We start from the raw sequence: 124,387 nt of genomic DNA, 5'->3' as shown, positions 1-124,387 counted from the left end.
TTTTTTGTAAGGTTTGATGGTTAAATCAGTATTGTTTCCCGCAACAGCTGAAAGACAGTTTTTTCTAAAAACATGGGGGAACTTGTTTTCTTTAACAACAGTTTTTAGACCAAAAGCGTTTTTCCAAAAAACAGATTTTAAATTTTACCAAACACTTTTTTAACTGTTTTTCAGCGAAAATTTGTTGTTACTGTCTCCAACAGCAATACCAAACACACTGTATGATCAATGCAGGCATGACTAGCTCCCATAGTGTGATGGGCAGTGTGTATAAGGCCCGGGAACGAATTTATCGCACACATATTAAGAATTTGTGTTTGACGAGTTTTCAAATTTTTTTTGAAAAGAGTTGATTAATAATAATGAACTCAGTGCATGCCCAAAAATCTACTCCAATAAAATGTTAACAACTTATCAAGTATGGCTTTTTACACATACTAGAAAAAAATTGTTTTTTTAATATATCTGATAAATTACCAGAATATATTCTAATAAATTTTGGGTAAGCGGAATCTGATAGATAGATGAGATAAATTCTTGTCAGTTGAATTATCTTATATTCGGTAAATAGAAAGATGGCGGATAACGATATAATTTTTTGATAATATAAACTTTTGTAAGAAAAAATAGAAAAACGATGAATAACGATATAATTTTATGATATTGTGAATATTATTTGACTAGTTTTAAGAAAAGGAAGATTAAAATGGCTTCTAGTATAATTTAAGTTGAGTTAATGGAAATGAGGAGGTGCCGCCCAGAAAAAAGATCTGAAAATGTAGATAACCGAATACTAAACAAGTCGCAAGTCCAAACCTAATAAAAAGTTGTTATTCTTTCTGGTTCTAATGAGTGGTGGGTAGGACTTTAGGTTTATGGTGCGGTGGGGTGTGGTCCATATCATTTCGTTGGACCCATGAATAGAACTTTTCAAATATTCGTATATAGGAGTATAGTTAGGGACTTTTGAATGGTTAGTTGGAATGGAAACGAGAAGGATACGAGAATGAGTGTTAATGAGAATGTGAATAATATGATATTCGAAGATTTAAGTAGCGAATAATTTATCTATTTATTGTAATGAAGTTTGTGTTCCAAATTTTTAAATTGTTAATTCAAACACTAATTATAAAAAGTATGGGATTATAAATTTCAGATCGAGAATTCGACTCTCTTGATATGTGTGTTAGTTCGCTCCTAAAGAGAAAAGTTTTGGTATGCCTGAGAATTTGAAAAAGGAGGATTCCCTTTTGGGAAAGTGTTGCTAGTGTCAAACTCTTTTTAGCTACAAAAATTGGGACTCCAGTGCTCTCGACTGTTTCGAAAAGACAACTTGTTAACAATTTTACCAAACTTACCTTGCACGTTTTAACTTACAAGACACTTCTACGTGAACTATGTCAATTCCATCTTTAACCAGCGGTATAATCGAGTCCAGCCGAATACTACTAGCCTCGGTTCGAACTTGATTAAAATAGTTCGGACTCGAGTTCGAGCATAGTTCGGACTCGAGTTCGAGCTCGAACTCGATCGACCCTTTAATTTCAAGCTCGAAACTCGGTTCGTAAAAGGTGCGGTAGGCTCGAGTTCGGCTCGAAAACTCGAATTAATTAACTAAATATTAACAAAAATTCAAAATATGATCGGTTCGACTCGAGTTCGGCTCGATAAAAATAAATAATATATAAAAAATATTAAATATTTATATAAAAATATATTTATAATAAAAAAATTAAAAATAATAGATGCCCGATAAGGCTCGCGAACCTTACGAGCCGAATAATTTGAAACTCGAGCTCATAATTTTCCTTTATTAGTTTTTAAACAATGTATCCTGCCTCTATCACTCATAATATCTTAGTATATATAATTAATATATTAAGGGATTAAAATTTATTTATCAATATAAAAAAGCAACCTGCTGAATTAAAAAAGTGGGAGGAAGGATCCGTACTGCTTGATTATATAAATAATTATCAAATTAAATTAATTAAGATGCATGCACGTGGATGAAGCTGATTTGATGGGTGGTCTATGTACGTAGACAGGCGCATTATTAAAATCAACAATACCAAAACTGCTCACGGTTTATGTATAGTTAATGTAAATAATCCCAATTAATTAGTAGGTTAGATTTGATAAATTGTATTTGTCCTTATTGTGAAATCTAGTGAATATATATTAGAATAATTAGAGTCCATCCAAGATGATATGATTGATAATGATAGGGTTATGCATGGAAAGCGAGTGAGTTATGGTCGGTAATTATTAATCCTACTATATGTGGCCTATACAAATTGGTCCTCACATTTAGCCCTCTCTCTCTCTCTCGTCATATACACGTAATTTTATCATGTCAATCTCGCTGGCTTGGGCCGGCAGCCCACCATTGCAACGCCTTGATAAATTATTAGGTTTCAATGCGGTCACATTTTATTTACTTATATACAAAAATATTATGGAATATTTAGTTTAGATTCTTTCTTCTTCTTCCGCAACCGCTACCTTTAGGTGTACAGTATACTACAAGAAAATCAAGTTTTGACAACAAATTTTTCGTTGACATGTTAAGGAAATCCATTGGTAAGACAGTGTGCTAACAGAATTATCACCAAAACAATTCGTTAGAGCAAACGTTCGTTGGGAAGTAGCTGCCTAACTGGATATGTTTTCCGTTATAAACTTAACAACAGAATATCAAACGACTAATAACAAAATTCTTGTTTTTTAAATAATCATGAAACAATGAACTAGGTAACGGGATATTTCGTTAGTATTATTAGCAACCATATGCCAACGAAATTTCCATCATTTAATTTAGTAACAAATCGCCAACAAATTATTGCTTGCAATTGGTATTACTCTAGCAACACTCTACCCTTAAACTGGCGATGTTCAGATGAAGACTATTTTCAACAAATGCTGGAGGAAATAGTTAGAGTCTAGGTTGTCAATATAAAGGAAGTGAGAGTCTACTTTCAATATGGGTCCTTCACTTTTCTTGGCAGCAATTTGATGGACACTCTCTCTCCAACAGAAATCAAGAGAGTGATAAGTCTGTTGAAGGACAAGGACACTGCTACAAGAGCATGGAGATCAGTTCTAGCTGAATGGTTGATTGCAAGAGAGGAAAGAAGAGCAAGGAGTATAGCAGAATATGAGGAGAAAAAGAGGAAGTATGATGAAGAGATTGAAATATATATCAAAAGATCTGAAGAACTCAAAGAAAAAGGGATGAGCAGAATCCCTAAAGATGGAAGATTTTTAAATGTAAAAGCTGGCACATTTTCAAGATTCAGAATTGAAATGTCAGATGGTTATCCAAAGCAAGACAAACTCAATTTGATAGAAGTTCTAACAGGGACTCCAATCATAGAGGAATTTGAAATTCTTGTATATTTAAAGAATTAGAAGTTCCAATCTTTGTCTGATGCTTGTAAATACTCAAACTCAAAATCATCTAATGTACAATTGCTGTAATTGTGTTAATTTTTATATTAGTCTTATTTTCCATTATAGCTTGGGGTTAGTCTTGTTAACAAGCATGAATTTGTGTTAAACAATCTTCTCACAAATTGAGGGAGATTGTTGTGCAAGACATGTGTGTACTTTAACAAGACTAAGTCAAATTGACAACCCTAAGTAAGTTGTATTGTAATCTTAGTTTGCATTTTGTATTTGTAACATTTAAATTCAGAAAAAATGATCAAGAACAGACTGGGGTCTTTTTCTTTAAACAGTATCAAGCCTAAGAATTCTATCTGGAAGAAGATCAAGAAGATCATGCCTCAGAAGAATGATGAAGAAGCTTGGAGTTAAATAAATTTGTTTTGAGAAAAATGTTTTAAGTCAAGATCTCTACAAGTCACAGATTTAATGTTATAGAGAAATCATTCGAGAACTCCAGAATGACTTATAGAGAACTCAGTAAAGCTACTAGAGAACTCAGAGATATCGACAAGCCAAATTGAAGACATGAAGATTGGAGATATCGACAAGTCATTTCTTTACTAGAGAACTCAGAGTTATCAAAAAGTCAAAATTATTTAGAGAACTCTGAGTTATCGATAAGTCAAAATTCACTAGAAAACTCAGAGATATCGACAAGTAAATTTGACTAGAGAACTCTGAGTTATCAACAAGTCAATAAGTCACTAGAGAACTCAGAGATATCGATAAGTTAAAGTGAAGACATGAAATGGAGAGATCTCGACAAGCCAAATTCTCTTATAGAGAACTTAGAGATCTCTACAAGTCAAATCAACTATGGAGTATTAGAGATCTCGATAAGTCAATATACTTATCGAGATGTCAAGATCTCTATATGCCTAACTGGAGATTTCGAGGTAAAATCTCAAAGTACAAACTACAGACCAGTTCAATATCCAAGATTAACAATCAACAAACAATCCAACCAGTTGGATTGACAAGTCTACAAAAAGCAGCTTAGAGAGTGTGCAAGATCAAGGGTGAAGATTAACTGACAAAGGAGGATCAAAATTAACACAGTATGCAAAGATATGCTAAGCGAGAAATGGAAGATATACTTTTCCTAAAATGGAATGATTAGTGACAGTTTACTAAAATGAATAGCATCTCTTATTATACACTGTGTAAACTAGTAGTTAACTATCATATAAAGTTAACACTGGTCCTTTGTTAGTTGTAACAATTTAGAAAATAAAATCTTATATTTCTCTCAAGAAAGAAGCTAAGCTCTTCAGCAACAAAGAGCCTAGAAATTATGTAGAAAAATATTCTTAATTTTAATACAAAATTAAGTGAGTTTTGAAAGATCTGTGTTATTCATAGTTGCATGTTTAATTTCTGTTTTAACACATCCTACTATAAGATTTGATTTACTTTGTTCAAAACCAAAATAGTTCAAGAAAAACATAAAAACACTAAAACACATTCACCCCCCTGTGTGTAATTCATTACCTAACAAGTGGTATTAGAGCAAAATCTGAAAGTAAACATATTCAAGATCTTGGAAGAATGAATACACAGAAAATCAGTAGCATCAAAATCCCTACATTTGATAAAACCAACTACACTCTATGGAAGAAGAAAATGTTGTTGTTTATCAAGATGGCCAATCCACTCTACATTCAGATTCTCAAAAATGGACCATTCATCCCTATGGTTAGAGTTGAGGAATCTACAAATGGAGACATGGTCATCCCAGCTCATTATGCTCCAAAAGATCCTTCTGAGTACACTGAGCCTGAGAAAGAAAAAGTTTCCCTGGATAGTGGTTTGCAACTGATATTGATAGAGTCACTTGACAATGTAATGTACAACAACATTGTCAATTGTGACACTGCCAAACAAATCTGGGAAAAGATTGAAATACTCTGTGAAGGAACTGAGGAAGTTAGATCAAATCAAAGAAGGATACTGATCTCACAGTATGAGGGTTTCATGGCTAAGCCAGAAGAAAGTATCACTGATGTGTTTGAAAGGTTTAACAAGCTGATAAATGACTTGCAACTGCATGATAAATATTATGAAGCTGAAGAGGTGAACTTGAAATTTTTGCTCACACTCCCTGATCATTTGGAACAGAAAATTTCAGCAATCAGAGAAGAGGGAGATCTAAGCAGGATAACTCTGGAAGTTCTTTATGGAATCTTAAAAACATATGAATTAGAAATGATTCAAAGGAAATCATTAAGAGCTGGTCAAAGGCATATTATGGATGGTTCTAGTGCTCTAATTGTCAATGATGGTCAGACCTCTAATGATGAGTCAAGATCCCAAACTTCAGTTATCTCAACAAGTGAGCAAAGAAACAATGACTCTCAGGAACAAGTCATACTGGAACTGGAAGAAGATGAGTTTTATACCCTGGATGAACTTGATGAACTAGATCAGTCAATGGCCTATTTAGCAAGAAAATTCTATAATATTAGAGTAAAGAAGCCAAGATTCTTCAAGGGTAAAGGACAGTCTTTCAACAAAGACAACAGCTGGAAAGCAAAAGGAAAGTACACATCTGATAGCAAAAATGGTTACAAAATTGAATCTGTTGACAGATCAAAGATAAGGTGCTATAATTATGATAAACTAGGCCATTTTGCTACATAATGTAGGAAACCCAAGAAAGCAAAGAAAGACAAAGCTTATCTTGAACTGGAAGCAAAGTATGAAGCTCTTCTGAAGAAACAGCAAAGCAAAGCTTATATTGCAGAGGGAAAAAGTTGGGATGATTCCGATAATGATGAAGATGAGAAAGTTGGAAACTATGCACTAATGGCCTTGGAGCAAGGAGAATCATCCTCATCTAAATCACAGGTACCAACTCTTACCACCATTGATTTAAATGTGAGTCAATATAAGGAAACTGTAGAAAAGATGAGCACACAAATATTTCACATTCATACAAGTATGGTTGTTGCTAATGAAGAAGTTAGCAGACTGACAAAGTTAAATGAGAAGCTTGAAAATGAGAAACAAGAAGCTGAACTGTTGTTGGTAGAGCTTGATACTGTAAGTCAAGAAAATGCATATCTGAAGAACAAGCTCAAGTGTGAAAGTGAAATTGAGGCAATGTTAAGGGAGAAGCTGGAAAAGAATGAGGTGAAGTTGAAGTCCTTCAAAAATGCATCTGAGTTAGTTGGACAATATCATGAGAAAAACAAGCCATGTGCAAATATTGTTATTGGTCTTGATTATGATGCCTTGAACAACAAAAAGAAAGATATAAGTGACAAAGGAAAAACAACAGTAAATGAAAATGTTCCAGCAATGCTGAAAAAGGTTGTTTCACCTATGTTCAAGGCATGTGAAGTTAATTTCAGTGAAGAAAAGTTGATTACCAAGCAAGAAATTGCTGATGAAGATTATGAGAAGAAAAATGCAGAAGCAACTCAATCTTCCAAAGCTGAAGAGAAGCTCATGGACAACCAAGGTTCCAAAATACCTGTCAAAGGAACCAAAATTGAAGATGCAAGAAAGAAGAAGAAAAATTGATATGGGAAAATTGGGATAAATAAAAGCAACAATTTTGCTTATATTGCAGATGCTCCAAGAAAGAAATGTGAGAAATTTGGCTCTGTGAATCACCTAACTCACCTTTATAAGAAGGTTGTTAGCAAGCCATTTAAAGGAGCCTGTAAATACAATGAAGCAAATGAAAATGATCCCTACTCATTCTGTGACAAGTTTGATTGCATTCTTTACAACTTGAAAGTGATGAAAAGTTGCCACAAACTGAGATTAGACCTTAAAGAAACAAAAATTGGGTCTAGAGCAGATAGGGAAAATGCACAACAATCATTGAATTCCATTTTATCTGAAACAACTCACTCTACTTCTGCTAAATCAGTTAAAAAGAAGAAAGTGCCCAACACTGTTTGGGTCGCTAAACACACTTAAAACTCATTCTGTGCAGGGCAAAATAAAGAAAGTCATATGGATCATAGACAGTGGATGCTCCAGATATATGACAGGTGATAAGGCCCTGCTATCACAATTTAAGGAGAATGTTAGCCCTTTGGTGACCTTTGGAGACAACAACAAAGGATTCACAATGGGATATGGCAAGATTGTTTCTGGAAATGTTGTCATTGATGATATAGCACTGGTAGCTGGTCTTGAAGTGAATCTTCTCAGTGTTATCCAGTTTGCAGACAAAGGCTTTGAAGTTTATTCAACAAAGAAGAATGCACTTTTATCAGCAAGAAAACTGGTGAAGTTGCTCTGAAAGGAGCAATGAAAGGAAGCTTATTTATTGCAGACTTGGACTCAACAAATAAGGATGAAATTTGTTGCTTCTACACCAAGGCATCAGAAGAATAAAGCAATCTATGGCATAAGAAGTTGTCTCACTTGAATTTCAAGGCAATCAACACTTTGGTCAAAAAGGAGTTGGTAAGAGACATACCTAATCTAAAGTTTGCTCAAGTTGAAGTCTATGAAGCTTGTCAGAAAGGAAAAATGAAAAGATCAAGTCACAAGTCAAAAACTGTGAATTCTATAAGTGCACCATTACAACTCATTCACATGGACTTATTTAGGCCAGTAAATGTCTTATCAATTTCAAGAAACAAATATGCACTTGTGATGGTGGATGATTTCTCAAGATACACTTGGGTAGAATTCATGCACTCTAAAGATGAGACTCCACACATCATAATTGAGCACATCAAGAAGATAGAAAAATAGGTTGAAGATCATAATTGTGTAAAAAGATTGAGAAGTGATAATGGAATAGAATTCAGAAATGCAACATTGAGTGAATTCTACAAAAGCAAAGACATTGTTCAAGAATTCTCAGCTGCTAGAACACCTCAACAAAATGGAGTAGTTGAAAGAAAGAACAGAACATTAGTTGAAGCTGCTAGAACAATGCTGCAAGATGCCAAGTTGCCAACAAGTTTCTGGGAGGAAGCTGTTAACACTGCATGATATACTCAAAACAGATATCTTATTAACAAGGCTCATGGCAAATCACCTTACTCAATCATGTCTAAGAAAAATCCTACTATAAAGCATCTTCATGTGTTTGGAAGTAAGTTTTACATTTTAAAAGACAACTCTGAATATGTGGGAAAATTTGACTCAAAGGTTTTTGAAGTAATTTTTCTGGGATATTCATTGGAGAGGACTTCCTACAAGGTCTATGTGATTGATCAAAAGAAGATTATGGAAATAACAGATGTGACTTTTGATGATGACAAGTGTCCAGTCTAGGAATGCCTTGATGAAAATGAAGCTAAAGTCCTTGCATTTGAAAACCTCAATATTGATAGTGATTATGATGATGAAGATGAAGTCAATGCACAACAGATGTTGAATGAAGAGACTACTGAACAGGAAAATCATGGGAATGGGATCTCATCTCAAACACCTGGATTTGATAGCACAAACTCAGAAGGAGAAAGAGAAGAAAGATCTACAAGTCATACCAATAATGAAGAAAATGATGAAGGCACAAGTCAACATACTCACACAAGGAAGTGGGATAGAAGTCACACTAGAGAAGCAATTATTGGTGATCCTACTGCTGGTGTGATAACTAGAAGTGCAACTGCTAATGAGTGCCTACATGCATGCTTTATGTCTCAAGTAGAGTCTAAGAAAACTGAAGAAGCTCTAATGGATCCTGATTGGATATCTGCCATGCAAGAAGAGCTGAATCAGTTTGAAAGGAACAAAGTTTGGGAGTTGGTTCCTGCACCAAAGAATAGAAACATAATTGGAATAAAATGGGTGTTCAGGAACAAGATGGATGAAAATGGTATATGTTATTCCCAGTGGACTAACAATGAGATTTACAGAAGGGGGGTTGAATGTAAATCTCAAAACTTTTTCAAGTTTTGAGCAGTTTCTAAGGCTAAGTGTTTGAGTGATCAAATGTGTGTGAATTGCTTGAAGCTGATGCAGACAGATATATATTCAAACACAAATGTAATGAGCACAAAGAACTTAAAAACTTTTCTGGTGGATTTGTTGTTCCACCAGAGATGTGTTATTTCAGAAAATCTGTGATTCAAAGAATTAAATCACAGCTGCTTCCTAGTACAAACTAGATGATTTTCTCTTTTGATATTTCTAAACAGCTCAGGAAAATTCATATCTAATTACTAGCTGCTACTTGGTTTATATATCACCAAGTTTACAAGTGAAGACAAACTGTAAAATACAATTGAAAAGATTCTTCACATGTTTCTTCTTCATTTCTCTATCCAATGCAATCTAGGATAATCTGTAAATCTTTGAATACTTCCTTGTTTGTATCAGAATGGAAATGCTGCATTTTCTTGATTCCTCCTGGAGGCTTCCACATTCCAGTATGTCTCTGTCAACCCATATGCCTCTGTCAGCTTGTGAATTGTCACTATCAACTGTTAATGAACTAAGCATCCGTTGAAGCTTTCATCCGTTGATGCCTTATCCGTTGAGGCTTTATCCGTTGAAGCTTTATCCGTTGATGCATTATCAGTTGAAGTCTTTATCCGTTGAAGCACTTATCCGTTGATGGATATTATCCGTTGAAGCATTAGAGACATCCGTTGAAGCTTTGTTTCTTATCCGTTGAAGGTCTTCAATATCCGTTGACACTTCTTCACTTATACAAAATTATAAGGCATAAAATATTTACAATTAGCCCTCCTATTTGTACATCCATTAGTAGTCAACATGACTGATTATTTCCTAACAACATCTAAGAATTACAGCTTGAAACCAGAGAGTGAAATGTGCTACAATACTAAACTTATTGCTAAGTAAAGCTACTCTTTCAACGGATAGCCAAGATGGTCTTATCCGTTGAGGCTACAAACACTAGATTTCTACTTAAGTATTTTGCTTAACTTATCATCAAGCTAATACACATATTCCTAACAATCTCCCCCTATTTATGTCTACTAGAACTGTAGGCATAAATTTGGGTTTAGCTTGATGATAACAAAACACTTAACAAATTTATAAACTGTAATAAAGCAGAAATTCAAAAGTGCTACAAAAATGTATATGCTGAGATGGAATTGAAGAATTACATTGTTTCCAAGGGTGCTCCTTTAGCCTGAGCAAATTACTTTCTTTTCCTTTGATCCCTGGTTTTCTTTCCTAGCCTCCTGTCATTCTCCTCTATTTGAAGTTGAAGTTGTCTGTAGAATTCAGCTTCATCTTCTTCATTGATATCTAACTTAGATTGCATATCCTTGAGAGTTTCATTACTGGCAATCTTTAGCTGATCTTCAATTCTGAAAAATCTTCTGACTCCTTTGTTGTCTCTGAACTCCATCAACCAATGAGGTGATTTGTGAATTGTAATTCCTCTTTCTTGAATGAGTAAAGTTCTAGGCAAAGCATTGGGCTCCCTCCAAGTTTTCCTTATGTTGGCAATCTTTCTTGAGAATCTCAGTCTTGGCAGTCCTGGTAAAGCCAGAATCCCTTTGTATGGCTGAGCAGACTCTGATCAAGGTAGAGTAGCCTTCATTCAGAATTCTGTGAAGAGGCCATCTTCTTTCCCCAGCTCCTTTGTATTTGAACACTAGTCTTTCTGGTAGCTGTCTGTAGGCAGCTATTCCCCTTACATCCTCCAGCTCATCCAGATAGAGTTCAATGTCTGAAAATTCTTTTATGTTACAGATGTGAACATAATCATCTTTAGAGGTTTGAGGTTTAGGCTTAGGCTTCTGTGTGAAATTGATTGAGGCTTTAGAGGGTGTTGATTTGATTCTTCTTTTCTGCTTCTTTGATGGTGGAGAAGAGGTTAGGAAGGTGGGCAATTTGATGGTGTCCCAATCAATTGGTTCCTCCTTGGGAATGATTGTTTCACCATGAATGTTCATGAAGGGGTCAGGTACAATGGGTTCAGGAATAGAGGGTAGTGGTTTGGATATTGATTGGGTTTCTTCAGTCTTATCTACCTTCTTTCTCTTTGCATTGACCTTCTTTCTTTTCCCTTTCTGCCATTCTTCCTTACTTCTTTCCTCCATCTCAGTACCAACCATGTCCCCCATAGCTTCATCTTCACCTTTGTCTTCAATTTCTTTCTGTTCTTCAGCCTGACTTGACTTTAGCTGTTTTTCAAGCTTTGCTTGTGCTCTTTTGTCAGCCTTTAGCTGTTTAGCTTCTTCCTTCAACCTTTTGGTTTCTTCCCTCTTGGCTATTGAGAATTTGGGATGTCCTTGCATCACACATATGCTCTTTCCCTCTCTGAAGATAATAGACATGTTTCTCCTTACAGCCTCATCCATGGTCTCTTTGAGATATGCAATACTTCTACCTAAAAGCTTGTCCTCATCAGCTTTTGGATGAGGAAAATCCACCTCTTTTAGAGGATTCTTTGTAGAGTCCTTATTGGATCTGTTGTTGGGCTTGAGAACCATAGGTTGCAGATCTTTGGAAGAAGTTTCTCCATCCTTATGCCTCCCTACTGGCTTGAGTTCCATAATAATTGATTCCACTTTTATGCTATGCTTCACAGATTGTGATTGAGAAGTTGTAGAACCAAATATTAGTTACATCTTTTCATCAATCTTCTTCCTTTGCTCTTTGACTTGCAATTCAGCTGCTGCTATCTGGATTAGATCAATTCCATCTAGCTTTCCTTTGACTTGAATAGTTGGAGAAGTTGTGATGACAGGAACTAGCACTTGAGAAATCTGAACTGTTGTAGATGGCTCTCCTTCCCCTTCCCCTTTATTTCCCCCCTTTTTGTTATCATCAAGGGTAGGGGTCAAGCCTTGTGCTTGTGCCAGCTGCATGAGTAGATTTGTTTGAGTTTGTTGATTCTGAAGAATGGTGACCATAGAGTCTTCAATGATTTGAACCCTATCTTTCAATCTGGCCAGCCTCTTGTCAGCATCAGATGCTTTCCTCAGTCTCCCCAACAAATCTTGCATAGTACCATAGGGTATAACTGAATCCAATTTCTCAGCATTGTAGGATTTCAGATCAGCAATGTCCTGCTTGAGCTCATCCACACTTAGATTTTGCTGGTAATGCTGCAACTGCAAGAGATGCAGAGATTCCAGATGAGCTTGAAGAATTGCCTTGGTACCAGCATCTTGAGTCTCCTGAAGGGCCTTCTGAATTGTCATGACTTGTCTGACCAAAGTGACACCAAACTCTCTTGGTGTTGATGGTTTTGCCCATGCCCATTCAGGAAGATCAGGAACAGAACTTGGGCCTGCTACTCCCCCTAAGTTCATGCTCTCATTCAAAGAATTAGAGTCATCATCATTAGAATTTACTCCAAATTCTTCAGATGGCTCACCAGCTTGAGAAGGCAGCCTGTTGACAGCAGCTTTGTCTCTAAGAAGAGATTCTGAAGTGTGTACAATGTGTAGTGTCTGTTCTGCCTCCACATTGCCCTGTGCAGCCAATAATTGATAGGCTGGAACAGGGTGAGTAAAAGTGTCAGCATCCAAGGAAATGTTATCAATGACAGCTTTGTAATATTGCTGAAATTATCTTCCCTATTCTGCATCATCCACTTTCATTAACTCACTAGCAATGGCTGGATCCACCCTTATAGCTTCTGTACCTGCCTTTCTCTCAATTTCTCTCTGTTCTTGCATCAGGGGCTCCCCCTGGCTCACACACACCCTCACACCCTCACCCTCACCTTCTAAGGTGGCACTCCTCTCACTCACTTTTGCCATGCTGGAAGAAATAGCATGCATATGGTGACTCTCAACCTCTCCTTTTGCCTGGGAGCAACCCAGCCTCTCACTCAAAAGATCACTCCCTTCCCTCAAACCTAAAAGTGATTGTACAGTTGCCATGTCCTCTACAGTTGGAATTGTTTCTGTTAAGTGTGTAGAGACCATCAACGGATAGGGAATATCCGTTGAAGTGGAAACTGATGGCATCAACGGATAACTGATGTTAAGCTTATCCGTTGAAGAACAACCACTTGTCAACGGATGAGAGATATCCGTTGAAGAAGGAAAAGATGTAGATATAGAAAGTGACATAATTGTTGAATCTGTGTGGATTGATTTTAAGTGTGGTGACACAGATTCTGCAACTATATCTGAAATAATTGGCTGATGATCCAACAAATCATCTAAAAGATGATGATCACTAGGTTTTGAGTGGGGCTCCTCCCTGAGTTTTAATGAGGGAGAATCAGGAATTGATGTGAATATCATATCCACATCCAGAGAGGGTGTTGGAGAGTTTGATGAATGGTGTGTTTCTATATTGAGAGAATGGGGCTGTGATTCCACATTTGCTGGAATCACATCAAGCTGAATTTGAGAAGGCACAAATACAGGTGGATGTATCTGTACTGTGTGTGTCCCTTGTGTGGAAACTAGGGTCTTGGCCTTCTTCTTCCTTGAAAAGGCTTTAAATGGTGAATGTGTGGCTTCAGTGTCCCTCCCTCTTTTATTCTGTGTCCCTGGTTGGGTACTATTTTCAATAGTTACAACCTTTTGGGAGGATGCAACTAGGGATGTGTTGAACTCCTTTTGAACCACCACAGTCTTTTGAGAGACTGTGGCTTGGCTGGTTTGGGTACCACTCACCTCTCCCACCTTATCCTGGGGGGCTTTTTGATGTTCACCCCTCCCCTCACCACTCACACCCTGTTCACTCCCTTCAGGGTTTATGGTAGTTGTTACAACTGTTGTCTTTTGAGAAACAACAGAGGTAGGTTTCTTTGACTTGACTTTGGAAACTTTAGATTTGGTGGCTTTGGTAGGAGCCTGTTTGGACAAAGACACAGGTTCCATAGCCACACTAGAAGGCAAAGAAACATTGGGGTTGGAAATAGTAGGAGTTATAGAAGTATTTACCTCACTTACCTGTGGTGCATTCATGATTGGCAAGTATACCAATGGCACCTGGCTGTTGAGGTTCATTCTCAAAAGGTCTGCAAGGACCCTTTTCTCTTATGCCCAGCATTTGAATTTATTATTCTCATTGGATATAACCAAACCTTCAGCAACATGGTTAGCCAATAACATAAAGAATCTAGCATAGTAGATGTTATGTGGTCTATTAGCTTTGTTACCTAATCTGGAACCTAATTCTAGCATAACACAGTTGCTAAAATTAAAGTACCTATCAGAAACTAGCATATAGAGCATATTAACAAGAGATGAAGTGATAGCATCAAAATTGCTAATCTTCCCAGAGAAAACCTTAATAAAGGCATCTCCAAGAAAACTTCATTCTTTCCTAAGGCCTTTCCTTCTAATACTACCTAAACTAACAGAATCAAAAGCATAGCCTATGGAATCTAGCATAGCAGAGACATCTTTATCAGTGTGTGGTGTCATGGCATTATTCTCAGGCAACTTAAAGCAAGATTGTACATCATCACAATTAATGCAATACTCCTTACCTTTGAGAGAGAAGGCAATAGTCATATCTGTGGAGTTGAACTCTGCAGTTGTCCAAATCTCCTCAATCACCTCACAATAGATGGTTGGGGCTTCCAGAATTGCATAGCTTAGTTTGCAGTTCTTGATGAAGTCCATCATCTTGTGATAATCAGAATGGGCTTCATTCTTTTCAACCAAGGCTATGAAATTATTCTTTTCATAAACAAATCCTGTTTGAGACAAAATTTTGACTACTGGTGCCATTGTCGTGAGTAGAGGTTGCAGAGAAAAACTTGAGAATTTAGAGAGAAAGAGAATAAGAATTGCAAGAAAGCGTAAAGTGAGAATAAGAGTTCAATTGGGCTTTTATACTTTCTTGAATTAAAACGTAAATAAAATGATTAAATGATACTTTTAAGTAAGTTACAGCCGTTCAAGAATAAATAAAACTGTAGAAATTCTGAAAACTATCTTAAATACAAATACATACAACACTGTATATCTGTATCAACGGTTGAGTTAAAGAATCAACGGATAAAATGGTGTTGTTCATCAACAGATAACTATTTCCCTTATCCGTTGAAATGTCACGTCAGTTACTATAAGTGAGTTTTATCCGTTGAAGGATAAAATTACCAGAAATGTATTTATCTTTCAACGGATAATAAACATCCGTTGATAGAACAATTTTGGCTTTCAACGGATAGAGAATATCCGTTGATAGGATAAGTCTTAATTAAAGCCAGCTTTGTTCTTGCAGCAAATTCATTTCAGGCTTCAAGACAGATTATATAGATGACATAGATTATGAATAATTAAGCATACCTAACTCACTTACTAATCTTGTGAATGTTGATTCATCAAGTGGCTTGGTAAATATGTCTGCAATCTGCTTTTCACTTGGAACAAAATGAAGTTCCACTGTACCTTTCATCACATGTTCCCTAATGAAGTGGTACTTGATATCAATGTGCTTGGTTCTTGAGTGCTGCACTGGATTTTCAGTAATGGCAATGGCACTTGTGTTGTCACAGAATATTGGAATTTTGTCAACAGTCAGACCATAGTCAAATAGTTGATTCCTCATCCATAGTATCTGTGCACAGCAACTACCAGCAGCAATGTACTCAGCTTCAGCTGTTGATGTGGAAACAGAATTCTGCTTCTTGCTGAACCATGATACAAGCTTGTTCCCTAGAAATTGACAAGTGCCTGTTGTGCTTTTCCTGTCTATTTTGCAACCTGCATAATCTGCATCTGAGTAGCCAATTAGATCAAAACCAGACTCTCTAGGGTACCAAATTCCTAGATTTGGAGTCCCCTTGAGATATCTGAAAATTCTTTTAATAGCCACTAAGTGAGATTCTTTAGGGTCAGCTTGAAATCTAGCACAGAGACATGTAGAAAACATTATATCAGGTCTACTAGCAGTTAAATATAAAAGTGAGCCAACCATGCCTCTATAACTTGTAATATCCACAGACTTTTCAGCCTTGTTTAATTCAAGCTTAGTGGCAGTGGCCATGGGAGTTTTTGCAGGTGAACAATCCATTAAGTCAAACTTCTTTAAAAGATCATAAATATATTTAGTTTGACTAATGAAAATTCCACCACTAACTTGTTTAACTTGTAAACCAAGAAAGTAAGTTAGCTCTCCCATCATGCTCATTTCATATTTACTTTGCATTAATTTAGCAAACTTTTTACAAAGCTTATCATATGTAGATCCAAATATAATATCATCTACATAAATTTGTACAAGTATCTTATAGCCATTAACATTTCTAAAGAAAAGAGTTTTGTCAACGGTACCTCTTGTGAAGTGATTATCTAGAAGGAACTTTGACAAGGTCTCATACCAGGCTCTAGGTGCTTGCTTTAGTCCATAGAGTGCTTTCAACAGATAATACACATAGTCTGGAAAATTTGGATCTTCAAAACCTGGAGGTTGGCTTACATAAACTTCTTCCTCCAATTCCCCATTTAGAAATGCACTCTTGACATCCATTTGATAGACTTTGAAATTGGCATTAGCTGCATAGGCTAGAAAGATTCTGATGGCTTCAAGTCTGGCAACTGGAGCAAATGTTTCATCAAAATCTATTCCCTCTTGTTGAGAATAGCCTTTAGCAACCAATCTGGCTTTATTCCTTATGACAATGCCATTTTCATCCATCTTGTTTCTGAATACCCATTTTGTGTCAATAGAACTCTTGTTCTTTGGCTTGGGTACCAGCTTCCATACTTTGTTCCTCTCAAATTGGTTTAGCTCCTCTTACATTGCTAAAATCCAATCTGGATCCAATAGAGCTTCTTCCACTCGCTTAGGTTCCTCCTGTGATAGAAAGCTACTATACAGACATTCATCTTGAGTAGCCCTTCTAGTTTGTACTTTTGATGTAGCATCACCAATGATTAGTTCAAAAGGGTGATTCTTGGTCTATTTCCTTTGAGGTGGTAGATTAGCCCTAGATGAGGTTGCCTCAGTATTGTCATGATGTGAGATAGAATGTTGATTTGTTGAAACTCCCCCTGAGTTGCTGATCCTTTGAAAGGAATTGGGAGCTCTATCAACTGATGAAGTGAATTGATTATCCGTTGACAGACTGTGATCAACAGATGCTTCATTATTAACTTCAACGGATGATGCACTTTGTCTTTCAACGGATGCTGCATTGCTTCTTTCAACGGAAGCTGAATTATGACTTTCAACGGATGCAGCATTCTGTGCATTATCCAAAGGCAGATTCTGAATTCTTCTTGAGATGCCTTCTTTATCATTCTCATCTTCACTATCATCACAGTATATCTCAATGTTGTCAAATTTGAGTCCTTCATGATGTTCCTCATCTGTTAGTCCATCAATCTTTTTATCATCAAACACAACATGTACAGATTCCATGACAATGTTGGTTCTTAGATTGTAGACCCTATATGATTTTCCAGCAGAATAACCAACAAATATTCCTTCATCATCCTTTACATCAAACTTCCCTTTGTGATCAGATTGATTCCTTACGATGTAGCATTTGCATTTAAAGACATGTAGAAAGTTTAAAGTTGGTTTTCTTCTCTTGAATAATTGATAGGGAGTCATGCATTTTGCCTGATTAATTAGAGAAATATTCTGAGTGTTACATGCACAGTTAACAGCCTCAGCCCAAAAATAAGTTGGGAGTTTTGACTCTTCAAGCATTGTCCTTGCAGCTTCAATTAGTGATCTGTTCTTCCTTTCCACCACACCATTTTGTTGTGGAGTTCTTGGAGCTGAGAACTCATGCATGATCCCACTTTCTTCACAGAACAACTTCATGGTTGAATTCTTGAACTCAGTTCCATTGTCACTCCTAATATTCCTTACTTTGAAATCAGGATGATTGTTGACTTGCTTGATATGATTGATGATGATTTCACTAGCTTCATCCTTTGATCCAAGAAAATAAACCCATGAAAACTTTGAGAAATCATCTACAATCACTAGGCAGTATCTTTTCCTTGAAATTGACAATACATTGACTGGTCCAAAAAGATCCATGTGTAGAAGTTGTAGTGGTTCATCAATTGCAGATTCAATCTTCTTACTGAATGATACTTTCTTTTGCTTTCCTTTCTGACAAGCATCACACAGTCCATCCCTTGTAAATTCCACTAGAGGCATTCCTCTAACTAAGTCCTTTTTGACTAGATCATTCATTGTCTTGAAATTCAAATGGGACAGCTTCTTGTACCATAGCCAACTTTCAACTGGACTTGCTTTGCTGAGAAGACAAGTAATGGATTCTGCATCTGTAGAGTTGAAATCAGCTAAGTACACATTCCCTTTTCTAACTCCAGTTAGAACCACTTTATTGTCCTTTTTACTTGTGACAATACAGGCTTCAGAATTGAAGGAAACAGTATTCCCTCTGTCACATAGTTGACTGATGCTCAATAAATTGTGTTTGAGACCATCAACCAATGCAACTTCATCAATGATGACATTTTCTTTTGAAATCAAGCCATATCCCATAGTGAATCCTTTGCTGTCATCTCCAAAGGTTATGCTAGGGCCAGCTCTCTCCTTAAACTCTGTGAGCAGGGTGAAATCTCCTGTCATGTGTCTTGAACAACCACTGTCCAAGTACCATAGATTCCTTCTTTGTCCCTGCACACAACAAAATCAATCAAGTTGATTTTGGTACCCAAGTTTCCTTGGGTCCAGCCTTGTTAGTCTTTTTCCTAGACTTCATTCCTCCTGCATCTTTTGACTTAGGTAACTTTGGGTCAACCTTGGTCTCAGATGTGGTTGGTTGAAGTGTAGGGTTAGTCACAGAATCATTTAACACATTTGATTGAATTTGATAAGGCATAGGTTGTGCAAACATGTTATTCCATATAGGCATATTGTATGGCATTTGAGGTATACTAAATGCAGTAAAATAAGGATTGTTAATATATGGCATGTTTGCAAAATGTGCATGGGGATTCTGGTGAGACATAACAGGCATAGCATGCAGAGGTGACATAGACATGTTAGGCATGGAGGGATTTGAAGGCATGGGAGCATTTTTAACAGATTTGCAATTATCAGATAGGTGATTAACACTTTTACAATGCACACAGCTTTTTCTAGGAGCATACCTATCAGGTGTGTAATTGTTATGTTTATTAATCCCTACCTTCCCATTTCTTTTAGATTTTCTTTTAGTTTCCTTCTTATCCTCAACCAACTTAAGCCTATCTTTTAGCTGATCTAAAGTCATGTGTCCTATATACACCTTACTGACATCTTTGGATGTGCTAGCTCCTTCTTTGACAAAGTTCTTGAGAGTTGAATCATTCTTTTTATTGAGATTTTTATTTTTAAAAGAACTTGCCTGTTTTAATTGATGAGCCTTCAACGGATGCTCCTTTTCTTCCTTCAACGGATAACTTTCATCATCCGTTGATTCCACATCCGTTGACAATCCATCAATTAATTCTAACTCCTTTTTGTTTTTCTTCCAGGCATCCTCACATAATGATTCAATTCCCTGAACCTTTGCAATCTGAACACTAACATCCCTAGATGTTTTCCAGGCCTTGATTACCTCTTGCTCACTTTCTAACTGTGTAGAAAGAATTTCTACTTTCTTAACAGCTTCTGCTAGTTTACTCTCAACAGTCAAGCATTTAAGTTTTATCTTTTCAAGCTCAATTACCTGATCCTCTAACACAGTATTCCTATCACTTAAAAACACATTATTCTCCTGGATCCCAGTGTTTTCTTTTGCTAGTGATTTAAGGGAAACACACAAATGATATAATTCATTGGTCATATCATTTATGGCTTCATTGCATTCATGTTTAGAAAGCTGAGAGAGATCAGTAGTAATTACCTGGTTGCTTGATGAACTAGTTTCATTTTCATCAGAATTAGCCATCAGGGCTAGGTTGACATATTCCACATCATCATCTTCATTTACCCCATCTGCTGCCCAATCATCTTGAGTGAGAAAAGCTCTTTCCTTTTGTTTGAGCAAATCAAAATACTTCTTTTTGTAATCAACTTGCTCAAATTTCTTTTTCTCAGAATTTGGCTTCCTACACTCACTTGCAAAGTGTCCACCAATGCCACAGTTGTAACATTTGAACTTTGATTTGTCCACCATGTTTTTGTTTGGCTTAGTGAACTTTATGTTTTTCCTGAACTTCATTTTTGCAAACCTCCTAGACAGAAAGGCCAAATGTTCTTCAATATCATCAGATTCATCCTGACTGGAATTGTCTTCATCCTCAGCAACTTGCTCTTTACCCTTGCTTGATTCTGATTTGCTTGTGCCAATTTTGAGACTTGGCATTGTCTTCTCCTCATTCCTGGCTTTCATCTTCTCACTGTCAGCTACAAGAGCAACTGTTCCTCCTTTTCTCTTTCCCTTTTCCAACAGCTCATCCTGCTCCATTTCAAGTTCATAAGTCTTCAGAATTCCATATAATCTTTCAAGTGTGAAGTTCTTATAATCTTGAGAATTTCTCAAAGAGACAGTCATGGGCTTCCATTCCTTTGGCAGAGACCTAAGAAATTTTAAGTTGGAATCCTTGACTTGGTACACTCTACCATACAGCTTCAATCCATTCAACAGTTTCTGAAACCTGTTGAAGGTATCATTTAATGATTCACCTTCTTCAAAGTGAAAATATTCATACTGTTGAATAAGAAGCTGCATCTTGTTCTCTCTGACCTGCTCAGTACCTTCACAGATGATTTGTACAGTATCCCAAACTTCCTTTGCAGTTTGGCTATTGATGACATTGTCAAACATATATTGATCTAAGCCATTAAACAAAATGTTCATGGCTCTCTTATCCTTGCGGATTTCTTCCATGTCTTCAATAGTCCATTCTGCTTTTGGCTTGGGAATGGACTGTCCAACAGCAACTGTTGCAGTAGCAGCTGTGGCTGCAACAGCTGTGGCTACTTTGTGAGGGATGTGAGGACCATTTTCAATACAGTTGATGTAGCTTTCATCTTGAGAAAGAAGATGTAAATGCATCTTCACTTTCCAGTGATGATAATTATCTTTTTCCAGGACTGGGATTTTTACACCAATATCCTTCCTACTCATGATGGTAGCAGGAGGATTCTTCTGTGCACTCATGATGTTAGCAGAATAGATCTTTAAACTCTTTGTATGTTAAGAGCTTGCTCTGATACCAATTGTTATTCCCAGTGGACTAACAATGAGATTTACAGAAGGGGGGTTGAATGTAAATCTCAAAACTTTTTCAAGTTTTGAGCAGTTTCTAAGGCTAAGTGTTTGAGTGATCAAATGTGTGTGAATTGCTTGAAGCTGATGCAGACAGATATATATTCAAACACAAATGTAATGAGCACAAATAACTTAAAAACTTTTCTGGTGGATTTGTTGTTCCACCAGAGATGTGTTATTTCAGAAAATCTGTGATTCAAAGAATTAAATCACAGCTGCTTCCTAGTACAAACTAGATGATTTTCTCTTTTGATATTTCTAAATAGCTCAGGAAAATTCATATCTAATTACTAGCTGCTACTTGGTTTATATATCACCAAATTTACAAGTGAAGACAAACTATAAAATACAATTGAAAAGATTCTTCACATATTTCTTCTTCATTTCTCTATCCAATGCAATCTAGGATAATCTGTAAATCTTTGAATACTTCCTTGTTTGCATCAGAATGGAAATGCTGCATTTTCTTGATTCCTCCTAGAGGTTTCCACATTCCAGTATGTCTCTGTCAACCCATGTGCCTCTGTCAGCTTGTGAATTGTCACTATCAACTGTTAATGAACTAAGCATCCGTTGAAGCTTTCATCCGTTGATGCCTTATCCGTTGAGGCTTTATCCGTTGAAGCTTTATTAGTTGAAGTCTTTATCCGTTGAAGCACTTATCCGTTGATGGATATTATCCATTGAAGCATTAGAGACATCCGTTGAAGTTTGTTTCTTATCCGTTGAAGGTCTTCAATATCCGTTGACACTTCTTCACTTATACAAAATTACAAGGCATGAAATATTTACAATTAGCCCTCCTATTTGTACATCCATTAGTAGTCAACATGACGGATTATTTCCTAACAACATCTAAGAATTACAGCTTGAAACCAGAGAGTGAAATGTGCTACAATAATAAACTTATTGCTAAGTAAAGCTACTCCTTCAACGGATAGCCAAGATGGTCTTATCCGTTGAGGCTACAAACACTAGATTTCTACTTAAGTATTTTGCTTAACTTATCATCAAGCTAATACACATATTCCTAACAGTATAGTTACCAGAAACAAGGCAAGGTTGGTTACTAAATGCTACTCACTAGAAGAAGGAATTGATTATGATGAAACTTTTGCTCAAGTTGCAAGACTTGAAGCAATAAGGATTTTTCTAGAATTTGTTGCACATTCAGATTTTAAAGTGTATCAAATGGATGTCAAGAGTGCCTTCCTAAATGGTGAGCTAGAAGAAGAGGTTTATGTGCAACAGCCACCTGGCTTTGAAGATCCAAAATTTCCAGATTTTGTCTACAAGTTACTCAAGGCTCTATATGGACTAAAGCAGACACCTACAGCTTGGTATGATACATTATCAGAATTCCTACTTAAGCATGGTTTTACTAGAGGGACTATAGACAAAACTCTCTTTTATAAGAAACATGGTGATGATATGATCCTAGTTCAAATTTATGTGGATGATATCATCTTTGGTTCTACAAATAAAAAGCTTTGACAAAGATTCTCCAGGCTTATGCAGAGTGAATATAAAATGAGTATGATGGGGGAATTAAGTTACTTTCTTGGACTACAATTCAGTCAAAGAAGTGATGGAATCTTCATCAGCCAAACTAAGTATGTCAAGGATTTATTGAAGAGGTTTGGTATGGTTGATTGTTCACCTGCATCTACACCTATGTCTACAGCAACAAAGTTGGATGAAGATAAAAAGGGCAAAAGTGTAGATATTTCAAGCTATAGAGGAATGATTGGATCATTGCTTTACTTAACTGCAAGTAGACCAGACATCATGTTTGCAACATGTTTATATGCAAGATTTCAAGTCAATCCAAAAGAATCATATTTGATGGTTGTAAAGAGGATTTTCAGATACTTGAAGGGGACTCCAAACTTGGGATTGTGGCATCCTAAGGGAACTAGTTTTGAAGCTGTTGGCTACACAGATGCAGATTTTGCTGGATGCAGGGTTGACAGGAAGAGTACTAGTGGAAGCTGTCAATTTCTTGGACAAAGACTTGTATCCTGGTATAGCAAGAAACAACAATCTGTGTCAACTTCTACAACAGAGTCTGAATACATAGCTGCAGGAAGTTGTTGTGCTCAAGTGCTTTGTATTAGAAATCAGTTAATGGACTATGGCCTAGTGTTACACAAAATTCCAATTATGTGTGACAATACTAGTGCTATATCTATAGTGGCTAATCCAGTTAATCACTCTAGAATAAAGCACATTGATGTAAGGTACCATTTTATTAGAGAACATGCTACAAATGGTACCACTGAGTTTATATTTGTTCCAACAGAAAAATAATTAACTGACATTTTTACTAAACCTTTGGATGAAGCAACCTTCACTAGACTTGTAGGTGAAATTGGAATGCTTAATTCTTCATCCTAAGGCAAGAACTCAGCTTATGTTTTACAGCAGATTAATTTCTAATAAATCAACATTTATTTGATTTAATTGGAAATTAACTAAAATATGAATTATAAATATTTCAGAAATCTCTACATAATTATATTTTCAAAAACAAAAATTTAACTTGGAATTTTTCAAATTCTAAGTAAAATGCTAAGTTGTTAATTTACATCTTTAATATGTAAAATTAACACAAGGCAGACTTAAATTAATCAAAAGTATATAGAGAACTGAGTTCTCGATAAGTCTAACTGACTTATCGACAAGTCATTTTGAGACTTCTCGAGTGAGTTCTCGATAAGTCAATTTACTGACTTCTCAAATGACTTTTCGATAAGCATTATTATGACTTATCGATAAGTCATTATAGAGTTCTCTATAAGTGTAAACTTATAGAGTTCTCTACAAGTATCTTTTTAGACTTATAGATAACTCAGAACTAAAATAATTTAATCAATAAATTATTTTGGTAAAATACTTTTAGCAAAATTATTCTGATTTTATATTGAATTTATTCAAAAAAAATTGGAATCAAATTCAGTCCATTTCTGGACAAACTGGGTATTTATTTGACATCTCAATAAGTTATTTTTCAGTTCTCTAAAAGAGTAATTTAAAATGACTTCTCGATATGTAATTTATTTTCAAATTGACTTCTCGATAAGTATAACCCAAACGTTTATTTTTGATTTCTCGATAAGTCATTTGCTTTTACTATAAATACCCAGATATCTCGATACATATACATACTTACACATTCGAGATCTCAAGTGACCTAGCTTTTCTATCCAAAACCGATTCCTCTCTCGTTTTCACTCCTTTCTCACTAATTTTTCTTACCCATTCACTCTTACTAAACAACAATGGTGCTCAATATTGTTAGAGCAACTATTCCAGAGAAAGGAACAAACTACCTAGTTTTTACTGATACTAACCAAGCCCCTGATAGTTTCAAGGGGTTTGTAAAAATTATTGTTTGAATCCTACCTTGCAGTAGCTTTAACTGCTAACCCGGTGTTGTACTTGGATGTTCTGCATGAGTTTGGACAACAACTGTGGTAAGGAATGTCATGAATGACAACTCTGTATCTTTGGTGGTAACTTGCAAAGTTAGAGGCCAACAGATAGAGTTTAATGAGCAAGATGTGAACATAGCCTTGAGTTTTCCAACGGCAAACTTAGTGGAGGTGCTAACCCAGGATGAATTGACTGAGTTTATGGACTTCATCAACTATGGTGGGAGAATCAACTTGTCAAGATTGAACATGACAAACTTAAGGAAATAATGGTCCTTTGTGTTTAATTCTGTAGTGAGGGCCTTCACATGCAGGAAGACAGGGTATGACAGCATTTCAAGTGTGGTACAAAAGCTGGTGTACTCAATAGCCCACTACAGATACTTGAATGTTGGTCTACTGATCCTGAAAGAACTTGTAACCAGGCTGACCATGCCCCAATCTGCTAGAGGTAAGGAAACTTTCTTTCCTAGATTCATTATATCTTCTTTAAATCATAAAGTAACAAACATACATTTGTTGAATGGTATAGATAGCACCAAAATAGGCAATTGTAAGCAAGTGTCCAAAATAATATTTGGTTCACTTACTACAAAGAATAAGGTAAATGTGAGTCTGAAAATCACTCCATTCATGATGGAGAGATTTAGGACTTACTCTTATCCAATGCCTGACATGAGATCCAATGTACAATCTAGCACAGCTATGATTCCTGAACCCGTGGAAGTACAAACGCAGAAACACCCACAAGGACCTTCCCAAGCTGAAACCACTTCTTCAAACCAACCAATAGCAGCTAGGAAACCAACCACCTCATCTTCCCAAAAGGATGAGGTGAGTAAAAAGAAGAGAACGGAGATCACCTTAACTATTTTGACTGAGAGTGGTGAGGACCAAACAGAAGCTGAGTCACCATTGGTCAAGAGAACAAAGAAGAGTAAGAAATCTGAGCTGACCACTCAAGCCACCTCTGTATCCTCCCAAAAGGATGCAGTTATAAAAATGGGGACTAAACAGTCTCTAGATAGATCCTCTCAATAGGGTGTGTCTATTGAAAAGAGTATTCACCCCAATGCATCCTGTATAGAGTCTGCACAGCCTGCACTTGATCAAATCTAAGTGTGTGATAGAAGAAATAACGATGGCACACACAGTGAGGGCACATCTATTGAAGCTCCCTCATCTATTCAGGGGGAGTTGCCAACACTCACTTCTGAACAACAACTTCTAATCTCACAAATTTCTTCTCCACCTACAGCACTTGAATCCAATTCTCAAGTGCAAGTTAAATCAAGTGACTTGGTTCAAGAAACCTTGCTCACCACCCAGGCACTACAATCAGATAGTGAGACGCTACTAGCCGGGGTAGACCTTGATGACACCATCAAAACCATGGGGGATTCATCAGTTTTTACTGAAGACCCCATGGATGTCTCAAATGCACCTTCATGTGTAAATCAGCCTTCACAGGATGCTAGGTTTGAGGATAGTACTCCTGAGGGGGAGCTATCTAAATCCTCTCCAATTCAATTAGAAGTTCCTGTACAAGGAAAAACTCCCCTCAAAACCTTAGCAGAAATTGCATTAGCAGTTGATGCTAGGAGTACAACTGCCAATGACCCTGCTATGAGAGAGGTAAGTTTATTACATTCAAGTGATAGTGCTTTTCAAGAAGCACAAGGGTTTGAGACTGGTGCACATGACAGTAACCCAGTCAAATCCCCTCCAATTCAATTGGAGGTTCCCACAACTAGTGCGGAACAACGACTGGTCATAAACACAGAGCAATCTGTGAGTAAAACTGTGACTTCAGTCACAGGTGGTTTTGATCCCTCAAAAGCTCAACCTGCAACCTCACAACCTCAACAACAACACATTCTCTCTCAATGGCTGCAAGAATCTAACTCTCAACTTACATCTGTAGATGATCTTCTAGTTGAGCAGATTTCTGGATTAACAAACATCTCACATCATCTACTCACTTCAGACATGAGCAATCAAGACTATCAAGCCATTATGCTCACATTCAATGAAGATGTTGAAAAACAGAAGGAGAAGATTGTGAATGATGTAGAAACAGATGGGAATGTGGATGCATGGCTATCTAAAGACTTTGTGTTGGAGATGGATCAGGTCTTGGCTAGATTTAGAGATGAATATGTCACTATTCTTGAAAGCAATTCCAAGGCCTTGACTCCATAGGATGTCTATGATGCAGTTACTGAGGTCTACAAAGCTCAACTCAAGTCTTTTCACCTATTTGGTAAAGCTTTAGAACTCAAGTTGACTGGTCATGAAGACAAGATAAGGAAGATGGTGCAGGATAAAATGGATCATATTATACCATCTCAAGTACAGATTACATCCAAGTTCAAGCATTTTGCTGATCAAATGTCAAGGATGGATCTTACTTCCATTGAAAAAGAAGTCAAAAATCTCAAACAATCCTTCATTGCTCTTCATGCAGTGGTCCAACAACAAATCACTCATTCAAATGACACAAAGGTCAAGATGGAACAACTTCACCAAAGCAGATATGAGCCTTCAGCTTTTCTTATGGATGGCATCAAACATGTTGTAGAGGCAACTTTTGGTTCCTCAACATTTACAAGCTCTTATCAGCCTGGCTCCACCTGGACAAATCTCCAAATCCAATCTCTCCAAACACAAGTCTCAGACTTGCAGACTTCCAATGCTTGTCTCAATGCCAAAGTCCAAGCCTTGACCTATCTAGTTAAGAGTCAACAAACAGACATCCAGACCCTGGTGGACTCTCACAAGCATCTTCAAATGCAGAATTCTGTTGCTTTGGAGGCCATCATGGGGAAGCTCAACATATCACTGCCTGCTTTACCTGAACAAATAACGCCAGAGTTATCAACTCCCCTCCTCATGCCTGTCACCAAGACTAAGGGGGAGATTGAGGCTAGGATTCAACTATCTAGGGATGCTAAGGCAAAATTTAAAGAGCCTGTTTAGGTGGGCCAAAGCTCAAGTGCTCAAGCTGATGTTGGAAAAGAAAGACTTCTAAAGGCTACAGAAGGACCAAATTGATAAGTGGCATTTTATACCACCTAGAACGTCCTATAATGGCTTGAATTGATGTCTTGAAATCAAGTACTATTTTGTGTATTTGATGCGTTTTTCTAGTATTTGTGCATTTCAGGGTATAACTTGTGTTTGTGGGGAGATTTCATCAGACATAAGCCTAGGGGAGTGCTTGGCATTGAATGTGGGAAGTTAGGAGCAGAGCGTAGCAGAAAACGGGAGCAGATTGAAGAATTTTCCAGTAAGCAGCTGGGCGCCCGCTCAGCCTAGCTGGGCGCCCGCTCAGGAAGCTGGGCGCCCGCTCAGGATTGTTGGGTGGCCGCTCAGGGGCGTAATTTTTAATACTAATTTTTAGAGTTCTTATTCTGTTGGACTTCTGACTTCTGAGATGGCTGGGTCTTGTGGGGCTTCTATATAAGTAGTTTCAGAGACGTTTCACATATGAAGTGTGGTATCAATCAAGGAGCAAGGAGAAAAGGAAGAATACCGTTTTAGCACATTGCAACGAAGAAGAGGAAGCATACATTTTCTTGTGATTCTTTTATTCGTTGTATCAGTGGATGATAGTTTTCTTTACTTAAACCTTATTACTCGTGTAACGTAATCTGGTTTTAATAAGTATTTTTATTAGTTTAACTTGTGTGTTATTATCATGTTTTCATATGAACCCATGGTGACGATGAGTTCTATGATGGGCTAATCGTGATCATGGGGTCGTAACGGATTTACTATGGAATTTTTTAGTTAGTTGTTTAATACCTTAGTATGTGATGATTGTATGATATCTAGTATAGGTTGCGCTTATTCGTCTTATGTGCGTCGCAAACATATAAGATAGGGTGTTAATCTCTTGTGAAGCGACGGTGGATCTTGAGGTTTAGAACTTGCCATGCTAGCATAGGTTCATGTATGTGTATGCATGATTAGTGGGTAACTCTAACCGTTTTACTTGCCCTGTGTAATCAAAAGGAATAAGTTGTGCTTAAATCGTTATGTTGTAAAATTCTGTAGACATATAGGGTCTCAACATAATTGATGTATATTCAACTTCTATCTTAATTGTGGATGTTTGGTAGAATGGTATTAGTACAACGAAAGTTGGCTTTTATCAGTTTCGTGTTGTTCGATTAATATCATCACCGTTACATGCTAAGGGTAATAACAATAATTATTGAAGGAAGTAGTAATGAAGTTATGATCTCATGTGTGTTTAATATTGTTAATTCAAGTGTCAATTAAGTGTTTAATTCTCGTAGTTAATAATAGTTAATAATTAGTTAATCAAATCTAAGTGTTATTGTTATTCCTAGAAGACTAACAATGAGATTTACAGAAGGGGGGTTGAATGTAAATCTCAAAACTTTTTCAAGTTTTGAGCAGTTTATAAAGTTGTGTGTTCAAGAAGAACAAGTGTGTGAATTGCTTTAAGCTAATACAGACAGATATATATTCAAGCACAAATGTAAAGAACACAACAGACCTTAAAAACTTTTCTGGTGGATTTGTTGTTCCACCAGAGATGGTATATTAGAAAATCTGTGTTCAACAATGTTGATCACAGCTGCATCCTAGTACAAACTAGATGAATTTTCTCTCAAGATATTTCTTAACAGCTCTGGAAAAATTCTATCTAATTACTAGCTTCTTCTTGGTTCATATATATTACCAAGTGTACAAGTGAAAAACAATATAAAATTACAATAGTAAAATAAGTTCTTCACTTGCTTCTTTTCCTGTTCACTCAAGTACTTTGTTGACTATTGCAACTTTGTACAAAAGAAGAACGGCTGCTTTTTCTGTTGATCCTGAAATTCGGCTACCACATCTCAGTTTTCTCTGTCAACCCACGTGCCTCTGTTTGTAGGTACAACTACCACTTATCAACGGCTGATTAGCAGAACATCCGTTGAAGCTTTCATCCGTTGATGACTTCATCCGTTGAAGGATGTTATCCGTTGAAGCTTTCATCCGTTGATGCTCTCATCCGTTGAAGGATGTTATCCGTTGAAGCTTTCATCCGTTGATGCTCTCATCCGTTGAAGGATGTTATCCGTTGAAGCTTTCATCCGTTGATGCTCTCATCCGTTGAAGGATGTTATCCGTTGAAGCTTTAGAGACATCCGTTGAAGCTTAGCTTCTCATCCGTTGAAGGTCTTTTAAGTCATCCGTTGATACCACTTCATTTATACAAAATTACAAGGCATGAAATATTTACAATTGGCCTTCCTATCTGCATATCATCTAGTAGTCAACATGACTCATAGTTTCTCTCAACTTCTAAGAATTACAATTTTAAATACAGAGACTGAAATATGCTACAATACTAGACTTATTTCTAAGTAAAGCTACACCATCAACGGATAGCCAAAGTGGTCTTATCCGTTGAGGCTACAGACACTAAATTTCTACTTAAGTGTTTTGTTAAACATATCATCAAACTAATGCACATATATTCCTAACAATCTCCCCCTATTTATGTCTATAAGAACTGTAGGCATAAATTCAGGGTTAACTTGATGATAACAAAACACTTAACAAATATTTGAATTGAAACTAAGTAGAAATATAAAAAGTGCTGCAAAAGTGTATGTACTAGGAGGTAATTGAAGATTTACAGTATTTCCAAGGGTGCTCCTCTAGCCTGAGCAAATCATCATTTTCTTCTTTGTTCCCTGGTTTTCTTTCCTAGCCCTTTGTCATTTCCCTCAATTTGGAGTTGGAGTTTTCTGAAGAATTCAGCTTCATCTTCATCACTGATATCCAACTTAGATTGCATTTCCTTGAGAGTTTCATTGCTGGCAATCTTGAGTTGGTCTTCAAGTCTGAAAAATCTTCTGACTCCTTTGTCATCTCTAAATTCCATCAACCAATGAGGTGATTTGTGAATTTTAGTTCCCCTTTCTTGTATGAGTAAGGTTCTGGGCAAAGCATTTGGTTCCCTCCAAGTCTTCCTTATGTTGGCAATCTTGTTGAGAATTTCAGTCTTGGCTGTTCTGGTAAAGCCAGAATCCTTTTTGATGGCTGAAAAGACTCTGATCAAGGTAGAGTAGCCTTCATTTAGAATCCTGTGGAGAGGCCATGTTCTTTCCCCAGCTCCTTTATATCTGAACACTAATCTTTCTGGTAACTGTCTGTAGGCAGCTATTCCCCTTACATCCTCCAGCTCATCCAGATAGAGTTCAATGTCTGAAATTTCTTTTATGTCACAGATGTGAACATAATCATTTTTAGAAATGGGTGACTTAGGCTTAGGTTTTTGTTTTTGAGTGAATTTCTTAGAGGTTGTGGGAGGTGTAGATTTTGGTTTTCTTTTCTGTTTCTTTGGTGGTGGAAGAGTGGTTAGAAAGGTAGGCAATGTGATGTTGTCCCAATCAATAGGTTCCTCTTTTGGAATGATTGGTTCACCATGGATATTTATAGAGGGATCAGTAACAAAAGGTTCAGGTATGGAAGGTAGTGGTTTAGATGTAGATTTGGTATCTTCAGGGTTATCTTCACTCCTTCTGTGTGCCTTGGCCTTTCTTCTGTTTCCCTTCTGCCATTCCTCTCTTTCCTCCATATTTTCACCAAATATGCTCCCAAGAACCTCATCTAAGTTAGCAATCTTTTCTTCACCCCTGACTTCAATTCCTTTCATTTCTTCAACTTGGCTTGACTTTAGCTGTTTTTCAAGCTTTGCTTGTGCTCTTTTGTCAGCCTTTAATTGCTTGGCTTCTTCTTTCTTAGCTATTGAGAATTTGGGATGTCCTTGCATCACACATATGCTCTTTCCCTCTCTAATGATAATAGCTCTATTTCTCCTTACAGCCTCATCCATGGACTTTTTGAGATAGGCAATACTCCTGCCTAAGATCTTGTTCTCATCATCTTTTGAAGGAGGAAAGTCCACTTCTTTTAAAGGATTCTTTGTTGAGTCCTTATTGGATCTTTCATTGGGCTTGAGGATTATAGCTTGTAGCTCTTTGGAAGAAGCTTCTCCATCCTTAAGACTCCCTACTGGCATGAGCTCCATGTTGATTGGTTCAATCTTTGTGCTAAATTTCACAGATGTTGATTTATTTTGTGTAGAACCAAACACCAATTGCAACCTTTCATCAATTCTCCTCCATTGTTCTTTCATTTGTATTTCAGCTGCTGCTAGCTGAATCAAATCAATTCCATCAGATTTTCCCTTGATTTGAATGATTGGAGAGGTAGTGATGGCAGGAACTAGCACTTTAGATATCTGAATCTTTGTAGAGGGCTCTCCTTCCCCTTCCCTTTTATTCTCCCCCTTTTTGTTATCATCAAGGAGAGGGGTCAAGCCTTGTGCTTTTGCCAGCTGCATTAGGAGATTGGTTTGAGATTGTTGGTTGAGAAGAAGGGTGGCCACAGAATCTTCAATTCCTTGAACTCTGTCTTCCAACTTGGCCAGCCTTTGTTCAGTAACTGATTCCTTTTTCAATCTCGAAACCAAGTCCTGCAAAGTACCATAGGGCATGACTGAATCCAATTTTTCTGAAGTGAAGGATTTCAAGTCAGCAATATCTTTCCTGAGATCATTTAGACTCATATCTTGCTTTACTTTCTGCAACTTCATGAGATGCAGTGAGTCCAGGTGAGCTTGGAGGATAGCCTTGATATTTGCATTTGAAGTGTTCTGAATGGCCTGTTGAATAGTGATGATTTGTTTGACTAGGTGGACATTGAATTCACCTGTTCTATGCTCCTTAGTCAGGGCCCATTCAGGTAGATTAGGAATGGAACTAGGGTCTTCATCTCCCCCTATGTTCATGCTTCCATCAGAAGAAATAGAGTCATCATCATCAGAATTTACTCCAAATTCCTCAGATGGCTCACCAGCTGTAGAAGGCATCCTGTTAATAGCAGCTTTATCCCTTTGAAGAGATTCTGTTGAGTGCACTAGATGTAGTGTCCTCTCTGCCTCCTCATTGCCCTGAGCAGCCAACAGTTGATAGGCTGTCACAGGATGAGTAAAAGTGTCAGCATCCAAGGAAATGTTATCAATTACAGCTTTGTAATGTTGCTGAAATTGTCTTTCCTTTTCAGCATCATCCACAATCATTGACTCATGAGCAATGGCTGGTTCCACCCTTGTATCAACTGTACCTGCTTTTCTCTCTTTTTCTCTATGTTCTTGCATCAGGGGCTCCCCCTGGCTCACACATCTCACTCCCTCACCTTCACCTTCTAAGGTGGTACTCCACTCACTGACTTTTGCCATGCTGGAAGAAATAGCATGCATTTTTGTGCTCTCAATCTCTCCTTTTGCCTGGGAGCAACCCAGCCTCTCACTCAAATTTTCACTCCCTGCCCTCAATCCTAAAAGTGATTGCACAGTATTCATGTCTTCTACACTTGGAATCATTTCAGTTATTTGTGTAGAGACTATCAACGGATGTGGAATATCCGTTGAAGTTGAAACTGTTGTTATCAACGGATAACTGCTGTTAAGCTTATCCGTTGAAGAGCAACCACTTGTCAACGGATGAGTGATATCCATTGAAGAAGGAAAAGAAGATGAAATTGAAAGTGATATAACTGTTGAATCTGTATAGATTGATTTGATATGTGTTGATACAGATCCTTCAATTATATCTGAAAGAATTTGCGGGTGATCCAACAAATCATCTAAAAGATGATGATCACCTGTATTTGAGTGGGGCTTCTCCCTGAGTTGTAAAGAGGGAGAATCAGGAATTGATGGGAATAGCATATCCACATCCAGAGATGGTGAAGAAGTATTTGGTGATTGATGTGTAGTTATTGTGAGAGAATGGGGCTGTGACTCCACATTTATTGGAGTCACATCAAACTGAGTTTGAGAAGGCACAGAGACAGATGGATGTATCTGTGCAGTGTGTGCACCCTGTGTAGAAGATTGGGTTCTAGCCTTCTTTCTTCTAATAAAGGCTTTTGTAGGTGAGTGTTTGGCTTTAGTGTCCCTCCCTCTTTTGTTCTGTGTTCCTGGATGGGAACTCTTTTCAATAGTAACATCCTTTTGGGAGGATGCTACTAGGGATGTGCTAGAGACCTTTTCAACCACCACAGCTTTTTGAGAAACTGGGGCTTGGCTAGCTTGGGAAGCACTCAACTCTCCTTCCTTATCCTGGGGGTTTCTTTGATGTTCACCCCTCCCCTCACCACTCACACCCTGATCACTTCCCTCAGGGTTAATGGTTGTTGTTACAACTGTTGTCTTTTGAGAAACAACAGAGGTGGTTTTCTTTGTCTTGGATTTTGAAAGTTTGGATTTGGTGACCTTGGTAGAAATCTGTTGGGGCATTGACACAGATTTCATGGCCACACTAGAAGATAAAGAAATAGAGGGGTTGGAAGAAGTAGGAGTTGTAGAAGCAATTACCTCACCTACCTGGGGTGCATTCATGATTGGTAAATATACCAATTGCACACTGCTGTTAAGATCCATTCTCTTCAAGTCTGCAAGAACTCTTTTCTCTTGTGCCCAGCACTTGAGTTTATTATTCTCATTGATTATGACTAAACCTTCAGCAACATGGTTAGCCAATAACATAAAGAATCTAGCATAATAGATGTTATTAGGTCTATTAGCTTTGTTACCTAATCTAGTACCTAATTCTAGCATCACATAGTTGCTAAAGTTAAAGTACCTATCAGAAACAAGCATATAGAACATGTTAACAAGAGATGAAGTTATGGCATCAAAATTACTAATTTTCCCAGAGAAAACCTTTATGAAGGCATCCCCAAGAAAACTCCATTCTTTCCTAAGGCCTTTTCGTCTAATACCCCCTAAATTAGCAGAGTTAAGAGAGTAACCTATGGAATCTAACATGCTGGATACATCACTATCAGTGTGTGGTGTCATGGCATTGTTCTCAGGTAATTTAAAACATGCTTGTAAGTCATCACAGTTTATACAGTGATTTTTACCTTTGAGAGTGAAGGAGATAGTCATATCCATGGAGTTGAACTCAGCAGTTGTCCAAATCTCCTCAACTACTTCACAGAAAATCGTTGGGGCTTCCAGCATTGCATAGCTAAGTTTACAGTTTTTGATGAAGTCCATCATTTTGTGATAATCTGAGTGGGCTTCATTCTTCTCTACCAGAGCTATGAAATTATTCTTCTCGTAGATGAACCCAGATTGAGACATAATCTTCACGACTGGTGCCATTGTTGTGAGTAGAAATTGCAGAGAATAACTTGAGGGTTTTGCAGAGAGAAAATGGTAAATGCTTGAAATTCTAAGAAAGCGTAAAGTAATAATGAACAATCAGAAGGGCTTATATGCTTTAAAAAAAAAAAATAAATAAAGGATTAATCAATAAATAGGTGTTGGTGAATTTCAGCCGTTTAAGAATAAACTGTAAGTATTCTAATAACTACCTTTAAAACCAATACATACAGATGTATGTATGGTATCAACGGTTAAGAAAATAGAATCAACGGCTGTGAAACACCTCAAACGTCTGATGTGACATTTCAACGGATAATGTAAATTGTCATCCGTTGAAAGGTACTTCAGCTTTATCCGTTGACGGATAAAAGTTCCAGAGATATACTTGTCTTTCAACGGATAATGAATATCCGTTGATAGAGCAATTTTGACTTTCAACGGATAGGGAACATCCGTTGATGGAATAAACTTTGTTAAAAGTCAAATTTGTTCTAGCAACTAATATATTTCAGGCTCCACATCAAATTGCAAAGAAGACATGAATTTTAAGAGTAATTAAGCATACCTAGCTCACTTACCAATCTTGTGAATGTTGATTCATCAAGTGGCTTGGTAAATATGTCAGCAATTTGTTGTTCACTTGGAACAAAATGTAGTTCTACTGTACCATTCATGACATGCTCCCTGATGAAGTGGTACTTAATATCAATGTGCTTGGTCCTTGAGTGCTGCACAGGATTCTCTGTTATGGCTATGGCACTTGTGTTGTCACAAAAGATAGGTATTCTATCAACATGAAGTCCATAATCAAGGAGTTGATTCCTCATCCATAACATTTGAGAACAGCAACTTCCAGCAGCAATGTATTCAGCCTCAGCTGTAGAAGTAGAGACTGAATTTTGCTTTTTGCTAAACCATGATACAAGCTTGTTTCCCAGGAATTGACAGGAGCCTGTTGTACTTTTCCTGTCTATTTTGCAACCTGCATAGTCTGCATCTGAATAACCAATTAGATCAAAGCCAGATTCTCTAGGATACCAAATTCCTAAATTTGGTGTACCCTTGAGATATCTGAAAATTCTCTTGATAGCAATTAAGTGAGACTCCCTAGGATCAGCTTGAAATCTCGCACACAGACATGTAGCAAACATTATATCTGGTCTGCTAGCAGTTAAATATAAAAGTGAACCAACCATGCCTCTATAACTTGTAATGTCCACAGACCTTTCAGTCTTATTTAATTCAAGTTTGGTGGCAGTGGCCATGGGAGTTTTTGCAGATGAACATTCCATTAAGTCAAACTTCTTTAAAAGATCATGAATATATTTAGTTTGACTAATGAAAATTCCATTACTAACTTGTTTAATTTGTAAACCAAGAAAATAGGTTAGTTCTCCCATTAGGCTCATTTCATAATTACTTTGCATTAGCTTAGCAAACTTCTTACAAAGATTATTATCTTTAGAACCAAATATTATGTCATCTACATAAATTTGAACAAGTATACTAGAGCCATTAACATTTCTAAAGAAGAGAGTTTTATCAACAGTACCTCTAGTGAAGTGATTCTCCAAAAGAAATTTTGATAAAGTTTCATACCAGGCTCTAGGTGCTTGCTTCAGTCCATAGAGTGCTTTCAACAGATAATACACATAGTCTGGAAAATTTGGATCTTCAAATCCTGGAGGTTGACTTACATAGACTTCTTCCTCTAATTTCCCATTTAGAAATGCACTCTTGACATCCATTTGATAGACTTTGAAATTGGCATGGGCTGCATAGGCTAGAAAGATTCTGATAGCTTCAAGTCTTGCAACAGGAGCATATGTCTCATCAAAATCTATTCCCTCTTGCTGAGAATAGCCTTTAGCAACCAATCTGGCTTTATTCCTTATGATAATGCCATTTTCATCCATCTTATTTCTGAATACCCATTTTGTATCAATAGGACTCTTGTTCTTTGGTTTGGGTACCAGCTTCCAAACTTGGTTTCTCTCAAATTGGTTTAGCTCTTCCTGCATAGCTAATATCCAATCTGGATCCAATAAGGCTTCTTCCACTTTCTTAGGTTCCTCCTGAGATAGAAAACTACTATACAGACATTCATCTTGAGTAGCTCTTCTTGTTTGCACTTTAGATGATGCATCACCAATGATCAGTTCAAAGGGATGATTCTTGGTCCATTTCCTTTGAGGTGGAAGATGAGCTCTAGATGAGGTGATCTCAGTATTGTCATGATGTGAGATAGAGTTTTGATTAGTTGAAACTCCCCCTGAGTTGTTGGTCCTTTGCAGGGAACTTGGAGTTCCATCAATTAATGATGTAAATTGATTATCAGTTGATGAGCTATGATCAACGGATGTTTCATTAAGTACTTCAACGGATGATGCACAATGTCTTTCAACGGATGCTGAATTTTGTGCATTATCCAGGAGCAAATTTTGTATTCCTTTTGAAGTGTCGTCTCCATCAATCTCTTCTTCACTATCATCACAATATATTTCAATATTGTCAAATTTGAGTCTCTCATAATGTTCCTCATCTGTTAGTCCATCAATCTTTTTATCATCAAACACAACATGCACAGATTCCATAACAATGTTGGTTCTTAGATTGTAGACCCTATAAGATTTTCCAGCTGAATAACCAACAAATATTCCTTCATCAGCCTTTGCATCAAACTTCCCTTTATGGTCAGATTGATTCCTTAGTATAAAACATTTACATCCAAAGACATGAAGAAAGTTTAGAGTTGGTTTTCTTTTCTTGAACAACTGATAAGGAGTCATGCCTTTAGCTTGATTGATCAGAGAAATATTTTGAGTGAAACAGGCACAATTAACAGCTTCAGCCCAAAAATATGTTGGTAACTTTGATTCTTCAAGCATTGTTCTGGCAGCCTCAATTAAAGATCTGTTCTTTCTTTCAACTACCCCATTTTGCTGAGGTGTTCTTGGAGCTGAGAACTCATGCATGATTCCATTTTCTTCACAGAACAGCCTTAATGTCAAATTCTTGAACTCAGTTCCATTGTCACTCCTGATGTTTCTTACTTTTAAGTCAGGATGATTATTGACTTGCCTGATGTGATTGATAATGATTTCACTTGCTTCATCCTTTGATCCAAGAAAACAGACCCATGTGAACTTTGAGAAATCATCTACAATCACTAAACAATATCTTTTTCTTGCTATTGACAATACATTGACTGGTCCAAACAAATCCATATGTAACAGCTGTAATGGTTCATCAATTGTTGTTTCAAGCTTCTTCTGAAATGATGCTTTCCTTTGTTTGCCTTTCTGACAAGCATCACACAGACCATCCCTTGAGAATTCAACAAGAGGAATTCCTCTTACTAAGTCCTTTTTGACTAGATCATTCATTGTCTTGAAATTCAAATGGGATAGCTTCTTGTGCCATAGCCAACTCTCAACTGAACTTGCTTTGCTGAAAAGACAAGTAATAGATTCTGCATCTGTAGAGTTGAAGTCAGCTAAGTACACATTTCCTTTTCTAACTCCAGTTAGAACCACTTTGTTGTCTTTCTTACTAGTGACAACACAGGCTTCAGAATTGAAGGAAACTGTATTCCCTCTATCACATAGTTGACTGATACTCAGTAAGTTGTGCTTGAGACCATCAACTAATGCAACTTCTTCAATGATGACATTCCTTGTTGAAATCAAGCCATATCCCATAGTAAACCCTTTGCTGTCATCTCCAAAGGTTATGCTGGGGCCAGCTCTCTCTTTAAACTCTGTGAGCAGGGAGAAATCTCCAGTCATGTGTCTTGAACAGCCACTGTCCAAGTACCATAGATTTCTTCTATTTTCCTGCACACCACAAAATCAATCAATTTGATTTTGGTACCCAAGTTTCCTTGGGTCCATTCTTGTTAGCCTTTCTCCTAGACTTCATTCCTCCTGCATCTTTAGACTTAGGTGAGTTTGAGTCAACCTTGGTCTTAGATGTGGTTGGTTGAGGTGTAGGGTTAGTCACAACATTATCCAGCACATTTATAGTATTATTAGGCATGGATTGTGCATACATGTTATTCCACATTGGCATATTGTATGGCAATTGAGGCATACTGAATGCAGCAAGATAAGAATTGTTAAAATATGGCATGTTTGCAAAATGTGCATAAGGATTTTGTTGAGACATAACAGGCAGAGCATGTAGAGGTGATACAGACATGTTAGGCATGGAAGAGGGTACAGTTATGGGAGATTTCTTAATAGATTTACAGTAAGCAGATAGATGATTAACACTACTACAATGCACACAGCTTTTTCTAGGAGCATACTTGTCAGGTGTGTAATTGTTATGTTTGTTAACTCCTACCTTCCCATTTCTGTTGGATTTCCTTTTGGATTCCTTTTTATCCTCAACCATCTTGAGCCTATTGTTTAACTGTTCTAAGGTCATGTGCCCTACATTCACCTTTCTGACATCTTTGGATGTGCTTGCTCCTTCTTTGACAAAGTTCTTTGAAGTTGAACCAAACTTTTTGTTGAGTTTCTTTAGATTTTCTCTTTTAGAAACATCTGCCTGTTTTAATTGAGGAACCTTCAACGGATGTTCCTTTTCTTCCTTCAACGGATAACTTTCATCATCCGTTGATTCCACATCCGTTGACAGTCCATCAATTAATTCCAGTTTCTTTTTATTTTTATCCCAGGCAGTTTCACAGAATGATTCAATTCCTTGGACTTTGGCAATTTGAGCACTTACATCCCTAGATGTTTTCCAGGCTTTAATCACCTCTTGCTCTTTCTCTAATTGATTGGAAAGTATTTCTACTTTCTTAATAGATTCAGCTAGTTCATTTTCAACAGATACACAATGCAGCTTAGTCTTTTCTAGGTCAATTAACTTATCTTCTAACACAGCATTTCTATTACTTAAAAACAGATTGTTCTCTTTAATCCTACTATTTTCTTTAGCAAGAGATTTAAGAGATACACGCAAATGATACAGTTCAGTAGACATGTCATTAAAAGCATCATTGCACTCTTCTTTAGTAAGCTGTGTTATATCAGTAGTAATTACCTGGTTGCTTGATGAACTAACTTCATTCTCCTCAGAATCAGCCATGAGAGCCAAGTTAACATATTCCATGTCTTCATCCTCTTCTTCTCCATCAGCTGCCCAGTCTTTTTCTTGAGTAATGAAAGCCCTTTCCTTCTGTTTGAGCAGATCAAAATATTTCTTTTTGTAATCTACTTGTTCAAATTTCTTCTTTTCAGAGGTTGGCTTTCTGCACTCACTTGCAAAGTGTCCACTCATACCACAATTAAAACACTTGAACTTGGATTTGTCCACCATGTTCTTATGGGGTTTAGTGGCTCTAGTGTTTTTCCTGAACTTCATCTTTGCAAATCTCCTGGACAGAAATGCAAGATGCTCATCAATACCATCAGAGTCATCTTGACTGGAGTTGTCTTCATTTTCAGCAACTTGCCCTTTACCCTTGTCTGATTCTGGATTTCTTACACCATCTTTGGAGCTTGATGTAGATCTCACAGTTTCTTTTCTGCATTCTTTCTCATTTTCAGCTACCAATGCAACTGAACCTCCTTTCTTTCTCCCCCTCTCCAATACCTCATCCTGTTCCAACTCTAGTTCATAAGTCTTCAAGATTCCATATAATCTTTCAAGAGTAAAGTCCTTATAATCTTGAGAGTTTCTTAAGGAAACAGTCATGGGTTTCCATTCCTTTGGTAAGGATCTCAAAAATTTAAGATTTGAATCCTTCACCTGGTACACTCTACCATACAGCTTCAGTCCATTCAACAGTTTTTGGAATCTATTGAATGTGTCATTTAAAGATTCATTTTCTTCAAAATGAAAGTGCTCATACTGTTGAATGAGAAGCTGCATTTTGTTCTCTCTTACTTGTTCTGTACCTTCACACAGCAGCTGAACTGTGTCCCAAACCTCTTTGGCAGTTGAACAATTTATCACATTATCAAACATATCCTTGTCAAGACCATTAAACAAAATGTTCATAGCCTTCTTATCCTTGTGGACTTCTTCTGTGTCTTCCATTGTCCATTCTGCTCTGGGTTTTGGAATGGATTGACCAACAGCAATTGTGGCCGTAGCAACTGTGGCTACTTTGTGGGGAATGTGAGGACCATTCTCAATGCAGTTTACATAACCTTCATCTTGGGAGAGTAGATGAAGGTGCATTTTCACCTTCCAGTGGTGATAACTGTCTTTGTCAAGAACTGGGATCTTTACTCCAATATCCTTCTTACTCATCTTTGTTAGATTCCAAGATCTTTAAACTCTTTGTGTGTCAAGAGCCTGCTCTGATACCAATTGTTATTCCTAGAAGACTAACAATGAGATTTACAGAAGGGGGGTTGAATGTAAATCTCAAAACTTTTTCAAGTTTTGAGCAGTTTATAAAGTTGTGTGTTCAAGAAGAACAAGTGTGTGAATTGCTTTAAGCTAATACAGACAGATATATATTCAAGCACAAATGTAAAGAACACAACAGACCTTAAAAACTTTTCTGGTGGATTTGTTGTTCCACCAGAGATGGTATATTAGAAAATCTGTGTTCAACAATGTTGATCACAGCTGCATCCTAGTACAAACTAGATGAATTTTCTCTCAAGATATTTCTTAACAGCTCTGGAAAAATTCTATCTAATTACTAGCTTCTTCTTGGTTCATATATATTACCAAGTGTACAAGTGAAAAACAATATAAAATTACAATAGTAAAATAAGTTCTTCACTTGCTTCTTTTCCTGTTCACTCAAGTACTTTGTTGACTATTGCAACTTTGTACAAAAGAAGAACGGCTGCTTTTTCTGTTGATCCTGAAATTCGGCTACCACATCTCAGTTTTCTCTGTCAACCCACGTGCCTCTGTTTGTAGGTACAACTACCACTTATCAACGGCTGATTAGCAGAACATCCGTTGAAGCTTTCATCCGTTGATGACTTCATCCGTTGAAGGATGTTATCCGTTGAAGCTTTCATCCGTTGATGCTCTCATCCGTTGAAGGATGTTATCCGTTGAAGCTTTCATCCGTTGATGCTCTCATCCGTTGAAGGATGTTATCCGTTGAAGCTTTCATCCGTTGATGCTCTCATCCGTTGAAGGATGTTATCCGTTGAAGCTTTAGAGACATCCGTTGAAGCTTAGCTTCTCATCCGTTGAAGGTCTTTTAAGTCATCCGTTGATACCACTTCATTTATACAAAATTACAAGGCATGAAATATTTACAATTGGCCTTCCTATCTGCATATCATCTAGTAGTCAACATGACTCATAGTTTCTCTCAACTTCTAAGAATTACAATTTTAAATACAGAGACTGAAATATGCTACAATACTAGACTTATTTCTAAGTAAAGCTACACCATCAACGGATAGCCAAAGTGGTCTTATCCGTTGAGGCTACAGACACTAAATTTCTACTTAAGTGTTTTGTTAAACATATCATCAAACTAATGCACATATATTCCTAACAGTTATTGTCTTGACATTGAGAAATAATCATACACTGGTGAGTAAGTGTTAATTGAACATAATTAGTCTGAGTCTCTGTGGGAACAAACTATAAATTATTCTATATTACTTGCGAACGCGTATACTTGTGTGAATTATTAGCGCGTGTTTTGTTCCTAACACAAATCAAGATCAGGAATTGAATGACCTTCTTGCAATACTAGGAGTGTCTCTTCAAAACAACTATATGGCCTGCAAGAAAGCTTTGGGCAAGAACATCAATTTCATAAAGGCAGGGGTGGTGAAAGTTGATAACTTCCGGGAGAAAAGGATTATCATGAACATCAATGATGGTGGCGTGGACATGTGTCTCCAGGTGACTCTTCCATATCTTCAAACTTTAAGAGCATTTGAACTGGATATAATGATTGACAGAGTGAATCCAGTTATTCAATAAGACACTCAACTTCTTCAAGAACTCAAAAAGGCACAAACAACAGCTTTTCCAAAAGCCTATCTATATCCACACAAAGGAGTATTTTATGTCTGTCCAATAAACAGTCAAGCAAGACATCTCATTGTTCCTAAATATTGTGTCAGATCAAACATAAGGTTGATCATGACATTGTAGTCTGATTTGAAGCACAAAATGAACAAGAAGCATGATGATGTTGAAATGATAAAAATCTTGGGCATATATCTCTTGAATCCTGACACCATGTTTCCAAATACTCAATACAACTTAAGAAATGACAAAGATGATGATAAGCAGAAGGATGACAATCAAAAACCTACTGGCTCAAATCCAAGTCAAATCTCCAAGGCAACTGGTAACAAGGAAAAGAAACAAGAAGAAAAGAAGGATGATGAGAAGAAGAGAAGAAGTGAGAGGAGAAGCCAGAAGAATCATGATGGCTAAGAACCACAACAACCCCTAATAATCCAAATAAAACTAGCTCAACCTTCAAAGTCAACCACCTCAATCATCAAACCACCTCTAACCTCTAAGCCCAAATTTCTATACAGACAAACTGCTAACTCTTTTCTAAAAATTCCAATCACCACAAGCCAAATATCTCTCAAGAAAATCACAGACCTACCTTCTGTCAAACCATCACACTAAACTCATTTCAAGTCTATTGGGAGAAAACCTAAGAAAGCTAAGCCTACTAAAAAAGTTGAAGTTACTGAAAGAGCCACCTGGAATTATTTCAAGCAGAATGATTTTCTACCCTTAAACTGGTGATGTTCAGATGAAGACTATTTTCAACAACTGCTTGAGGAAATAGTTAGAGTCTAGGTTGTCAATCTAAAGGAAGTGAGAATCTACTTTCAATATGGGTCCTTCACCTTTCTTGGCAGCAATTTAATGGACACTCTCTCTCCAACAGAAATCAAGAGAGTGATAAGTCTGTTGAAGGACAAGGACACTGCTACAAGAGCATGGAGATCAGTTGTAGCTGAATGGTTGATTTCAAGAGAGGAAAGAAGAGCAAGGAGTATAGCATAATATGAGGAGAAAAAGAGGAAGTATGATGAAGAGATTTAAATGTATATCAAAAGATCCGAAGAACTCAAAGCAAAATGGATGAGCAGAATCCCTAAAGATGGAAGATTTCTAAATGTAAAAGCTGGTTCATTTTCAAGATTCAGAATTAAAATATTAGATGGTTATCCAAAGCAAGACAGACTCAATTTGATAGAAGCTCTAACATGGACTCCAATCATAGAGGAACTTAAAATTCTTGTATATTTAAAAGACCTCATGAGAAAAGAATCAGAAGTTCCAATCTTTGTCTGATGCTTGTAAATACACAAACTCAAAATCATCTCATGTACAATTGCTGTAATTGTGTCAATTTTTATATTAGTCTTTTTTCCATAATAGCTTGGGGTTAGTCTTGTTAACAGGCATGAATTTGTGTTAAGCAATCTTCTCACAAATTGGGGGAGATTGTTGTGCAAGATATGCTTGTACTTTAACAAGACTAAGTCAAATTGACAACCTTAGTTAAGTTGTATTGTAATCTTAGTTTGCATTTTGTATTTGTAACATTTAAAGTCTGTAAAAATGATCAAGAGCATACTGGAGTCTTTTTCTTTAAACAGTATCATGCCTAAGAATTCTATCTGGAAGAAGATCAAGAAAATCATGCCTCAGAAGAATGATGAAGAAACTTGGAGTTGAATAAATTTGTTTTGAGAAAAATGTTTTAAGTCAAGATCTCTACAAGTCACAGATTTAGTATTATAGAGAAGTCATTCGAGAACTCCAGAATGACATAGAGAACTCAGGAAAGCTACTAGAGAACTCAGAGATATCGACAAGCTAAATTGAAGACATGAAGATTGGAGATATCGACAAGTCATTTCTTCACTAGAGAACTCAGAGTTATCAACAAGTCAAAATTTATTAGAGAACCCTGAGTTATCGATAAGTCAAAATTCACTAGAGAACTCAGAGATATCGACAAGTCAAATTTGACTAGAAAACTCTGAGTTATCAACAAGTCAACAAGTCATTAGAGAACTCAGAGATATCGATAAGTCAAAGTGAATACATGAAGTGAGAGATCTCGACAAGCCAAATTCTCTTATAGAGAACTCAAAGATCTCTACAAGTCAAATCAACTATGGAGTATTAGAGATCTCGATAAGTCAATATACTTATCGAGATGTCAACATCTCTATATGCCTAATTGGAGATCTCGAGGTAAAATCTCAAAGTACAAACTGCAGACCAGTTCAATATCCAAGATTAACAATCAACAAACAATCCAACCATTTGGATTGAAAAGTCTACAAAAAATTGCTTGGAGAGTGTGCAAGATCAAGGGTGAAGATTAACTGATAAAGGAGGATCAAAATTAACATATTATGCAAAGATATGCCACGCCAAAAATGGAAGATATACTTTTCCTTAAATAGAATTATTAGTGACAGTTTACTAAAGTGAATAGCATATCTTATTATACACTGTGTAAACCAATAGTTAACTATCATATAAAGTTAACACTGGTCCTTTGTTAGTTGTAACAATTTAGAAAAGAAAATCTTGTATTTCTCTCAAGAAAGAAGCTAAGCTCTTTAACAACAAAGAGCCTAGAAATTTTGTAGCAAAACATTCTTAATTTTAATAAAAAATTAAGTGAGTTTTGAAATATCTGTGTTATTCATAGTTGCATGTTTAATTTCTGTTTTAACACATCTTACTACAAGATTTGATTTACTTTGTTCAAAACCAAAATAGTTCAAGACAAGCATAAAAATACTAAAACACATTCACCCCCCTCTGTGTGTAAATCATTACCTAACAATAGACAAAACCCACAATTAGCAAAAACAAATAGACAAAACACAAAAAGATTATTAACTATATATCGGATGAAAAAGAAGAACAATGACATCAACTATTGCATAATTTTGAAAATTCTAAACCACCGCAGCAATCGAGAGGAAGAAGCAAACATCAGTACATTGGCAAACAAAATACCAGCACCACGTCTCAAGTCGTTTAATTGAACAAAATAGTTTTGCATATTTTAGCTAACCTGCTTCAAAGTTTGTAGCAATTAAATTCCGTTTTTTAGGCCTATAACAACTCATATCATTCATTCAGGGAAAAAATATAAAAAAAATCACATGACTAACGTACATAATTTATGAGAAAACAATTATCAAGTATTAAGTGTCATAATTTATCACTGAAATTGTTAAACTCTAGTCCGCTTAAAAAGATACAAGAATTATCCCCGAAATTCTAATTTCTAATAACTCTAAATTAGTGCTATAGAAATCGAGTACACATCATCTCAGATGACAATAAACATATAAAGAAAACATGTCCGTGTACATATGCATCACATCACATTTTTATGGTGGGTAAAAATATCTCCGAAAATTTCAAAGATTACTATATATTTTTAATTATTGATGCATGCAATGACTAATAATCAAGGCCACTTGTGACACTGAACTAAAATGACATAATAAGTTATCTCAAACTACACACCAGATAGGATTTGCAAAGTACGAAATAACACAGTGGTGTTTTTATAAATTACAGCATATATACATCATAATTTTATAATCAACATCCTAATAGAATTACAAGAAACATACCTTGTCCAGAAGTCCAACAAAGGAAGAGATGTGCAAAATCATTAGTCGTCACAGCTTGCATCCTACTACATCTCAATTCAAAAATAAGATTTATTTAAAAAAATTAGGCTTCACTATTTACCCCCAATTTAAAATTAAATCGAACTCACTACTTACCCACTTAATAATCGGGCGCATTACTTATCAAATTTAGCTTACCCACATACCAATTGAGCTTTCAAGTTTAAAAGAGGAAGGATTCAATAAGATTGTAACACCAAGATCGAAGCTGTAAGTCACAATTGAAGTCCCATATCGAAATCCTAAATCATATGAGAACCCCAAATTAAAAAAACAGAGTGAGCTAAAAAATTAAATTAAAGAAGAAATCTTACCCATTTCTAAGAATAACATCACCCAAATATGAAAGAGGGAGAGAATCAGAAGAGGGAAAATGAGAGAGTGGGGAGACAAGGGAATGATTTTGTTTTAGTACTCTTTTTCTTGAACTTTTGCAATGAGCGGGATAATATGCCGCCTTAAAATTTTCATTTGATTATTATTAACTTTATATTATTTTTAATGGTAAAAGTGATTAGATTTATATTTAAAAATTACTTTTTTTGATTTGTTGAAAAATATTTTATATGACTTTTTTTGAAAAAATATAGTAAAAATATTAAATTAAAATGATTTTTTTTCTAATTTTTTGAAATAATAAAATATATAAATCTTAAAATCTATACAGTTGGATTATCAAGATTGTTTTAATAAAACTGAAATGACAGTTGCTGAAGAAACACTAAAACCGGAAGCGAAACGCTATGCCGGGACGGGGAGAATTTTGAAGTCCCAATCATATCACTAGTTAACTATTAAAATTACAAATCAAATAATGTTTATTCTTTATGAAATATTTGAAATATTACTAGAATGTGTAGATCTTGACATCTATAGAATTAGATCGTTGAGAACTATTTTTGGAAAAGAAAAATTATTATTTAATACCATATCAACCACCGGAGAAAAAAATTCAACTAATTTAAAATCTCAACACCATCGTGTTTGTGTTTTTTGAAAGGAAAATATGAGATAAATACGGTCCAGTCCACATCATTTGTAGAAGAGACAAATTGTCTAATCCAACAAGTCATATCACAGTTTTAGGTTGTAAACAGGTCCATAACAATCTTCGATGGCTCTCCGAATGGACCTAGAAAGTGATAAATAGGTCAAGGAAAAGGCATGTGGGCATTCCAGACTTAAAGGGAGTCATAAGACCAGGAGGGATTCCAGCATGGTTCAAGGGGGAGCCATACCACACAATCAGGTGACAGATTCAATACATGTCGAGCCCGATGTGTGAAGGAAAAATTGTTGGGAGTTGTCCCCGGTTGTTTGTGGGAAGGGCAGATTGCTAATTTATAAGCAACTAGTTAACTCCAATAGTAGGAGACCTTTTGGGATGTGCCCAAACACAAATTTGTGCGTCATCGGCCCATAAAGAACAATATAATACTAATATGTAGTGAGGTCTGCTTAGCAAACCTCCATTAGTATGAGTTCTTTTGGGATATGCCCAAAAATAAATATATGCGGGCTCGGCCTAAAACGGATAATATCATACAGATGTGGATTTAGCCAGCTTAGAAATCCCAAGTGGTATCAAAACTATGATTTAACGGTTCCATGCAATCTCAAGTGGGCTTCCAGAAATGGAACTAGGAAGCGGAAAAAAGGCTCCCTAGGATGAGTTTAAGGGGGAGGCAGATGAGCCTTTGAGCATGGGCACACGGGAGGCAGATTTCCAGAAGAATTCCAATATGGGTCAATTGGTAGCCAGGTTGCACATTCAGGTGGCGGATCCAACAGGTGTCGAGCCCAATATGTGAATGGGGAGATTGTTAGGAGTTGTTCTATATCATTTGTAGGAGGGGCAAATTACTATTATATAAGCAGCCAAATAACTGCGTTAGTATGAAGTTTTTTAGGAGTGGACCAAAAATAAACCCGTGTTGACTCAACCCATATTGGACAATATCATAATAATATGGAGTTAGGCAGTTATCTCTATTTGGCAAGTCCAACACTGTTGACTTCATTTTCTGATGGATGGAGTAGCAGTTTCAGTAACGAAACATATATTCAGTGTTACCATTTTTAAGTCAAAAATAGATAATGATACCATTCATATATCCAAAACGAGACCTTTAAAATTTCAAACCAAATAAATTTATATTTTCTAAAACATTTGGAAATATATTAAATATATGCATCTTGACATCCATATCGTTGAATCTTCAAGAAAATTCTTTAAAAAATTAAAATACCAATTCGGGATGAAACACTAGTTCGAAGTATTAGTCAAAATAAGTAGTTGAATGTTAGAATGCCAACTTAATAAAAACAATATTGAATATTTTGGGACATTACTAACATATACAGATCTTGACATCGATACATTTAGATTTTTGAAAAATATATTAAAAAAATCGAAACATCAAAAAAGGAGGTAGCACTAATTAGAAACAGTAACTAATCAATTGTATTAAAAATGGGATTATAAAACTTATTTAAACTTACACAGATGCTTACAAAAAATTACTAGCCCTAATAGCAAATTAGTTGTGTTAAATATACTTTTAGTTTGATTAGAAAAAAAAGCCACAATTCATTATTTTGGAAGAGAAGACTAAAAAAATAATATTTTAACTTTACCAATGAATTAGTAACAAAAATGATTTTAACTGATCTAAAATAGTAACAGTTTAGTATGACCGATCTATTATTACAACAAACTACCAACATAATTACCAATGAGTAGTGTTGTTGGTAGAGCGTTAGTAATTTCTTGGTAAACCGTTGTTGTTTCGTTACTACTTCGTTAGTACTAATCTATTGCAAATCCTTGGGTATTTTTGTCGGTAAATCTGGGCGGGAGATTTGGCGCTTATTAATCCCACCTGATATTTTCATTGGCAAAACATTAGTTGTCGAAACGTTACCTATCTGTTATAATATTGTCAGCTTTTTAATATTTTGACATATGTTAGTAATATGTTAGTAATTGGCAACATATAATTTTCTATTGGTAATTTTTGTTGGTAAAATTGGGAATTCTTGTAGTGAGCTAGGTAAACCCCACAGGCTCACGCAATAGCCTGCAAATCATGTGAATCAAGGTAAACCGACAGACTCTGACTCAGGAGGCATAATCATAAATTCTCCTCCTGTAGGATTCAAATTTGTGACCAAGAGGATAGTTATCCCCTCTCTAACCAACTGAACAAACCATTGCGGGCTAGTTTACATGCTTTAGATGAGCTCTATTAGTTTTTATTTTGACCGGGAGTTTTTTTTGACAAATATGACTTATAAACTTACAAATTAGTATCTGTTCTCGTAAATTTTTGGGTGAGCGGGTATCTAATGCAGGACCTGGGATTTATATGATATAAACATTTCAACTAGGGTTCAACCGTGCTCTAGGGTGAGCCAGGTTTAGTAGTGGGGTTGGGACCCAACCCAAACCAGGAGCAAGCCAATGGGGTGAGGCAGGCTCATAAGGAGAGCCGGGTTGAGGCTAGCCCAAGAGCAAGTCAACCTCCCAGCTAGAGTCCAACCCTGCTATTGGGTGAACCAGGCTCAATGGTGGAATCGGGTCTCAGCTCAATCCAGGAACAAGCGAATGGGATGGACCAGGCTCATAAGGAGAGCGGGGTTCGGGCCTAGTCCAGGAGTAAGTCAAACTCCCAGCTAGAGTCCAACCCTGTTCTAGAATGGGTCAGGCTCGGGAGATAAGCCAGGTCCATCCCAACCTAGGAACAAGCCAATCCATCAGCCCACTATGAAAGAGCACGTGGGACACAAGTTTGGGTTAAAAGATACATATTATTGAACCGGGTAAAAACCAAACTAAAATTAAAAGATTATTTGTTAGTCGTTATATTATATTGGTCTCAGACCAAACTAATATAATATAACATATTCAACTGGGCTAAAAGCAAATTAAATATACTTAGTTAAATGTGGCAGTAGATATGACAAGGTCTATAACAAAATAACCTTTAGTATTAATGATCATAAAATTAAAAATTAAATCAAAATAAAATGGATTCGTATATAATGATTTGAGTAAAACAAAATTAGATTGCACCTAATTTGTTGATAGATACTCCCTCAGTCCCGACCAATTGTTATCATTTCTGAAAGAGTGTCCGACACACATTTTACGATGAATATAAAGTATAGATTTATAAAAAAAATTAAAAAAATTCTATTTCTGAATAAAAATATAATGTTTAAAATTTTATTCAGAAAAAGATTTTTTTTAAAAATTATAGAACCATACTTTTTATTCATCTTAAAATGCGTGCCGGACACTCTCTTAGAAACGATAATAATTGGGAGGGATGGAGGGAATATGATGTAGGATTAAAATGATGGGTGATACGAGGATCAAAGTGTTTCTAATTGTCGGGATTTTAAAAGTTCGAAAATCAATCTGGAATTTACATAATCATGGATATTGAAAGTTTGGTTGTTGGTTCTCTGGTCATTTAATTCAGAGCCGTCAGATCAAATCGATGAGAACCGTTACATATAATTTTAAAAATTATTATTGAAGTGATATCAGGTTAAAATCCCAACAGCAATATATTATAATTATATTTAACATAAAATACTTTAATTATTAAATTAACATTCATAATATAATTACATAAATATAAATAGAATTAAATGTATTTAGTATAACGGTCCAAGTGTCGGAGAACGAATCAACGGAACCAACTTTTGGAAACTCTCCCTCGGGCGATTCACGTAAGCGTTAGCATCATCTTCAACTTTCCTGCACTGCTAATTCCTATCTACTACTACTACAAGATCAAGATCAAGGGCACTGACAATTCTTCATTTTACTTCTTCTAGGGATCCAGATCAAGTTTGTAACAAAATTGGAAAATGCATCTTGTTCATATAGCGGAACCAACTTTCTTTCGAATGGTTACTTTCTGTATTTACCGATCACACACATATATGTACTTGTTCATCATTACCCATTTCAAAGTGGATTTTAAAACTTCTTGCCCGATTAGTTGCAACTTGCGGGCGACCAAGTAACAAGTAACAAATAATTAGGTAAGTCCTATGTGAATAATATCATGGGCTTAGGTTTGTTTCGACTCTTTTCAGTTTAAGTGATTAGATTTTTTGTTTGTTTGAAGTGGGTATTGATTCTTGCGTATATGTGATATTGTTCTTTTCACTTTTTACGTATTTTGACATGCACACGCAAGCCGGGGTCTTTCGAGAAACAATCTCCTCATCCCGGAATGAAGGGAAGGATGCATACATCTTACCCTCTCAAGACCCTACGTTAAGCGGGAAATACTGGGTATGTTTGGTTTAATTCAAGCCTGAACAAAATAATATATATAATATTGAAGCAGACACAAAAAATTAGACTATTGAATCGATCTAAAATAAAATTAAAATCAAAAATAATTTATTGACAGGTATAATGGCCCCGGAATCAAAAAAATATATACTATTCATCTTAATTAAACAAAATTATAATATTTATACGGGGTCAATAAAACTGTAGTTAGTTGAATTTGCTGGATCGAGTTAAAACAAAATAATATATACTATTTACATGATTAAAAAAAATTAAACTATTGAACCGGGTAAAAGAAAATCAGAATTGAAAAATTATTTGTTGGTCGATATAATGAAATTAGACAAAGACAAAATAATGTATAATACTCATTGGGGTTAAAATAAAATAATATTTAACCGGGACTAAAAGAAAATTAAAAATAAACGAAATATAATTACTTAGATTTGGTTGATTTAACGAGTTTATATCATGGGTTTTATGATATGTCTATAATATCTATACTATTTAAAATAAAAATAATAAAATAACAATTACTTAAATTAACCGTGTAATCTTTGCATCGCATATGTTATAGGCTAGTTGGAGATAATTTGTAGACCTGGATTATATTGTATGCATGGTATTTTTGTAGGTCGGTATTCTATTTTTGAATCTCTTGAATAATAAGAATATGTTTTTAATCTCATAAATGTTGATTCAAATCTTAATTTTATAAATTATGAAATGATTTTTACTCAGTTATGTCCCACCCAATTTTTTCATTAAATTTCATCACAGATATTAAGAACAAATGTAAATTTATAAAAAAAATTAAGAAAAGTGAGTAAAATGTTGTGATCAATTAATATTTAATGTACAAAGTCGATATAGTGAATTTGAATAATTTTTATATCCTACAAGTTTAATATTTAGGAAACTTTTGCATGTCCCGCTCATTTTTTACGGTTTCCTTTTTTGATATGTTCCTCTCATTTTTTACATTGCAAAAGTTTTCTAAAATATTAAACTTGATCATATATCGACTCAATATATTATATGCATAATATATTATACATATAATATATATATATACGTACTATAACAAAAGTACTTTTATATTTTTTAGCGTTTTTGATCATATACTTTTGAGTAATTGGCAGTTTGTAACCCACTTTTATTTTCATTTTTGCGATTTGGGTCTACATTATTTTCTCTGTCAACATGCACCCCATAAAAATTAATTTCGCTTCTATTTGCACCCCAATGATGACTTTCCATCCAAGATAACCGTTAACTTTAACGGAAGCGGGGGCATTTCAGTAAATTACTAATTAAAATAGACGAAAATAAGAGTAATTGACACTTTGTAACCCATTTCTTTCGAAGTTTTTTCAATTCGGGTCTATATTATGTTTCCTTGCAAGTTGCACCTTTAACTTTGAATTTCGCTTTGTTTTATATCCCTGGACCGTTTTAATTTTTATATTAGGGGTAAAATCGGAATTTTTTGGTCTACAAGAACAAATCACCGGATCTTTTGATTTTTCAATCCAAACCTACAAATAAATACATGAATCCATTACAAATAACAAGTAAAAACTAATCCATTACAAATAACAAGTAAAAACTACCAGTAATATCAAATTTTATGAAAAATGCCCAGAAATCAAACCACCAATTCGAAATATGAATCCTATTATCGAGTTTAATTTTTATTTTAGCGGATATGAATCGGCATATTAAATATTCGATCCTGGATTTGATCTGATAAAAAAAATCTAATTATAAATGGAGCAAATATTTAATAGGCCGGTCCATATTCGCTAAATAAAAAATTAAACTCGATTCTAGGATTCTTATTTCGAATTGGGGGTTTGATTTTCGGACATTTTTCATGAAATTTGATATTACAAATATCTTTTGCTTGTTATTTGCAAATGGGGCTAAGCATTCGGTCGGTTTGGTCCAAAACCACACCGAACCGAATAGACCGAAAAACTGAATTATCATTTTTTTTCTTGGATCGAACCAGACTGAAATTTTATTATGGACCGGACCGTACCAACCAAACCCAAATAATTCGATTCGGCCCGGTTTTGGATCAAACGGACTGAGTTTTTTTTAAAAAAGAAAATTTTATTAAAAATTTCAAACCAAAAAATATGAAATCTAAAATATAATTAAAGTAAGGTGATATGTAGAGTTCTATTAGTGTACGAGTATAATTACAAATTAAAAACTATGATTATAATTTTTAGATATATGTAAATATATAATATAAAATTATAGTATTTATGATTTGGTCTATTCGGTCTATTCGGTCCGGACCGAAATATTTTTTAAAAGAATCGGTCCAAGCCGAATTTTATTACGGTCTATTTGGTCCAGACCGAATAGAACGAATTTCTGAAAAATCAGGACCGAACTGAATTAGTACAGTTCGGTTCGGTTTTTCGGTTCGATTTGCTCAGCCCTATTTACAATCGATTCATGTATTTATTTGTTGGTTTCGACTGGGAAATCTAAGGATCCGGCGATTTGTTCTTGGAAACCAGAAAGTTTTGATTTTAACCCTGATATAAAAGTTAAAAACGGTCCGGGGTGCAAAACAAAGCGAAATTCAAAGTTAAAGGTACAACTTGCAAGGAAACATAATATAAACCCGAATTGAAAAAACGCCCAAAGAAATGGGTTACAAAGTGCCAAATACTCTTATTTTCTTCTGCTTTAATTAGTAATTTACTGAAATGCCCCCGATTCCATTAAAGTTAACGGTCAACATGGATGGAAAGTCGTCAATGAGGTGCAAATAGAAGCGAAATTAATTTTATGGGGTGTAAGTTGACAGAGAAAATAATATAGACCCAAATCGCAAAAATGAAAATAAAAGTGGGTTACAAACTGCCAATTACTCTATACTTTTTTAATATAATTATTAGAATTCTATTATAATTATACTTATTGATTTCTAAGCAACACCCACACTATCCTAATTCCATATATGAATATAGATATGGTAACAGGCTATTATTTGAAAATATATTATTTTTATCTATTTTGATTTAGTATAGTTAGTATAATTCTATTTTTATTATATTTCTTGATTTCTAAGTATCACTCATGTATTTTTCTTTAAATTTTATATGACTTATAATATTACATGTATTATTTTACGCATTTTTTTAATTACAATTCTTATAATGATTTCAACTCAGTAATCATATTCCTCATATGACTCAATATATTTTAGTGGAATAATAAAAAAAATTAAATCATATTATAACTATAATCTTTTTATTTATTATAATTAGTAACATTTATTAATAAGTGAAACACTTTTTTAAGTGATACTTACTTTGGTTTCACCTCATTTTGATTTCATTAATTTTTTATTTCACCCCTTTTTGAATTTCATTATACCTCTGAATGTAAAATTTTTATTTTACTTCTATATGACTTATAATATTATATATATTAGTTTACCGACCGCTTTTTAATTGTAATTCTTATATTACTTTCAATTTGGTAATCATATTTCCACTATGATTCAATAGTATATTTTAATGAAATAATATTTTTTTTGAAATCGTACAATAATTATAATTTTTTTATCATAATCATAACACAAATATAGTACCTATAAGAGAAACCTCTTTTTAAATGGTACCAAATTTTAAATCATCTTATTTTTATTTAAGATATATTTTGGTTTCACTTCAATCATCATATTTTTGATACAACTCTATTTTATTTTATTTTTGATGAAATATAGCTAAATTGTTGAAATTGTATTGTAATTATTCCTATTTTTATTTCAGCTTGATAATCCTATTTCCGATATGACTCTATATAACTCTATAGTATTTTTTAATGATATAATAAAATTAATGAAATTATATTATTATAATCTTTTTTATTATAATTCTAATGCAAATAATGTATTTATCACATGTATATTATAATTTTTTTTTACTTTTCGTAAAATAATTATAAAGAAAAATAAAATTAACAATAACATTAATTCCAGATTTGTTCTTACTTCAATTTCACCTCTATATTCATATATTTTGTACAGTTTTAAATTGATTTTCAGTAAATTAATATGATTATTAGAATTTAAATTATAATTATAATTTTTTTAATAATCAATTATACAATAATAAATGATAAATTTAGATTATAATGGTGATTTATAATAGAGTAAATAGCAATTTGCACACCTTAGCAATATGCATTTTGAATTGGTTCCATATTATTAATCTTGGTAGTTTACACCTTAAATTTTAATTGGCGCTTCGATTTGCACCCCTTCCATCCAAATTGACCGTTACCTTAGTTTGGGCAGGGGTAAAATCGGAAAGTTTTATTTAAATTTAGTTAATGACAGTATGCACCCCATAGTTTTAAAATTCTAACAGATTGCATTTTAACAAATACTCCTACTTTAAAAATAACTATTTATAAAATATTTATTTCTACAATATAGTAGCTAATATTTTTTTTATTTGAAAAATGGTAAAATATATACATTTTAAAAAATATATAGAAGTAAATTTTTTTTCTTGTCTTTTATATACATGCAATATTAGTTTACGAAAATCTTGTAAAATCAGTTTTCATTACTTTTTTATCCTCGTAATATCTATACTCTTTTATTAATTTTTAAAAATAGGGGTATAACTACGAATTGTCCTTTGATTTTTTTTAATAAATTGGTCATATGACCACTACTAAATAAACTACATAGACTATGAAAGATGATAAAATACTAATACTAATACTAAAATTAAGTCTTGGATTCTAGGAACCAAAGACTTACACGTGACCCACTACTTGACATACTTTAACAAAAAAACCTAATACTTGACGAAGATGGAGGCCTTCTTCATGAGAAGGCACTAAAACCTGCCCCCTAGTGTTGATTAGGATATTATGAGATGAGAAAAGTCTTACTTAACGCATATGGAGGCCTTCTTCATGAGAAGGCATTAAAACATGTCCCCTAGTGTTGATTAGGATATTATGAGTTGAGAAAAGTCTGAATTGTTTTAGTTGATGATTATTGTTGGAGAATTTCAATCTAATACTAATATATTATCTATATTTAACAATAAAATAATAAAAAAAATCAGATGATAAAAAAAATTAGTTTACTTCCAAATATTCCTAAAAATACGTGTACTTTATAGCATTTTTCAAATAAGTAAAATATTAGCTACTATATCTTATAAATAGTTATTTTAAAATATTAAGATTTGTTAAAAAGGGTTATATTTTTATAAATTAAAATGCAATATGTAAAAAAATTAAAAGTACGGGGTGCATTCTGTCATAAACTAATCTTAAATAAAAATTTCCGATTTTACCCCTGCCCAAACTAACAGTAATGGTCAATTTGGACGGAAGCGTGCAAATTGAAGTGCCAATTAAAATTTAAGGTGCAAAGTGTCAAGATTAATAATATGGAATCAATTCGAAAAAATGCCCATTACTAAGGGGTGCAAATTGTTATTTACTCTTTATAATAAGAAAATGCACGGACTACCCACTTTTTTTTGAAAGCAAAGAAATTTAATTAAAGAGGAAGATCATTCAGTACAGTCTCCACCAAATGGGTTGGAGGAGATGAGAAAATAATGAAGCAATATAACAATCAGGGTATTTTAGCTAGGCTAAGAGCCACCTTGTTGGCTTGCTTCCTTATATGTTTAACAGTAACTGAGGGTAGGTTTTGCTGCAGTATTCGGCATTGGCCAATGATGTGCCCCACTTCCAACAAATTTGTGCCTCCATCATGAAGAGCTCTGTATGTAAGCAAGGAGTCTGTTTCCACCACAATAGTCTTATCCTGGTAGCTTATCAACCATGACAGCGCCTCTCGGACCCCAATACACTCAACTTCAAAAACAGTTGCTGGGCGAGGAAGAGTCATACTTCGCCCTTCAATAAAACTCCCCTTATGGTCTCGAATAACCATCCCAACAGAGAATGTAGCAGCTTCCTGAATAAATGAGGCATCAACATTGAGCTTGAGAGTCCCCTTCTTAGGAGGTTTCCACCTTTTTCCTTCCGTGACTAAAGCGCCTGTCCTTGGTAAGTGCATATGCGGTTTCTGTCTAGCTGTTTTCCACTCACTCAGTATATTAAAGCTATTCTCCATTACAATAGCTGGGTTCACCACCTGATTTTTCAACACTTTCTTATTACGCCAGAACCAGATACCCCACAATACTGTACAGATGTTGATTACATCCTCCTATTTTGACATTTCCAGTTTATTAAGCACCCACTAAGGAGCTGACTCCACAATATGCATATCATATACCAGGTTTTTCGTCTGCTAACAGTTGCTTGCAAACGGACAATCAGAGAAAAGATGTAACAAATGTTCAACATCCGCATTACACATTGGACAAATCATGGGGAGTGACACACCTTTATTTCTAAGTCTGATTCGCACAGGAATGTTGTCACGGCAAAGTCTCTAGATGAATATTTTTTTTGTGAGGGATAGATAGCCTCCAAAGTCGACTCCACCCAGGTGACTGAATACTCCGCAGGTTATTTGTACCGTGATCTTGCCATACTCTGTACCCTGTCTTCACATTATATAAGCCATGGTAGACCGGGACCATACTATTCTATCATCAACTGATTGTTGCGGCACACTCGTAGCTAGAATAGCATTGGCATCACCATCACTGAATAACCCTCGAATCTTTTCGACATCCCAGAACTTAGTTCCTGGATGAAACAACTCTGCAACTTTCTCATCCCTCCCCTCATACATTTGTAACTTGTCCACCTTATGATCTGCCTTCTGAGCTAGCCAAGGATCTCGAGTTTCCACCACTGACTGCCCATCACCAATAACCCACCGAAATCCATGTACCAGAAGCTCCTTTGCCTGCCAGATACTAGTCCATAAAGCTTCCTTTCACTCCTTTCCTGGCTTCCAACATATACATATTTGGGAAATATTTCTCTTTGAGAATGCGAGATACTAACAAATCCGGATGCTGGATACATTTTCAGATGTGTTTACCTAATAGTGCCACATTATAACCATGCAAACTTTTAAACCCAAGACCCCCTCTGCATTTAGCACCACTCATTTCAGCCCAAGACAGCCAGCGAATCCATTTGTTGTTACTTGATCCAGAATTCCACCAATAGGCATTAAACATTCTTTCAATTTCCAGAAGTAGCGATTTAGGAAGAAGAAAATAGGTCATGCAATAAGAAGGCAAAGCTTGTGCCATATTTTTAATTAAAATCGTCTTTCCTGTTTTTGACATTGGTTTCTCTTTCCAGCCTTCAATTCTTTTAGTGACCCTCTCCTTTAGGAATCCAAACACTCTCTTCTTGGACCTCCCTATCAATGACGGAAGCCCCAGATAATTACTAACTGTGATATCCTTGTAAACCCCTAGAATTGCTGAAATTTCTTCTTGCTTACCTCGTCGCACATTTGAGCTAAAGAACACCCCTGACTTCAGAAAATTCACTGCCTGTCCTGAGGCTGTTGCATATCTGTCTAGAATATGTTTAATATGCGTAGCCTCTTCAACAGTAGCATTGAAAAAGAGGAAGCTATCATCTGCAAACAGCAGATGAGTGATTTCGGGAGCATTTGGACTGATACGACAACCATGAATCTTTCCTTCCTCCACTGCACTGTCCAGTAAATTCGAAAGGCCTTCAACACAAAACAGAAACAAGTAAGGAGAGAGAGGATCTCCTTGCCTGATTCCTCTTCTCGGTGTGATCGGACCAACAGTCATACCATTGAAGCAAACCTTATAAGAAACCGTGGTAACACATCTCATAACCCAATTAATCCATTTGTTACAAAAACTCAGAGCTTGCATTCTTTGTTTTAGAAATTCCCAATCCACCCTGTCATACGCTTTACCGATATCAAGCTTTAAAGTTACCTCCCCTGTTTGACCCCTCGTTTTACCCCTCATATGATGGATAATTTCAAACGCCACTACCACATTATTGGTGATGCACCTTCCAGGAACAAAGGCCGACTGTTGCTCCGAAATAAGGCCGGGAAGAACTGATTTTAGTCTATTGGCGAGAACCTTGGCTAAAATCTTATATAAGACATTACACAGAGCTATAGGTCTTAGATCCTTTAAACAGCAAGCATTTTCCTTTTTCGGGATTAAAACAACATTGGTGCTATTTAAATCTGTCGGAAATGAATTATCTTGTAACCAACTTTTGCAGCATTCGAAGACTTCTTTACCTAGCACTTGCCAGAAATTTTGATAGAAGGCTGAGTTTAACCCGACAGGGCCAGATGCTTTATTAGGGTGCATCTGACTCATGGCAACTGTAAACGCATCAAAAGTCACATCAGCAACTAACTGCTCATTCTGTGCATGATTTATCACTCTAGGACTCCCTGCCAATTCCCACGTATTACTGTCCTCTGGAGCGGCAAAGACATTTCTAAAATACTCAAGCACCAACTCGAACATTCCTTCCTTATTGTCCAATCGAGATCCCTCATTCGTCATCAAGAAGTTGATACGTTTTGCTTTTCTCCTAGCAGTAGCACTTGCATGAAAGAACTTCGTGTTCTCGTCGCCATCTTTGAGCCAAAATTATTTCGCTCTTTGCTTCCAGTATAACTCCTCGTGTAAAATAATTTCATTAAGAAGCTCTTTTGCTGCAAATATTCCTTTACTCCCTGGTCATCACTTTTGTCACGAAGAGAATCAATCACCGCCTTCTGAATTTTGACTTTCTCTTTGAATTTATTGAAACAATTACGACCCCATTTCTGCATATACCCCGACACAGCCACTAGTTTTGGGAGAAGATGAGACGGAGGGAGATCCTCCCAATGCCTCGTTACGTCCTTAACAAACGATGGCTCTTTGAGCCACGTATTCTCAAATTTAAATCTGAACGACTTTTTAGGGATATCTACACTTAGTAAATCCAAGAGAATAGCCTCATGATCCGAGACAGCAGTAGTAACAAGAGTAAGTTTGCACAGGGGGAAAAGAGACCACCACCCTACTGTTGCGAAGGCTCTATCAAGTTTCTCTTGCACCCAGTTATCCTTCCCTCGGCTTTTTTCCCAAGTAAAACAACCGCCTTCTAAATCCATTTCGGACAATATAGTGTCATCCAGCGCATGTCTAAATCCTCTCATGAGATACTCCGGGTGAGGATGAACTCCTTTTTTATCCGTACTGTAAAGCAAGTCGTTAAAGTCTCCCATAATGCACCACGGAAGATTTGACAACTCTGAGAGCCTACGAATCAGATCCCAAGATTTTTTCCGATGAGATCGATCAGGGAAGCCATAAAACCCCGTCAACCTCCACTTCTGAATATTTTTTCAGAAAAAACTAAATCAATATGGTTCTGAGAATAACCACTTATACTACAATCAACAGAACTCTTCCAAAACATAGCAAGTCCACCACTCCTTCCACGACAATCTACTGAAAAGCATTGAGAAAAACCCAGCTTAATGCGGATTTCTTCGATCCTACTAGCTGCTGAAATAGTTTCTATAAGAAAGAGTACATCAAGACGACGATCTCTCACAAGATCGTTAAGAATTCGGACTGTACGATCTTTCCCAAGGCCCCTACAGTTCCAACTTAAGCAATTCATAATCCCTGGCTAGCTTGTTTAGCAAGCTTAGCCCATATAGTAGAAGAAGATTTAGTGCAATCCTCGGTAGAAAGCCCAGAATCTGATTTTATTGTATCAACCGGGTCCATAGTTACACTAAGTCCAGTTCTCTTTCTTTTCCTTTCCTCTATGTCTAGCCCATCCATCTCATGAAGTCCTGGCCCATTAGTATAGTTTAAAATATTATTTGTCGCTCCTTCGGTCGCCATAATTATCTCATTACTGTCAAATCCCTGATTTTTCGTGCTAACAACACATGTCTTCCTTTTTCGGTTTGGTTCTCCTTCGAAAGCGTAACGTCTGAGCTGTGACCACCCTGATTGTTATCCCTTCCGAGATTATCGCCCCACACCTCAGCCCCCTCATCCCGGAGCCACTTACTCCGCCCTTGCACCGCCCCTCTCCATAGTGGAGCTCTAAGCCAGCTTCCCCATTCATGTGAACTTCCTTCTACACCTCCTTCCCTTCTCTTCTTACAAAATCGTTCTGTATGAGTCAACATACCACAGACAAAACAGAATTCCCCAAGTTTCTCATATTTGCAGTTAACAATGCACTACTTCCTGTTTTTGCTGCAAATCTTCTTTTTCCTCTTCAGTGGAAGCCTTACGTCCACTTTGATCTTAATGCGCATATATTCCCTCCATATGCTGGTATTATTGTTCGGATCATACATCACAAATGAACTAAAAAAATTACCTAATTGTTTGCCAATAGCCTCCGACATGAAGCAACTTGGTAGATCATAGATTTGGATCCAGAAGTCCACTTTATTAAGGGGGACGTTGGTGGGATCTTCTCCGTCTGGGATACCTCTAGTGACTAGTAATGCATTACCAAAGGACCACGACCCATTATTCATCACCCACTGCATATCGTCTTTGTGATAAAACTGAAATAAGAACATGCCTGTTGTTAAAGATTTGATATTTATTCCCGCTGCTGGCCGCCATATATCAGCCATCTTGGATCTTATAGCTCGAACATTGATGTTCTTCTCCGTTAGGAACCTTCCCACCAAGCATAGTTCAAACTTGTTAACATGTTCATCAATCTCTTCATCAAACACCAGCTCTTCATTTTCCTCATTAGAAATGTCTAACTCCTCCAGTAATGCATCTAAACTTTCATCGTTAGCCATTGCAGAAATGCCTCTCACAAATCTAGAAAGAGAAGGAGAGAAACATCGAACCTCTCACAGAATCATGGAGAGAAAAATACGGGGACATGAAAGATTGGACTACCCCACTTTTAAAACTGAATGCCCGAAAATACATATTAGCGTGGAATAAAAGTTAAAATATCAACCAAATTATGTGTACTAATATTTTATTTGAACTATACACATGTTTCTAATGCGTGATCACTACAATTAAAATTTTGAGTTTGCTGAATATAAATGTTCAATATGCCTATCATATATTAAAAGAAAACTATAAAAACATGCATCTTCGATATATTTATGCATAGATATATACAAAATATATATTTTCGTGATGTATTACCTACATTCGTATTTAGTGAGTATTTTGGGCAATCTTTCCCACCACCGGATATTTTAGGTTGGGTTTTCTGAGTAAAAATTAGAAATTTTAACATAACATTCTTATTATTATGATTTTTAAAAATTATTTAAATAAATATCAACTAGTTATTTTTAAGACTAAAACCATGTTATTCATGTTTATTTTTAACTAAAGAGAATGTCGAAAAATACATATAGGTGGCTAATAAAAGTCCCAAACTTCCCGGATTACAATTCAAATCCATTTCAAAATGAACATTCCATGATTACATGTATTAATGATAGGCGCCGTTATGCGTACTAATTAACAAAATCCAGGCTATATTTATGTTGCTCTGAAATTTTTTAAAAATAGTGAGGGCTCATATTCAACCAAACTAACCTGCAACTATTTTTAGCAAATGCCAATCTGATCAACTTGTATGGATTCATGTTCCCTCTATATATTTATCCCTCGTCTCCTCCCAAACCATGCACAATTGTTTGTTCTGATATTTCGCTCTTCAATAAAAATTTTATTGTTGTGCAATATTGAGATCATATACAAATTAGTGCATGATGGAAAACTCAAAGTTGGTGTTTGTGATCTTAATCCTGATGTCTGCATTTGGTACATTGCGCGTCGCGTCTGATGCAGAACTGGGTGATTATCTGGGTAGCATGCTGGGCGGTTCCAGCGTTAATTGCATGGAGAAGATCTTGCCTTGCCAACCCTATTTGACGCCAGGGCCTGTGCCCCCTCCCGCGAACTGCTGCACTCCCATCAAGGAGCTTATTGCCAATGACACGAAATGCATTTGCGACACCTTTAACAATCCCTTGATCAGGGGGTCTCTTAATGTATCAATGGAAGACATCATGAAACTTCCAAAGGCCTGTAACACAACTTTTGATTTGGGTACCTGTAATAAATCAGGTAACTCCATCCTTCCCTTCAATCTCTTATTTCAAAAGATTATATCTTCGATAAGTTTTACTCCCCCAGTCCCGTCATTTCTACGAGAGTGTCCAACACGTGTTTCAAGATGGATAAAAAGAAATTTTTTATAATTTTTTTCAAAATTTTCCTTTTCTGAATTAAAATAGGATGTTTTAGCTTTTATTTATTAATTTTTTTTTAAAAAAAGTTAAGAATTATAATTTTTGTTCATCTTAAAACGCGTGTCGGACACTCTTCCAGAAACGATAACAATTGGAAGGGTTCTCGGTTCAGAATGTATTGTATTTGTTACGAAATTATCATGTTTTTGGTGAATAAATATGTTTGTTGTTACAGGTAGTAGTGCAACTACAGACTCAACTTCATCAGGTTCTGCTGCTAAAACAACGTCCCTGGATAGTAGTTCCACGCCTGATTCGAGTTCAGATTCCGACACCCCTCCGGATTCCGATTCCTCGCCGGATGCCGATTCAAAAGCAAGTGGAGCTAATGGAAATTTTTGCTTGTTGCCCGGACGTAAATATGTAATATCTCTAGCTTTCTTTGTGGTTTTCATTCTATCTGTATGATTAGTCTTAGGCCCCTGTAGCTTGGAGAAGACTACTTTCTGAAATTGGTACATTCATGTATGTTATTTAAAACTTTAATTGTCTGTGGCCTTGTAACTTGAGCTGCTATCAGAATATTATAAATATATAGACCTTTTTTGGTTTTTATTTCAAATATTTGTCGGAAAGTTTAAAAATATTGCATCTGAACATATCTCAGAGAAAACTTAAAAATTACCAATATTAGAATTTACTTGATCATCTTCCCCACATAAGTAATACAGAGTGTAAGGTGCTGGGATGGGTGCTTAATGAGAGATGAAACAAGAAAGATGTATGCCCAACTTGTTTGCATCTCCACAATTATTTTCAAAGTTTGGGGAAGTCATTGCTCCCCTTGCCATAATACCAACAGTAAAAGAAAATTAGAAGAAAAAAACGACGACAAACCAAAATGTAGAGTTTGCGAGAATTGGAAGAAAAGTGTTCATCTTAATATCGGTATATTAGGTTCTTGTATGCATCCTTATTCTGAGCGTAGTAATTTATTTCTGCCTGCAAAACAAAGTAAACAGAATCAGACCATACTAACAAAAATAATGCATCTCTGCCAGAAAAACAAAATACATAGAATCATGTCCTATCAACAAAATAATAATGCAGGGCATCAAGTCTGTAACCACATATATCTTAAAGAGTTGTTTAATTGACAGAAAATTATGTCCTTGAACTAAATTATTTTTCTTTCACTTTAAAGTGAGACATCAGTTATAATATTAGAAAACTAATATGGGGCAAGATTATTAATTTTAACTACTTGGTTTGATTGGGAAGAAAAAATCTTGTCACATGGACAATTAAATACTCCCCTCATAGTTGGCCGGTTGATGGTTTAAGCTGACTGGCTTTCTCACGAGGATATATCAATTCTGTATAGGACTTAAAAGATAAAAGTGACAAGTGACAAATGCAGACATTCAGAATTCAGAGCTTTAAAATTTACAGCATTGTTCCACCATCATTACTTGTTCTATCAGCAGGTCAAAATCCGGAATACTGCTGTATAACTGATTTCTCACATAATTGCATAATATACACTCAAGTGTCACAAAATAATGAATATAAAAGAGGAAAGTAAAAAAATAAGAGAATTTTAAAAAGAATGAACAAAATCAAAAGATACTGGAATAGAAGAATCCAAATTACTATATTAGTTCACTCAATCCCTGGAAAACATACTTAATGTATTTGAATAATACAATGACGACATGGGTATCTAAAGTAATTATAACTTTTATATAAAAAACTGACATCAGAATGAGAAGACCTCAGTATGAATATCATCTAAGCTTGCTCTAGTAGCTAATTTCTGGTACTTAAACTAAATATGCAGCTTCAATAGATTTCATGAATTTTTTATACTTTAAACTGCAGATATATATGTGATAAATTATTGAAAGTACCTTGCGAACCCCTTTCACAGCAAGCAAAAGCTTTTCACCAATCAACTTCTCTAGAGCACTGTCGTTTTCAAGAGCATCTACAGATTCTAAAAGAGACTTTGGCAGCCTCTGGAGTTTCCCTTCTTGAGGATCTTCGTCTGTTAATGAAAATAAAAAAGACAGTGAGGCAATTAATCAAAAAAGAATCATCCGGCCTTCATATTCCCACCACAAAGGAAAAATTTAGTTATAGCCCAGAGACTATTGTGCCCTTAGTTCCTTACTGATGGGTTCAGGAAGGTTGAGATGTCTTCGGAGGCCATCAATCCCAGAAGCAATTATGGAAGACAAGGCTAGATATGGATTTGCACACCCGTCAATTGCCTTGATCTCGAAGTTGCTCACAAATCCATCTGGAATTCCTGGTGGGCAAGCGGCTCTCAATGGAGCCTCTTTGTTTTCCTTTCCCCAACACAAGTATGCTCCACTCCACGTATGTGGTTGCAAACGATCATAACTATACCCAATGTAAAAGTTGAGCTTAACAAATGGAGCAACTAAAATTGAACTCATAAATATTCTTTACAAAAATTATTGATTTAAAGCAAAAGTAGAAATAAAAAATAAGACATTTTTTTTTAATTTTGTTGACATAAAGAATTTGTCAGATGCTTTGGGCAAAAGCTTTGAAATAAATGTGTGTACCAATGTATCAATCATTATTGATGGTTTTTGGCAAAGTCTGTAATGCACTGACACATAGGTTTCCAATAACAATACTGTTTACTTGAAGAATTTCATCTAGTTGAAGATGTTCAGACAGTAGAAATGTAACCTATTTGGGACTGGTGCTGTAAATGCCAATATTGAAGGTAGATGATCCAGGACTCCGGACATGAACTCCTCTCCAACCTTGGACATTCCGTAGCGAGAAGATTCATCAGATGCCATAAAAACATTCTTCCCATTCTGTGATAAACTGATATGCACATGTGAACCAGAGCCGATCTCCCCTAGTGCATACCTAGCCGGAAAAAAAATCAGACAATTGAATAATGTCAACTAATAAACACATTCTGAGATAAACATTTAGATTTAAAGCCTACTATAGATAGAGGTACTATAAGAAGAGACGGACAATTTGACACAGTAAAGGTTATCATCAGGATATGTGGATCTGATTTATTATGTATATATGAAAGCTAAAGTACAGACTACTGAATGAACCAAAATTCATCACTATATGGATAGTTGTCTGGAATTATCTGGGGGAGGTGAGAATCGAAGTCTAGAATATATCTAGCACTGGAAGCGCCTTCGCCACCTCTCATGCAATCCTTGATTTTCAAATACTTATTAATAGGATTACAGAATTAAAAAAAAAACGTTGACAACTTAGTTCGGAGTGAAGAAGTGAAAATTTAATGAAAAAACAAGCATTAAAAACAGCATATTCAAGGTTCTTTTCTTTCCCGGTATATGTTCTTCATGAGATCAGCGTTAAATACAGTTTTACTTTTCGAGGAAACCACAACTGATGACATAAGAAATACTGCTTTATATTGATTACAACTACACCAAGCAGGTCTAGACCTCAATTGTTAGTAATTAAGACAAACATCTATTAACTTACGAAAACTCAGTCACCTACTTTGGTACAAAAGTCGCCAACAGTCCATGTTTTCTTGCTACTGCCCTAATAGCTTCACGAGTAAAGATTAAGTTATCAGCAGCATCAGAACAGGCGGTGTACCCTGTTACAATTTCATATTGGCCATTTCCAGATTCTGCATGAAGCTAAAGACAAAAAAGTTAGGTAGGGCTGGATACCCAGATTGAGTTCACCTACGTATTAACTCGAACAGATGAACGTAACTGCCAAGAATTGACTTCCTGTGCTGGATAGCAGATACTAGGATCCTAAACATGTAGCAGACTAGTAGAACTGCTAAAAAACGCTATCAGACGTGCAGAATATGAATTTACACCAATGGAAAAAATCAAATAGTAACATGTAATTGTTTTAAGGTTTTAAAGTCAAGATGTCCCGGTATAATATTTCGAATGATTACCGGTAAAACTTAAACCTACATTGTCCCAACGAGGGAATTACTAATGCCACGATTGTATAAGTCGACGGGTGGGAAATTAATATTAAGCGACATCAAGTATTAGTTCAATCTGAGTATGGGTACAAGGCAACATAACACGAACCTCAATAGTCATCAGCATAGTGATTATTAAGATCACTCAAAGAGTAATGGAATCATGATCCTTTAGAAATTTTTGTAACAAGGTAGAAATCCTAACTTTGAGACATTGAGTGGACATTACGACTAGGAAGAGAGACAGATAAATCAGAAAACAGAGTTACTTTCAAGATTTAGACCTTAAGCCAACCTTGAACTGCCAATCTCCAGGATGCAGTAGTAATATATAAAAGAGAAACTAGACCTGTCACTGATTATTCTTATTAACCTAACAAGAAAAATAAAACGAACTAGGGAAAACCCTAGGCAGGCAGAAAAAAGAGGATCAGATCCCTCAACACAAGCAAAGTAGAAATTATATATGCTTTATTTCTATATTTGCTTCAATTCTGTATATATTGTATATTACCCTTTAGGTGGAAAATATAATTGTTCAAGTGTCCTGCTAGCAATTGGCGCCCCATGTATAATCAGTGAAATTGAACTTTGTTTCAGTAATATGCCTCGTATCTCAATGTTTAACAGTAACATTTTGAACCATTGTGGTTTTGTTGACTATATGACTTTCAAATATTTAATTTATGATTAGAAAAAAGAGCAATAGCATTGACCAGATATATATGCATAGATGCAAGCGATGTATCTATACAACCCAGTAAGACAATAAGTAATTTCTTTACCTGGTCCACGTGAATATTCAAGGATTCGAGCGCAGCTATAATTTCGTAAAGTATAGGGGCAGCAACATCAAATGCAGAAGTAGAGCAGTACGATGACGTGTCAAATGGTACCCATTCTTCTTTTCCCTCACTGCAAGACTCTTTTAATAATGAGAAATCATATAAATGAAACTTATAGCTCAAGATAACACAGGAAGCAGTTGGACAAATCACCTTGATGCTTTCTTCAAGAGAAAAAACTCACTTTCGAAACCAGCATTCACTTCCTAAAACATACAAGACAGATATTAAATGAATATAGACATCTTAACTTAAAGCTAATATTCAGGAGTTATCAGACACACCAAGTTAAATTCTTCTTTCAAAACTTTTAAAACACGTCGCAGTGCTTCCCTTGGACAATATTCCCATGCTTCACCTGGTCTAAGATACATGTCAGCCAAAACCATCTCTTCTTGTTTAGCCCTGTCGATGGAGGAAAATTAGAACCGGTTAAGTTTTGCTCAACATTTGATTAAAATACTTCACTCGACCAGGAAAATAAGTATAGTAACTAGATGTAGACCATCAAAGTACACTAGTGTACTTGCTACAAGTACTCAAGTAGATCTAGAATTTAAGTTCTTCACGTTACTAGTAGGATTTACAATCAAAAATCCTTTTGTGTGGCCTTTATTATATCTTTCTTTACTTTTACACCAGCTGCAATTTGGAAATTGAATTCAGGAGAATTATACTCATGAGCAATCTCAGTAGTTATGATGTAGTTGAATGGTAGTAGTGTCTGCATATGTATGATCAGGTACTATCCTTCTTATCCTATACTATTTTTAAGTTCATGATTCAATGTGCTTGCTTAAGTGCATGTTCTGTGAGTACCCGTCCTGCAACAAGTAAACGTGACCAATCTCAGTAAGCTCACAACACAATCATCTCATTTTCAGTATGTTAGTAATGTGTATGTCAAACCTCATTTACTGAAATGCATCATTGTTGGTACAGCCTAATAAATATTTCACTATTTATAACCGCAAATTTATCCAAGTTATGCATACACTTATTAAAATCAGCGGATCAATGGTTAATGTTGAAACTTTGATCCAACACCTTGGATATTATCTTCAAGCCAAGGTTAAAAAAGAGGAGACACTTAAACGAAATAATAAAAATACTGACATGCAACCCCCCATCCCCCCCCCAAAAAAAAAGCACACGCTCATATATTTTATACAGAGAGGGATGGTCGTAGGGGAAGAATAATGAAGAGAGAGGCTAAGAGTACAAGAATGAAACATAAAAAGAAATACCCCATACTGTTGGGGCTATAACAATCAGCCTGAATTGACATTGTACCATGGAATTCGGCGTTTTGTTGATAGATGAGGTAACAATCTGATTTCACCCACACCGCTCAAATCAGTCCCATCAGCAGGGCCATCAGCTGCTGAGGTCATTGCCATACTAGCAAAGGTTAAACCAAGACCATTAGTCTTCACAGAATCATGGAAGCGTTTTCTCTGAACAACCTGAAATTATAACGGTGTGCAATAAAAATTATTCATTAAGTTCACAACATGGTAACAAAAACATCTAGAAGCTATTTCTGTTACCTGTAGTCCACAATGGCAAAATCACCCCAATAAAACTTAAAACAAAAAATCATATGTAAAACTTTTGATGAATGAACTATGAAAGGACTAGCTAAGAACCAAAAAAGAAAGGCGGCCTATAAGTGATCTCTATGTTAAATCGTGAATTGTGATCCATATAAGAACTTTTTTTGTTCATTATAGATGATCGCTTAAATCATAAGAAGTGATTAGAGATGGAGAAGCAACCATTAACCAGACCCCATTCTTATGTAGATGTGGGAGTAGTTCTCTGATCTATCTATTCCTTACAGCAAGCACATTTGTGTACATAACTTATCAAAGATCAACTTGATTGAAAACAAAAGGAAGCGAAAGAAAGTATGTTTACTTCTATGTGTTGTTTCAAAGATCTAGTTCAAAAAAGCCACACCAACTATTAATATTATTTATGGCAAATGTTAAAACTAAGTTTTAGTGTTTTTGACAAAGTTGCCTATCTACTCTGGAGTGGCATATGTTCAACTACAAGCAAAATTACTTATTGGAATCTATTTTTCCTTCTCCAGCTGATACAAAGGCATATTCGTTAGCTTGCCTCTTCCATTCACATATGTTTGATTTTAACATTTATCATTCTTGCATGAGTATACATCTTCCGGATACAAGCAATTCCTCACTTTTCTTCTTCTACTATGTTTTCTTAGAACAAGTGCATCGACAAATTCCCATTTTACTTGGTAAATCGGATGCATTACATACACAACAGACAATGACACTATCCATTTATGTTCCCAAATGATAGAAAGATCAAAAACATAAAGACGGAAAAGTGACATACACGGCATCTGTGCTGTCCAGACGTATCTACCCAGATGATTCGAACAAAAGAGACATCTTGCTCTGAACTTTGGGCTGCTACCTTTAAAGAGTGAGGACATATACCATTTTCCAGATTGATGGGATTTACAGTCGCACTAAGATTGTAAAATTGTTTTGCATTACTTTCAGTGACGTCTGAGACTTCATTTGCTAGCTTTGAGGAGTGGTCAGATGCAATATTTTCTGAAATTACAAATTGTGCAGCAGCATCAAGCTTGTAAAATTGTTTTGCATTATCTGCAAATATGTCCTTAACTGCTTCAAGAGCTTCAGCAATTGATAAATCACCATCCGCACAGGCATCACGTAAGACCGAGAAAACAACTTTGCGTGCTTGCTTTGCGCCTACAAACAGTGACCCCAATAGTGTAAACCCTACTAATCTGGATACAGAACAAATTTTCACGAAATATAAAACCCACAGGGATAGAAGGTGGTGGGACATATTTCCAATAGAGGGTGTCACAGGAAAAAGAAGGAAGTCAAGAACATTTACATTTATGTAAAAGATTTAGCTCACCACTCTCAGGACAAGTGTATCAATTGCTTGTATTTTCTTTACACGCAGTAAATAATATCAGTACTACAGAAATGATGAGTATAGTTTTGATTTTACTGACCTAGGTAAAATGTTTCAGGAAATATGCAGCCATCTGTGCTGAACATCACCTGTGGAACACATTTTCTTATCTATTAATATGAAGAGAGAGAGAGAGAGAGAGAGAGAGAGAGAGAGAGAGAGAGAGAGAGAGAGAGAGAGAGAGAGAGAGAAAGAGAGCCTAAAAAGACACTGATGTACAGGCTTAATAATTTTTTTAAATATATAAACAAAGAACAAAAAGTAGCAAGATAGAAACTATCAAAATGTCATTTTAAATATCCAAGGAACTGACGTTGCCTAGAGTAACATTGCTATGCAGCATATCTGATAAAAAAATACAAACTGATGAAACTGTACTGGGGTTATAAATAGTAAATTTCTTTTAATTTTAAATTTTTCAATATTTCTATCCTGTTTCTCATTTTGACAAGGCAATAGGCAAGTCCTTTTACATTCAGAACCACCCAAGTGTTTGCCTTGATAGAAACCCTATCATACACAACCTAACAACATATAAGTTATCTAAAGATGTGTCATGTACTAAATGGAAAAACCATAACTGTGACTGTTACAGCTACACAGCCCAGACGGAAAGTTAATCGGTATCATGAAATATATGCCATAAATGATATCGGGCAGAGACAAGGCTGCTACGGTTTTGTAAATTTTCTCAAGTGTGAGCAACAAATATAGTACTTTGTCAAAACTGTGAGCAACATATGCCCATACCATATTTCACCATGTGGCCAAAAAATTCGAGAACACAGATACCCCAGGGATAGTGGATGTAGGTATCCCCATGATATGGGTAAAACCATATCATTTACTGAAAATAGTAATTAGTATTTGAATATGGCAGTTGTAGATTTCCGTTTTCGGTTTAGACTTTTAAAATTTAAATCATTGTTTTAACTGCTTGTCCCGCCAAGAGTAACTGGTTGGTGGAATAGGATTAGCGTGTGGTGTGGTTAGTGTGACTTAGGATATATAGATCTCAGGATTATGTGTAAAAGAAGTATGTGACGTTTTGTAAATATATCAAGACTTCTTCGCTTAACTCAGTTTCTTATTTCTCATCTATTTTTATCTATATTTGTTGTCTCCTCTATATTTTTATCTATATTTGTTGTCTCCTCTATATTTGTTACATGAACTGTAAAAGTTCACATCACCCAAGACAATAATGATGATGATAAAGATTATCATAATAATGTTATTATCCTGGACAAAGCAATCTATACCTAAACCAGAGGTGTATGTTAGGAAACATAATAAATAGGATAATTATTAAATCAGTTACAAATCTGAATAATTAGTGTGTGCATCAGTTATGGATTTCAAAGGGAGGATTTGGTGGGAATAATAATATTTTAGCTTTAATTTAGGGATTGTGAGTAGAGGTTGGGGTTATGAATAGGGAAGCCATTTATATGTTTGAGGGAGGAAGAAATAAGATTGACTTATGTGTGTTTGTGGAGAGTGGGTGGTCTCTCGAATACCACCTAGTTGTGTGTGCGTCAATAAAAGAATTCGTTTCTTTTTATATATATATCCAAAGAGCGGGCCTGGACAGGTTTCAACAGTGGTATCAGAGCACCTCTGTTCTTGGGGCAACGAAAAGTGCAAAATAAGTTGAAAATCGAATCGACGACTTCCAGGGAATTTTTTTTGTAAAGATGCAAGCAAAATTTTTGAAGTTGGATATTGAAAAGTTTCAAAATGACATTTCTTTTCTCAAAGAAGGTATGGTTATCATACTTACAAAAATGGACAGCTATAGTCGCAAGACTACTGGACCATCTCCGCCTGCTCGTGAAGATTCGCAAGGCTTGGAACAGGCCAAGAAGTCGGTCCACGAAATTGAGGAGAATCTGAATGGAATACAAGCGAATGATAGAGAGCTTAAATCAGATTTTCAAAAATTGATTTTGGAAAATTTCAAGAAGATGAAAGGGCTCGTCAGCAACCACCAATATTGGAGGTTTTAGGGCAGACTCCGTTAAATTCTAATAGTGGCAACAACAAAGAACAAGAGACTTGTTTGTTTGATGTCTCATCGCCTCCAAACTCATCCATGGACTCTTTATCACAAATACTTGAAATAGTCATATTCAAAGGCTTAAAACTTGAAGGTGGGTCGTTGAAGGCTGAAAGTTATTTTGACAATTATTTTGAATTAGTAAACCTCTCAACGCCAACTAAGAAGGTCTGGTCGGCTGTAGTATACTCTGTAGTATACTCGAGAAATGATCTTTTGTTCTTGGACTATTGCGGGGAATGTCAGCGACCTTCTTGTAACTGGGAGGAATTTAGAAAATTATTGGCGGAGAGCCAGGGGTTCTCGATTAGAAAGAAAAGGAAAAAGAAAGAATGAAACTATTTTCTCATTTGAACCTTGAGGACAAGGTTCAAGTTTGGGCGGCCGGTAATGTTAGGAAACATAATAAATAGGATAATTATTAAATCAGTTACAAATCTGAATAATTAGTTTGTGCATCAGTTATGGATTTCAAAGGGAGGATTTGGTGGGAATAATAATATTTTAGCTTTAATTTAGGGATTGTGAGTAGAGGTTGGGGTTATAAATAGGGAAGCCATTTATATGTTTGAGGGAGGAAGAAATAAGATTGACTTATGTGTGTTTGTGGAGAGTGGGTGGTCTCTCGAATACCACCTAGTTGTGTGTGCGTGTGTTTATCAATAAAAGAATTCGTTTCTTTTTATATATATATATCCAAAGAGCGGGCCTGGACAGGTCCTAACAGTGTATTCAGTATGTATTTCCATTAGAATGCTACTTTTATCAGGGTCCGCATAGTAAGCTAGAAGGAAGGAGCCTTGTCCCCCAACAGCGGATAGAAGTTTCTACAGTTTCGGTAAGTAGGTATTATATATGCTCATTTAGATCTGCCGTACCTTTTTAATAGGAGCTAGTTCCAGAAGTTCTTTAACTGAGGTTATCATACCATGAACGCTTAGTTTCGGGACTGCCAGCCCAAAATCAAGGTACACCTAACATTTAGGAGATTGCTCACATGAAGATACGTACAATTTGAAAGTCAAAATTATAATAAATAGTGAAAGGGAACACTATCAATTAAATTTTGTATCAAGCTCTAATGTACCTGACTGTAAACAGAGGCTAGATAAGATGCTTCCTTTGAGAACGGGTAGGATGCATGTAAAAGAACTATTCGAGACTTGCTGTATCTTTTGTCCTCAAGAACACTACGGAGGTGAAGTGGATTGCAAAGCCTCAGGTCCAAATCCTTGTCTCCAAACCTGGTAGGAATAACAAATAGATTGAGAGGAAGTACTGGTTCAAAAAACATCCTCCAGATTTTTCTTACGAGGGAGCTCGTGCACTAGGTGTCTAGGTGCAGCCTTATTTTAGTATTTTCAGAAGACAAATATGAAATAAAGCAATTTTTCTCTAAGTAATCATAGACGAGTGAACAAAGTAGCCAGTATACTATTCTTACCCTGTGTGTATCTGCATCGGCAAGTCAAAAGAAAGTGCTACTTCCAGGCTCCGCAGAAATATAAAATCAATTAAGTGCTTATTCATGATGTGTACAGGAGTTCCCGCTGGTAAGAAAGAATGATTGTTCAGGGATATTTCCACTAATATGAAATTTAGACCGTAAAATGCAGGGGGGTTACTCACCATGAAGAACATCAGCAAGACCCTCCTCTGCCTCCTCTCGTCTGACATCTGTATTTATTTTAAGGCCACTGCGGTATGCAGCTATGCTTTTCAGACCGAAAACTTTATCCGCGAGCGTAACGAAAGGGATAAGGAAACCAATCGAGAATAATATTTTTGCCTAGATAATGTTTAAGGTATGTTTCCTAGTAAAAAATAGCGTAGCATAGTAATTAAATTGAAAGGATATGAATTCAACTTCCCCAAAAAAATTCTCGTAAATGTATCCAGAGTCCATATTATTCCATCAGCACTTCCCTAGAAATTTCCGAAAGACAAAAGATACTTTAGATAAAATGATACATGAGCACTTGTGATTTGTGACATTCTGCTGAAGGATGAATTTATATAATACAGATTCTTGAAGAGTACTATTTTTACATAACAAAAATCTCATACATAATACAATTGAAATCAAGTATTCATTCTCTTCCAATTCTGTGACTTTATATGCTTATAAAAAACAAAACAAAACTTCTCTTAGTTGTAGTGTTGGGCCAAAAACATAGAGACAAGTAGACTACAGACCATCATACACATGATGCGTGTAAACAAATTCTCTTATGTATCACATAAGAACTATGTAAATTGGACTAGAAGATGAAAAGTATCTTACATCATCGAGGATCTGCTCAGCTAGACGTTCAATTCTTAATATTCTACCAGTATAAGGTACATATTTGCAATGCCACTCAATATCTAGCTTTTGGTCGGCTTCAAGGCCATCGTCAATGAGTAAGGTGGAAATCCTTGCAGCTTGGAAGCACTTCGCACTGATTCTTTCCAATCCAGTAGTATTTCGGTAGTATTGAACACCATGCAAAGATGACTCCGAGCCATACAATTCACTAATATCCTTCAGGCATCTCTGCAATTTGCAAATTTTCTCTAAGAAAACCTTAGACATTATTTAACAAAACTTGAACCACGAACTATAACTCTTTTCTTTTTTCCGCTAAACTATAACTCTTTTTCAACAAATTAACTCTTTGAACATCAAACATAGAATTTAAAGAATTATCGTGTCACACCCCATCCTAATAAATAAATAAGTTGAAAGAAGTTGCCATTAACATTTAAAAAATCAGGAATGTGTGCTGTTACCAATAGTTTCGACAAGTTGTCAAAAAAACATGAAAAGACTATACTGTAAGGCGCGTGTTGCATGAGTTCATCTATAATAATGCTGAAGAGTTTCAAGAGTGTTGGTGCAGTGGTTGAGCTCGTGTCCCCCTTCGGGAGGTCGAGAGGTCACGAGTTCGACTCTTTGCATGTGCATGTGTGATTAATTATAAAAAAAAAAGAGTTTCAAGAGGTTTAAGTTTAAAATAAGTTTAAAATTTCTGCTATAGAAGACATTCTTATATACTCGAGAGCAATCCGGCTTAAGAACTTCACTAATGAGCATTTAAATTGCAGCACAACAATGTTTCAATATATTAAATTGAATAATGAGCATTTAAATTGCAGCACAACAAATGTTTCAATATATTAAATTGAATGCAGAGCATTTCAAAATAAAATACAATTAAGCATTAAAATGAGAACCTATCATTCCAAATCACCATGACTTAACAATTAAATTAACAGAGCTTGAGAGAGATAGGGAGAGAGAGAGAGAGAGAGAGAGAGAGAGCTTGAGAGAAACAGAGAGAGCGAGAGAGCTTGAGAGAAACAGAGAGAGAGAGAGCTTGAGAGAAACAGAGAGAGAGAGAGAGAGAGAGAGACGGAGAGGGAGAGAGAGAGAGAGAGGACCTTAAAACTAAGAGTGTGAGGTGCGAAAGACAAAGCGTCACCGGTGGCTTCAGAAAAGCAATTGAGAAAAGGAACGGTGGAGTTGAGTGCAACTATGTTGTGGGCGTGTGCATCAACTAACTCCACTTTCTCTACTGCTTCTCTCAGTTCTGCATATTTGTCTTCCATTGTTTCCTCTTCAATACTCAACAACAGATTCAAAACAGTTATACTCTCTATTTCTTTTAACTGCCCTTTATTTTTACACCAATTCATAAAACATTTATAGTCATACTTTGAAGTTTGAACGGAAATGTAAAAAAAGAAGGTGTATTAAATCCAGATTTTAAATGATTTTTTTTATTTTAAAGGATTTTTTTGGATTCTTGAAATCAAGAGATATTTAATTCCGATTTTAAAAAATTCTTTGAAATATGATGTTATTTAATATAGATTGCAAAAAATCTTTTAAAATCTGAATATATTCAATTTGAATTTTAAAAAGTCTACCGAAAAATCTGGCGGTATTCAATTTGGATTTTTAAAAATCCATCAAAATATGATGGTATTCAAAAATCCATGATTTTTTTTATTTGAAAAAGTTGTGGATTTTAATGGATTTGCTAGTTCGTTTTAAATTTTTTGAAATCTATTAAAAATACATGAGATTTTGAAGGATTTGTGAAAAACTTCACATAATCAACAAGACTCTGCAAGATTTTTCCATCAACTCCGTTAAAATCCATCAACAATTAAAATCAACGAAAATCTTCCAAAATTAATGGATTATTATCAATCTTTTAAAATCTGAAATGAATACACTCTAGGAATAAATCTCTCAATTACTTGAATTTTACTATAATTAAAACATTTTTAAAATGTTATCTTCTTGATGACATGTCATTATTTCTCTAGCATTATTCGGATCAAGAAATATTTCGTTTATCAACTCAAGGATATGACTACAGCGATTACGTTTACAAAATTAATATGGTCAAAGATTTCGAAGATCTTCCGCATTCTTTTAACAAAAATCAAATATACTTTGATTTATGGGTCCGTTTGGCTGCTGAGAATAAGTTATCTATTCGCTTATAAGCTCGTAAGTACTTGTTGAGGAGTGTTTGTCAAGCCAATTTATAAGTCGAATTTATAAGTTATAAGTTGATAAGTTGAATGTTAGTAACGACGTACTTTTCTCAACTTATTTTGATTTTTCACTTTTTTATTAACTTTTGTTTTAAAATTTATGTTTTTATATTTCTTTCTAATTTGAAATTTACGAATTAAGATAATTATATTTAAAATTTATTTGTTTTAGCTCAGTTAAGTAAAAAATTCTGACATTTAAATTTAAAATTTAAATATTTAACTTTGAGATGCATTAATAAAAAGTTTTTTATCATGACCTTTAAATCTCTTTTTTCTAATTATATTATACAAAATGATTAAAGAGGAATTAATAAAAATACTAGTTTTTTAAGTTTGTTTACAATTTTACTGTATTTTGAAAATAATCGTAAAAAACAGTTTGTAACTAAAAACCTTTTACAATTTTTGAATAATGAGTGAAATTGCATCTGAGATGCATCCTGGTTGCGTGTGATACTTTTGCAAATTTTTTTTGAGAAATCATGTTTTCCAAATAAAAATTTTAAAAACGTATGTTTGTAAGAATAACTTTAAAACAGTATTTTTCAGGAAAAGCTCATGATTAAATTTATTATTCAATACAATTAAATAAATGATTATAAATAAAATTTGTCATCATAAATGCGTGAGAAATACTAAATTAAAATTCTCACGTTTCCACTTTGATAAGGAAGCAGTCCAATATTTCTCTTCATTCCAATTCTGTGAATAAACAACCCAAAAACAACTTTTATTACCTGCAAGTCTGCAACATCAAAAAATATTCATTTATCATTTCAGTTTATAATTACTGTATCTAATTTTTACAGAATGTTTGGAGTCGTTTAGTTCACCGAATTCTAAAATCGGGTATGAGTTTTAATCATTTCAAGTTCATACTTGGTGTTTAGTTCAGAAAAAAAAATTAATACTCATTTCTCGTTTCATATCAATGTTAGGGGTAGGTATGAGAGAACGGTATGAAAATCAACTTTTTAACTACTATTTTAATTTATATTTAAGCATTTAAATGTAATTGTTTAATACCAAAATAAATCTGTGAACCAAAAATATATTAAAATAATAATAAAATAATAAATTAAAATTATTGACTTGAAATATATTAAATTCAAAAGGTTCATTTCAACATGTTATGCCCAAAAATTGGTATAAACTTTGTTAAGGATAAAATTAGATAGAATAATCAAAATTAAGAGATGAATGCCTGAAATCTGGGAGAAGATAAAGGAAGTTTCCATCCTGAGAGAGAAAAGGGCGTGCCCTATAAATCAGGGGAGGCGCACTCTATGATTATGGAGGTTGATCAAGTTTGTGATAAATGAGGGCGCATCCTTAATATGAGAAGAAGGCGCGTCCGGTTATGAAGAAAAGGATGAGGAAGGATGTGTTAGCTCCTCACTTATGATAGATTTTAGGGAGCGCCCTATGTAAGTAATATATCTGGGAAAGAACTTCAACATGAATACTTGAACAGGTTCTTTGGAGGATTCGAGGAAGATGGAGATAATTATTACTAACATATTTGCTTCATGTATTCTATTGAAGAACTCCTTCTTGTATTGCATCAACAAGAAGGTGGTGTCCGTGGTCAGAGACCTCCAGGGGTATACCTGGACGGAAGGCTTCCCCCTGTAGTCAATGAGTGTCCTCATTGGGGATGTGGGGTAAATTCTGGTGTGTGCTTTGGGAGCTCTGTCTCTGTAGTCAATGGGTGTCCTCATTGGGAGACTTTAGAATATCCTGCACTTTGCACCCAAAAGTTTGAGATCATTTGTCCTGTAATCTGGTAGGGGCTCCTTATCGGGGGACAATGATGCGTCCAATATTTGAAGTGAACCACGCCTATACTTGCGTCCACGGACTAGAGAAACAGCTGGTAGCGGAGGGTTATTCTTGGCCAGGGAGATGCCTTATCCGTGAAGTTTTGAAGCCGCGAACGATCCTTGGACCTTTGTGGTTGGGCCTCATCGGCGGACATATCCTTTTTTGTCCACTACTCATCTTCTCATATATACTACTTTTCTATCTCTTTTTTTGTGAGTTCCTGACTCGTGTCTTCTCTAGTTCTCTCTCTATCGAGTATGTTTTACTTAGTTTCTATCAATTTAAAGACATATCCAGCCAGTCATGAAATTGTTATTAAACTAATGATAGATTGGAGATCTGGTTGTTATTTATATAATATGAACGTATGTATGTATATGCGTCAGTTTAAATTTTTTACTTCAATCTTCTTTCATTTTTTAAGAGTGATCGTAGAGATACTGAAATTGATTTTTAGTTGCTTTTTTGTCATGGATTTCTATTTGCTTGTAATTTGAGAATAATTTGCTTGTTCACTCTAGCTCGGATCGTGTTAAAGCAACCCGTTTGTAATTCGTGTCAGACCAGGTCGGGTTCGGGTTTAATTATTTCAACTCATTTTGGGTCGTGTCGGTTTCGGCTAGACTTAAAAATTAGACCGGGTACAGTCGACCCGATACGAACCCGACCCATTACCCAAAATTGCTGGAGCTCTCTTCGTAAGATCATATCCTTAATTAATTAGCCCTTTCAGATTAATTACGATATCAATAAATAATTTGGATTTCAGGCCTTATTAATTGGGCTTAATTTTTGGCCCATACTTGCTTTAATTAATACAATATTAATTATGTCTCTAGGATTTTTTTGGACCCATATAATTTTTAAAAATCATCACATTTCTTAAAAAAACATTTGTTGAAAAGTATACAGTTTTCCTGAATGTCAAACAAATACAGAAAAATCAGAAAGAAAATCAAATTAAGTCAAACATCAGCACAAATAACATTGTTTTTGGAAATATTTTTCTAATAATATTATTTTTGGAGAAATGCTACGTACCCAAAATTAGATCCCAGAATAGTTAAAAAGTGTGTCACATAGCATATTCTGATAGGTCCTCGTTAGGGTTGTAATTCAGACCAAACGAGTTGAGTTTCATTGAGTCGAGCCGAGTTAATCGAGTCGAGTTCGAGTAGATATTTAGGCTCAATTAGTTAAACGAGTTAGCTTTGGGTCGTGTCGGTTTCGGCTAGACTTAAAAATTAGACCGGGTACAGTCGACCCGATACGAACCCGACCCATTACCCAAAATTGCTGGAGCTCTCTTCGTAAGATCATATCCTTAATTAATTAGCCCTTTCAGATTAATTACGATATCAATAAATAATTTGGATTTCAGGCCTTATTAATTGGGCTTAATTTTTGGCCCATACTTGCTTTAATTAATACAATATTAATTATGTCTCTAGGATTTTTTTGGACCCATATAATTTTTAAAAATCATCACATTTCTTAAAAAAAACATTTGTTGAAAAGTATACAGTTTTCCTGAATGTCAAACAAATACAGAAAAATCAGAAAGAAAATCAAATTAAGTCAAACATCAGCAGAAATAACATTGTTTTTGGAAATATTTTTCTAATAATATTATTTTTGGAGAAATGCTACGTACCCAAAATTAGATCCCAGAATAGTTAAAAAGTGTGTCACATAGCATATTCTGATAGGTCCTCGTTAGGGTTGTAATTCAGACCAAACGAGTTGAGTTTCATTGAGTCGAGCCGAGTTAATCGAGTCGAGTCGAGCTAACTCGTTTAACTAATTGAGCCTAAATATCTACTCGAACTCGACTCTTTTAATTTCACGAGTCGAGCAAACAAGCCGGTTTTCACGAGTCGGGTGAGTCTTCTCGTTCAATTTTACACTTAATTGAGTATAAACCTCTAACCGAATTCGTTTAGTTTATTTTCACGAGTTGAGTCAGTTAATTAAACAAGACAGAACCTTTACCCGAATAGTTTGTTTAGTTAACGAGCCAAATTAAGCCCACTTAAACGAGTTCGAGCCGGACGAGCTCGCGAGCCGCCGGACGAGCTCGTGAGCCGCCCGACTCGAATTCCAGCTCTAGTCATCATACAATTCATAAGATGGACTCAAGCGTTCATATAAAACTGATCAATTAAAATAGTATAACATGATATATCATTCCTCTCACATTATTTTATAACTAGTTTTTGTATCCAATTTTCTTTTCCTGATCTTGTTCAACTACGGATAGGGATGGCAATCGGGTCGGTCGAAACGGGTTTAGCAAAAACCAAACCCGAGCACGATTATTTTTGCCAAACCCGAATCCGAACCCGAACCCGAACCCGACAAAACTCGAACCACTAAACCCGAACCCGATTTCGGTTCAGGTTCGGTTCAGATTCGGGTTTGTAGATCACTATCAAATTGTACCTTAATTTGCACAAACTCTAGTGAAAAATTATTAGGATCTGGTTTGAGCAAATTGCTCATAAATATTACGATTTTGAAATTTTTGGGATTAAGTTAGAGGGTTTTGAGAAGACAATGGATAATATACCTCTATGAATAAAATTGTTGCTGAAATAATGCAACAATCTTTGACCTTTAGTATACTTGTAGTGAAAATACTGCTAAAAACATATTTAAACAATTTTAATGCAATAGTTTGTAAAAAGTATGTTTTTTTAATACTAATATTAGTTATATATTATATTATTACTTATAAAATATAAAATATTATTTATATATTAACACCGGTTTCGGATCGGGTTCGTGTTCGGGTCGGAACGGAACAAGTTTCGGGTTTTCGGGTCGTGTTCGAAACGGTATGCCTTAAAACCAAATCCGACCCGAAAATGGTTCGGGTTTAAAAATCAAACCCGAACCCGAACCCAAACCCGAAATATTCGGGTTCGGTAAAAACCGATCGGATCGATACGGATCGGGTATCCATCGTTTCGGTACAAATTGTCATCCCTAGTTCCGGAGGCGCACAAAAAGGTCTATTGAACAAAAAGAGATGCCAATTGAAGTCGTGAAACTAACCCCTGCATTTGTCGTAATATACTCCCCCGTTATTTGTGTGAGCGTACATAGAGGACTAAAAAGGATGCACAATCATTTTTGTTTAAGAATTTTAAATCTACTTAATTAACACCATTTTCCATTTAAAACCTTAATAAATTGTACACTTCATTTCTCTCTCATCCTCTGTTTTCTCAAGATTTGCTGCTTTCTGTTATCCATGGCTTCCAAAAGTCAACAGCTACACATAATCTTGATACCATTCTTAGCCCAGAGCCATATTATTCCAATACTAGACTTTGCTAAAATCCTATCTCAACGTGACCTGATCATAACTATTGTCTCCACGCCTGTTAACTCCAGCTCAATTCAGTCCATAATTGATCATGCAACATTTTCTAGCCATGCCAAAATTAATTTAGTCACGGTACCCTTTCCGTCGACACACGTAGGCCTCCCGGAAGGTTGCGAGAACATGGACACTCTGCCTTCACCTGATATGGCCACACAACTTTTTGCTGGCTGTGAAATGTTACAAGAACCGATTTTAGAGTTACTGTCGAATTTTCAGATACGGCCTAATGCTATTATTTCTTCGAATGCTCTGCCTTGGACCGGTAATGTTGCATGTAGTTTAGGGATTCCTAGGTATGCATTTCAGACTATTTGTTGTTTTTCTATGTTGATATCGTATAATGTTGGACGTATGAATGTTGGCCAGACTGTTATGTCGGATTCAGAACCTTTTGAGGTTCAAAATATGCCTGATAAGATTGTGATAACAAGATCACAGATGCCACGAAGGGATTCGAAGAAAGGAGGGGTGGATATTAGGAAGGTTATTGAACAAATGGCGGAGGCTGAGCGTTTAACAAGAGGGATTGTTGTGAATAGTTTTGAAGATATGGAGCCTAAGTATGTGGAAGCATTGAAGAATATGGGGAAGAAGATTTGGTGTATCGGTCCAGTGTCGTTGTGCAATCAAGATATGTCGGATAAGATGGACAGAGGTGGTAAAAAAGGGTCGATTGATGGAAATGTGTGCTTGAAATGGCTTGATTCAATGGCACCAAAATCTGTTATTTATGCTTGTTTTGGGAGCATTGGTCGGATACCATCAGCTCAAGTTATTGAAACTGGATTGGGATTAGAAGCCTCAAATCGTCCGTTTATCTGGATTATAAGAAGAAAGGATGTTTCTAACCAAGTAGAGAAATGGTTAGAAGATGAAAAATTCGAGGAAAGAGTCAAGAGAAGAGGCCTAATCATCCGAGGATGGGCGCCTCAAATTGTGATATTATCCCATCCTTCAGTTGGAGGATTTATAACGCATTGCGGATGGAATTCAACACTGGAAGCAATTTGTGCAGGGGTGCCTATGATAACTTGGCCCATGTTTGCAGAACAGTTTTACAACGAAAAACTTGTGGTCAATGTGCTCAAAATTGGTGTTAGAGTTGGGGCTGAGATTGCAGTGAAGATGGAACTAGAAGATGAGGACAAAGTGTTTGTTAGCAGTTTGCAAGTGAAGGAGGCTATAGAGAACCTGATGAATGATGAAGAGAAAATAAAAAGAGCTGCAGAGCTTAGGCAGTTAGCAATAAAAGCCACAAATGATGGAGGATCTTCTTTCTTGAACATTACTGCATTGATCCAAGATATCATGGAACAAACCAACTTGTAATGACAATGACATATGTACCAATCTAAGTTGTGTTATTTTTACAGTTCTTAATAATGTTCCACAGATCACAACACAAGTGTGTATTTAGTTTACTATTCACCAATAAAAAAGTTTACTGCTTACCCTTGCATTCACATAAATTTCAACATTTTTACTTGCCAAATTATCAACGCCAGTCGCCAGGTGATTTCACAAAACAAATTTTAATAACCAATTTGATGCATCTACAGCTATTTTCAGCTATTAGTCAATGGGTTAGGTGGGAAATAATTGGTTATTCATCACAACAACTCCACTTGCAAATAGTCCATAAGAATCGGACAACACTTGAGAAGGACATCACAAGATTAATGAGGAGAAGAAAATCAAATTTCTGTTAGAATATAAGATCCCGGAAAGGTAAGTCTTGAATCCGTAGGGGGGGGGGGAATCTCTCTACTTCAATGTGATTTTATTTATTTTTTACAAGGAATTTATCGGCACTGATTGATGATTTTTTTTACCATGCATGTTAATGCCAGTAAATGTCTAATTTCTGGCAAGAATCTTGCAGGGACAGTTGAGAGTCTTGAGACTGCAGGAAAGATGAAGATTCCCAGGCTTTTCTTTGATGGTAAGGAATGCTTTTTATTTTCATGCACTCAGCATATTCAAATTTTACAAGCAGTTCGACCTTGTTTATTCTCAATAGTTTATTCTCTGTAGTTTGATGGTAAGGAGCTTGTTTGTCAGCTTCACCAGCATAAGTTGGCGAAAGCACAGTTACTCGAGGCTTTTAAGGCGATTCACATGATGTGTGGAGGAAGATGACTGAGGTGGAGTCAATAGCTGATGAGATTATAGTGGATACTTATGAAGAATTGGAGTCTAAGTATGTGAATGAGTATAAAAGAATCAAAGGTGTTAAAGTTTGGTGCATTGGCCCGATTACATCTTACAGTAAGTTGTACTTGGACAATGCTGAATGTGAATGATGCAACTCTGTGGCTTCTCCAAAGAGAAAAATATTGTGCTTCAAGTGGCTTGATTTGTGAGAACCAGACTCTTTGAAATTAAATTAGGCTTTGAAGCCAAAAACAAGCCCTTTATATGGGTAATAGGGAGGAGAAAAATCACAAGAAGAGAAAAGGGGAGGCTTTTGCAAAGAATGCGCACCTCAATTACTAAAATTATCACATTCTTTGATTTGAGGGTTCCCAACTCACTGCAGCTCGAATTGAACTCTTGAAGGAGTGTCAGCGGGAAGCCTTTATAGCATGTCGTTTGTCCATGAACAGTTTACTAATTAGAAGCTGGTGGTGCAACTATTGCAGACAGGAGTTTGAGTCGAAGCAGAAAGCTGCCCCGGGGAATGGTATAAGCTTGATGTGATACATTAAGAAAGTTATAAAACTGTAATCAGATATAAGTATCAGTGATTTAGTTTCAGTTATCAAAGTAAAAATCTGATTTTACCAAGCCTGTTTCTGATTTCCAATATAAGTGCATATAGGTGGAGACTATGTTTAATCATTTACCTCAATATCCTGAAAAGTCCAAATACCACAACATTAACATCTCATCCTATTCCCAGTTGTGTGGCCATAATAACATCACTAGTATAATTTTGTCTACCCCTCCAAAGTTCTATGACTTGCCTCTTTTTCCACTTCAAAACAAGTAGCAATGTAAGCAACATTATGGAGACTTATTGCTTCAAATTGTTTCTTTCACAAACTAGAAAACCAGCAAATTAAGTTAAAATTTGCTTGTAATTGTCATGGCTGATCTAGCTAAGGATCTTCATTTTGTCTTGTTTCCTCTGATGGCCCAAGGTCATATCATCCCCATGGTGGATATTGCAAGATTATTGGCGCAACGTAGAGCTATTGTCACCATCATCACTACACCAGCTAATGCAATCCGGTTTAAGGCAATTGTTGCTCGCTCAAATCATGCTGGTCATGACATCCGCGTATCTGAACTCTTTTTCCCAAGTGAAGAAGTTGGATTGCCAAAAGGGTGTGAAAACTTTGACATGTTGTCAACTCCGTTACTTTCTAATCATTTTTTTGCAGCAATTAGTATGCTACAAGAACCATTTGAATCTTTATTAAGAGATTTACAACCACCAGCAAATTGCCTAATTTCTGATAAATGTTTTCCATGGACTACCAAGATTGCTCACAAGTGTCACATACCAAGACTTGTTTTTCATGGTCCATGTTGCTTTTCTATCTTATTATCATATACTATATTTGGTTCCAATATTCTTGATGAAGTTGCCTCAGATTCAGAAAAGTTTGTTGTGCCTGGCCTACCTGATAACATTGAACTAACAGGGACTAAGGTTTCTACCATGTTAAATCCTCGAGTGTCTCCGCTAATGAAAGAATTTTATGGGGAACTTGTTCAATCTGAAAAGGAAGCAGACGGAGTTGTGGCAAATACATTTGAGGAATTAGAGCCATGGTATGTGAAAGAGTATGCAAGGGTCATGGGCACGAAAGTCTGGTGCATTGGCCCTGTTTCACTCTACAACAAAGACACCTTGGACAAGGTTGAGAGAGGTAACAAGGCTTCTATAAATGAACATGATTGCTTAAATTGGCTTGGCATGCAAAAGCCTTGCTCTGTGGTTTATGTTTGTTTGGGAAGCTTATCAAGGCTATCAACTTCTCAGTTAATAGAGCTTGGACTAGGACTACTAGAATCAAACAGACCCTTCATTTGGTGCATACGATACCAGACTGAAGAGTTCGACAAATGGTTACTAGAAGAAGGATATGAAGAAAGGATCAAAGGAAAAGGACTAATAATCAAGGGCTGGGCACCACAAGTACTGATCCTGTCACACCAAGCCATAGGAGGATTCTTAACACATTGTGGTTGGAACTCGACACTCGAAGGCATCTGTGCTGGAGTTCAACTGCTGACTTGGCCTTTTTTTGCTGAGCAGTTTGTGAATGAGGAAATGGTAGTGAAAATTCTGAAGATTGGAGTGAAGGTTGGTGTGGAGCTTCCTGTTGTGTTTGGAGAGGAAGAGAAAGTTGGAGTGGTAGCAAAAAAAGAAGATATTACAAGTGTAATAAAAAAATTTATGAATGAAGATGAGGAAACAGAAGATAGAAGAATGAAAGCTAGAAAGCTAGGTACAATGGCCAGAAAGGCAATGGAGAAAGATGGTTCTTCTCATGTTAACATGACACTGCTGGTTCAAGCCATAGCAGAAAAATAGTGGTGGCAGGAAATTTTCTGCCTCAAGTGAAATTTTTTTCCAGCTTTTTTCTGTTTTTTTATAAATGCATATTAATTAGTTTATATTTATCTAATATATATATATAGTATAATACTAATGAAAGTTCAAACCTTTCTAATAAATTAGTTGACTAATCCTGACTTAAATTTATAGAAAAATCATAAAACATAAATTGATGGATGACAGATAAATATATTTTGTTAATAATAAAATTTGCAGTAAAATCATAAAACATAAATTGATGGATGACAAATATGTTTCATTAATATTAAATTTTTGTTTAGTAATTAATATATTTAAGATCTAACTTTTCTTGCGTTACATTATATATATATATATGATGTTTTATTTTATTGATATATTTTAGATTTTTTACTAAGGTGTATTCAATTTAGAGGAATTATAATAATTTATTGATTTGAATATTTGTTGATTTTGGCTGATTTTAATTGTAGGCGGAAATTTGAATTGTTAAATAAATCCCCTAAAATCTTACTTATTTGAGCAGTGATTTCTACAAATTTATCAAAATCTCTTAAATTTTGCTAAAATTTCTGAAAACATAAAATACACTAGCAAATCTATCAAAATCTACAAGTTTATAAATATAAAAAAATTCATGATTTTTTGAATACCACCTATCTTAAAAGATTTTTTTCACTCCCTAATGAATACCATCCGATTTTAAAAAAATTTTTAGAATACAAATTGAATACCTTAGGATTTTCAAAATCCAAAAATTTCTTTAAAATCCCAATTGAATTCACCCTCAAAGTATCTCACGAGCTAAATAAATTAGAATTTGACAAATGATTTTTACTGATTTTTTTATGATTTTAATTTTAGTTTTGTATAAATATAATTTATGTTATCCACTGTAAAGTAGTATTTAATTATTATATTAACATTATTTTTAATTTTTGATACTCCCTAAAAAAATTCCGATCCCTCCAAAATTTGATGGATTTGAATATTAAGATTTTGATTCGAATTTATAATATTCGTATTGGAATTTGAATTTCAATTTGATTTTTACCATCCTAGCCCCAAGGCCTAATTAATAAAACTTCCAACTAGAGAAGAAACCTAGCAATACAAATCTCCTAAACCTTCTCTGTTTTATGCGCTTGCATATATAAACAAACTCAATGCATCAACACTAAGCTGTTATATGCTATTAAAATTTGCTATGGCTTCGCTTATAGAGCCAATGCAGCTTCACTTCATCTTGATCCCTCTATACTGTCCAAGCATGAGTACCCCATTGACAGAACTAGGCATAATACTTGCTAACCGCGGAGTTAATGTAACCATAATCACTAATCATGGCAATTTTGTCCGCTACAAATCATCCATTGACCTCGCCAACATTGCTTCCAATGTTAATATCCGACTACTATCTCTTGATCCTCCTGATGGTAGAGTCGCGGAAACGCTTGTTTCTCAAAGACCGAATGATATGATGAGACAAGTGCTAGAAAAATTGATGCAAGAGCTGGTGCCACCGCCTAGCTGCATTATCTCAAGTGGTACAGATGAATTTTGTAATGAGATTGCATGGAAACTCAAGATTCCTTTTTATGTTTTCAGTGCAAGAGCATGCTTTAGTTTGATTTGTTCGGGAAGTATTGTCAAGAACAAGCTGCATGAGAATAAAAACCCGTATACAGACTCGTTTTTGGTGCCTGGTATCCCTCACAGAGTTGAGTTAAAAGGGTACCAATCACCATTATTCGGGAGAGATTGTAACGTTGCTGAGACTCAAAACACTGCACAGAAATCTTATCCTATTCGCGGGATGTTGGTAAACAATTTTGAGGAGATGGAGCCATGGTATATTGGACAGTACAAGGTACATTACAAGGCTTGGGGCATTGGTCCAGTTTCGTTGTGTCACAAGGGGATTCTGAACAAGATCGATAGAGGTGAAAAGGCGTCGATTGATGCTAGCCATTGTTTAAATTGGCTTGATTCAATGAAGCCAGGGTCTGTTACTTATGCTTGTTTTGGGAGCATGAGTTGTATTCAGACATCTCAATTAGCAGAAATTGGTTTAGGATTGGAATCCTCGAATGAACCTTTTATTTGGGTGATCAGAAATACTTCTCATTCGGCCAAGATAGGAAGATGGTTGGAGGTTACCAAATTTGAAAAGAGGGTAGAAGGTAGAGGGCTAGTTATTAAAGGCTGGGCACCGCAACTAATTATACTATCTCATCCTTCTATAGGGGGATTCTTAACTCATTGTGGTTGGAACTCAACGATAGAAGGTATCTGCGGGGGTGTGCCAATGATCACTTGGCCTATGTTTCAGGAACAGTTTGTGAATGAAAAACTTGTGACAGATATACTAGGGATTGGTGTAAGCATTTTTGTCGAGGCTAGACTTAGTTCAAAAGATGGGTTCGTGAAGAGGGAGCGAGTGAAGGAGGCTATTGTAGAGCTAAGGAATGGAGAAAAGGCAGGGGAGATGAAACGAAGAGCAAGGGCGCTTGGAGAACTGGCAAACAAGGCTGTTGAGGAAGGCGGATCTTCCCATTCAAACATCACAGAGTTGATCCAGGACGTCATCATGCAACTTGTGGAAAAACAAGAACAGGCTAAAAAAACATCCCAGGAAAAGGTCTAATGCAGTAACATGACAAACTAATTACCAAACTGTGAAAGCATCTTACAACTTTCTGTCTATTTATACACATTAAAAATTTGTTTTATTGTCTAGCTAGTGTTATGTAGTATACAACAAGGTTAAATATGTGCATATCAATGCGTTTGTTTCTGTGTTTGTATCTTTATCGAGAGGATGGTTTATTTCTAGAAATACATAGATGACCAGTTAAACATTTTGGAAGGCGAAAGAAGCCATTGATTACCATCAATGTATGAAAACTCCATGTAATTGGTTGCTTCAGATTGCTTCAACTGCCTTCCATATGTCACCCGTGTTTCTGAATTTGCTCCTGGTCCATGGCACTCGTACTCCCCAAACGACACAGTCCTGCAGAACACATATAAATGTGCATTAGACCTACCAGCGTTTTATCTGATGATACATAATGCAAATGAATACGGTGACTGATTATGCATACTGATCTCTAGAACTATCCCGCCAATCATTCCAGCCATCAGGAGAGACAACTGAGGACATGTATGTTTTAGAAAACACGACGGTTGCATAACTCCCCCAGGCTCGCCCAAGCCACACACTGCCGCTCCCACCAATGGTGCAATCCACAAAAGAAAACCCCGTCTTCTCATCCTCTGAATTCCTTGCCTGTGCTGTTACCGATCCACTTGTTCCACCACTCACTTCTTTTGCTATTGAATTTATAGTGCAATCCTGATATTAAGCTCACAGATTAATTTCAAACACATGTCTCTGCAAACTTATAAGGCTAAATCTAACTTATACCGCATAAAGGGATCTAGCATTTCCAAAAATGAAATCTATCGATCCCTGAATGAAACATTCTTTAAAGTAATGCCTGCCCCGATCATCATTTAGGGTGTCCTGTGCTCCGTAGAAGCCACAGCCGTAAAATGCTGCTTGATCTCCTCCAATTCTTAGTGCCACTGCCTGTGCTCCAACTTCACCTGGATTTGGCGGAGGAGCTGTATTCTTCTCCAGAATTAATTAAATTATATTTAAAACCGACAAATTTAGAATTAAACCAGCAAAAGATATGTAACTAGTCCAGGGTATATGCACTGGATGCATGAAGGTGGTACCTTAAAGCTGATATTGTAAGCAATGAAGTTATCAGCAAAGATTGAAACCGAGGAGCTGTTTGCAGTACTTCCTGTGGAATTCGCTGTATCGTTCCAAGCAATGGCTGTGTTAAGGTAACCCTGTCCTTGGATCATCAAATTTAACTTGCTGGAATTCACCATTACTTTTTCACTACACCATATATAGTCCATCAATTCATTAAATATTTTATCCCGAAATAAAATAACTTAGTCTGTATTACATTGCATAAACGAAAACAGGTGTGTACAAATGGAAACCTGTATGTGCCTGAATTGATCAAGATGAGTGTCCTTGTGTTGCTAGAATCAGGAACAGCATCAACAGCCTCCTGTACGCTACTAAAATTCGCGCAATTTCCCTTTAAATCCACTGTCAAAACTAGCTTAACGTCGTATTCTGAAATCAGCCTAGACTTCCATTTCGATTCATCACATGTGAGTGCATCCGGCCTCCTCTCGTCATGGCTTCTAGGATTAATGATCAGTGGCATTAAGGGCGAAAAGATATAGCTTACGTAACCATATTGCTTAAATCTCTCGAGCAAAGTGAACTGGAAGTTACCAGTGGATAGAAGAGCAATACCAAAGGCTGAGAGCCAGAGAACTGCAGAAAATTTGGAGTGCATGGTTTATGTATGAATTGTTAATTAGTCAGTGTTTTATGGCTAAGTTTCGAGGTGGCGTAGGGATTAAGAATTAAAACATGGGCGGTCCTTTAAGTATATGCAAGATTGCAAGTAAGAGGAGAAGATCATTGCAGTTCTTCTGAAGAATGTAATATATCTTGCTGGTAGAAAATTATTCTTGTTGCCTTAAAATATTGATGTTAGATAATTGTCACGCTAAGATATGTATAATTTCGAATAGAGAATGAATTTATGTTGAAGTAGTGTAAAAGTGTCGACTTTTGAGTCTTGAAACCGAAAAGTAATAAGATGCCTAGAACAAAGTTGCGGTTGCGGGGCATATTTTTTTGTTAATAGGTGTCCGAATCAATTTACTGCATTTCCTACTTAAATTCGAGTGTTACTTTAAACTGAATTTAGTATTTTGAGATGATAAGAGTATCTCCAATCGTCAAATTCCCTTAGCAACTAAAAAGTTAGATATAAATATTTCTTTTTTATTGGCTAAACGCCCCTAATCAACTTAGATTTTTAGCCAAGTTGATTCTAAGCCAAAATTGAAATTACATGTACATTACAGATGCAACCATACCAGAAAAGAAATGCTTATTGAAATCAGCATTTTATTTATTCATACTACCCAGAACTCTTAATATAAATAAACTCTGCCAGAAATTGTAACACCACCAGAACACAGAAACTGAACAGAACTTCAAGTTCACAAACCACACATACATATAGTACTACATATATAGTCTGACTTGCCCTTGAGTGACTCCATCATTCTTCTAAAGAACTCGAAGGAATCGAAAAATGCCAAAGGATAGAAGTTGCCCTGTCACAGGATCAAGCCTTCCTCATCAGGGGAAATGCTTGATTGACAGACACCACTGCCTGTCGCTCCCTTCAGGAGTATCCGACAAGCGAAAACCCCCTATGTCACATTGGAAGTCTTGAAGAGGTGGTATGAAGCTCGGATGTTTAAGTAGTTATATAGGGAGGTAATGACATGCGTAGCCAGTTTTTGAAGAAAAAGGAAGCTGGAAAAGAATGAGATGGGGAGAAAAGGAGGCATCTTCTAAGGCATATGCCATTGGTACCTTCACTGTTAGTCCACATCAGATGACAGGCACAGACCATACTTTTTAAGTGTTACATTCTACATTTGCCATGCATTATTAAACTCTTCCATTATTATAATTCACAGATGTAATTTGTTTAAACTCTCTCATTTCTCATACTTATTATTTTCAAGAATTACTTCTCCGTCTTTACTTCGTCCCTACTCCCTAGTCTTTACTTAGTGCCTAGTGTTTCAGTCCCGACTGTTTTGTAATCCTGGTTTCGGCAGTGTTTGCACAATAGTTATAACTTCCCAAATTATCAAGCATTCAAAAGAATCCTGATTTCGCCGCCTGGACGCAGCACTTGCCCATATAATCAATAAATTAATCAACTATTATTTTCATTATGTTAATTAAGTATTAGATCTGTCATAGAGCACCAAGTGAATAGTTTATTAGACTAAAGTCATTCTTATTTCACTTAGGTAAGCCATTTCCCCTAGTCTGCTTCAGCCTTTTTCTTCTGAGTAAGATTTCATTTCTTGGTAGGGCTACTAATATCGCTACTTTTGCCTTGCAAAGTAAAGTTTTGTACAGTTTATGTTGATTGCGTAATGCTTTTGAAGCACATCATGGATTTTCATGTGTCATGTGAAACACGTTTGCTGAGTTTGTTCAGCCTCAAGTACAGACTAGTTATCCAAACACACTACAATCAAAAATTGATCATCTGGTAAGCATAACGCAGGGTCATGAAATTATTCAGCTCACTTGGAAAGTTTAGCATTAGCATCCCTAGACTTATCCCTAAATTTCACGATAAAAAAATCACGAGGCTAAAATTCATCTTCTTAAAAATAAAGTTCCTTGGAGTAAAGAGAGGGTTAATTTGTTAACAATGACTTGGAGAGATAGACAATAGCATTCTTGTATGTTTTTCTTAGTATGGACTTAAAGATTAATAATTTGACAATTTAGTCATTGCATTTTATATTATGTGTTGACAGTTCTGAGTGACCATATCACATAATGAAGAGGCACTATGTAAAGTAGAGACAGATATCCAGGGAGATTTAGTAGCATATTATTTGATACTAATGGAACCAAGTGCTTTGTTTATCAGATACTCTGGTATATACTTTAGTACATGACCAGTATTTATTTTCTTCAAAAATCAAAAGAGAGACAACATCTGGATTGGAAACAGAATCAGCATATTCAAGTACAGTACAGATGACTTATTCCCCGGTATGATTCAGAGTGGTGTGTCAGTGTACTCTGTTAGAATAACTAAAACCTCTGACTTCAATAATTTTCCTAGTATTAAATGCACTCCCTGTAACTCACACACACATGCCAGAGACTTTAACCCTTAGCCTCTTGTTAGTGAAAGAAGAGAGGTTCAATTTAAACTTAGCTTACGGTTGCACGAGAATGAGTAAATCTACAATGTCAAGGCTACTTTGTAAATGGAACATGCAATAAATAAGAATTTTAAAACAAAAGATCTCTAAAATGTTCGTGTAAGAAATTACAAGCATACCTAAATATCTGATCCAAATGAGCCTCAATCTTCCACTAAAGCCGGTTTTGGTGATGGTGCTGAAAAGTCTCGCAGTTTCATCATAGGCAAGTATTTAGATGGGGGAATAGCACCAGCTTTTGTGCACAGATCAACCACAGCTGGGGCATGACCATATAATTCTCTGCGTGCATTAAGGAGAGGCGGATCTTGAGGTCGCTGAAACCACACAACCTTTGGAGGAATCAAATCATCGACTTTTGCATCTACCCAAACTGGACACCACTGCCAGCTCTGAATTTTAAACACATCACAAGCTCGTGCTCTGCGACCACATGGCCCCAAAGGATCTCCTGAATAATGTTTATAGACCTTTACAGGATAAGCCGACAATAGCTTCTCAACTCCAGACCTAACACTCTCCCATGCGCCTAATGTTCCTTGTGCTACAACCTTCTGATCCTCTACTGAACAAATTGCATTTCCAACAAATGGACACAAAGATCCACCTCCAATAGCTTTATGCACATACTGATCGAAATTCAGGTGGCTCAAAACTAAACCTTCATTGCGTTGATAAGCCCCCGCCGCTAAGCACAATTCAACCACTGCAGGAACAGTGTCGAAACTGATACCGATCCTCTTTCGATGCTCAGTCACATTTTTGAACGTGTTCTGAATTTGAGATGCTTTCACAGGAACAATAATATCATTCAAGCCGTCCGCTCTAACCCATTCATGTCGACTTCCCATAGCACGGCGTCTAAAACCACAACAAGTCTTAATCAAATGTCCTTGCTCACCAATATGTACTTCTTGACAATGCCTGTTAAGAAATAAACAACCAACATTAACCATGCACACAATCAAACAAACATACACATGGTGTAACGAACTGCAGCCATTTTTAAGTCAGCAGTCTCGACCTATGTTACCCGGACTCGGGTATGGGTATCGGACACGGGTTCGTATTAAGTGCCGGACTTGGTAATATTCCGAAAAATTTACATGTTTTTGGCCTAAAATAAGTGTCCAAGTATCCATGCCAATGTCCCATGCCAATGTCTGAGTGTCAGTATCCGACACGAGCACTCGAAGCAAAATAAATAGTCGGATAACTAAGGTCTCAGACAGTTTGATAATTATTCGGTAACATATAAAATCGGTATGAGTTAGCCATAACACCTAAATTCAGTAGATTGGAGATAGGAACGTACATGCAAGACCAAACAGGAACAGTTTGAAGAAGAGTTGAGACGCCTTTAATGAGATGTGCCCTAGCTTTAAGTACTTCTTCAGCGACAGGTATCAAATCTTTTATCGGATAATCTTGTCCTTGTATTCTCTCTATAACCAATCGTCTTGTTATTGGTTTTTGTCCCGTAGCATTTTTACTATACATTCTTGACACGCTGTTGTGTATTGACGTTTTAACAATACAGTTAAGCCATAAACTTTTGTAGGTTTTCAAGATTGAAGCCATTAACAAGGTTCAATAAAAACTAAATGAGATAGAAATGAATTGAAACAAGTATGAAATGAGATAAGTATGTAAGAGCAACTACAACCCTAATAAATTGTCGGGTGTTAGGGGTGAGCGCTGTGGGACGTTGCAAATTTTTTTTTCTTCAAACCGCAAATCAAATCAGACCGTACATGCAGTTTGATCAAATTTCCAAATCGCACCCACACCGCTTACCCTAAAAAACCGTATAAACCATGCGGTGCGGTGTGGTTCGGTTCACTGCGATTTATATTTTACAAGTTCAAAAAAATTAAATAAATATAAAACTTAAATTTAATTAAATTTCCGAATAATATAACAAAGTCGCCAATATTCTTCAAAAATACAAATTAGGGATTTTCACCCTGTAAAGTTTAACATAGAAATTTGGCTCGACAATTAAATGAGTTCACTATTAAATAGCTGGCTTTGTAACTTGTGTCTTATTGTCTGTGAAGAAATACAAACAGGATGATCACTACGCAACAATTAATCTTGCAGAAACAGCAAGCACTACCAGTACGTTAAATGAAATCAAACTTAATAAATGGAATCATGAAATATAAGTATATATTATATATATAATATATTAAATATTGCGGTGCAGTTTGAACCTCATTTCAGAAATTTAAAATCACAATCGCGCCATGGAAATTAAAAACTGCGTTTTGACTTGATCTTATAAACTCGTCAAACACATTAATTTATATTGATATAAAATATTAAAAAATTTCACATTATTGGTAAGATATTCTCTCCGAACTTGTAATTTAAATTTACTAAACGTAGAATGTGACCATATTTTTCGGTCGGGTCATGTAGTCAAATTTCGGGTATTTTTTGAAGAATGAGTTAAGTTCTGATTTCAAATTCGAAATAAAATAAAATATTTTGACTTATTATAATTCGAACTCATTTAAATATGTAATACAATTATAGATTATTTATATATAAGCGATTCTATTTTCAATATTTTCTTTAAAAATTATATATGTACATTTTAATTACTTTTTATAATAATAAATATGTTAAAAATATATGAGATACATTTTCAAACTAAAAAAAGATTAATAACTAATATAATATATGTACTATGTCTAATTTTATATCTGGAATTTAATTTTTTAAAATTAACCGTATAAATATTCAAGTAGCTATTTTTTTTAACGGAATTCAAGTAACTATCTTTAAAGTTAAATAAAATATTTATTTAGCACACTTACATATTATGTGTATGATAAAAAAATACATGTGACATTATGGTGTAGTGGTATGAGGTTGTATAGGAGAATGAAATATTTTGAGTTCGATTTAAGATTTAAATTTACGTTTTCGTTGCGTTTATGTGCTAAAAACCCTTCATAAATAATGTTATTACTTTATCAACATTTATTCTAAATACTGATCTAGTTCTTTCAGCATTTATTATATTTTTCATGATATAAATCTTGTTGGCATGATTACTCCTAGACCTTATTTAAAGACTACCTCTAGTTGTATGACCACGGATTACCCTTCTCTAGCCACATCTTATTTCTATAGGACAATCTTTCTAAGCCTTTTTCTGTGAGATGTGTGAAAAGATTGAGGGAAAACAGAGTTTAAGAGAGACAGGATCCTTCTTGGAAAAAGAAGAGGTAGATGAGAGATAGGATTTAGTAATCCCTGTGAGGAAACTCTGACTATTAAAAGTCATGAGATGTGTGGTGTGAGGAGTAGTGAGACTACTTTAAAAGAATAGAGAGATTAAGTTTTATTTGTTATATGTTTGCAGGTGCTCAGAGTTCTAAAGAAACAGATGTTGAACAACAGTCTTTTGAACATCAAGAAAACTCTGATGTACCAAGGGCTATTAATCTCCCTACAAGTCTAATTACTGGTACTTTCTTGCAGTCCATACATTCTACTATTCCTCCATATGAGACAATCCCTGTTTTTGTTGAAAAACAGTCCATTTACTCTACTTTTCCATCACCTGAGGAAATCCCTGTTGTTGCTAAAGATGTAGTAGCACAACAGTCCATTCATAAAGTTTCATCCATTTTAGAATCACCACAACATTCTACAGGAACTGAAGTCCGGGAAGTTAATCTTGAAGCTCCAATTCATTTATCTACAATACTTGAAGATGTGGAGTTAACTGCTGAAGGTGTGGAAGCTTCTGAAGCTACTGGATCATATTTTGTACAAATTTCTAATTCTATTCTATATGTTGAAGCTGGTGATGAAGTTCAGCAATTAGTGCAAAATCCGGTTGATGTTGAAGAATCTATTGATGGTGAAGAAGCTAATGTTTCTAATGCTATTATAGATCCTGAGAATGATCTTTTCTTCCCTGAAGATATGCCTATGCATGTGAGACAACAGAAACTGAAAGAGTTAGATGCTACGAAATAAAATGATTATTTTGATAATCTCTGGAATGATCATCGGAAAGATGATACATATCCTATTTCAAGAACACAAGCTGTTGCACATCTGGAAACAGTAGAACAAAAGATTACAAATACTGATATGTTGAATCATCTGAAAGCATCAACTTAAGTTAGCATATCCTTACACACAGCTCATGAAGCAACTACTACTCAAATCAATCAGATTAAAGAATCATTGATTGCTTCAAAGCTGACTACTCATCAGGAAATTCAGAAACAAATTTCACCAATAGTTGTCAGGAAAACTGAAATTGAAGCCAGTCAAGCTAGATTGGAAGTTAAACAAGCTCAAATGTCTGCTCAACTTACAGAAGTAAAGAATTCAATGGAGCTGATTCTTTCTTTAATGCTTGGTGATGATGCCAAAAAAGGGGAGAAAATTGTTAAATGTAAATGCATGCAGCTGATATTGACAGGTACTGATGATAAAAATCTTGATGGAGGTAATAAGGGGGACAAAATGATAGTAAAAGGAGAAAAGGTGAAGAGCTAGTTGAAGTTAGTGGTTCATCAAAAGTAATCACTATATTTCAATCTAGACAAGGTATAGAAAGTAAGAGGAATGAAGGAAGAGTAGAAGATTTGACGGTGACTTTAAAAATGAAAAACTCTTCACAAGTCACAACTGTTGCTGATGAAGACCAAGATATTCTGGAGAGAAAAGTGATAAGTGGATTTTATATCTACTTGAAACGTTTCATTACAAGTTTAAGTTGGTGTTTTGGACTCAAGTTATTGGTATTTTGATGTGTTTTTGTATTTTTTGCATCTCAGGCACTAGTTGAAGAAAGAATGGAACTTTTATTGAATATATGTTAAAAATAGCCAAGAATCTGAACTTAAAGCCATTACCAAATTGTAGAGGATCTCGAGAGCTTCGCGTGGACTGCTTCTTCATCAAATTCTGACGAGTGGAGCAAAAGTTACAGCAAAAAGAAGAAAATTCAGAATTCCAACTACAATAGCACGGCGCGCCCGCGCGCAAGGCGGGGCGGCTGCGCCAGAGAAGCAGGTGATGCCCGCGCCAGCGCTGATTCGGGGGCGGCCGCGTGGGGTGATTTTTCCAGAATCCTGTTTCGAGTCCGTTTTGGAGATTTTGAAGCCCAGTTCGATCCTGAAGCCTATATATTCCCTAAATAAGACACTTTTGACAACAAAGAGACCATGGAGAGCAATAAGAAGACTTAGAGAGCACGAGACGCCTACGGAGAAGAAGACTTTGGTTTTTTTCAATATAGTTAATACTTTGGATGCTTCTTTTCGATTTGTCTTTGAACCCTAATACTCTTATATTGTTTTTATCATGTTTTCATTGGAACCCATGGTGTCGATGAGTTCGATCATGAACTAATCGTTATCGTGGGGTTCTAACGCATTTACTTATGGATTTATATAGTTAATTATTTTGATATCTTGGTATGCGGTGATTGATTGATATCCTAGTATTAATTGTGCTTATTCGTTTTATGTGTGTAGCTAACATATAAGATAGTGTGTTAATCTCTATTGAAGTGACAGTGAATATAGAGGTTTAGAACTTGCCATGTTAGCATAGGTTCATGTATTTGTTATGCATAATTCGTAGGTAATTTTAACCATCTTACTTGTCCTATGTAATCACGATAGATAACTTGCGCATTAAATCTTTATATTGTCAAATTCTATAGACATATAGGGTCTCAATATAATTGGTGTCTATTCAGCTTCTATCTCTTTGTGGATGTCTGGTAGTAGGGTATGCGTACAACGAAAGTTGGCATTTACTAGTTTCGTGTTATCTGATTAGTTGTCATCATCATTGCATGCTAAGGTTAAGAACAATGACTTTGAATAGACTAGTTTTGAAATTAGAATCCCATGTTTGTCTCATATAAGTAATTCAACCTAAATTCTTGTAGTTAATGTTATTTAGTATAATCTCTTAGTTTAATAAAAACCCAATTTGCTATTTGTCTTAGCATTGAATGATAGCCATGCCATTGTTGCATAAGTGCATTAATTGAATTTAACCTAAATCAGTCTCTGTGGGAACGAACTAGAAAGAATTCTATATTACTTGCGAACACGTATACTTGCGTATAATTTTAGCGCGTATTTTCATCCTAACAAGTTTTTGGCGCCGCTGCCGGGGAGTCGGTGTTAATTTTTAGTTTATGTGCTTGACATCATTAAAGTTCACTGACTCAGATTCTTTTACTTTCACGGTTACTTGTTTATGTTTCAGGTACTCTAGTTTTTATTGCAAAGGGAGAACCAACAGCAAATCTGAAAGCGTTGAAGGATTTTTCTCAACCAAAGATCAATGACATTCAATCTAGCATTTTTAGGCCAGCTATCGCAGCTAATACCTTTGAGTTCAAGCCTGACATAGTTCAGATGGTACAGAATTCAGTGCAGTTTGGGGGTGCTCCAATGGAAGATCCTAATATGCACATTAGGTATTTCATCGAGATCTGTGACACTTTCAAGTTCAACAATATTTCCGAAGATGCCATGAAACTCTGACTTTTTCCATTCTCTCTAAGGGATAAAGCTAGGAGCTGGTTACACTCTCTACCAGCTGGTTCCATCACTACTTGGGAGGATCTTGCTCCGAAGCTTCTTACTAGATTTTTCCCTATAGAGAAGACAGCCGCACTCACGAATGCTTTTACTCAATTTACACAGCAATCGGGAGAAACTTTATGTGAAGCTTGGGAGCACTACAAGGAGACTCTTAGGAAGTGTCCTCATCATGGCATGCCTAATTGGATGATCATCAATTATTTTTACAATGGTTTGGGAGCACAGTCTAGACCCATGCTTGATGCAGCATCAGGTGGAGCATTACGGGCAAAGAGCTATGAGGAAGCTTATGGTCTAATTGAACTGATGGCTGTTAATGAATATCAGTATCCAATCCAGATTTTTCCACAAGGTGAGGTAGCAGGAGTTCTTAAAGTGGATACAGCTACGACTATCACTGCTCAACTAAAGGCATTGTCTATGAAGATCGATTTTATGGCTAACTATGGAGTTCATCAGAGGACAAGTGTTTGTGAGCTTTTTGGCGGTTGACGTACGACGGAGCAATGCGCTATATCTTGTAAATCAGCTCGGTTTGTTAGTAACTTTCAGAGATCGCAGCAACCAATGCCAGACACTTATCATCCTGACAACTGGAATTATCCTAACTGCAACTGGAGTAAAAATCAGAATGCGATGCAATAGCCTTATCAGCGGTATGCAGCAAAGTAATTCAATCATCCTGGTTTTCAACAACCGCAATATGCACCAAGACAACAACTCCAAATTCAACAACAAACTCATGGAGGTGCAGGTCTATCTTCGAATGAAAAATCTGAATTGGAGGAGTTGCGGCTTATGTCCAAAAATCAGGCTCTTATATGCCAAAGCCAGGTTGATTCTATCAAGACTTTGGAGAACCAAATTGGGAAAATTGCTAACGCCTTATTGAATTGACCATCAGGAACGCTTTCTAGTGATACAGAAGCCAGTCCAGGCAAGAGGGAAGTTAACAAACAGGTGAACGCCATCACCTTGAGGTCCGGAAAGGTCACAAGCCCCCAAATTCAGCAAGACCAAGAATCTGAAAATTATGTCTAGAATACAGGTGCATCTGCACCTTTGCCAATTCCAGAAAATGAGATTGTAGCTGAAAAAGTTATGCAGAAGGATGCCGAGGTGGAACCGAAGAAGAAAGCTGTTGAAAGCAATCCTCCTGAGGATAATAAAGGGGATAAACAGGTTTACCCACCTCCGCTATTTCCTAAAAGGCTTCAAAAGCATAAGTTCGACAAGTAATTTGACAAGTTTTTGGAAGTTTTCAAGAAGCTACATATCAATATACCTTTTGCTGAAGCTCTAGAACAGATGCCGAGCTATACTAAGGTCATGAATGGTATTCTATCTCAGAAGTTAAAATTTGAGGAGTTGGAAACCGCTGCTCTAACAGAAGAGTGCAGTGACGTGCTGTAACAGAAACTACCTCCTAAGCTTACAAATCCAGAAAGCTTCACGATACCTTGCACCATTGGCAGTCTATCGTTCGACAAGTGTTTGTGTGACTTGGGAGCTAGCATCAATCTGATGCCCTTGTCAGTTTTCAAGAAACTTGGACTACCTGATCTAAAACTTGTGAACATGTCATTGCAGCTAGCTGATCGTTCCATCGCTTATCCGCGAGGAGTAGTGGAGAATATCTTGGTTAAGGTGGATAAGCTCATCTTCCCTGCTGATTTTATCATTCGGGATTTTGAGGAAGATAAGAAGATTCCCATCATCTTGGGAAGACCATTCTTGGCTACAGGCCGAACTATGATCGATGTGCAAAAATGAGATCTTGCGATGAAGGTTCAAAATCAGAAGGTCACTTTTAATGTGTTCAAGGCAATAAAGTTACCCACAGATAAAGATCAGTGCTTTAAAGTAGAGCCGGTCGACTTTGTCGTGAATTCAGAGCTTCAGCAATTGACAAAGTCAGATACTTTAGAGAGATCGTTAATAGGGGAATTAGTTATTGAAGATGAAGAACAAGCAGAGCAACTACAGGTTTTGAATGCACCTCCGTGGAAGAGGAAGTTGGATATAACATTCGATTCCCTTGGGTTAGTAGAGCTGAAAATTTCGCAGGAGCGTATCGAGCCGTCTATTGAAGAAGCTCCCATACTTGAGCTCAACCCACAACCAGATCATTTGATTTATGCATTCTTAGGTGCACCCCATGACAAGGACGTGGGATATATTTTTGATGATGTAGAGGGTGGCCGAACGGATCCTCCCGTGCCTACAGAGGAATCTTCTCATGCTCAGCAGGTAGTTGATAGGATTGGTGTTGGTAATGAGCAGTATAGAAGGTTGATTTGGAGTATTAAGGCCATGCATGACATCCACCAGCATTTTGCTGAAGATTTGACACATGCTCTCGGTACTGTTTTCCGAGACACTGGTGTCGAGGTTGATTGACCACCTGATCCTCCACCCGAAGAGGGTGATCCTCCCGCTAACTAGGGATGCCTGAAATCCTTATTATTACCTTCAATGAGGACATTGAAAATTTTAAGTTTAGGGGTGATAATGTAAGGATTAGTTGTGTGTGTCCATATAGATTCATATAGATTCATGTTGCATGTTTAGTTGTATTTCATTCATATTTTTGTATGATTGTTCATATAGGACATATTTGTTTGTATTTTTATGTGAGTGCATTTAGTTGCATGTGCATGCATATACCATGATCCCTTAGGTTGAGCAATTTATGTCCGATAAGTTGATGTTAATTTGAGTGTAGTGATGGAGAATAGAGGGATGTTTAAATCTTAATGAATTGATTTGCATGTCAGGAAAAAAAATTCACAAGTCTTATAGGATTGTGTTTTAGCTAGATCATGATCATACTTGTTTATTTGTTGAGATTTAATCACTTGGTCATATTTAGAATTTTTGGTATTCTCTTAATAACGTAAGAGCACTGATTTTTAAATTGGAGAAAAACTTGGATTTCATTGCTAGTTGTGAATAGGGATAGGCGTCAAATGGCTAGTAGTTGGCTCATATTTTATGAGTAGTCTAGGGTTGAATGAGATGGATCGAAACGCACTCATTCAGATTCATTGAAAAAAAGCAAGAAAAAAAGAGAAAAAAAGAAAGAGAAAAGAAAAAAATTTGTGTTTATGCATAATTGATCAAGAGTGAGCTCTTTAATACCCGAGTTATTAAGTTCTAGGGGATTTGTGCCTAGTGACCTAAGGCTTTATAGTCTTGGATCCGTTAACCTAACGATCGCTACATGGGTATTATTGCATAAGTCTTTTGGGATCTCATTCATTGCACGATCAAATAAGCATTTTTGTTATGTGTTATGTGTTCAATAATAGCATGAATCCTTGTATAACTCTAGTAAAATGAAGGTGTTGTGAGTCATTATGCGTTTAACATCTATTCTAGTTATAAACTTATGATAGTTTTGATGATAGATAATTTATGATTATTGATCTGGTATCGAGAGTATTTCTATTAAGCATTTCACACGCGCATGTTCTGGATTGTGAGTTGGTTTGTGGAATTATTCGAGCTCTGTTTTGAGTTATTGCATTCATAGAGGCGTTGGCTTATTCATTTGGTTATGGTTATTCTGAGGGGATCGATTACATTATTATTTAGTTGCATTCACGTAGTTGTATTCATGCATTAGGTTTGTTTTATAGTTTTTGAGTCTATTTATGCTTGAGGACAAACATCGATTCAAGTTTGGGGGTGTGATAAGTGGATTTTATATCAACTTGGAACGCTTATTTACAAGCTTGAGTTGCTATTTTGGACTCAAGTTGTTGATATTTTAATGTGTTTTTGTGTTTTTTTTGCATCTCAGGCACTAGTTGGAGGAAGAATGGAGATTTTATTGAATATGTGCTGAAAAGAGCCAAGAATCTGAAGTCAAGGCCATTACCAAATTGTAGAGAATCTCAAGAGCTTCGCGTGGACCGCTTCTTCATCAAATTCTGACGAGTGGAGCAAAAGTGTTGTTTCTGTTGAAGCTTTGCCAAATTGATTGTATTAACTATATTCACCCCCCTCTACAGTTGATTAAGGGCCTAACATACAATGTTCCATTCCATTCGTTAGGCAGCACAGTAAAGAACAAAGTTTGAGCCAACATCAAACATTTTATACTTCAAACATCCTCAATTAGGCACCACTCCACGATAAAAGTTATTCACACTGTACCTCCTCATTATTCTACTGAACTAAACTATATTAGTCAATTGTTAGTCCTCTACTTGATCATCAACACACTCTTCTACAAAATTTTATATCTTGAGAATTGCTAAACATTTAGAATATGGTCACCTTCGTCAGACTCTGCATATCAAAGACATTATATAAAATTTTATGCATCTTTTCATGCATAATTGTCTATTTTTCATATTACATGAGCTAGATGCAAGATATGCGAAGACCTTTACGTGTTAAGTAAGATACGTGATGACATGTACATTTTTACTATGTAACAAAGTTTTGTAATTATTTCCAAGGACTTTTTTATGATTATATCTTTATACCTAACCATTAAAAATTTAAGTCCACATTTCGTTCAGAACATTTGAGTTGAGAATCCTTGTATTTATGTTCAGGTTTTACCCAACAATAATGGTTGTAGTTTTCTTGCATATCACGACGATATCTTAGGTGCATCTATACGTTTTTGATTGTTCGATAATATAATTAAAATGGTGATCATTTTTTTACGTTGCTAAAATGTCGGATAATAAGTGTGCGTAACGCGGGTAAAAGTCCCTGATATATAAGTAAAGAAGCATATAATTGGAATTCAATTTATCAATTACATATTATGTACAAGTTCATATTTGAATATAAAAAATAAATAATAAGTATGATGATAGTAAAATGATAAAATATAAAAGTAACCGTTATCTGAATTTATATCATAATTTAGACCGAAAACGAAGTCAAAAATGATGATATAGACTATACGTAAAATCTTTAATGCTTAAATTAAGTTGAAAATAGTACCATATATTTTATTTAACAAACTATTGGTTAGAATATTTGTTTTTCAGAAATGCGAGATTCAATCAAACTTGATTCGATTTTAAATTTTTATACTGAGAAAGTTAACAATATACGTTAGAAAAATATATGAAGATACAAAATAATTATTTTCGGCTAATGATTAATTTTACAACATCTTCTTAAATAATTAAAAAATATTTATTTATCATCGTTACCTAAATTATAAAATTATTCTGTATAATGTTCTAAAAAATATAATAGCACCGCAGCAAAATATTATAGCACCGCAGCTACGGGCGAGTTTATTCATCAATTTTAAATTAAAAATAGAATGTCACTTTATAACACGTCTAATATCGTGCAAGAGTAAGTTATACCATGACAAGTAAATAAATGAACACATGGTCCACATCTCCTCATGGTCGATAATACGTAGAAATTTAAAATATAACAGAATAAATGTCGGCGGATGGTTTTTTTACCACAAACATGAGCTCCAGAAAGAGCAGCAAGCTACCAAATTTTTGAGTATTTAAACTCTCTTCACCCCTCCGCTTCTCTCTTTAACTCTTTTTCTCCACATCTCACTCTCTCTGTTAGGAATATATGTGCATTAGTTTGATGATATATTTAACAAAACACTTAAGTAGAAATCTAGTGTTTGTAGCCTCAACGGATAAGACCATTTTGGCTATCCGTTGATGGTGTAGCTTTACTTAGAAATAAGTCTAGTGTTGTAGCACATTTCAGTCTCTGAATTTGAGATATAAATTCTTAAATGTTGAGGGAAATTATAAGTCATGTTGACTACTAGAGGATATGCAGATAGGAAGGCCAATTGTAAGTATTTCATGCCTTGTAATTTTGTATAAATGAAATGGTGTCAACGGATAACTTAAAGACCTTCAACGGATGAGAAACAAAGCTTCAACGGATGTCTCTAAAGCTTCAACGGATAACATCCTTCAACGGATGAGTGCATCAACGGATAGAGCTTCAACTGCTAACACATCAACGGATAAAGCCATCAATGGATGAAGGCTTCAACGGATGTTCTGTTAAATAGCAGTTGACAAGTGGTAGTTGTACCTACAAACAGAGGCACATGGGTTGACAGAGACAACTGAGATGTGGTAGCCTATTTCAGGAACATCAGAAAAAGCAGCCGTTCTACTCTAGTATAAAGAGGCAATAGTCAACAATGCACTGGAGTAAAATGGAGAAGAAACAAGTGGAGAACTTATTTTATTATTATACTTTTTATCTTTGTCTTCACTTGTAAACTTGGTGATATATAAACCAAGTAGCAGCTAGTAATTAGAGGAGAATTTTTCCAAAGCTGTTTAGAAAAATCTTGAGAGAAAAATTATCTAGTTTGTACTAGGACGCAGTTGTGATCAACTTCTTGAATCACAGATTTTCTGAAATACCATCTCTGGTGGAACAACAATCCACCAGAAAAGTTTTTAAGGTCTGTTGTGTTCTTTACATTAGTGTTTGAATATATATCTGTCAGTATTAGCTTAAAGCAATTCATACACTTGTTTATCTTAAACACATAGCCTTTGAAACTGCTCAAAACTTGAAAAAGGTTTGAGATTTACATTCAACCCCCCTTCTGTAAATCTCATTGTTAGTTCATTAGGAATAACAATTGGTATCAGAGCAAGCTCTTGACACACAAAGAGTTTAAAGATCTTGAAAACTAACAAAGATGAGTAAGAAGGATATTGGAGTAAAAATCCCAGTTCTTGACAAAGACAATTATCACCATTGGAAGGTGAAAATGCACCTTCATCTACTCTCCCAAGATGAAGGTTATGTAAACTGCATTGAGAATGGTCCTCACATTCCCCACAAAGTAGCCACAGTTGCTACGGCCACAATTGCTGTTGGTCAATCCATTCCAAAACCTAGAGCAGAATGGACAATGGAAGACACAGAAGAAGTCCACAAGGATAAGAAGGCTATGAACATTTTGTTTAATGGTCTTGACAAGGATATGTTTGATAATGTGATAAATTGCACAACTGCCAAAGAGGTTTGGGACACAGTTCAACTACTGTGTGAAGGTACAGAACAAGTAAAAGAAAACAAAATGCAGCTTCTCATTTAACAGTATGAGTATTTTCATTTTGAAGAAAATGAATCTTTAAATGACACATTCAATAGATTCCAAAAGCTGTTGAATGGACTGAAGCTGTATGGTAGAGTGTACCAGGTGAAGGATTCAAATCTTAAATTTTTAAGATCCTTGCCAAAGGAATGGAAACCCATGACTGTCTCCTTGAGAAACTCTCAAGATTATAAGGACTTCACTCTTGAAAGATTATATGGAATCTTGAAGACTTATGAACTAGAGCTGGAACAGGATGAGGTATTGGAGAAGGGAAGAAAGAAAGGAGGTTCAGTTGCCTTGGTAGCTGAAAATGAGAAAGAATGCAGACAAGAAACTGTGAGATCAACATTAAACTCCAAAGATGGCACAAGCAAATCAGAATCAAGCAAGGGTAAGGAGCAAGTTGCTGAGAATGAAGACAACTCCAGCCAAGATGACTCTGATGGTATTGATGAGCATCTTGCATTTCTGTCCAGAAGATTTGCAAAGATGAAATTTAGGAAAAACACTAGAGCCACTAAACCTCATAAGAACATGGTGGACAAATCCAAGTTCAAGTGTTTCAATTGTGGTATAAGTGGACACTTTGCAAGTGAGTGCAGAAAGCCAACTTCTGAAAAGAAGAAATTTGACCAAGTAGATTATAAAAAGAAATATTTTGATCTGCTCAAGCAAAAGGAGAGGGCTTTCATTACTCAAGAAAAAGACTGGGCAGCTGATGGAGAAGAAGAGGATGAAGATGTGGAATATGTCAACTTGGCTCTCATGGCTGATTCTGAGGAAAATGAAGTTAGTTCATCAAGCAACCAGGGAAAAAGAAGAAATCTATGGTACTTGGACAGTGGCTGTTCAAGACACATGACAGGAGATTTCTCCCTGCTCACAGAGTTTAAGGAGAGAGCTGGCCCTTGCATAACCTTTGGAGATGACAACAAAGGGTTTACTATGGGATATGGCTTGATTTCAACAAGGAATGTCATAATTGATGAAGTTGCATTAGTTGATGGTCTCAAGCACAACTTACTGAGCATCTGTCAACTATGTGATAGCGGGAATACAATTTCCTTCAATTCAGAAGCCTGTGTTGTCACCAGTAAGAAAGACAACAAAGTGGTTCTAACTGGAGTTAGAAAAGGAAATGTGTACTTAGCTGACTTCAACTCTACAGATGCAGAATCTATTACTTGTCTCTTCAGCAAAGCAAGTTCAGCTGAAAGTTGGCTATGGCACAAGAAGCTATCCCATTTGAATTTTAAGACAATGAATGATCTAGTCAAAAAGGACTTAGTTAGAGGAATTCCTCTTGTTGAATTCTCAAGGGATGGTTTGTGTGATGCTTGTCAGAAAGGCAAACAAAGGAAAGCATCATTCAAAAAGAAGCTTGAAACAATAATTGATGAACCATTACAGCTGCTACATATGGATTTGTTTGGACCAGTCAATGTATTGTCAATTGCAAGAAAAAGATATTGCTTGGTGATTGTAGATGATTTCTCAAAGTTTTCATGGGTCTATTTTCTTGGATCAAAGGATGAAGCAAGTAAAATCATTATTAATCACATCAGGCAAGTCAATAATCATCCTGACTTGAAGGTTAGGAATATCAGGAGTGACAATGGAACTGAGTTCAAGAATTTGACAATGAGGCTGTTATGTGAAGAAAATGGAATCATGCTTGAGTTCTCAGCTCCAAGAACACCTCAGCAAAATGGGGTAGTTGAAAGAAAGAACAGATCTTTAATTGAGGCTGCTAGAACAATGCTTGAAGAATCAAAGTTACCAACATATTTCTGGGCTGAAGCTGTTAATTGTGCCTGCTACACTCAGAATATTTCTTTGATCAATCAAGCTAAAGGCATGACTCCTTATCAGTTGTTCAAGAGAAGAAAACCAACTCTAAACTTTCCTCATGTCTTTGGATATAAATGCTTTATACTGAGTAATCAATCTGACCATAAAGGGAAGTTTGATGCAAAGGCTGATGAAGGGATATTTGTTGGTTACTCAGCTGGAAAATCTTATAGGGTCTATAATCTAAGAACCAACATTGTTATGAAATCTGTGCATGTTGTGTTTGATGATAAAAAGATTGATGGACTAACAGATGAGGGACACCATGAAAGACTCAAATTTGACAACATTGAGATATATTGTGATGATAGTGAAGAGGAGATTGATGGAGATGACACTTCAAAAGGGATTCAAGATATGCCCTTGGATAATGCACAGAATTCTGCATCCGTTGAAAGAGGCAATGCAGTATCCGTTGAAAGACATAGTGCATCATCCGTTGAAGTACATAATGAAGCATCCGTTGATCATAGTTCATCAACGGATAATCGATTTACCTCATCAGTTGATAGAACTCCAAGTTTCCTGCAAAGGACCAACAACTCAGGGGGAGTTTCAACTGATCAACACTCTGTCTCACATCACGACAATACTGAGGCCACCTCATCTAGAGCACATCTTCCACCTCAAAGGAAATGGACCAAGAATCATCCCTTTGAACTGATCATTGGTGATGCATCATCTAAAGTGCAAACAAGAAAAGCTACTCAAAATAAATGTCTGTATAGTAGTTTTCTATCTCAGGAGGAACCTAAGAAAGTGGAAGAAGCCTTAATGGATCCAGATTGGATATTAGCTATGCAGGAAGAGCTGAACCAATTTGAGAGAAACAAAGTTTGGAAGCTGGTACCCAAGCCAAAGAACAAGAGTTCCATTGACATAAAATGGGTATTCAGAAACAAGATGGATGAAAATGGCATTGTCATAAGGAATAAAGCCAGATTGGTTGCTAAAGGCTATTCTCAACAAAAAGGGAATAGATTTTGATGAAACATTTGCTCCAGTTGCAAGACTTGAAGCCATCAGAATCTTTCTAGCCTATGCAGCTAATGCCAATTTCAAAGTCTATCAGATGGATGTCAAGAGTGCATTTCTAAATGGAGAATTGGAGGAAGAAGTTTATGTAAGCCAACCTCCAGGTTTTGAAGATCAAAATTTTCCAGACCATGTGTATTATCTGTTGAAAGCACTCTATGGACTAAAGCAAGCACCTAGAGCCTGGTATGAGACTTTGTCAAAGTTCCTTCTAGATAATCATTTCACAAGAGGTACTGTTGACAAAACTCTCTTCTTTAGAAATGTTAATGGCTCTAAGATACTTGTACAAATTTATGTAGATGATATTATATTTGGATCTACAGATGATAAGCTTTGTAAAAAGTTTGCTAAATTAATGCAAAGTAAATATGAAATGAGCATGATGGGAGAGCTAACTTACTTTCTTGGGTTACAAGTAAAACAAGTTAGTAGTGGAATTTTCATTAGTCAAACTAAATATATTTATGATCTTTTAAAGAAGTTTGACTTAATGGATTGTTCACCTGCAAAAACTCCCATGGCCACTGCCACTAAGCTTGAATTAAACAAGGCTGAAAAGTCTGTGGATATTACAAGTTATAGAGGCATGGTTGGATCACTTTTATATTTAACTGCTAGTAGACCTGATATAATGTTTTCTACATGTCTCTGTGCTAGATTTCAAGCTGACCCTAAAGAATCTCACTTAGTGGCCATTAAAAGAATTTTCAGATATCTCAAGGGGACTCCAAATCTAGGAATTTGGTACCCTAGAGAGTCTGGTTTTGATCTAATTGGCTACTCAGATGCAGATTATGCAGGTTGCAAAATAGACAGGAAAAGCACAACAGGCACCTGTCAATTTCTAGGGAACAAGCTTGTATCATGGTTCAGCAAGAAGCAGAATTCTGTTTCCACATCAACAGCTGAAGCTGAGTACATTGCAGCTGGTAGTTGCTGTGCACAAATACTATGGATGAGGAACCAGTTATTTGACTATGGTATGACTGTTGACAAAATTCCAATATTTTGTGACAACACAAGTGCCATTGCCATTACTGAAAATCCAGTGCAGCACTCAAGAACCAAGCACATTGATATCAAGTACCACTTCATTAGGGAACATGTGATGAAAGGTACAGTGGAACTTCATTTTGTTCCAAGTGAACAACAAAATGCAGACATATTTACCAAGCCACTTGATGAATCAACATTCACAAGATTGGTAAGTGAGCTAGGTATGCTTAATTACTCTTAAAATTCATGTCCTTATTGCAATTTGAATTGAAGCCTGAAATGTATTAGCTGAAAGAACAAATTTGATTTTTAACACAGATTATTCCATCAACGGATATTCCCTATCCGTTGAAAGTCAAAATTATTCTGTCAACGGATGTTCATTATCCGTTGAAAGTCATATACATTTCTGGAATTTTTATCCGTCAACGGATAAAACTGAAGTGCTCTTCAACGGATGACAGTTTACCTTATCCGTTGAAATATCACATCAGTCGATTCAGGTGTTTCACAGCCGTTGATTCTATTGTCTTAACCGTTGATACTCATACATACAGCTATATGTATTTGTTTTAAAGGTAGTTTTTAGAATACTTACAGTTTATTCTTAAACGGCTGAAATTCACTTACATATATTTATTGTTTAATCTCTTATTTATGCTTTTTAATTTGAGAAAGTATATAAGCCCTTCTGATTTTTCATTTTTTACTTTACGCTTTCTTGAAATTTCAAAGCTTTTACCATTTTCTCTTTGCAAAACCTTCAAGTTATTCTCTGCAAATTCTACTCACAACAATGGCACCAGTAGTAAAGATTATGTCTCAATCCGGATTCATCTATGAGAAGAACAATTTCATAGCTTTGGTAGAAAAGAATGAAGCCCACTCCGATTATCACAAAATGATGGACTTCATCAAAAACTGTAAACTTAGCTATGCAATGCTGGAAGCCCCAACGATTTACTGTGAAGTAGTTGAGGAGATTTGGACAACTGCTGAGTTCAACTCAATAGATATGACTATCTCCTTCACTCTCAAAGGTAAAAATCACTGTGTTAACTGTGATGATTTACTAGCATGTTTTAAATTACCTGAGAACAATGCCATGACATCACACACTGATAATGATGTATCCAGCATGTTAGATTCCATAGGTTATTCTATTAACTCTGCTAGTTTAGGGAGTATTAAAAGAAAAGGCCTTAGGAAAGAATGGAGTTTTTTTGGGGATGCCTTTATCAAGGTTTTCTCTGGGAAAATTAGCAATTTTGATGCCATAACTTCATCTCTTGTTAATATGCTCTATATGCTTGTTTCTGATAGGTATTTTAATTTTAGCAACTATGTTATGCTAGAATTGGGTACTAGATTAGGTAACAAAGCTAATAGATCTAAAAACATCTATTATGCTAGATTCTTTATGTTATTGGCTAACCATGTTGCTGAAGGTTTGGTCATAACCAATGAGAATAATAAACTCAAGTGTTGGGCACAAGAGAAAAGAGTTCTTGCAGATTTATTGAGAATGGATCTCAACAGCAGTGTGCCATTGGTATATTTACCAATCATGAATGCACCTCAGGTAAGTGAGGTAATTACTTCTACAACTCCTACTTCTTCCAACCCCTCTATTTCTTTATCTTCTAGAGTGGCCATGGAATCTGTGACAATGCCCCAACAGATTCCTACCAAGGTCACCAAAACTAAACTTTGAAAATCAAAGACAAAGAAAACTACCTCTGTTATTTCTCAAAAGACAACAGTTGTAACATCTACCATTAACCTTGAAGGGAGTGAACAGGGTGTGAGTGGTGAGGGGAGGGGTGAACATCAAAGAAACCCCCAGGATAAGGAAGGAGAGATAAGTGCTTCCCAAGCTAGCCAAGTCACAGTTTCTCAAAAAGCTGTGGTGGTTGAAAGGGTTACTAGCATATCCCTAGCTGCATCCTCCCAAAAGGATGTAACTATTGAAAATAGTTCCCAACCAGGAACACAGAACAAACGAGGGAGGGACACTAAAGCCAAACACTCACCAACAAAAGCCTTTATTAGAAGAAAGAGAGCAAGAACCCAATCTTCTACACAGGGTGCACACACTGCACAGATACATCCATCTGTATCTATGCCTTCTCAAACTCAGTTTGATGTGGCTCCAATAAATGTGGAGTCACAGCCCCATTCTCTCACAATTAACACACATCAATCACCACACACTTCTTCACCATCTCTAGATGTGGATATGTTATTCCCATCAATTCCTGATTCTCCTTCTTTACAACTCAGGGAGGAGCCCCACTCAAATACAGGTGATCATCATCTTTTAGATGATTTGTTGGATCACCCGCAAATTCTTTCAGATGTAATTGAAGGATCTGTGTCACCAAAACTCATATCAATCTACACAGATTCAACAGTTATATCACTTTCAATTTCTACTTCTTTTCCTTCTTCAACGGATATCACTCATCCGTTGACAAGTGGTTGTTCTTCAACGGATAAGCTTAACAGCAGTTATCCGTTGATACCATCAGTTTCACCTTCAACGGCTATTCCTCATCCGTTGATAGTCTCCACACACACAACTGAAACAATTCCAAGTGTAGAAGACTTGATTATTGTACAATCACTTCTAGGACTGAGGGAAGGGAGTGACAATTTGAGTGAGAGGCTAGGTTGCTCCCAGGCAAAAGGAGAGATTGAGAGCTCAAACATGCATGCTATTTTTTCCAGCATGGCAAAAGTAAGTGAGAGGAGTACCACCTTAATAGGTGAAGGTGAGGGAGTGAGTTGTGTGAGCCAGGGGGAGCCCCTGATGCAAGAATATAGAGAAAAAAAGAGAGAAAGGCAGGTACAGCAGATATAAGGGTGGATTCAGCCATTGCTAGTAAGTCAATGATTGTGGATGATGCTGAAAAGGAAAGACAATTTCAGCAACATTACAAAGCTGTAATTGATAACATTTCCTTGGATGCTGACACTTTTACTCATCATGTTTCAGCCTATCAATTATTGGCTGCACAGGGCAATGTGGAGGCAGAAAAGACACTACATCTAGTACATACAACAGAATCTCTTCAAAGGGATAAAGCTGCTATTAACAAGATGCCTTCTACAGCTGGTGAGTCATCTGAGGAATTTGGAGTAAATTCTGATGATGATGACTCTGTTTCTTTTGATGGAAGCATGAACTTAGGGGGAGATGAAAGCCCTAGTTCTATTCCAAATTTACCTGAATGGGCCTTGACAAAGGAGTCTACAACAGGGCAATTCAATGTCTCCTTAATCAAACAAATCAGTACTATCCAACAGGCCATTCAGAAAACTTCACATGCTGGTACAAAGGCTATCCTTACAGCTCACTTGGACTCACTGCATCTCATGAAGTTGCAGCAAGTAAGACAGAATCTGAGTGTGGATGAACTCAGAAAGGATATTGCTGACTTGAAATCCTACAATTCTGAAAAATTGGATTTAGTCATGCCCTATGGTACAATGCAGGACATTTTGTTGAGATTGAAAAAGGAATCACATACTGAAAAGAGGCTGGCCAAATTGGAAGACAGAGTTTAAGTTATTGAAGATTCTGTGGCCACCATTCTTCACAACCAACAATCTCAAACAAATCTACTTATGCAGCTGGCAAAAGCACAGGGCTTGACCCCTCTCCTTGATGATAACAAAAAGGGGGAGAGTAAAAGGGAAGGGGAAGGAGAGCCATCTACAAAAATCCAAATATCTAAAGTGCTAGTTCCTGCCATCACTACTTCTCCAATCATTCAAATTAAAGGAAAGCCTGATGGAATTGACCTAATCCAGCTAGCAGCAGCTGAAATTCAAGTGAAAGAGCAAAGGAGGAGAATTGATGAAAGGGTGCAACAAGTGTTTGGCTCAACACAAGATAAATCAATATCTGTGAAACATAGCACAAAGATTGAACCAATCAATATGGAGCACAAGCCAGAAAGGAGAAATAAGGTTGGAGAGACTTCTTTCAAGAATCTAAAACCTATGGTTCTCAAGCCCAACACTAGATCCAGCAAGGACTCCACAAAGAACCCTCTAGACTTTGCTCAGATGAAAGAAGTGGACTTTCCTCTTCCAAAGCCTGATGAAGACAAAGTTTTGGGTACTAGCATCATAAAACACAAGGAGACCATGGATGAGGCAGTAAGGAGAAACATGGCTATTATCTTTAGAGAGGGAAAGAGCATATGTGTGATGCAAGGACATCCCAAATTCTCAATAGCCAAGAGGGAAGAAACCAAAAGGTTAAAGAAAGAAGCTGAAAAACTCAAGGCTGACAAAAGAGCACAAGCAAAGCTTGAACAAAAGCTAAAGTCAAGTCTAGTTGAAAATGAGAAAGGAATTGAAGTCAGGGGTGAAGACAAGATTGCAAACTTAGATGAGGTTTTTGGGAGTATATTTGGTGAAAGTATGGAGGAAAAAGAGGAATGGCAGAAGGGAAACAGAAGAAAGGCCAAGGCACATAGAAGGAGTGAAGGCAACACTGAAGAAACTAAATCTCTACCTTCCATACCTGGACCCTTTGTTGATGATCCCACTATAAACATCCATGGTGAACCAATCATCCCAAAAGAGGAACCTATTGATTGGGACACCATCAATTTGCCTACCTTTTTAACCACTCTTCCACTACCAAAGAAACAGAAAAGAAAATCCAAATCTACACCTCCCCTAAACTCTAAGAAATTCACTCAAAAACATAAACCTAACCCTAAGCCACCCATTTCTAAAGATGATTATGTTCACATCTGTGACATAAAAGAAATTTCAGACATTGAACTCTATCTGGATGAGCTGGAGGATGTACGGGGAATTGTTGCTTACAGACAGCTACCAGAGAGATTGGTGTTCAGATACAAAGGAGCTGGGGAAAGAACATGGCCTCTCTACAGGATTCTGAATGAAGGCTACTCTACCTTGATCAGAGTCTTTTCAGCCATACAAAAGGATTCTGGCTTTACCAGGACTGCCAAGACTGAAATTCTCAACAAGATTGTCAACATAAGGAAAACTTGGAGGGAGCCCAATGCCTTGCCCAGAACCTTACTCATTCAAGAAAGGGGAACTACAATTCACAAATCACCTCATTGGTTGATGAAATTCAGAGATGATAAAGGAGTCAGAAGATTTTTCAGACTTGAAGACCAACTCAAGATTGCCAGCAATGAAACTCTCAAAGAAATGCAATCTAAGTTGGATATCAGTGATGAAGATGAAGCTGAATTCTTCAGACAACTCCAACTCCAAATTGAGGAAAATGACAAAGGGCTAGGAAAGAAAACCAGGGAACAAAGACGAAAAAGATGATTTGCTCAGGCTAGAGGAGCATCCTTGGAAATACTGTAAATCTTCAATTACCTTCTAGTACATACACTTTTGCAGCACTTTTGAATTTCTACTTAGTTTCAGTTCATATATTTGTTAAGTGTTTTGTTATCATCAAGTTAACCTTGAATTTATGTCTACAATTCTTATAGACATAAATAGGGGGAGATTGTTAGGAATATATGTGCATTAGTTTGATGATATGTTTAACAAAACACTTAAGTAGAAATCTAGTGTTTGTAGCCTCAACGGATAAGACCATTTTGGCTATCCGTTGATGGTGTAGCTTTACTTAGAAATAAGTCTAGTGTTGTAGCACATTTCAGTCTCTGAATTTGAGATATAAATTCTTAAATGTTGAGGGAAATTATAAGTCATGTTGACTACTAGAGGATATGCAGATAGGAAGGCCAATTGTAAGTATTTCATGCCTTGTAATTTTGTATAAATGAAATGGTGTCAACGGATAACTTAAAGACCTTCAACGGATGAGAAACAAAGCTTCAACGGATATCTCTAAAGCTTCAACGGATAACATCCTTCAACGGATGAGTGCATCAACGGATAGAGCTTCAACTGCTAACACATCAACGGATAAAGCCATCAACGGATGAAGGCTTCAACGGATGTTCTGTTAAATAGCAGTTGACAAGTGGTAGTTGTACCTACAAACAGAGGCACATGGGTTGACAGAGACAACTGAGATGTGGTAGCCTATTTCAGGAACATCAGAAAAAGCAGCCGTTCTACTCTAGTATAAAGAGGCAATAGTCAACAATGCACTGGAGTAAAATGGAAAAGAAACAAGTGGAGAACTTATTTTATTATTATACTTTTTATCTTTGTCTTCACTTATAAACTTGGTGATATATAAACCAAGTAGCAGCTAGTAATTAGAGGAGAATTTTTCCAGAGCTGTTTAAAAAAATATTGAGAGAAAAATTATCTAGTTTGTACTAGGACGCAGCTGTGATCAACTTCTTGAATCACAGATTTTCTGAAATACCATCTCTGGTGGAACAACAATCCACCAGAAAAGTTTTTAAGGTCTGTTGTGTTCTTTACATTAGTGTTTGAATATATATCTGTCAGTATTAGCTTAAAGCAATTCATACACTTGTTTATCTTAAACACATAGCCTTTGAAACTGCTCAAAACTTGAAAAAGTTTTGAGATTTACATTCAACCCCCCTTCTGTAAATCTCATTGTTAGTTCATTAGGAATAACACTCTCTCTCTCTCTCTCTCTCTCTCTCTCTCGCTCTCCTTTTCTCTCTACAAAGTGAGAGCACCTCTCATGATGGCAGGGGCGGCGCTAGGATAGCGTGAGGTGAACCGCACAGGGCCTCCAAAATTATAGGCTCCCGAATTTTAATTTTAAAAATTAATTAGAAATGAAAATTTAGCTCTTAAGAAAAAAAATTGGTTAACTTTTTCTTAAAAAAATATAAAAAATTTGGATGAAATAGGAGAATTATATATTCATTAACGTTTTTCAAAAATTTCGTGTTTTCATAATGCAAAAATTATATATATAATTTTAATAACTATTCTTGTTACCATTTCACTTATAGAAAAGAGTTTTTACAAACTCAATTTGTAGAAATTTATTTACGAACAACTATGTCGTAAGAAAGGCTAAATATTGATGATTATTTCATTACAAAATAATCTCTTTAAGTGGATATATATCGAAATGTATTTGTGGTTTACAATATAATTTTAATAGTTAATTTTTTTTAGAAATCGTTACTTGAAGTTTTTATTGAAGTAAAGATTACGGGCCCAATTTTGAAATTTCGCATAGGACCCTCAATTATTTTTCCCCGGCTCTGTATGACGGACCACTGTGATTCGAAACACGTATATGATAGCATTCACGGAAACATTTATCTCGATCATATGTGTCTATTTCTCATTTATGTATATGTTATTAGCATTTTATAAGCTTATCACTTGAATCTCGTTGACGTCTGGTTGATTCACTTGAATCTCGTTTACGTCTGCTTATTATGTTTGTTTTCACATGTGTTGTGTTCGATATGGATTAGAAACACAATCGCAACGTTTATTTGCATTTTATAAGTTTATCTCTTGAATCTTGTTCACGACTTGCTGATTTTGTTCATTTTTTTGTAAGTGGTGTTCGCAAAGGCGTATAAATGCAATTGCAGTGTTGAGTATGCTTCGTTGTTGTGCTATTATCCACGAACTTGTTTTTTGAATTCAAATTATAATTCTACGATAAGAGAATATGATATTGTAGATTTTATAGTATAGGAATAAGTGAATTGAGAATAAGTGATTACAGAGCTATATGCAGATTGTATTTGTGGTAAGTAAATGATTCAATTAGATTATAACTAGTTCATCAACTAAATATCTCATTCACGACTTGTTGATTTTGTTTATTTTTGTGTAAGTTGTGTTTGCTAAGGCGTGGAAACGCAATTGTAGTGTTGATTATGCATCGTTGTTGTGATATTCTCCATGAACTGGTTTTTTGAATTCAAATTTGGATCCTACAATAAAAGAATATACTATTGTAGATTTTATAATATAGGAATAAGTGAATTAGAATAAGTGAGCACGGAGCTTTATGAGGATTGTATTTGTTTTAAGTAAATCATTCGGATATACTATAACTAGTTCATCATCAAAATATGTTGATATGATTCGTATACCATCTGCTCTGTCTCGCATTTTGTTTCGTAAGCATATGTATGTTTATAGATGTCGAGAACTCGAGATTCAAGTTAATTGTATCTTGTTTGCTTTTTGTACTTAAGACTTCACTATATACCAACATGTACTATTTCGAATTTGCTTTTTGTTCTTAAAACTTCACTATAATACCGACATCTACGATTTTATTATCGTTCGTAAATAAGTTCAATTATTTCTATTTATAATGTGGAATTACTAGACTACAGAGCGAATTGGAGAACTAGATCTTAATTTCTAATTTTCTTTTCTTATGTGCTACAGCTGTCTATAGTGTTTGTGGACACTGAACGGTTCCTGTTGTGAAAGAAATTTGGTAATAACACCCCGAGTTAATCGTGTCTAAATAACTGAATCACCCTTGGTTTTCGGGTGAGAAGGTGGCTGCTGCAGCTGCTGAACAAAGACACGACTGCAGAAGTAAAGCTGGAATTGTGTATGAAAAAGGAGCTGAGTTGGAAAAAACCAAGAAAAATGGCTGAGAATATCGTTCTCAATCCAGCCAAATGTACTCGGAAAATAGTCACAATAGTTACACGTGTTGATTCACGTAGAAAGTAATTATGCGAACCCCTTTACCAATTGCCTACATACCCAATATATAGGGATCAATCTCAATGTAGTTCTCTAGGGTTGGACTCCATTTCTTGGTCAATAATCCATATTTTTGATAATCCAAACCGGTTCTCATAGTCGTTCCAACTCTTTCCAAGTGAGGTTCTAGTGTCCAAGTGCGGCTCGACACTAGAAACCTATTTTAATCCATAACTGAGACATGGTTATCATTTAACCACGCATTTATCCTTTAATCCTTGTTATTTACCACATTTATAGTGATAGAATCCTATTAAAAAATCATTTCGTGTGTCCAAAGTTTATCCAACCACCTCCAAGTGAGCTTCTGGTGTCCTAGCTCCAACATGACACTCAAACTTGATTAATCCATAATTAAATGTAATTATTCAATAAATATGGTAAATATATTTTAATTAGGATTTATCACCATGTTTTTAGTGGTAGAAATGCATTAGGAAGCCATTTCTTGAAGATAAAGTCCATTCTCCTTGATTTTGGGAGGTACAGTCCTTGTTAAATACTGATTCTGCCTAGGAAGGTGCTGGGACACCTGTTCCAGTACCTCTCCAGTCTGACCAGCTATCACAGTGCTTCCAGGACCTCACCTTCCTAACCAAGGCTTCACCTGCTGGGAAATAGCACCTGCCATGACCATTCCTGCCTGCCCAAAATCCAGCTGAACCTCTGCTAGTCAGTTTTAACTTCCTCTGATGGCCTGGAGATTTGTATAGCTGGGAAAACATGTCCTAATAATCTATATCCTCACATGGTACGTTGTAACTTAGTGTAAGTAAATCCAAAACCACCAATCTTTGGGCCAAAATTGCACCCCAACCATCTCCTAACCCATCCCATTGAGGCTCCATCATAACAACTACCCCTGGTTCCTTGCAGCATAAAATGCAATAGGAACCAGAAAAAATATGAGGTTCAATCTTCCATTATCCTTCTCAGAGAAAGTCATAGCTTCCACATCGTGCTTCCAAGCTTATATGAGCTAACTCGATGTAAGAAACACAAAACACGATACTTTAGCACACAAACCTCACGCTGAATTCTTAAATGAAAAACTTCCATGTATACCCTCCGATCCATGTACGTCATACCAGTTCATATAATTATATTCCTAACCTTATCCCACATTTTTCAAGTTTGAGCTGGAGCTGAAGGTAGATTCCATCAACACGCCTCCCGATGCTTCCATGAACGAGATTGCTTTTGAGACCATGATTCATTGACCTCATGTTCCATTGTTCCTTGTGATGTCCTTTTCCTTCCCCAAATTGACCTTCATATGAAAATTCCTTGTGAATAGCACCTGAAGCTTCAGTTATTGCAAAGATGTTTATCTCTTTCATAACCTGTACTAATCACAATAACTAGAACATGTGATTAGAAACATGAGCTAAGTAGCTCACACATGTAACAAATGTAGCTCAAACCTATATAATGCATAGATGCTAGTGTGAATATACATGTGAAAATGAATTTGTATATATGTTTATATGTAAAACCATTGCTGCCTTAGCAATCAAGAAGAACCTTGGAGAACACACTCCTTTAGACATAATACCGTAACTTTCAGAAGTTTCTAACTTTCCATCCCGATGTACCTCTTAAGGTATTACATAATTTTCTCGGGACTTTTTGAATGATACCTATAAACCACGGGGCTTTTCCAAACCGTGCCCATATATCATGGGGATTTTCCAAACCATGCCCATATATCATAGGGGTTGTCCAAATCCGTAAGCGGGAACATAGGAAGGTTATGGAGACCTCCTCAAGTTGCTAGTATGTCTTTTCGAGTGGTTACATTAATGGGGCATATAGCGTGCCTAGGTACCTACTAATAGTTTCACCTAGCAAGTTTGAAAATAATTTTAAATCTCATGCATAAAATAAGTATATTGTAATAACCCCAAAATTTTGAAATTTTTTGAAACCCTGATGAATAGTAACTATTGTTGACTATGCTGATTAAGAAAAATTATTAGACCACGCTATATAGGAGTACTGTTATGGAAATTCTAAGATCGTATTAGTATTCCATAAAGTAAATGAGTGTATGCAAAGGTCGTCAGAATTCAAATTCAAACACTTTGATTTTTCCCGAAAATCCACCAGATACCGAAAGAATTGAGTATAAGGTAACATGATTAAAAGGATTTAAATTCAAGGATTATAAGAGAGGATCATAAAAGGAATATAAAATATTGAGAAAGGTTTAGGGGAACCCAAATAATAAGATCCCGGATATGATCCCTTATACGACAAACGACAACAAAAGTTAAGCGAACAGTATAACAGATAAGCGGCCATTAGCCAAGTAATTAAGGGTTAATCAAAGAGGATTAGTGGATGATGATGTCATCATACCACAAAGGGAAGACAAGTGTAAGAAGATGACATAAGCTTGATGACATAAGCATGACATAGGGATTTTGTTTTGTTGGTTGATTTTGGGCCATACAAAATTAACCATGGTAAAAAGAGAAATCATTTGCTAACGCAAAAAGAGAAGCAACCAAGTCAAACACTTTCTCTACCCCATTTTTATCAAAAACCCCGAGAGGAAAGAGAGATGAAAATGGAGGAAGATGAAATGCTTGTATCTTGAGTTTCCCTTGGCCGTTTTTTGCGTTCTACCTATCAAATCGAAGCCCTCGAGAAGCTCTACACATTAAAGGCAACCACTCTCCTCACCTCCTTTATTCTCAATTTCA

The 124,387-nt window shown here is 35.9% G+C and overlaps 5 protein-coding genes and 1 non-coding gene across 6 annotated transcripts; 2 read left to right on the top strand and 4 right to left on the bottom strand.

Annotated features, from left to right (window-relative positions):
- Positions 1–63,778: 63,778 nt before the first annotated feature.
- LOC141713565 (uncharacterized) lies at positions 63,779–64,971 on the top strand. Its single transcript, XM_074517036.1, has 2 exons — positions 63,779–64,224; positions 64,585–64,971. The coding sequence occupies exons 1-2, from the start codon at positions 63,864–63,866 to the stop codon at positions 64,815–64,817; spliced, it is 594 nt and encodes a 197-aa protein (XP_074373137.1). The 5' UTR covers positions 63,779–63,863; the 3' UTR covers positions 64,818–64,971.
- Positions 64,972–65,012: 41 nt separating this feature from the next.
- LOC141713564 (protein fluG) lies at positions 65,013–77,893 on the bottom strand. Its single transcript, XM_074517035.1, has 18 exons — positions 77,662–77,893; positions 76,523–76,774; positions 76,098–76,164; positions 75,868–75,984; positions 75,683–75,788; positions 75,326–75,482; positions 75,117–75,212; positions 72,220–72,268; positions 71,559–71,944; positions 70,482–70,654; positions 69,473–69,593; positions 69,342–69,394; positions 69,129–69,258; positions 67,890–68,035; positions 67,074–67,262; positions 66,523–66,755; positions 66,260–66,396; positions 65,013–65,351 (listed from the first exon to the last, which is right to left on the bottom strand). Exons 1-18 carry the CDS (start codon positions 77,827–77,829, stop codon positions 65,289–65,291), a joined length of 2,643 nt encoding a protein of 880 aa, XP_074373136.1. The 5' UTR covers positions 77,830–77,893; the 3' UTR covers positions 65,013–65,288.
- A 5,815-nt stretch (positions 77,894–83,708) lies between these two features.
- LOC141715164 (uncharacterized) lies at positions 83,709–91,335 on the top strand. The gene is made up of 5 exons (XM_074518643.1): positions 83,709–85,333; positions 86,042–86,130; positions 87,080–88,552; positions 89,421–89,424; positions 89,665–91,335. The coding sequence occupies exons 1-5, from the start codon at positions 83,873–83,875 to the stop codon at positions 91,201–91,203; spliced, it is 4,566 nt and encodes a 1,521-aa protein (XP_074374744.1). The 5' UTR covers positions 83,709–83,872; the 3' UTR covers positions 91,204–91,335.
- Positions 91,233–93,102, bottom strand: LOC141713563 (putative pectinesterase 15). The gene is made up of 5 exons (XM_074517034.1): positions 92,583–93,102; positions 92,304–92,475; positions 91,987–92,193; positions 91,664–91,914; positions 91,233–91,572 (listed from the first exon to the last, which is right to left on the bottom strand). The coding sequence occupies exons 1-5, from the start codon at positions 92,948–92,950 to the stop codon at positions 91,389–91,391; spliced, it is 1,182 nt and encodes a 393-aa protein (XP_074373135.1). The 5' UTR covers positions 92,951–93,102; the 3' UTR covers positions 91,233–91,388.
- A 2,479-nt stretch (positions 93,103–95,581) lies between these two features.
- Positions 95,582–96,938, bottom strand: LOC141715163 (APO protein 4, mitochondrial-like). Its single transcript, XM_074518642.1, has 2 exons — positions 96,754–96,938; positions 95,582–96,362 (listed from the first exon to the last, which is right to left on the bottom strand). Exons 1-2 carry the CDS (start codon positions 96,936–96,938, stop codon positions 95,582–95,584), a joined length of 966 nt encoding a protein of 321 aa, XP_074374743.1.
- Positions 96,939–102,109: 5,171 nt separating this feature from the next.
- LOC141715278 (small nucleolar RNA R71) lies at positions 102,110–102,216 on the bottom strand. Its single transcript, XR_012572045.1, has one exon. It is a non-coding gene; the product is annotated as a small nucleolar RNA R71 (small nucleolar RNA).
- Positions 102,217–124,387: the final 22,171 nt, after the last annotated feature.

This window comes from Apium graveolens, chromosome 3 (genome assembly GCF_009905375.1).
Source record: "Apium graveolens cultivar Ventura chromosome 3, ASM990537v1, whole genome shotgun sequence".
Lineage (NCBI taxonomy): Eukaryota > Viridiplantae > Streptophyta > Magnoliopsida > Apiales > Apiaceae > Apium > Apium graveolens.
The sequence above is the reverse complement of the archived record's forward strand: the minus strand, read 5'-3'. Positions and strand labels throughout refer to the sequence as shown.

Coding starts and splice junctions, on each gene's coding strand:
- LOC141713565 (XM_074517036.1), top strand. CDS start 63,864: ATGATGGAAAACTCAAAGTTGGTGTTTGTGATCTTAATCCTGATGTCT. Junction 64,225..64,584: donor GGGTACCTGTAATAAATCAG/GTAACTCCATCC, acceptor TTGTTGTTACAG/GTAGTAGTGCAACTACAGAC.
- LOC141713564 (XM_074517035.1), bottom strand. CDS start 77,829: ATGGAAGACAAATATGCAGAACTGAGAGAAGCAGTAGAGAAAGTGGAG. Junction 76,775..77,661: donor CTCACACTCTTAGTTTTAAG/GTCCTCTCTCTC, acceptor TGCAAATTGCAG/AGATGCCTGAAGGATATTAG. Junction 65,352..66,259: donor CTGTGAAAGGGGTTCGCAAG/GTACTTTCAATA, acceptor TTTGTTTTGCAG/GCAGAAATAAATTACTACGC.
- LOC141715164 (XM_074518643.1), top strand. CDS start 83,873: ATGGCTTCCAAAAGTCAACAGCTACACATAATCTTGATACCATTCTTA. Junction 85,334..86,041: donor TCATGGAACAAACCAACTTG/TAATGACAATGA, acceptor TATTCTCTGTAG/TTTGATGGTAAGGAGCTTGT. Junction 86,131..87,079: donor TTTAAGGCGATTCACATGAT/GTGTGGAGGAAG, acceptor ATTAAGTTAAAA/TTTGCTTGTAATTGTCATGG.
- LOC141713563 (XM_074517034.1), bottom strand. CDS start 92,950: ATGCACTCCAAATTTTCTGCAGTTCTCTGGCTCTCAGCCTTTGGTATT. Junction 92,476..92,582: donor ATCAATTCAGGCACATACAG/GTTTCCATTTGT, acceptor TATATGGTGTAG/TGAAAAAGTAATGGTGAATT. Junction 92,194..92,303: donor CTTACAATATCAGCTTTAAG/GTACCACCTTCA, acceptor ATTCTGGAGAAG/AATACAGCTCCTCCGCCAAA.
- LOC141715163 (XM_074518642.1), bottom strand. CDS start 96,938: ATGTATAGTAAAAATGCTACGGGACAAAAACCAATAACAAGACGATTG. Junction 96,363..96,753: donor GTTCCTGTTTGGTCTTGCAT/GTACGTTCCTAT, acceptor ATTTCTTAACAG/GCATTGTCAAGAAGTACATA.